Source organism: Balaenoptera musculus, chromosome 12, assembly GCF_009873245.2.
Source record: "Balaenoptera musculus isolate JJ_BM4_2016_0621 chromosome 12, mBalMus1.pri.v3, whole genome shotgun sequence".
Classification (NCBI taxonomy): domain Eukaryota; kingdom Metazoa; phylum Chordata; class Mammalia; order Artiodactyla; family Balaenopteridae; genus Balaenoptera; species Balaenoptera musculus.
In genome coordinates, this window is record NC_045796.1 from 30,865,635 (window position 1) to 30,977,318 (window position 111,684).

Sequence of the window (111,684 nt, forward strand, 5' to 3'; positions counted from 1 at the left end):
TCTACATTAAGACAGTGTTTCCTGGAGTTTGGGTTTATTAATATTTTGGAATTAGAAAGGCATGGTCCACTAAATGCCCTTTTCTGACCTGAATTTCATATGGAATCTAGTGGCAATGTTTGTGCCAAGGAGGAATTCTGATTAATATTGATTAGGTCCTTCTAATCAATGTTTTATGTGGTGTTAGGGTCTATGGATAATGGCACAGACTTGAAGGAATAACCCTTAGAGAATCCACCTGGAATCTGGAGGTTGGTGAGGTATACAGTATGGAAGGAATGATACTGACTTGGCTGAGTGGAGATAATATGCCCGTATGTTTTCTTTCATGCTCTTTGCCAAAGCCTCATGATGCACGGGCCCCTCCCAGTCCTCTAACTTCTTTGATAACATGTGGTCCTTCCTTCTGTGTGCTACAGAAGACGAGAAACATGGCTTCTCTGCTAAAGGAGCAGTACAGCTCTGTAGCCATAAGTGCTTTTTAGTTTTCAGTGTACTTTCCCACACATTATCCCATTTGGTTTCTGTAGCAACTCCATAAGATAGGCAGACTAGTCAGAATCTCATCATGTTGCAAATGAAGAAACAGATTCCGAAGTTAAGTGACTGGCCCAGTTCAATTCCGTTTACTGAACGGGAATGGGAGGTTTAACGACTTCCCACCCTAGAATGTGCTAGGCGTTGGATGTGTTAGGGCTGGAAAAAAGATAAGGAAAATGTCCCTCTCTCGTCTGTCCATTGGGAGTGAAAAAATATGACAACAAAAGGTTGCAGAGTATTTGGATCTCCTTGAAGAGGATGTCCAAAATGTCAGGAGACTCCAGGGAAGGGAATGGTTAATTTGCCACGGGAGAGGCTGGCTGGTGTGGAAGGGAAGGAGAGAAGGAGTAATACTGAAAGGGGCTTGGCCGAATAACCCTAAGGTGAGTCAAAGAGGTGTTCTAGGTTAGAAACCCGCAGGGGATAGTCACGAAATTAGCAAAGTAAATAGCAATGTTCTTAGGGAACCATGGACGATGGTGGGGCTTGGGCCTAGGGTTCAGTGAGGTCCGATGGGAGCAGAGGATCTGAGGAGGCAGGTTGGTGCTCGAATGCAAGGGTCCTTCCACGCAGGCCAAAGATGTAGTCAGTAAGAAGTCATCAGAGGTGCTTGGGCAAGACAGAGTAAGTAGACTGAGTAGATACCGGTTTTGGAAAAAAATGATGGATGGAGCCTGTGGGGTACGATGGAGAAGAACGGGAGTAAGTGGGCCATCAAGTTAGAAGGGTATTTCCCGGTTCAGCTGGAACTCAGCAAGGGCAGCTAGTGTTAGATTCCTCTTAGTGGAATACAGACGAAGGAAAAGAAGGCTGTTGGTGTGTGTCTTTTTTGTTTTTTCTTTTTCTTAAAGTTTTTGATTTAGTTTTTTGCGTCCAAGAGGCAGGGGAGAGAGCGTTCTAACTTTAATAGGTGTAGATTTGAAGAGTGGGCTCTTCTTTTTCATTTCTTTTTAATTTATTTATTTTATTTATTTATTTTTGGCTGTGTTGGGTCTTCGTTTCTGTGCGAGGGCTTTCTCCAGTTGCGGCGAGCGGGGGCCACTCTTCATCGCGGTGCGCGGGCCTCTCACTGTTGCGGCCTCTCTTGTTGCGGAGCACAAGCTCCAGACGCGCAGCCTCAGTAGTTGTGGCTCACGGGCCTAGTTGCTCCGCGGCATGTGGGGTCTTCCCAAACCAGGGCTCGAACCCGTGTCCCCTGCATTGGCAGGCAGATTCTCAACCACTGCGCCACCAGGGAAGCCCTTCTTTTTCATTTTTAATAACAGCCTTAGGATTGACAAATGCACTGGCAAAACTTGCTCTTTCTCCTTCGTATTCTGTTAACCTTCCTATTAGCTAGAGCTAATCAGGTCAAGGGAAAACAAGGCCCTTCTTCTTAACTTCTGGCACAGGATTCTTATTTCTACTCATCCTTTTTCTGGCCTCCTCCTCCTTTGGCAGAGGATTATAAGTGAACTAGAAATTGCTTTTAATAGCTCTTCTTGCTGTCCTAATGTGAAGCAGGATCCGCATGCCAAAAGTGGTGTTCAGTTACTGCTGTGGTATGTGATTGTAGGACATCCTAAGTCACCATCCTGCTTCCACAGAGAATGTGGGAACCTGTGCAAGATGGAAGCTGACATGACTGCTGGGACCATGACACAAGTAACTTTTGCAAGTCTGTGTTCTCATCTGTAAAATGGGGCCAGCTAAAAATACATCCCTTATTTAATTGTTGTTAGAAACCATATAGAACAGCATGGCTCATAGTGAGGGTTCAATAAATGTTAGTTGCTGTGACTATTATATATTTTCTGCCAGACTCTAGAATTAAATACCTTTCAGAGCTATTAAGCAAAGAACATGGATGTGACTTGACCAATGAATGTTCTTTCTACATCTTAATTCACCCCTTTGATGATACCTTCCCTTCAAGGTACCTGTTTTATGTTATTAGGGCTGCTGTAACAAAGTACCACAGACTGGGGACAACAGAAATTTATTGTCTCACAGCTCTGGTGGCTAGAAGTCCAAAATCAAGGTGTCTTTGGCAAGGCTGGTTCCTTCTGAGGGCCGTGAGGGGAGGATCTGTCCCAGGCCTCTCTCTCTGGCTTGTAGATGGCCAACTTCTCCGTGTGTCCTTTCACACCATCTTCCCTCTACGCGTGTCTCTGTGAAGAAATTTCCCCTTTTTACAAAAATACGAGTAATATTGGATTAGACTCTACCCTTAACGACCTCATTTCAACTGATTACCCCTGCAAAAACTATGTCTCCAAATAAGGTCACGTTCTGAGGTACTGGGAGTTAGGATATCAACATAAGAAGTTTGAGGGACACAGTGAACCCCGTAACACCACCTGACCTTTGTGTAGTAGAAATGTGGACTCTGTGTTCCTGTCTACACACAGTGTAACCTTTTGCTAGGATGCCAATGAAGGCATCGTTCATAGTGAGATCTCTCTTTTCTCCACACCATTATCTCATGTGATGATTAGTAATGGAAGGGGAATGGCTAATCCCGAGTCTCATAGAATTATGGGCTGAAATCCTGCCCAAGCAGTTTCTACAATGCTCTGGGTTCAACTTCTCCACTATCTCCCACCACCAGGCACTTAGGGACCACACTTCAGGGGTAGGGGGTGCTTCCTAGAGTGAGGGGACCTTTCCTGCCTATAGTTTAGCCATGAAAAGTAGAGTTCACCTATCTGATTTCCTGTGGTATGCTGCTTTGAGAACTGTAGGGTTTATTTAGAGACATAATAACATAAGAAGAACAGTTTTTAAAAAGACAAGGTTTGAATGATGATCATAACTTCATATGGGAAGCAATACAGTAAATTTTTATCTTAAAATTGTAGTTAGGGAGAAAAGGTAAAGAAATAGAATTATGGCTGTTGTGGAGGACGGATTTTAAAGGGAGTGTGTGTATGCACATGCATTTCTGTATTCAGAGTAAAGTGATTTGTGGAAGAGCTGAAGCTCTGACAGAAGGATGAATCTAAGTCGGATCTTCTGACCATAGCTATTCACTGCTGGCTCCTGGGTACCATGCGTGATGCGTAGAAGGTGCTCGATAAATGATTCCTGAGAGGACAGATGTGTGTTTCAGGCTTAGTGCTTCATGGTATGCCAAGTTGCCAATCTTATCTTAAAGAAATTAAACTCATATTTTAACCCCTTACATGGTTATAGCTAGAACCTGATCTAAGGATCTACCACAGTTCCAGGGTTTTAAAAAGGTTTTCAAACCTTTTGTCTATTCATTTGTACATCACAACTAATGGTAGCATTTGAAGTTCAAAAGAAGTAGATTTAGAATAAATACTATATCATCTGTAGCAAATTTAGGAGCTCACTGATAGAATAGGCTATAAATATTAATAGGGATCATTGATGGGCGATAAACTACTCCAAATGTTTCAGGAGAACGGAGAGAATGTTGGGAGCTGGGGGAGCTTCTTTCATCTGTGTTATTGATGTCAGGAAAGGAAAATTCATCTTCTCTGAACTGGCAGGTAGTTGAGAGTGGGTGTTAGAAACAGAGAACCAGACTGAACAGTCCTTGGGATGACTCATGTGCCAGCTTAAGGAGCTTCCTGTTCTTGAGTTTTTTTGACCAGCAAAGTGATTTTTTTATTTATTTGCATTCGAACCTTCCTCCTGTGTGTTTCTCCTTTTTTTAAAATTTAATTTTATTTATTTTTTATACAGCAGGTTCTTATTAGTTATCTATTTTATACATATTAGTGTATATATGTCAATCCCAATCTCACAGTTCATGCCCCCATCCACTTTCCCCCCTTGGTGTCCATACGTTTGTTCTCTACATCTGTGTCTCTATTTCTGCCTTGCAAACTGGTTCATCTGTACCATTTTTCTAGATTCCACATATATGTGTTAATATACGATATTTGTTTTTCTCTTTCTGACTTACTTCACTCTGTATGACAGTCTCTAGGTCCATCCACATCTCTACAAATGAGCCAATTTCGTTCCATTTTATGGCTTTATATATTTGTCTGTCAGTGGGCATTTAGGTTGCTTTCATGACCTGGCTATTGTAAATAGTGCTGCAATGAACATTGGGGTGCGTGTGTGTTTTTGAACTATCGTTTTCTCTGGGTATATGCCCAGTAGTGGGATTGCTGGGTCATATGGTAATTCTATTTTTGGTTTTTAAGGAACCTCCATACTGTTCTCCATAGTGGCTGAATCAATTTACATTCCCACCAACAGTGCAAGAGGGTTCCCTTTTCTCCACAACCTCTTCAGCATTTGTTGTTTGTAGATTTTCTGATGATGCCCATTCTAACTGGTGTGAGATGATACCTCATTGTAGTTTTGATTTGTATTTCTCTAATAATTAGTGATGTTGAGCAGCTTTTCATGTGCCTCTTGGCCATCTGTATGTCTTCTTTGGAGAAATGTCTATTTAGGTCTTCTGCCCATTTTTTGATTGGGTTGTTTGTGTTTTTAATATTGAGCTGCATGAGCGGTTTATATAATTTGGAGATTAATCCTTTGTCCATTGATTCATTTGCAAATATTTTCTCCCATCCTGAGGGTTGTCTTTTTGTTTTGTTTATAGTTTCCTTTGCTGTGCAAAAGCTTTTAAGTTTCATTAGGTCCCATTTGTTTATTTTTGTTTTTATTTCCATTACTCTAGGAGGTGGATCAAAGAAGATTTTGCTGTGATTTATGTCAAAGAGTGTTCCTCCTATGTTTTCCTCTAAGAGTTTTATAGTGTCCGGTCTTACATTTAGGTCTCTAATCCACTTTGAGTTTATTTTTGTGTATGGTGTTAGGGAATGTTCTAATTTTATTCTTTTACATGTAGCTGTCCAGTTTTCCCAGCACCACTTATTGAAGAGACTGTCTTTTCTCCATTGTATATCCTTGCCTCCTTTGTCATAGATTACTTGAACATAGGTGCGTGGGTTCATCTCTGGGCTTTCTATCCTGTTCCATTGATCTATATTTCTGTTTTTGTGCCAGTACCATATTGTCGTGATTACTGTAGCTTGGTAGTGTAGTCTGAAGTCAGGGAGTCTGATTCCTCCAGCTCCATTTTTTTCCCTGAAGACTGCTTTGGCTATTCGGGGTCTTTTGTGTCTCTATACAAATTTTAAGATTTTTTGTTCTAGTTCTGTAAAAAATGCCATTGGTAATTTGATAGGGACTGCATTGAATCTGTAGGTTGCTTTGGGTAGTATAGTCATTTTCACAATATTGATCCTTCCAATCCAAGAACATGGTATATCTCTCCATCTGTTTGTATCATCTTTAATTTCTTTCATCAGTGTCTTATAGTTTTCTGCATACAGGTCTTTTGTCTCCCTAGGTAGGTTTATTCCTAAGTATTTTATTCTTTTTGTTGCAATGGTAAATTGGAGTGTTTCCATAATTTCTCTTTGAGATTTTTCATTATTAGTGTATAGGAATGCAAGAGATATCTGTGCATTAATTTGTATCCTGCAACTTTACCAAATTCATTGATTAGCTCTAGTAGTTTTCTGGCTTCTTTAGGATTCTCTGTGTATAGTATCATGTTATCTGCAAACAGTGAGAGCTTTACTTCTTCTTTTCCAATTTGGATTCCTTTTATTTCTTTTCGTCTCTGCTTGCTGTGGCTAAAACTTCCAAAACTATGTTGAATAATAGTGGTGAGAGTGGGCAACCTTATCTTGTTCCTGATCTTGGTGGAAATGGTTTCAGTTTTTCACCATTGAGAATGATGTTGGCTATGGGTTTGTCATATATAGCCTTTATTATGTTGAGGTAGGTTCCCTCTATGCCTACTTTCCAGAGAGCTTTTATCATAAATGGGTGTTGAATTTTGTCGAAAGCTTTTTCTGCATCTGTTGAGATTATCATATAGTTTTTATCCTTCAGTTTGTTAATATGGTGTATCACATTGATTGATTTGCATATATTGAAGAATCCTTGCATCCCTGGGATAAATCCCACTTGATCATGGTGTATGATCCTTTTAATGTGTTGTTGGATTCTGTTTGCTAGTATTTAATTGAGGATTTTTACATCTATACTGCTCAGTGACATTGGTTTGTAATTTTCTTTTTTTGTAGTATCTTTGTCATGTTTTGGTATCAGGGTGATGTTGGCCTCATAGAATGAGTTTGGGAGTCTTCCTTCCCCTGCAATTTTTTTGGAAGAGTTTGAGAAGGATGGGTGTTAGCTCTTCTCTAAATGTTTGATAGAATTCACCTGTGACGCCATCTGGTCCTGGACTTTTGTTTGTTGGAAGATTTTTAATCACAGTTTCAATTTCATTACTTGTGATTGGTCTGTTCATATTTTCTGTTTCTTCCTGGTTCAGTCTTGGAAGGTTATACCTTTCTAAGAATTTGTCCATTTCTTCCAGGTTGTCCATTTTATTGGCATAGAGTTGCTTGTAGTAGTCTCTTTGGATGCTTTGTATTTCTGTGGTGTCCGTTGTAACTTCTCCTTTTTCACTTCTAATTTTACTGATTTGAGTCCTCTCCCTCTTTTTCTTGATGAGTCTGGCTAAAAGTTTATCAATTTTGTATCTTCTCAAAGAACCAGCTTTTAGTTTTATTGATCTTTGCTATTGTTTTCTTTGTTTCTATTTCATTTATTTCTGTTCTGATCTTTATGATTTCTTTCCTTCTACTAACTTTGGGTTTTGTTTGTTCTTCTTTCTCTAGTTCCTTTAGGTGTAAGGTTAGATTGTGTTTTTGAGATTTTTCTTGTTTCTTGAGGTAGGCTTGTATTGCTATAAACTTCCCTCTTAGAACTGCTTTTGCTGCATCTCATAGGTTTGGATCGTCATGTTTTCTTTGTCATTTGTCTCTAAGTATTTTTTGATTTCCTCTCTGATTTCTTCAGTGATCTCTTGGTTATTTAGTAACGTATTGTTTAGCCTCCATGTGTTTGTGTTTTTTACACTTTTTTCCCTGTAATTGATTTCTAATCTCATAGCGTTATGGTCAGAACAGATGCTTGATATGATTTCAATTTTCTTAAATTTACTGAGGCTTGATTTGTGACCCAAGATGTGTTCTATCCTGGAGAATGTTCCGTGTGCACTTGAGAAGAAAGTGTAATCTGCTGTTTTTGGATAGAATGTCCTATAAATATCAATTAAATCTATCTGGTCTATTGTGTCATTTAAAGCTTGTGTTTCCTTATTAATTTTCTGTCTGGATGATCTGTCCATTGGTGTAAGTGAGGTGTTAAAGTCCCCCACTATTTTTGTGTTACTGTTGATTTCCTCTTTTAGAGCTGTTAGCAGTTGCCTTATGTATTGAGGTGCTCCTATGTTGGCTGCATATATATTTATAATTGTTATATCTTCTTCTTGGATTGATCCTTGATCATTATGTAGTGTCCTTCCTTGTCTCTTGTAACCTTCTTTATTTTAAAGTCTATTTTATCTGACATGAGTATTGCTACTCCAGCTTTCTTTTGATTTCCATTTGCATGGAATATCTTTTTCCATCCCCTCACTTTTAGTCTGTGTGTGTCCCTAGGTCTGAAGTGGGTCTCTTGTAGACAGCATATATATGGGTCTTGTTCTTGTATCCATTCAGTGAGCCTGTCTTTTGGTTGGAGCATTTAATCCATTTACGTTTAAGGTAATTATCGACATGTATGTTCCTATTACCATTTTCTTAATTGTTTTGGGTTTGTTTTTGTGGGTCCTTTTTTTCTCTTGTGTTTCCCACTTAGAGAATTTCCTTTAGCATTTGTTGTAGAGCTGGTTTGGTGTTCCTGAATTCTCTTAGCCTTTGCTTGTCTGAAAAGCTTTTGATTTCTCCATCGGGTTTGAATGAGATCTTTGCTGGGTAGAGTAATCTTGGTTGTAGGTTCTTCCCTTTCATCACTTTAAATATATCCTGCCACTCCCTTCTGATTTGTAGAGTTTCTGCTGAGAAATCAGCTGTTAACCTTATGGGACTTCCCTTGTACGTTATTTGTCATTTTTCCCTTGTTGCTTTTAGTAATTTTTCTTTGCCTTTAATTTTTGTCAATTAGATTACTATGTGTCTCTGCATATTTCTCCTTGGGTTTATCCTGCCTGATACTCTCTGTACTTCCTGAACTCGGGTGGCTACTTCCTTTCGCATGTTAGGGAATTTTTCGACTATAATCTCTTCAAATATTTTCTTGGGTTCTTTCTCTCCCTCTTCTCCATCTGGGACCCCTATAATGCGAATGTTGTTGTGTTTAATGTTTTCTCAGAGGTCTCTTAGGCTGTCTTCATTTCTTTTCATTCTTTTTTCTTTATTCTTTTCTGTGGCAGTGAATTCCACCATTCTGTCTTCCAGGTCACTTATCCGTTCTTATGCCTCAGTTATTCTGCTATTGGTTCCTTCTAGTGTATTTTTCATTTCAGTTATTGTATTGTTCATCTCTGTTTGTTTTTAATTCTTCTAGGTGTTTTTTAAACATTTCTTCCATCTTCTTGATGTTTGCCTCCATTCTTTTTCTGAGGTCCTGATCATTTTCACTATCATTATTCTGAATTCTTTTCTGAAGTTTGCGTATCTCCACTTCATTTAGTTGTTTTTATGGGGTTTTATCTTGTTCCTTCATCTGATACAAAGTCCTCTGCCTTTTCATCTTGTCTGTCTTCCTGTGAATGTAGTTTTCCTTCCACAGGCTGCAAATTTGTAGTTCTTCTTGCTTTTGCTGTCTGCCCTCTGGTGCATGAGGATATCTAAGAGGCTTGTGCAAGCTTCCTGATGGGAGGGACTGGTGATGGTAGAGCTGTGTGTTGATCTGGTGGGCAGAGCTCAGTTAAACTTAATCCACTTGTCTGCTGATGGGTGGGGCTCCCTGTTGGTTTTTTGGCCTGAGGCGCCCAGCACTGGAGCCTACCCGGCTCTTTGGTGGGGCTAATGGCGGACTCTGGGAGGGCTCACGCCAAGGAGTGCTTCCCAGAGCTTCTGTTGCCAGTGTCCTTGTCCCTATGGTGTGCCACAGCCACCACCCGCCTCTGCAGGAGACCTCCAACACTAGCAGGTAGGTCTGGTTCAGTCTCCTATGTGGTCACTGCTCCTTCCCCTGGGTCCTGATGCACACACTACTTTGTGGTGTGCCCTCCAAGAGTGGAGTCTCTGTTTCTCCCAGTCCTGTCAAAGTCCTGCAATGAAATCCCGCTAGCCTTCAAAGTCTGATTCTCTAGGAATTCCTCCTCCATTGCCAGACCCCCAGGTTGGGAAGCCTGACATGTGGCTCAGAACCTTCACTCCAGTGGGTGGACTTCTGTGGTATAAGTGTTCTCCAGTTTGTAAGTCACCCACACAGCAGTTATGGGATTTTATTTTATTGTGATTGCGCACCTCCTACCTTCTCATTGCAGCTTCTCCTTTGTCTTTGGATGTGGGGTGTCTTTTCTGGTGAGTTCCAGTGTCTTCGTGTCATTGATTGTTCAGCAGTTAGTTGTGGTTCCGGTGCTCTCACAAGAGGGAGTGAGCGCATGTCCTTCTATTCCGCCATCTTGAACCAATCTTGAAACTGGAAGAGATACATTTTTAAATAGTTTAAGAGTAAAAGGATGAGAAAAGATATACCATGCAACCAATAAACAAAAAGGCTGTAGTGACTATGTTAACATCAGGTAAAATATACTTCCAGACTATTACCAATGATAGAGGTATTTCACAATCATAAATGACAAATGAGCAAGTTCACTGGGGAGACAAAACAAATATATATATATATATATATATATATATATATATATATATATATATATATACAGAAATTAAACGGTATGATAAACAAACTCAAAATTACAGTTGGAGATTTGAACATCCCCCTCTTAGCAATTGACAGAACAATTAGACAAAATAAGTAAGATCATAGAAGGTATGAAAAAATCTATCACTCTCACCTAATTAACTGTTATAAAATACTACATCCAACAGCAGTAGAATATTATTATTTTCAAGTGCACATGATACTGTTTACAAAGATGGAATGCATGCCATGCTGCAAAACAACTTTCAATAAATTTTAAGAGATTGAAATTTCCAGGATAGAAATATTCCACAATAAAATTAAATCAGAAATCAATAATATAAAGACATCTAGAAAATCCCCCAATAATTGAAAATTAGAAACACACTTCTTATTAATCCATGGGAAAAATAAATAAGGAAAATTAGAAAATATTTCAAATTATATGCTAATTTGCAGCATGTAGTTAAAGCAGTGCATAGAGAGAAATTTAAAACCTTTTGTGCTAATATTAGAAAAGAAGAAAGGGCTAACATCAATGATATGTTTCTAAAGTATAAAAAATAAGCGCAAAATACGTCAAAAGAAAGTGAAAGAAGTGGTTTCACTGGTGAATTCTATCAGACAGTTAAGGAAAAAATAACACTAATCTCATACAAACTCATCCAGAAAATACTGGGAGTAGGCAAAACTTCCAACTTGTTTTACAAGTCCAGGATTACCATGATACCAAAACCTGACAAAAGAAAAGGAAATTACAGGACAACATTATTCATAAACATAGGTAGAAAAATCCTTGTCCAATTTAGCAAATTGAACCCACCTTATATAAAAAAGATAATACTGTATGTCCTAAATTGGGTTTATCCCAAGAATGCAAGGTTGGATTAACAGTAGAAAATTGATCAGTTTATCATATTAAAAATATAAATAAGAAAAATTATTTACAATAAATTCAAAAGACACTTCTGATAAAAATCCAACACCAATTCATGTTAATGTCCCTCAGTACATTAGAAATATGAGAACTTCCTCAATCTGATAAAATGTACATATGAAAAATCGACAGCTAACCTCATACTTACTGGTAGAAGACCTAGTGTTTTCTTCCTAAGATTGGGAACAAAGTGAGTATCCCTATTCTCAACATTTCTATTCAACATTTTCTGGTAATCCTAGTCAGTGCAATAAAGTAAGTGAAAAATGAAGGCATACACTTCAGAAAGGAAGAAGTAAAACTCATTCATAGATGACATGATTATGCAGAAAATCTAAAAGAGTCTATAAAACAACTATTTGAACTAATGAGGAAATTTAGCAAGATTGCAGGATACAAAATTAATTTAAAATTAATTTACTTTTATATATAATCAACAAGTGATTGAAAAGTAAATGTAAAAAAAAATCCATTTTAATAACTTCTAAAACCAAATATTTAGAAATAACTTGACATGAGGCATGTCATAGATACCTCTACAATGACAACTGCAAAGCATTTCTGAAAGAAATTAAAGAAGATTTACATCAGTGGAGAGATATATCATGTTCATGAATTAAAAGGCAATATTAATTGGATATCAGTTCTCTCTAAATTGATCTATAGAGTCAACAAAATCCCAATAAGAATCCCCCCAGGTTTTTTTGAGAAATTGAGAGCTGATTCTAACATTTCTATTGAAATTCAAAGGACCCAGAATATTTAGACCGCTCTTGAAAAAGAGCAAAGCTGGAGAATTTTCACTCCCTGACTTCAAACATACCAGATTTTGACACGTGATGGAAGCAAGTAAGTGGAAGTAGATGGCCCCACCTGAAATCCCCCCGGTGCAGTGGGGGCAGGCAGCATTCCAGGGGAGTAGGGATGAGATTCTGACTGTAGTGCCTACCTCCAGCAGTGTTGACACAGTCTGGGTACTGGGCCGCTCCTGTGCTGTGATTTTAGGCACGTAGCTTCTAAGTGGTGTGCATAATCCTCCTGATAACCCTGTGCGTTACCTAATAACCTATGATACATTCAGTGTCTGCTTAAATGAGCAAAAGTTGTTTCTTTTAATAGCAACAGGGAACCCTGATTGATACAAATGCTAGGAAGAAAAATAAAGAAGGATGAAGGGACAAAGGGTTACAGGTGTATCAATTTGCATTCGCATAACCCTTTGTCCCTTCATCATATCAATTTACATTTCCATAACCCTTTGTCCCTTCATCATATCAATTTACATTTCCATAACCCTTTGTCCCTTCATCATATCAATTTACATTTCCATACCCTTTGTCCCTTAATCCTTCTTTATTTTTCTTCGTAGCATTTGTAGCAATCAGGTTCCCTGTTGCTATTAAAAGAAACAACTTTTGCTCATTTAAGCAGAAAATGAAGGGTGGGATAGGGAGGGTGGGAGGGAGATGCAAGAGGGAGGGGATATGGGGATATATGTATGTATACGATAGCTGATTCACTTTGTTATACAGCAGAACTAACACACCATTGTAAAGCAATTATACTCCAATAAGATGATAAAAAAAAAAGGGTTATGGGTCTGTGTTTTGATATAGGGGTAACGAATGAACTCTGAGGAGGTGACATTTAAACAGAGACCATATTATTCCATTTTAGTTTGTAAAGAAAAAATGTTTCACATGTGTATATATGTCTACATGAACATATAAAAATATGAATAGATAATTGTGGTAGGTTGATAATTGATCCAAAGATACGTCCACATCCTAATCCCTGCCAGTTATAATATTACCTTATTTGAAAAAAAGGGTCCCTGCAGTTTTGATTAAGTTAAAGATCTGAGATGAAGAGATCATTTTGGATTTTGGCTCAGTGAAATTGATGTTGAACTGCTGGCCTGCAGAACTGCGCTTATTTAAGCTCCAAATTTGTGGTTATTTGTTATAGCAGCCACAGAAGACGAATGAGAAAATATTTTCGACTGTAACACTAAGGATCTGGAAGGAGGATGGGAAAGAGAGGTTAGATGTGAGAGGAAGATAGGAGTATGAATATGTGTACCACAAAATCTTATTGTAAATTAAAGTAGATGGACGCAAAACAAGACATGCCTTTTATTAAATATATACAACAAAAAATTGTATTAAACAGGCAAGAAGGATTGCTGATGGGGAGGGAATGGGAATGGGATAGAGGGAAATAAATGACACAGAAATGAAAAATTCAGTTGAAGGATTGGAACATAAAGTTAAGGAAACTTCAAATAAGATGGAGCAAAAAGAGAAAGAGATGAAAAGTAGAATAGAAAAAGAGTAATAAGTAAGAGGACCCAATAGTCTAGTGACCCAATAGCTACATAAAGAGCAATCCAGAAAGAGAGACAAAAAAAGGGATGTAGTCATCAAAGAAATAATTCAAAAAAATTCTCCTCTATGACTTGATGTAGACTGGAGCGAGAATGCAGAATAAAATAAGATTAGAGAAACAGGCAGGGATTAGATCATAAAGATTCTGGAGGCCGCTTCAAGGAACCTTTGCTAGAGCTAATCCTGTTTAGAATGGCTCTAAAGCTCTCCTAATCTACCTGCTCACCAGGAATTTTTACATAATCTTCAAGACTCACTGTAACATCACTTCCTCAGGAGAGCCACCCTGGACTCATTTAGCCAAGTAAACAGTTCTTCCAATATGTTTCTCTTATAGAACTCATTGCATTATAATTAAATTGTTAATCAGTGTCTGTTTATTTCTGCTAGAAGGAGGTATGTATGCTACTTAAGGGCAGAGGCTGGACGGAGCTCACTTATCTTTGAATTTGCAATGCCTGGCACTAGGCAGTAACTCAATGGTCTTGAGTTACTTTATTTTACCTTGGCTCCAAATTAAGAATTTCCCAGTCTTCAAACATTAACCCTTCCCAAATAGTAAATAAGTTGAAGATAAGTGAAGCCTCTATTTTTTTGTGCCAGAAAATTGTGAGAGTGAGCGTGACATAGCAGCCGTCATGTTCGAGTGCCAAGCCTTCACATAGTTATCACCAGTGCTCACAGCCATCTTACAGATAAGCATTATAATCCCAGTCACACAGATGGAGAAATTGACCTGTGCTCCAAAGTCACATACAGCTAGTACAGTCATCCCTTGGTATCAGAGGGTATTGGTTCCCCAGTGCATGTGCTCAAGTCCCTTATACAAAATGGCATAGTATTTGCATAACTTACAGCACACCCTTCCATTTGCTTTAAATATTTCTAGATTACTTATAATACCCAATACAATGTAACGATATATAAATAGTTGTAAACAGAATTTAATGATATGTAAATCGTTGCCTACTGCTTGGCAAATTCAAGTTTTGGTTTTTGGAAATTTCCAAAAAATTTTTTAAAAATATTTTCAGTCCCCTCCCTCCTTGTTGAGTTCAAGGAATGCAGAAGGAGGATACAGAGGGCCGACAAGTGCCTTGAATTGAACCTCAAGCCTCTGCCTCCAGGGGATATTCCCAGCCACTCCGCCATGCGTCTTCAGCTTTCACTATAATTCCTGCAAATATTTTTCTAATCCGAGTACTTCACATCAGTTAATTCATTGCCAGGTTACTAAGGTCTGGCTTCAGTGATTACAACACCACATCATTTACCCACTGTGAAAATAACGCACTTTAAATAAAAAATCTGGGCTGCTCTAGCCTTCTGAGACGGACTGCATTCTGCCTATGGAATGTGTATCTCTCTAAATAAACTTGCTTCACTTAAAAAAAAAAAGAGTCGTTATGAACCTAATTTTCTAATTCACATTTGTGTTTTTAAGTTTAGGTGTTCCCTATCTTTTCTGTGTCTACCTAGCTTCCTTTCTTACTCTTAGTATTCCTAAATTTTACTCATTTTAAGGTAGGGGGTTCAACTATATGAAATATAGACTCATCTTTTTTTTTCTCTCTCATACAGAGAGAAAAGTACAGCACATCCTAAGTGGTGGACGTAAACAGCCTATGCCTTAAAAAAAAAAAAAAAAAAAAAAAGTCCTTGCTCCGCCCTCCGCCCGCCCTCGCCCCGCCCTCGCCCCGCCTCCCGGAGCTCCTCCCTATACTTTAGGGCTGCGTGGAACTCCCGGCCGCGCTTCCCGTAGGGGAATCCGGGATTCCTGGGCCCGGCTGAGGCAATCGCCGCCCCGCGTTTCCGCTCGTTCAAGGTCGAGTCCGAGGGCGCGGGCTTGAACCCGGGAGCCAGGAGCCGCGGCGCAGGAGTCCGCGCACTGCCCATGGACTCGCCGGGGGACCCCGAAGGCCCACGCCCCCCAGGAGGTTACAGAGAGCAGCGAGGCCGGATGTACCTCTGGGGCTTGGGTCGTGTATCTTTAACAGCGATTGAATTAGCTTTAGCGGGGTTTGTTTGCGAGAGATTCGAAAAGGAGGGGCCTGGCAGTGGGGTTCGGGTCAGCGTGTTTTTTCTCTCTTTAAAGGGGTTAAAGTTTGCGCACTGGGGTGGTGCGGATGTGGTCTCTAAGGACTTTCTCTCTGTAGCTCTACTTTTAAGTACTATGTGTTTAAGAATGCATTCAAATAAGTGTGCCCGTTAGACAAACGAAATCATTACATTTCGAGCCCCGCTGTTTGTCCCCCTCGCCCCTTTAACTTTCTCTCAGTTCCCTTCCTCATCCACTACCAAAATTTTTACACAGATCTTAAGACTTCCTCCTGTTGCACAGATTTCTTTTCTAGACAGCAATGGCAACTCTGAAAAAATAGAACAACTCAATATACTTTTCTTACTTAAATTTCTTTTTTCTCAAAACCATTTAATTTAAAAATAGCAAATAGATTTACTGATGTTGGAACTGAGTAATTGACCTCGTGTCTTTAAATTAAATGGAAAATTTAGCCCTGGGAATAAGTATTAAATTAATCGATGCAGAAGACCAGTAATTATTGTAAAACACTGAGTCACAGATTTATGGCACTTGTCTTTCCAGGAGCTGCCATTGTAAGTATTAATTCTCCAGTTGAATGATTTAGCTTATTTTCTCCTACTTACACTTCACTTGACTTCAATAGTACCCTCTTGATAAACCGCTAACATGACATGCTAAAGATGTGATTGAGTCCATGTAGCATATGAAGCTATTAACTTGAGAAAGCACACTATACTTCAGAGAACAGTACTCTGGAGAGCACCCTGTGGCCTCATCCTTCTTGAAGGAATCTATTAAAGGTGAAAGAAATAGACCTTATGGTGAAGGCAAAACAAAGCAGATGGTTTGATAATTTGTGCACTGAAATCCTAATAGGGAATAGTATGTAAATGAAAAGTGATATATTTTGGAAATTGCCGTGATATACAGGATTGTGTTACATTTGATCAAATGTGCTGTATTCAAATAGCCCTTAGCTCAGTAAATGTTATCCTGAGTGCATTTCTGTGCACAGAAGTGACATTTCTGTACTTTGATCAGTAGCCCCATTACATGTCTGTAATTGCAGCATGTTTGCCTTCAAGGTGATGGCCCTCCAGGAGGTGCAAGGGAGACATCCAGGCGGCTTTCAAGAGAACAGATTTTTTGTACTGATATCAGCAGCTTCCATTAACTTAGGTTCCATGATGTGCTATTCTATCCTTGGACCTTTTTTCCCCAAGGATGTAAGACATTTTTATATCCTTATGAACTATTAGTGTTTTTAAAAAGCCTTTGAAATACTTTCATTTGGGGGATGTAAAAATCTGCATATGGCAAAGATGATGTATAGAACTTCAGCCAACAGAAGACTTCTTACAGGATATTTGATACCAGAAAAAAAAATTCAGTAAAAATAACATCATCTTAGGAAGTAATTCACCTAAGTATAATTGACCTTCTGAGGATTACTTTTGCTTACCATGTAGTTTGATTCATCTGTGTGGTTTCTGCAACTGATGAAAAAAAAAAAAAAAAGGAAGTGCACTGAATAACTGAGATTTTAACGTTATTGCAAAAGATCTACATTAAAACAGTGTTTCCTGGAGTTTGGGTTTATTAATATTTTGGAATTAGAAAGGCATGGTCCACTAAATGCCCTTTTCTGACCTGAATTTCATATGGAATCTAGTGGCAATGTTTGTGCCAAGGAGGAATTCTGATTAATATTGATTAGGTCCTTCTAATCAATGTTTTATGTGGTGTTAGGGTCTATGGATAATGGCACAGACTTGAAGGAATAACCCTTAGAGAATCCACCTGGAATCTGGAGGTTGGTGAGGTATACAGTATGGAAGGAATGATACTGACTTGGCTGAGTGGAGATAATATGCCCGTATGTTTTCTTTCATGCTCTTTGCCAAAGCCTCATGATGCACGGGCCCCTCCCAGTCCTCTAACTTCTTTGATAACATGTGGTCCTTCCTTCTGTGTGCTACAGAAGACGAGAAACATGGCTTCTCTGCTAAAGGAGCAGTACAGCTCTGTAGCCATAAGTGCTTTTTAGTTTTCAGTGTACTTTCCCACACATTATCCCATTGGTTTCTGTAGCAACTCCATAAGATAGGCAGACTAGTCAGAATCTCATCATGTTGCAAATGAAGAAACAGATTCCGAAGTTAAGTGACTGGCCCAGTTCAATTCCGTTTACTGAACGGGAATGGGAGGTTTAACGACTTCCCACCCTAGAATGTGCTAGGCGTTGGATGTGTTAGGGCTGGAAAAAAGATAAGGAAAATGTCCCTCTCTCGTCTGTCCATTGGGAGTGAAAAAATATGACAACAAAAGGTTGCAGAGTATTTGGATCTCCTTGAAGAGGATGTCCAAAATGTCAGGAGACTCCAGGGAAGGGAATGGTTAATTTTGCCACGGGAGAGGCTGGCTGGTGTGGAAGGGAAGGAGAGAAGGAGTATACTGAAAGGGGCTTGGCCGAATACCCTAAGGTGAGTCAAAGAGGTGTTCTAGGTTAGAAACCCGCAGGGGATAGTCACGAAATTAGCAAAGTAAATAGCATGTTCTTAGGGAACCATGGACGATGGTGGGGCTTGGGCCTAGGGTTCAGTGAGGTCCGATGGGAGCAGAGGATCTGAGGAGGCAGGTTGGTGCTCGAATGCAAGGGTCCTTCCACGCAGGCCAAAGATGTAGTCAGTAAGAAGTCATCAGAGGTGCTTGGGCAAGACAGAGTAAGTAGACTGAGTAGATACCGGTTTTGGAAAAAATTGATGGATGGAGCCTGTGGGGTTACGATGGAGAAGAACGGGAGTAAGTGGGCCATCAAGTTAGAAGGGTATTTCCCGGTTCAGCTGGAACTCAGCAAGGGCAGCTAGTGTTAGATTCCTCTTAGTGGAATACAGACGAAGGAAAAGAAGGCTGTTGGTGTGTGTCTTTTTTGTTTTTTCTTTTTCTTAAAGTTTTTGATTTAGTTTTTTTGCGTCCAAGAGGCAGGGGAGAGAGCGTTCTAACTTTAATAGGTGTAGATTTGAAGAGTGGGCTCTTCTTTTTCATTTCTTTTTAAATTTATTTATTTTATTTATTTATTTTTGGCTGTGTTGGGTCTTCGTTTCTGTGCGAGGGCTTTCTCCAGTTGCGGCGAGCGGGGGCCACTCTTCATCGCGGTGCGCGGGCCTCTCACTGTTGCGGCCTCTCTTGTTGCGGAGCACAAGCTCCAGACGCGCAGCCTCAGTAGTTTGTGGCTCACGGGCCTAGTTGCTCCGCGGCATGTGGGGTCTTCCCAAACCAGGGCTCGAACCCGTGTCCCCTGCATTGGCAGGCAGATTCTCAACCACTGCGCCACCAGGGAAGCCCTTCTTTTTCATTTTTAATAACAGCCTTAGGATTGACAAATGCACTGGCAAAACTTGCTCTTTCTCCTTCGTATTCTGTTAACCTTCCTATTAGCTAGAGCTAATCAGGTCAAGGGAAAACAAGGCCCTTCTTCTTAACTTCTGGCACAGGATTCTTATTTCTACTCATCCTTTTTCTGGCCTCCTCCTCCTTTGGCAGAGGATTATAAGTGAACTAGAAATTGCTTTTAATAGCTCTTCTTGCTGTCCTATATGTGAAGCAGGATCCGCATGCCAAAAGTGGTGTTTCAGTTACTGCTGTGGTATGTGATTGTAGGACATCCTAAGTCACCATCCTGCTTCCACAGAGAATGTGGGAACCTGTGCAAGATGGAAGCTGACATGACTGCTGGACCATGACACAAGTAACTTTTGCAAGTCTGTGTTCTCATCTGTAAAATGGGGCCAGCTAAAAATACATCCCTTATTTAATTGTTGTTAGAAACCATATAGAACAGCATGGCTCATAGTGAGGGTTCAATAAATGTTAGTTGCTGTGACTATATATATTTTCTGCCAGACTCTAGAATTAAATACCTTTCAGAGCTATTAAGCAAAGAACATGGATGTGACTTGACCAATGAATGTTCTTTCTACATCTTAATTCACACCCTTTGATGATACCTTCCCTTCAAGGTACCTGTTTTATGTTATTAGGGCCTGCTGTAACAAAGTACCACAGACTGGGGACAACAGAAATTTTATTGTCTCACAGCTCTGGTGGCTAGAAGTCCAAAATCAAGGTGTCTTTGGCAAGGCTGGTTCCTTCTGAGGGCCGTGAGGGGGAGGATCTGTCCCAGGCCTCTCTCTCTGGCTTGTAGATGGCCAACTTCTCCGTGTGTCCTTTCACACCATCTTCCCTCTACGCGTGTCTCTGTGAAGAAATTTCCCCTTTTTACAAAAATACGAGTAATATTGGATTAGACTCTACCCTTAACGACCTCATTTCAACTGATTACCCCTGCAAAAAACTATGTCTCCAAATAAGGTCACGTTCTGAGGTACTGGGAGTTAGGATATCAACATAAGAAGTTTGAGGGACACGTGAACCCCGTAACACCACCTGACCTTTGTGTAGTAGAAATGTGGACTCTGTGTTCCTGTCTACACACAGTGTAACCTTTTGCTAGGATGCCAATGAAGGCATCGTTCATAGTGAGATCTCTCTTTTCTCCACACCATTATACTCATGTGATGATTAGTAATGGAAGGGGAATGGCTAATCCCGAGTCTCATAGAATTATGGGCTGAAATCCTGCCCAAGCAGTTTCTACAATGCTCTGGGTTCAACTTCTCACTATCTCCCACCACCAGGCACTTAGGGGACCACACTTCAGGGGTAGGGGGTGCTTCCTAGAGTGAGGGGACCTTTCCTGCCTATAGTTTAGCCATGAAAAGTAGAGTTCACCTATCTGATTTCCTGTGGTATGCTGCTTTGAGAACTGTAGGGTTTATTTAGAGACATAATAACATAAGAAGAACAGTTTTTAAAAAGACAAGGTTTGAATGATGATCATAACTTCATATGGGAAGCAATACAGTAAATTTTTATCTTAAAATTGTAGTTAGGGAGAAAAAGGTAAAGAAATAGAATTATGGCTGTTGTGGAGGACGGATTTTAAAGGGAGTGTGTGTATGCACATGCATTTCTGTATTCAGAGTAAAGTGATTTGTGGAAGAGCTGAAGCTCTGACAGAAGGATGAATCTAAGTCGGATCTTCTGACCATAGCTATTCACTGCTGGCTCCTGGGTACCATGCGTGATGCGTAGAAGGTGCTCGATAAATGATTCCTGAGAGGACAGATGTGTGTTTCAGGCTTAGTGCTTCATGGTATGCCAAGTTGCCAATCTTATCTTAAAGAAATTAAACTCATATTTTAACCCCTTACATGGTTATAGCTAGAACCTGATCTAAGGATCTACCACAGTTCCAGGGTTTTAAAAAGGTTTTCAAACCTTTTGTCTATTCATTTGTACATCACAACTAATGGTAGCATTTGAAGTTCAAAAGAAGTAGATTTAGAATAAATACTATATCATCTGTAGCAAATTTAGGAGCTCACTGATAGAATAGGCTATAAATATTAATAGGGATCATTGATGGGCGATAAACTACTCCAAATGTTTCAGGAGAACGGAGAGAATGTTGGGAGCTGGGGGAGCTTCTTTCATCTGTGTTATTGATGTCAGGAAAGGAAAATTCATCTTCTCTGAACTGGCAGGTAGTTGAGAGTGGGTGTTAGAAACAGAGAACCAGACTGAACAGTCCTTGGGATGACTCATGTGCCAGCTTAAGGAGCTTCCTGTTCTTGAGTTTTTTTGACCAGCAAAGTGATTTTTTTATTTATTTGCATTCGAACCTTCCTCCTGTGTGTTTCTCCTTTTTTTTAAAATTTAATTTTATTTATTTTTTATACAGCAGGTTCTTATTAGTTATCTATTTTATACATATTAGTGTATATATGTCAATCCCAATCTCACAGTTCATGCCCCCATCCACTTTCCCCCCTTGGTGTCCATACGTTTGTTCTCTACATCTGTGTCTCTATTTCTGCCTTGCAAACTGGTTCATCTGTACCATTTTTCTAGATTCCACATATATGTGTTAATATACGATATTTGTTTTTCTCTTTCTGACTTACTTCACTCTGTATGACAGTCTCTAGGTCCATCCACATCTCTACAAATGAGCCAATTTCGTTCCATTTTATGGCTTTATATATTTGTCTGTCAGTGGGCATTTAGGTTGCTTTCATGACCTGGCTATTGTAAATAGTGCTGCAATGAACATTGGGGTGCGTGTGTGTTTTTGAACTATCGTTTTCTCTGGGTATATGCCCAGTAGTGGGATTGCTGGGTCATATGGTAATTCTATTTTTGGTTTTTAAGGAACCTCCATACTGTTCTCCATAGTGGCTGAATCAATTTACATTCCCACCAACAGTGCAAGAGGGTTCCCTTTTCTCCACAACCTCTTCAGCATTTGTTGTTTGTAGATTTTCTGATGATGCCCATTCTAAACTGGTGTGAGATGATACCTCATGTAGTTTTGATTTGTATTTCTCTAATAATTAGTGATGTTGAGCAGCTTTTCATGTGCCTCTTGGCCATCTGGTATGTCTTCTTTGGAGAAATGTCTATTTAGGTCTTTCTGCCCATTTTTGATTGGGTTTGTTTTGTGTTTTTAATATTGAGCTGCATGAGCGGTTTATATAATTTGGAGATTAATCCTTTGTCCATTGATTCATTTGCAAATATTTTCTCCCATCCTGAGGGTTGTCTTTTTGTTTTGTTTATAGTTTCCTTTGCTGTGCAAAAGCTTTTAAGTTTCATTAGGTCCCATTTGTTTATTTTGTTTTTATTTCCATTACTCTAGGAGGTGGGTCAAAAAGATCTTGCTGCGATTTATGTCAAAGAGTGTTCTCCTATGTTTTCCTCTAAGAGTTTTATAGTGTCCGTCTTACATTTAGGTCTCTAATCCATTTGAGTTTATTTTGTGTATGGTGTTAGGGAATGTTCTAATTTTATTCTTTAAATGTAGCTGTCCAGTTTTCCCAGCACCACTTATTGAAGAGGACTGTCTTTTCTCCATTGTATATCCTTGCCTCCTTTTGTCATAGATTACTTGAACATAGGTGCGTGGGTTCATCTCTGGGCTTTCTATCCTGTTCCTTGATCTATATTTCTGTTTTTGTGCCAGTACCATATTGTCGTTGATTACTGTAGCTGGTAGTGTGTAGTCTGAAGTCAGGGAGTCTGATTCCTCCAGCTCCATTTTTTTCCCTGAAGACTGCTTTGGCTATTCGGGGTCTTTTGTGTCTCTATACAAATTTTAAGATTTTTTGTTCTAGTTCTTGTAAAAAAATGCCATTGGTAATTGATAGGGACTGCATGAATCTGTAGGTTGCTTTTGGGTAGTATAGTCATTTTCACAATATTGATCCTTCCAATCCAAGAACCTGGTATATCTCTCCATCTGTTTGTATCATCTTTAATTTCTTTCATCAGTGTCTTATAGTTTTCTTGCATACAGGTCTTTTTGTCTCCCTAGGTAGGTTTATTCTAAGTATTTTATTCTTTTGTTGCAATGGTAAATTGGAGTGTTTCCATAATTTCTCTTTGAGATTTTTCATTATTAGTGTATAGGAATGCAAGAGATACTCTGTGCATTAATTTTGTATCCTGCACTTTTACAAATTCATTGATTAGCTCTAGTAGTTTTCTGGCTTCTTTAGGATCTCTGTGTATAGTCTCATGTTATCTGCAAACAGTGAGAGCTTTACTTCTTCTTTTCCAATTTGGATTCCTTTTATTTCTTTTTCGTCCTGCTTGCTGTGGCTAAAACTTCCAAAACTATGTTGAATAATAGTGGTGAGAGTGGGCAACCTTATCTTGTTCCTGATCTTGGTGGAAATGGTTTCAGTTTTTCACCATTGAGAATGATGTTGGCTATGGGTTTGTCATATATAGCCTTTATTATGTTGAGGTATGTTCCCTCTATGCCTACTTTCCAGAGAGCTTTTATCATAAATGGGTGTTGAATTTTGTCGAAAGCTTTTTCTGCATCTGTTGAGATTATCATATAGTTTTTATCCTTCAGTTTGTTAATATGGTGTATCACATTGATTGATTTGCATATATTGAAGAATCCTTGCATCCCTGGGATAAATCCACTTGATCATGGTGTATGATCCTTTTAATGTGTTGTTGGATTCTGTTTGCTAGTATTTAATTGAGGATTTTTACATCTATACTGCTCAGTGACATTGGTTTGTAATTTTCTTTTTTGTAGTATCTTTGTCATGTTTTGGTATCAGGGTGATGTTGTCCTCATAGAATGAGTTTGGGAGTCTTCCTTCCCTGCAATTTTTTTGGAAGAGTTGAGAAGGATGGGTGTTAGCTCTTCTCTAAATGTTTGATAGAATTCACCTGTGACGCCATCTGGTCCTGGACTTTTGTTTGTTGGAAGATTTTATTAATCACAGTTTCAATTTCATTACTTGTGATTGGTCTGTTCATATTTTCTGTTTCTTTCCTGGTTCAGTCTTGGAAGGTTATACCTTTCTAAGAATTTGTCCATTTCTTCCAGGTTGTCCATTTTATTGGCATAGAGTTGCTTGTAGTAGTCTCTTTGGATGCTTTGTATTTCTGTGGTGTCCGTTGTAACTTCTCCTTTTTCACTTCTAATTTTACTGATTTGAGTCCTCTCCCTCTTTTTCTTGATGAGTCTGGCTAAAAGTTTATCAATTTTGTATCTTCTCAAAGAACCAGCTTTTAGTTTTATTGATCTTTGCTATTGTTTTCTTTGTTTCTATTTCATTTATTTCTGTTCTGATCTTTATGATTTCTTTCCTTCTACTAACTTTGGGTTTTGTTGTTCTTCTTTCTCTAGTTCCTTTAGGTGTAAGGTTAGATTGTGTTTTTGAGATTTTTCTTGTTTCTTGAGGTAGGCTTGTATTGCTATAAACTTCCCTCTTAGAACTGCTTTTGCTGCATCTCATAGGTTTTGGATCGTCATGTTTCTTTGTCATTTGTCTCTAAGTATTTTTTGATTTCCTCTCTGATTTCTTCAGTGATCTCTTGGTTATTAGTAACGTATTGTTTTAGCCTCCATGTGTTTGTGTTTTTTACACTTTTTTCCCTGTAATTGATTTCTAATCTCATAGCGTTATGGTCAGAACAGATGCTTGATATGATTTCAATTTTCTTAAATTTACTGAGGCTGATTTGTGACCCAAGATGTGTTCTATCCTGGAGAATGTTCCGTGTGCACTTGAGAAAAAGTGTAATCTGCTGTTTTTTGGATTAGAATGTCCTATAAATATCAATTAAATCTATCTGGTCTATTGTGTCATTTAAAGCTTGTGTTTCCTTATTAATTTTCTGTCTGGATGATCTGTCCATTGGTGTAAGTGAGGTGTTAAAGTCCCCCACTATTTTTGTGTTACTGTTGATTTCCTCTTTTAGAGCTGTTAGCAGTTGCCTTATGTATTGAGGTGCTCCTATGTTGGCTGCATATATATTTATAATTGTTATATCTTCTTCTTGGATTGATCCCTTGATCATTATGTAGTGTCCTTCCTTGTCTCTTGTAACCTTCTTTATTTTAAAGTCTATTTTATCTGACATGAGTATTGCTACTCCAGCTTTCTTTGATTTCCATTTGCATGGAATATCTTTTTCCATCCCCTCACTTTTAGTCTGTGTGTGTCCCTAGGTCTGAAGTGGGTCTCTTGTAGACAGCATATATATGGGTCTTGTTCTTGTATCCATTCAGTGAGCCTGTCTTTTGGTTGGAGCATTTAATCCATTTACGTTTAAGGTAATTATCGACATGTATGTTCCTATTACCATTGTTCTTAATTGTTTTGGGTTTGTTTTGTAGGTCCTTTCTTCTCTTGTGTTTCCCACTTAGAGAAGTTCCTTTAGTATTTGTTGTAGAGCTGGTTTGGTGGTGCTGAATTCTCTTAGCTTTGTTTGTCTGTAAAGCTTTTGATTTCTCCATCGAATCTGAATGAGATCCTTGCTGGGTAGAGTAATCTTGGTTGTAGGTTCTTCCCTTTCATCACTTTACATATATCATGCCGCTCCCTTCTGGCTTGTAGAGTTTCTGCTGAGAAATCAGCTGTTAACCTTATGGGAGTTCCCTTGTATGTTATTTGTCATTTGTCCCTTGTTGCTTTTAATACTTTTTCTTTGTCTTTAATTTTTGTCAATTTGATTACTATGTGTCTTGGCGTGTTTCTCCTTGGGTTTATCCTGCCTGGGACTCTCTGCACTTCCTGGACTTGGGTGGCTATTTCCTTTCCCATGTTAGGGAACTTTTCGACTATAATCTCTTCAAATATTTTCTTGGGTTCTTTCTCTCTCTCTTCTCCTTCTGGGACCCCTATAATGCGAATGTTGTTGCATTTAATGTTGTCCCAGAGGTCTCTTAGGCTGTCTTCGTTTCTTTCATTCTTTTTTCTTTATTCTGTTCTGTGGCAGTGAATTCCACCTGTCCGTCTTCCAGGTCACTTATCCGTTCTTCTGCCTCAGTTATTCTGCTATTGATTCCTTGTAGTGTATTTTTCATTTCAGTTATTGTATTGTTCATCTCTGTTTGTTTGTTCTTTAATTCTTCTAGGTCTTTTTTAAACATTTCTTCCATCTTCTTGATGTTTGCCTCCATTCTTTTTCTGAGGTCCTGGATCATTTTCACTATCATTATTCTGAATTCTTTTCTGGAAGTTTGCGTATCTCCACTTCATTTAGTTGTTTTTATGGGGTTTTATCTTGTTCCTTCATCTGATACAAAGTCCTCTGCCTTTTCATCTTGTCTGTCTTCCTGTGAATGTAGTTTTCCTTCCACAGGCTGCAAATTTGTAGTTCTTCTTGCTTTTGCTGTCTGCCCTCTGGTGCATGAGGATATCTAAGAGGCTTGTGCAAGCTTCCTGATGGGAGGGACTGGTGATGGGTAGAGCTGTGTGTTGATCTGGTGGGCAGAGCTCAGTTAAACTTTAATCCACTTGTCTGCTGATGGGTGGGGCTCCCTGTTGGTTTTTTGGCCTGAGGCGCCCAGCACTGGAGCCTACCCGGCTCTTTGGTGGGGCTAATGGCGGACTCTGGGAGGGCTCACGCCAAGGAGTGCTTCCCAGAGCTTCTGTTGCCAGTGTCCTTGTCCCTATGGTGTGCCACAGCCACCACCCGCCTCTGCAGGAGACCCTCCAACACTAGCAGGTAGGTCTGGTTCAGTCTCCTATGTGGTCACTGCTCCTTCCCCTGGGTCCTGATGCACACACTACTTTGTGTGTGCCCTCCAAGAGTGGAGTCTCTGTTTCTCCCAGTCCTGTCAAAGTCCTGCAATGAAATCCCGCTAGCCTTCAAAGTCTGATTCTCTAGGAATTCCTCCTCCCATTGCCAGACCCCCAGGTTGGGAAGCCTGACATGTGGCTCAGAACCTTCACTCCAGTGGGTGGACTTCTGTGGTATAAGTGTTCTCCAGTTTGTAAGTCACCCACACAGCAGTTATGGGATTTTATTTATTGTGATTGCGCGCCTCCTACCTTCTCATTGCAGCTTCTCCTTTGTCTTTGGATGTGGGGTGTCTTTTCTGGTGAGTTCCAGTGTCTTCGTGTCATTGATTGTTCAGCAGTTAGTTGTGGTTCCGGTGCTCTCACAAGAGGGAGTGAGCGCATGTCCTTCTATTCCGCCATCTTGAACCAATCTTGAAACTGGAAGAGATACATTTTTAAATAGTTTAAGAGTAAAAAGGATGAGAAAAGATATACCATGCAACCAATAAACAAAAAGGCTGTAGTGACTATGTTAACATCAGGTAAAATATACTTCCAGACTATTACCAATGATAGAGGTATTTCACAATCATAAATGACAAATGAGCAAGTTCACTGGGGAGACAAAACAAATATATATATATATATATATATATATATATATATATATATATATATATATACAGAAATTAAACGGTATGATAAACAAACTCAAAATTACAGTTGGAGATTTGAACATCCCCCTCTTAGCAATTGACAGAACAATTAGACAAAATAAGTAAGATCATAGAAGGTATGAAAAAATCTATCACTCTCACCTAATTAACTGTTATAAAATACTACATCCAACAGCAGTAGAATATTATTATTTCAAGTGCACATGATACTGTTTACAAAGATGGAATGCATGCCATGCTGCAAAACAACTTTCAATAAATTTTAAGAGATTGAAATTTCCAGGATAGAAATATTCCACAATAAAATTAAATCAGAAATCAATAATATAAAGACATCTAGAAATCCCCAATAATTGAAAATTAGAAACACACTTCTTATTAATCCATGGGAAAAAATAAATAAATAGGAAAATTAGAAAATATTTCAAATTATATGCTAATTTGCAGCATGTAGTTAAAGCAGTGCATAGAGAGAAATTTAAAACCTTTGTGCTAATATTAGAAAGAAGAAAGGGCTAACATCAATGATATGTTTCTAAAGTATAAAAAATAAGCGCAAAATACGTCAAAGAAAGTGAAAGAAGTGGTTTCACTGGTGAATTCTATCAGACAGTTAAGGAAAAAATAACACTAATCTCATACAAACTCATCCAGAAAATACTGGGAAGTAGGCAAAACTTCCAACTTGTTTTACAAGTCCAGGATTACCATGATACCAAAACCTGACAAAAGAAAAGGAAATTACAGGACAACATTATTCATAAACATAGGTAGAAAATCCTTGTCCAATTTAGCAAATTGAACCCACCTTATATAAAAAAGATAATACTGTATGTCCTAAATTGGGTTTATCCCAAGAATGCAAGGTTGGATTAACAGTAGAAAATTGATCAGTTTATCATATTAAAATATAAATAAGAAAAATTATTTACAATAAATTCAAAAGACACTTCTGATAAAAATCCAACACCAATTCATGTTAATGTCCCTCAGTACATTAGAAATATGAGAACTTCCTCAATCTGATAAAATGTACATATGAAAAATCGACAGCTAACCTCATACTTACTGGTAGAAGACCTAGTGTTTTTCTTCCTAAGATTGGGAACAAAGTGAGTATCCCTATTCTCAACATTTCTATTCAACATTTTCCTGGTAATCCTAGTCAGTGCAATAAAGTAAGTGAAAAATGAAGGCATACACTTCAGAAAGGAAGAAGTAAAACTCATTCATAGATGACATGATTATGCAGAAAATCTAAAAGAGTCTATAAAACAACTATTTGAACTAATGAGGAAATTTAGCAAGATTGCAGGATACAAAATTAATTTAAAATTAATTTACTTTTATATATAATCAACAAGTGATTGGAAAAGTAAATGTAAAAAAAAATCCATTTTAATAACTTCTAAAACCAAAATATTTAGAAATAACTTGACATGAGGCATGTCATAGATACCTCTACAATGACAACTGCAAAGCATTTCTGAAAGAAATTAAAGAAGATTTACATCAGTGGAGAGATATATCATGTTCATGAATTAAAAGGCAATATTAATTGGATATCAGTTCTCTCTAAATTGATCTATAGAGTCAACAAAATCCCAATAAGAATCCCCCCAGGTTTTTTTGGAGAAATTGAGAGCTGATTCTAACATTTCTATTGAAATTCAAAGGACCCAGAATATTTAGACCGCTCTTGAAAAAGAGCAAAGCTGGAGAATTTTCACTCCCTGACTTCAAACATACCAGATTTTGACACGTGATGGAAGCAAGTAAGTGGAAGTAGATGGCCCCACCTGAAATCCCCCCCGGTGCAGTGGGGGCAGGCAGCATTCCAGGGGAGTAGGGATGAGATTCTGACTGTAGTGCCTACCTCCAGCAGTGTTGACACAGTCTGGGTACTGGGACCGCTCCTGTGCTGTGATTTTAGGCACGTAGCTTCTAAGTGGTGTGCATAATCCTCCTGATAACCCTGTGCGTTACCTAATAACCTATGATACATTCAGTGTCTGCTTAAATGAGCAAAAGTTGTTTCTTTTAATAGCAACAGGGAACCCTGATTGATACAAATGCTAGGAAGAAAAATAAAGAAGGATGAAGGGACAAAGGGTTACAGGTGTATCAATTTGCATTCGCATAACCCTTTGTCCCTTCATCATATCAATTTACATTTCCATAACCCTTTGTCCCTTCATCATATCAATTTACATTTCCATAACCCTTTGTCCCTTCATCATATCAATTTACATTTCCATACCCTTTGTCCCTTAATCCTTCTTTATTTTTCTTCGTAGCATTTGTAGCAATCAGGGTTCCCTGTTGCTATTAAAAGAAACAACTTTTGCTCATTTAAGCAGAAAATGAAGGGTGGGATAGGGAGGGTGGGAGGGAGATGCAAGAGGGAGGGGATATGGGGATATATGTATGTATACGAATAGCTGATTCACTTTGTTATACAGCAGAAACTAACACACCATTGTAAAGCAATTATACTCCAATAAAGATGTTAAAAAAAAAAGGGTTATGGGTCTGTGTTTTGATATAGGGGTAAGAATGAACTCTGAGGAGGGTGACATTTAACAGAGACCATATTATTCCATTTTAGTTTGTAAAGAAAAAATGTTTCACATGTGTATATATGTCTACATGAACATATAAAAATATGAATAGATAATTGTGGTAGGTTGATAATTGATCCCAAAGATACGTCCACATCCTAATCCCTGCCAGTTATAATATTACCTTATTTGAAAAAAAGGGTCCCTGCAGTTTTGATTAAGTTAAAGATCTTGAGATGAAGAGATCATTTTGGATTTTGGCTCAGTGAAATTGATGTGAACTGCTGGCCTGCAGAACTGCAGCTTATTTTAAGCTCCAAATTTGTGGTTATTTGTTATAGCAGCCACAGAAGACGATGAGAAAATATTTTCGACTGTAACACTAAGGATCTGGAAGGAGGATGGGAAAGAGAGGTTAGATGTGAGAGGAAGATAGGAGTATGAATATGTGTACCACAAAATCTTATTGTAAATTAAAAGTAGATGGACGCAAAACAAGAACATGCCTTTTATTAAAATATATACAAACAAAAAATTTGTATTAAACAGGCAAGAAGGATTGCTGATGGGGAGGGAATGGGAATGGGGATAGAGGGAAATACATGACAACAGAAATGAAAAATTCAGTTGAAGGATTGGAACATAAAGTTAAGGAAACTTCAAATAAGATGGAGCAAAAAGAGAAAGAGATGAAAAGTAGAAGAGAAAAAGAGTAATAAGTAAGAGGACCCAATAGTCTAGTGACCCAATAGCTACATAAAGAGCAATCCAGAAAGAGAGAACAAAAAAAGGGGATGTAGTCATCAAAGAAATAATTCAAAAAAATTCTCCTCTATGACTTGATGTTAGACTGGAGCGAGAATGCAGAATAAAATAAGATTAGAGAAACAGGCAGGGATTAGATCATAAAGATTCTGGAGGCCGCTTCAAGGAACCTTTGCTAGAGCTAATCCTGTTTAGAATGGCTCTAAAAGCTCTCCTAATCTACCTGCTCACCCAGGAATTTTTACATAATCTTCAAGACTCACTGTAACATCACTTCCTCAGGAAGCCACCCTGGACTCATTTAGCCAAAGTAAACAGTTTCTTCCAATATGTTTCTCTTATAGAACTCATTGCATTATAATAAATTGTTAATCAGTGTCTGTTTTATCTGCTAGAAGGAGGTATGTATGCTACTTAAGGGCAGAGGCTGGACGGAGCTCACTTATCTTTGAATTTGCAATGCCTGGCACTAGGCAGTAACTCAATGGTCTTGAGTTACTTTATTTTACCTTGGCTCCAAATTAAGAATTTCCCAGTCTTCAAACATTAACCCTTCCCAAATAGTAAATAAGTTGAAGATAAGTGAAGCCTCTATTTTTTTGTGCCAGAAAATTGTGAGAGTGAGCGTGACATAGCAGCCGTCATGTTCGAGTGCCAAGCCCTTCACATAGTTTATCACCAGTGCTCACAGCCATCTTACAAGATAAGCATTATAATCCCAGTCACACAGATGGAGAAATTGACCTGTGCTCCAAAGTCACATACAGCTAGTACAGTCATCCCTTGGTATCAGAGGGTATTGGTTCCCCAGTGCATGTGCTCAAGTCCCTTATACAAAATGGCATAGTATTTGCATAACTTACAGCACACCCTTCCATTTGCTTTAAATCATTTCTAGATTACTTATAATACCCAATACAATGTAAACGATATATAAATAGTTGTAAACAGAATTTAAATGATATGTAAATCGTTGCTACTGCTTGGCAAATTCAAGTTTTGGTTTTTGGAAATTTCCAAAAAATTTTTTAAAAATATTTTCAGTCCCCTCCCTCCTTGGTTGAGTTCAAGGAATGCAGAAGGAGGATACAGAGGGCCGACAAGTGCCTTGAATTGAACCTCAAGCCTCTGCCTCCAGGGGGATATTCCCAGCCACTCCGCCATGCGTCTTCAGCTTTCACTATAATTCCTGCAAATATTTTTCTAATCCGAGTACTTCACATCAGTTAATTCATTGCCAGGTTACTAAGGTCTGGCTTCAGTGATTACAAACACCACATCATTTACCCACTGTGAAAAATAACGCACTTTAAATAAAAAATCTGGGCTGCTCTAGCCTTCTGAGACGGACTGCATTCTGCCTATGGAATGTGTATCTCTCTAAATAAACTTGCTTTCACTTAAAAAAAAAAAAGAGTCGTTATGAACCTAATTTTCTAATTCACATTTGTGTTTTTAAGTTTAGGTGTTCCCTATCTTTTCTGTGTCTACCTAGCTTCCTTTCTTACTCTTAGTATTCCTAAATTTTACTCATTTTAAGGTAGGGGGTTCAACTATATGAAATATAGACTCATCTTTTTTTTTCTCTCTCATACAGAGAGAAAAAGTACAGCACATCCTAAGTGGTGGACGTAAACAGCCTATGCCTTAAAAAAAAAAAAAAAAAAAAAAGTCCTTGCTCCGCCCTCCGCCCGCCCTCGCCCCGCCCTCGCCCCGCCTCCCGGAGCTCCTCCCTATACTTTAGGGCTGCGTGGAACTCCCGGCCGCGCTTCCCGTAGGGGAATCCGGGATTCCTGGGCCCGGCTGAGCAATCGCCGCCCGCGTTTCCGCTCGTTCAAGGTCGAGTCCGAGGGCGCGGGCTTGAACCCGGGAGCCAGGAGCCGCGGCGCAGGAGTCCGCGCACTGCCCATGGACTCGCCGGGGGACCCCGAAGGCCCACGCCCCCCAGGAGGTTACAGAGAGCAGCGAGGCCGGATGTACCTCTGGGGCTTGGGTCGTGTATCTTTAACAGCGATTGAATTAGCTTTAGCGGGGTTTGTTTGCGAGAGATTCGAAAAGGAGGGGCCTGGCAGTGGGGTTCGGGTCAGCGTGTTTTTTCTCTCTTTAAAGGGGTTAAAGTTTGCGCACTGGGGTGGTGCGGATGTGGTCTCTAAGGACTTTCTCTCTGTAGCTCTACTTTTAAGTACTATGTGTTTAAGAATGCATTCAAATAAGTGTGCCCGTTAGACAAACGAAAATCATTACATTTCGAGCCCCGCTGTTGTCCCCCTCGCCCCTTTAACTTTCTCTCAGTTCCCTTCCTCATCCACTACCAAAATTTTTACACAGATTCTTAAGACTTCCTCCTGTTGCACAGATTTCTTTTTCTAGACAGCAATGGCAACCTCTGAAAAAATAGAACAACTCAAATATACTTTTCTTACTTAAATTTCTTTTTTCTCAAAACCATTTAATTTAAAAATAGCAAATAGATTTACTGGATGTTTGGAACTGAGTAATTGACCTCGTGTCTTTAAATTAAATGGAAATTTAGCCCTGGGAATAAGTATTAAATTAATCGATGCAGAAGACCAGTAATTATTGTAAAACACTGAGTCACAGATTTATGGCACTTGTCTTTCCAGGAGCTGCCATTGTAAGTATTAATTCTCCAGTTGAATGATTTAGCTTATTTTCTCCTACTTACACTTCACTTGACTTCAATAGTACCCTCTTGATAAACCGCTAACATGACATGCTAAAGATGTGATTGAGTCCATGTAGCATATGAAGCTATTAACTTGAGAAAGCACACTATACTTCAGAGAACAGTACTCTGGAGAGCACCCTGTGGCCTCATCCTTCTTGAAGGAATCTATTAAAGGTGAAAGAAATAGACCTTATGGTGAAGGCAAAACAAAGCAGATGGTTTGATAATTTGTGCACTGAAATCCTAATAGGGAATAGTATGTAAATGAAAAGTGATATATTTGGAAATTGCCGTGATATACAGGGATTGTGTTACATTTGATCAAATGTGCTGTATTCAAAATAGCCCTTAGCTCAGTAAATGTTATCCTGAGTGCATTTCTGTGCACAGAAGTGACATTTCTGTACTTTGATCAGTAGCCCCAATTACATGTCTGTAATTGCAGCATGTTTGCCTTCAAGGTGATGGCCCTCCAGGAGGTGCAAGGGAGACATCCAGGCGGCTTTCAAGAGAACAGATTTTTGTACTGATATCAGCAGCTTCCATTAACTTAGGTTCCATGATGTGCTATTCTATCCTTGGACCTTTTTTCCCCAAGGAGGTAAGACATTTTTATATCCTTATGAACTATTAGTGTTTTTAAAAAGCCTTTGAAATACTTCATTTGGGGGATGTAAAAATCTGCATATGGCAAAGATGATGTATAGAACTTCAGCCAACAGAAGACTTCTTACAGGATATTTGATACCAGAAAAAAAAAATTCAGTAAAAATAACATCATCTTAGGAAGTAATTCACCTAAGTATAATTGACCTTCTGAGGATTACTTTGCTTACCATGTAGTTTGATTCATCTGTGTGGTTTCTGCAACAAAAAAAAAAAAAAAAAAAAGGAAGTGCACTGAATAACTGAGATTTTAACGTTATTGCAAAAGATCTACATTAAGACAGTGTTTCCTGGAGTTTGGGTTTATTAATATTTTGGAATTAGAAAGGCATGGTCCACTAAATGCCCTTTTCTGACCTGAATTTCATATGGAATCTAGTGGCAATGTTTGTGCCAAGGAGGAATTCTGATTAATATTGATTAGGTCCTTCTAATCAATGTTTTATGTGGTGTTAGGGTCTATGGATAATGGCACAGACTTGAAGGAATAACCCTTAGAGAATCCACCTGGAATCTGGAGGTTGGTGAGGTATACAGTATGGAAGGAATGATACTGACTTGGCTGAGTGGAGATAATATGCCCGTATGTTTTCTTTCATGCTCTTTGCCAAAGCCTCATGATGCACGGGCCCCTCCCAGTCCTCTAACTTCTTTGATAACATGTGGTCCTTCCTTCTGTGTGCTACAGAAGACGAGAAACATGGCTTCTCTGCTAAAGGAGCAGTACAGCTCTGTAGCCATAAGTGCTTTTTAGTTTTCAGTGTACTTTCCCACACATTATCCCATTTGGTTTCTGTAGCAACTCCATAAGATAGGCAGACTAGTCAGAATCTCATCATGTTGCAAATGAAGAAACAGATTCCGAAGTTAAGTGACTGGCCCAGTTCAATTCCGTTTACTGAACGGGAATGGGAGGTTTAACGACTTCCCACCCTAGAATGTGCTAGGCGTTGGATGTGTTAGGGCTGGAAAAAAGATAAGGAAAATGTCCCTCTCTCGTCTGTCCATTGGGAGTGAAAAAATATGACAACAAAAGGTTGCAGAGTATTTGGATCTCCTTGAAGAGGATGTCCAAAATGTCAGGAGACTCCAGGGAAGGGAATGGTTAATTTTGCCACGGGAGAGGCTGGCTGGTGTGGAAGGGAAGGAGAGAAGGAGTAATACTGAAAGGGGCTTGGCCGAATAACCCTAAGGTGAGTCAAAGAGGTGTTCTAGGTTAGAAACCCGCAGGGGATAGTCACGAAATTAGCAAAGTAAATAGCATGTTCTTAGGGAACCATGGACGATGGTGGGGCTTGGGCCTAGGGTTCAGTGAGGTCCGATGGGAGCAGAGGATCTGAGGAGGCAGGTTGGTGCTCGAATGCAAGGGTCCTTCCACGCAGGCCAAAGATGTAGTCAGTAAGAAGTCATCAGAGGTGCTTGGGCAAGACAGAGTAAGTAGACTGAGTAGATACCGGTTTTGGAAAAAAATGATGGATGGAGCCTGTGGGGTTACGATGGAGAAGAACGGGAGTAAGTGGGCCATCAAGTTAGAAGGGTATTTCCCGGTTCAGCTGGAACTCAGCAAGGGCAGCTAGTGTTAGATTCCTCTTAGTGGAATACAGACGAAGGAAAAGAAGGCTGTTGGTGTGTGTCTTTTTTGTTTTTTCTTTTTCTTAAAGTTTTTGATTTAGTTTTTTGCGTCCAAGAGGCAGGGGAGAGAGCGTTCTAACTTTAATAGGTGTAGATTTGAAGAGTGGGCTCTTCTTTTTCATTTCTTTTTAAATTTATTTATTTTATTTATTTATTTTTGGCTGTGTTGGGTCTTCGTTTCTGTGCGAGGGCTTTCTCCAGTTGCGGCGAGCGGGGGCCACTCTTCATCGCGGTGCGCGGGCCTCTCACTGTTGCGGCCTCTCTTGTTGCGGAGCACAAGCTCCAGACGCGCAGCCTCAGTAGTTGTGGCTCACGGGCCTAGTTGCTCCGCGGCATGTGGGGTCTTCCCAAACCAGGGCTCGAACCCGTGTCCCCTGCATTGGCAGGCAGATTCTCAACCACTGCGCCACCAGGGAAGCCCTTCTTTTTCATTTTTAATAACAGCCTTAGGATTGACAAATGCACTGGCAAAACTTGCTCTTTCTCCTTCGTATTCTGTTAACCTTCCTATTAGCTAGAGCTAATCAGGTCAAGGGAAAACAAGGCCCTTCTTCTTAACTTCTGGCACAGGATTCTTATTTCTACTCATCCTTTTTCTGGCCTCCTCCTCCTTTGGCAGAGGATTATAAGTGAACTAGAAATTGCTTTTAATAGCTCTTCTTGCTGTCCTAATGTGAAGCAGGATCCGCATGCCAAAAGTGGTGTTCAGTTACTGCTGTGGTATGTGATTGTAGGACATCCTAAGTCACCATCCTGCTTCCACAGAGAATGTGGGAACCTGTGCAAGATGGAAGCTGACATGACTGCTGGGACCATGACACAAGTAACTTTTGCAAGTCTGTGTTCTCATCTGTAAAATGGGGCCAGCTAAAAATACATCCCTTATTTAATTGTTGTTAGAAACCATATAGAACAGCATGGCTCATAGTGAGGGTTCAATAAATGTTAGTTGCTGTGACTATTATATATTTTCTGCCAGACTCTAGAATTAAATACCTTTCAGAGCTATTAAGCAAAGAACATGGATGTGACTTGACCAATGAATGTTCTTTCTACATCTTAATTCACCCCTTTGATGATACCTTCCCTTCAAGGTACCTGTTTTATGTTATTAGGGCTGCTGTAACAAAGTACCACAGACTGGGGACAACAGAAATTTATTGTCTCACAGCTCTGGTGGCTAGAAGTCCAAAATCAAGGTGTCTTTGGCAAGGCTGGTTCCTTCTGAGGGCCGTGAGGGGAGGATCTGTCCCAGGCCTCTCTCTCTGGCTTGTAGATGGCCAACTTCTCCGTGTGTCCTTTCACACCATCTTCCCTCTACGCGTGTCTCTGTGAAGAAATTTCCCCTTTTTACAAAAATACGAGTAATATTGGATTAGACTCTACCCTTAACGACCTCATTTCAACTGATTACCCCTGCAAAAACTATGTCTCCAAATAAGGTCACGTTCTGAGGTACTGGGAGTTAGGATATCAACATAAGAAGTTTGAGGGACACAGTGAACCCCGTAACACCACCTGACCTTTGTGTAGTAGAAATGTGGACTCTGTGTTCCTGTCTACACACAGTGTAACCTTTTGCTAGGATGCCAATGAAGGCATCGTTCATAGTGAGATCTCTCTTTTCTCCACACCATTATCTCATGTGATGATTAGTAATGGAAGGGGAATGGCTAATCCCGAGTCTCATAGAATTATGGGCTGAAATCCTGCCCAAGCAGTTTCTACAATGCTCTGGGTTCAACTTCTCCACTATCTCCCACCACCAGGCACTTAGGGACCACACTTCAGGGGTAGGGGGTGCTTCCTAGAGTGAGGGGACCTTTCCTGCCTATAGTTTAGCCATGAAAAGTAGAGTTCACCTATCTGATTTCCTGTGGTATGCTGCTTTGAGAACTGTAGGGTTTATTTAGAGACATAATAACATAAGAAGAACAGTTTTTAAAAAGACAAGGTTTGAATGATGATCATAACTTCATATGGGAAGCAATACAGTAAATTTTTATCTTAAAATTGTAGTTAGGGAGAAAAGGTAAAGAAATAGAATTATGGCTGTTGTGGAGGACGGATTTTAAAGGGAGTGTGTGTATGCACATGCATTTCTGTATTCAGAGTAAAGTGATTTGTGGAAGAGCTGAAGCTCTGACAGAAGGATGAATCTAAGTCGGATCTTCTGACCATAGCTATTCACTGCTGGCTCCTGGGTACCATGCGTGATGCGTAGAAGGTGCTCGATAAATGATTCCTGAGAGGACAGATGTGTGTTTCAGGCTTAGTGCTTCATGGTATGCCAAGTTGCCAATCTTATCTTAAAGAAATTAAACTCATATTTTAACCCCTTACATGGTTATAGCTAGAACCTGATCTAAGGATCTACCACAGTTCCAGGGTTTTAAAAAGGTTTTCAAACCTTTTGTCTATTCATTTGTACATCACAACTAATGGTAGCATTTGAAGTTCAAAAGAAGTAGATTTAGAATAAATACTATATCATCTGTAGCAAATTTAGGAGCTCACTGATAGAATAGGCTATAAATATTAATAGGGATCATTGATGGGCGATAAACTACTCCAAATGTTTCAGGAGAACGGAGAGAATGTTGGGAGCTGGGGGAGCTTCTTTCATCTGTGTTATTGATGTCAGGAAAGGAAAATTCATCTTCTCTGAACTGGCAGGTAGTTGAGAGTGGGTGTTAGAAACAGAGAACCAGACTGAACAGTCCTTGGGATGACTCATGTGCCAGCTTAAGGAGCTTCCTGTTCTTGAGTTTTTTTGACCAGCAAAGTGATTTTTTTATTTATTTGCATTCGAACCTTCCTCCTGTGTGTTTCTCCTTTTTTTTAAAATTTAATTTTATTTATTTTTTATACAGCAGGTTCTTATTAGTTATCTATTTTATACATATTAGTGTATATATGTCAATCCCAATCTCACAGTTCATGCCCCCATCCACTTTCCCCCCTTGGTGTCCATACGTTTGTTCTCTACATCTGTGTCTCTATTTCTGCCTTGCAAACTGGTTCATCTGTACCATTTTTCTAGATTCCACATATATGTGTTAATATACGATATTTGTTTTTCTCTTTCTGACTTACTTCACTCTGTATGACAGTCTCTAGGTCCATCCACATCTCTACAAATGAGCCAATTTCGTTCCATTTTATGGCTTTATATATTTGTCTGTCAGTGGGCATTTAGGTTGCTTTCATGACCTGGCTATTGTAAATAGTGCTGCAATGAACATTGGGGTGCGTGTGTGTTTTTGAACTATCGTTTTCTCTGGGTATATGCCCAGTAGTGGGATTGCTGGGTCATATGGTAATTCTATTTTTGGTTTTTAAGGAACCTCCATACTGTTCTCCATAGTGGCTGAATCAATTTACATTCCCACCAACAGTGCAAGAGGGTTCCCTTTTCTCCACAACCTCTTCAGCATTTGTTGTTTGTAGATTTTCTGATGATGCCCATTCTAACTGGTGTGAGATGATACCTCATTGTAGTTTTGATTTGTATTTCTCTAATAATTAGTGATGTTGAGCAGCTTTTCATGTGCCTCTTGGCCATCTGTATGTCTTCTTTGGAGAAATGTCTATTTAGGTCTTCTGCCCATTTTTTGATTGGGTTGTTTGTGTTTTTAATATTGAGCTGCATGAGCGGTTTATATAATTTGGAGATTAATCCTTTGTCCATTGATTCATTTGCAAATATTTTCTCCCATCCTGAGGGTTGTCTTTTTGTTTTGTTTATAGTTTCCTTTGCTGTGCAAAAGCTTTTAAGTTTCATTAGGTCCCATTTGTTTATTTTTGTTTTTATTTCCATTACTCTAGGATGTGGGTCAAAAAAGATCTTGCTGCGATTTATGTCAAAGAGTGTTCTTCCTATGTTTTCCTCTAAGAGTTTTATAGTGTCCAGTCTTACATTTAGGTCTCTAATCCATTTTGAGTTTATTTTTGTGTATGGTGTTAGGGAGTGTTCTAATTTCATTCTTTTACATGTAGCTGTCCAGTTTTGTGTGTTTCTCCTTTATTCTTATACTACTACCACACTCACAACACTTTTGACACCAGATATGTGGGGGTTTTTTTCCTACACCAAGCAGTTCCCTTCGACACCAGGTGGGTGTCCTACCATTCAATTCAATTCTGACAGTAACCTGAATTAGCCCAGATGCCACAAGTTAAAAGCTCAGTCCCACGAGACTGCCCCCACCCCACTTCAGATGCCAATCGCGAGTAGTAGGTGTCTAGGTTACCCCCAGCTTCTGTCCAACTTGGCTACAAATCAGAGGTTCCCATGACCACCCCCCCGCCCCACCTTGGATTCAGTTATTTGCTAGAATGGCTTACAGAACTCAGGGAAACACTTGCTTAATGCTTACCACTTTATTATAAAAGGATGTGATGAAGTATACAGATGGGCATGCGATGGAAGTGATACAGAGGGCGAGGTATGTGGGAAGGGGTACGGAGCTTCCATTTCCCCTCCGGGTGAGCCACTTTTCCAGCACCTCCATGTGTTCACCAACCCAAAAGCTCCCCAAGCCCCATATCTTAGGGATTTTTATGGAGGGTTAATCATGTAGGCATGATCAATCATTAACTCAATTTCCAGCCCTTCTCTGGAGGATGGGGTGTGGGACTGAAAGTTCTAAGCTTCTAATCATGGCTTGTCTTTTCTGGTGACCAACCCCCATGTAGGAGTCCACCAAGAGTTATCTTATTAGAACTCCTGTCACCCAGGAGATGCCAAGGGATTTAGGAGCTCGGTGTCAGGAACCAGGGTCAGAGAACGAATATTAGAACAATATTGCTCCTAGAGCTCTTATCACTTAGGAAATTACAAGGGTATTAGGAGCTTTGTACCAAGAACCAGGGGGCAGAGACCAATATACCTATTTTCTATTATCTCATGGATATCAAAAAGAAAGTGTGTCAAGATCAGCTGTTGTTTGCATAGATCCACGGCTGAAGCAAAGCCCAAATTTCCTTAACCAAGATTTTTTGTTTTGTTTATACTCTAATTCTGATTTTTGCCAGCTAAAGCTAACAATTCTTTTTTTCTTTCTTCTTTTTTTTTTTTTTGGTGGGGGACTTTATTGAGGTATAATTGATATACAAAAAATTGCACACATTTAATATATCCGTCTTGATGAGTTTGGACATATGCACACACCTGTGATGTCATCACTGTTATCAAAATATTAAACATATTCAGCACTTCCAAAAATTCCCTTGTGTTCTTTTGTGGGGTTTTTTTTTCTTTTTCTTTTCTTGTGGTGAGAACATAACAAGCTCATCTTACATAACAGAAACTTCATACCCAAAGAGCAATAATTCCCCACTTCCCCCTTACCAAAGCCCCTGACAACCACCATTCTAGACTCTGCTTCTATGAGTTTGACTATTTTAGATACTTCATATAAATGGAATCATGCAGCGATTGTTCGTCTATGACTGGCTTACTTTGCTTAGCATAATTTCCTCAAGGTTCATCCATGTTGTTGCAAATGCCAAAATTTCCTTCTTTTTGAGGCTGAATAATATTCCATTTTATGTGTATACCACATTTTCTTTATCCATTCATCGATCAATGGACATTTGTGTTGTTTCTATATCATCTTGGCTATTTCGAATAATACTGCAGTGAACATGGGGGGTGCAAATATATCTGAGACCCTGCTTTCAATTCTTCTGGATATATACTCAGAAGAGGGATTGCTGAATTATGTGGTGGTTCTATTTTTAATGTTTTCAGGATCCACCATATTGTTTTTCATAGTGGCTGCACTATTCTGCATCCCCACCAACAGTGTATAAGGTTCCAATTTCTCCACATCCTCATCAACACTTGTTATCTTTTGTTTTTTTCAATAATTGCCATCCTAACTGGTGTGAGATGATATCTCATGATTTTAATCTGCATTTCCCTGATGATTAGTGATCTTGAGCAGCTTTTCATATATCTGGTGGCCATTTGTGTGTCTCTTTTATAGAAATGTCTGTTCAAGTTCTTTGCTCATTTTTAAATCAGGTTCTTTGTGGTGGTGTTTTGGACTATTGAGTTGTAGGAGATTCTTACATATTTTGGATATTAACCCCTTATATAGAGGTGGTTTACAAATACTTTCTTCCATTCTGTAGGTTGCCTTTTCAGTCTGTTGATTGTTTCCTTTGCTGTGAAGATTTTTAGTTTGATGTAGTTCCATTTGTCTGATTTGTTTTGTTGCCTAAGATTTTGGTGTCAAATCCAAGAAATCATTGCCAAGATCAATGTCAAGAAGCCCTCACCCCCTGTTTTCTTCCAGAAGTGTAACAGTTTCAGATTATATGTTTAAGTCTAATTTGCTTTGAGATTATTTTGTGAGTGGTGTAAGATAGGGGTCCAATTTCATTCTTTTGCATGTGGATATCCAGTTTTCCCAACACCATTTGTCGAAGAGAATATCTCTTCCCCATTGTGTGTCCTTGGCACCCTTGTGGAAGATCAATTAACCATATTTATGTGGGTTTATTTCTGAGCTTTCTATTTTGTTTCATTGGTCTATATGTCTGTCTTTATGCCAGTACCATACTGTTTTAATTACTGTACCTTTGTAACTTATTTTTGAAATCAAGAAGTGTGATTCCTCCAGCTTTGTTCTTTTTTTTCTCAAGATTGTAAAGCTAACAATTTGTTATAGGCTTGGTGAGTGAATTACTTTCATGTCAGAGACTAGGTCTAATAGTTTCCTTTCCTTCCTCACCCTGTTTATTTTAAAATAATAATCTTTGAAATTACAGATAAAGGTTACAAGAAGATGATGCTCTGATCTAATAGCTCCATTTTTCTATATTGGTGCTAATTTGCCTTTCAAACTTTGTTTTCTTTTCTGTTTCTTTAAAGGCTGAAAAGAAAGGAGCCAGCAATACAGTTATTGGTATGATCTTTGGATGTTATGCTTTGTTTGACTTGCTGGCATCTTTGGTATTTGGAAAATATGTAAGTATTAATTTTTAAAAATTGTGTAATGAGTTATTCTAATTTACTAGTCTAGAATTTCCACTGATACAGAAATAACCACCATTATATTTTATGAATTGTGCTTCAGTTGACAGTTCCATTCTTAAAGTTGATTGATTTTTAACTTCTTCCATGTTTGTAAGCAACGCATGTTGTCATTCCATTAAAGACTTATAATGTTTTGTTAACTGTACATATCTTCCCCAAATCTTTTGTTTCCTGATACAGTGGATTTGTTTATGTCACTATAGACTTGTAGCAGTCATCAATTTATACTTTTCTTTGACATTTATTATAGCTTGTACATATTGGAGCAAAATTTATGTTTGTAGCAGGAATGTTTGTCTCAGGAGGAGTTACAGTTCTCTTTGGGTAAGTCATGTTCGGATATGTTTGGGAGCTTGAACAGGTTTCATAATTTATCTTCAGTTTAAAATGTTAATGGTTTATGTAAATCAGTCAATACCATGTGACTAATGTTGAAGGGAGTTGAATGATACAGTGAATGGAATGAATGACATTGATCTTAAGAAAAGAGTCCTCTAGGGGATCACCATTAAGCTGGCTGCTGAATCTGTTCTTTAGGACTCCTGTGATCGTGAGAGACAGAAACTTAACTCCCTTTTCTGAGTCACAAAAACCTTTTGGCTTAAGCAGAAAGGTGAATTTCTTACCTAAAGAATCAGCTGAAGAATATAAGGATACAAATGTTAAGATAATGTCATCAGAAATGTTTCTCAGGTTCCTGGTTTTGCTTTCCTCTTCCTGTGCTGTTTTTTTGTTTGGGGGAAGACCTAAAACTAAGAAGGCTTTCTACACATGTTCTTATCAGAGTGACTCTACATTTTTCAAAAGTCCTATTTAGTATTATTATTTAGGGCATCAAATATATCAGTAAAAGAGCGCAATGAGGCTGTCATTATGACTCAAATTCCTCCTACTAAAAATATAACAAAGAAACTCTTAAAAAATTTGTATTCTAAAGAGATTTATTTTAATAACTGTGGTTGAGGTACTACTGTTTTCAGTGAGTACCGTTAAAAAAAAATCAAAATCAATTTGGCATTTGAGAGTCATCTTATTCTTTTTTTAGTGTATTGGACCAAGTTCCAGAAGGACCCGTGTTTATTGCTATGTGTTTTCTAGTGAGAATAATTGATGCAATCAGTTTTGCTGCAGCAATAACCGCATCTTCTTCTATCCTTGCAAAGGCTTTTCCAAATAACGTGGCTACAGTAATGGTAGGTATTTTATACACTTTTCCTATTTTCCTTTTAGTGTAGGCTAAAATATTTATTTGACCTTTCAAGTTAAACCTGGGGCCCATTCTTCTAGACCTGCCTTTTTTCTACTTTCTGTTTTTGTTACCTTTTACCCCAATTTCTGCCTGTAGCAGCAGGCTGTCAATAAATATACCCTTAGGCTACTTAGGTGCTCTTCCTGGGCTTAGAAGCCCCTGAATGGGCAAAACCAAATGTTCTTTTTACCCCTTAAAAAATAAAAAACCCTCTCTATTAGTATTTTGCTGTCTCTCTATAGCCTAGATTGTAGCTAGGCCGCCTGAAGCAGATTTATACTAGAGTCCTTCCTCCACTTTTCCCAGATTCACGGAAAGGACCTTAGAGATCATTCTGAAGTCCATAAGTGCTTCTGTGCAGTCAGTCTGAGGAGCGCCCTCTTATTTTACCAAAAAAATCCAGAGCCTGGTAGCATCGTATTGGCGTACATTCTCATATATTGCCTACGCGCCTCGACACCAGGTATGAGTGACATACCAGATTCCTGTCCTAGCTCTTGGCTGCTGTCTCCCTGATCCCAACTAGCCTTTCCCATAGCTCACTCCTCTGGACCCAGACATCTCCGAACGACTCCTGGTTTGCAACGCAGAACAGGCACCATCCTCAGAGACCTCAGGGTCTAATCAGCTCAGTACCAAGGATTCTCTCATTTACCCATATTAATACTACAGTTTGAAAGTTTTGACCCTCAGGTAAACTACTTGCTGTATAAATATAAATCTTCACACTTGTATTAAATATATGTACACATATATTTATACACCCATGTAAGTGTATATATATATATGTGTATGTATGTATGTATGTATATATATCTGTATAGATTCACTTTAGGTTCTATAGTCATTTGCCATGCAGTGGTGGCCACTGTAACAGGTGTGCTGTTTACATTTCTCAAGAAGGGTTCAGAAGGATGCTAGGCCATTGACATGCTCTGTAAGACAAGGTTTTGTGGCTTAACATGTTTGGAGTGTGGCTTTGCTGTCCTGAAACTTAGAGGTGGCCAGTTCACATTCGAGCTAGTTGTATTTCATTTTATGTGTCAACAGTCTATTTACAACATTTGCCCATTTTCCCATAGGATTGTGTTTTTTCTTTTTGCTAAATTTTTTTTTATATGTTTATTTATTTATTTATTTATTTATTCGGCTGCATTGGGTCTTCGTAGCTGCACACAGGCTTTCTCTAGTTGCGGCGAGCAAGGGCTACTGCTTGTTGCGGTACACGGGCTTCTCATTACAGTGGCTTCTCTTGTTGTGGAGCATGAGCTCTAGGTGCGTGGGCTTCAGTAGTTGTGGCATGTGGGCTCAGTCATTGTGGCTCGTGGGCTCAGTAGTTGTGGCATATGGGCTTAGTTGCTCCACGGCATGTGGGATCTTCCCGGACCAGGGATCACATCCGTGTTCCCAGCATTGGCAGGCAGATTCTTAACCACCGCACCACCAGGGAAGTTCCTCCCATAGGATTGTTGATTTTTCTCATTGATTAGTAGTTGTTCTTGTGATGCATTTGGGAAATTAATCCTTTGCCATATTTTTTCCCCATTCTTCATTTGTCTTTTGATTTTTTTTTTGCCATTCATAGTTTTTCATATTTTCATGTAATCAGATTTATCAGTCTTTTCTTTTGTGTCCTCTAAGTTTTTATGTCATAATTAGAAAATTTACCTCACCATAAGGATTAGAAAACAAAAAACTCTCATTTTTAATTTTTCTAGTACTTATATGATTTTAATATGTATGTTTAAATTTTTGGTCCATCTTGGGTGTGTGTATGGTGTGTGTATAAATTGTAAAGTGGATAGAATTTTTTTCAGATCCTGCCCGTTAAATCTTTGTTCATTTTTCAAACAAAATGTATTAACTCAATTTTCTTTTGTTTTCCCATTTGTAGGGAAGTCTTGAGAGTTTTTCTGGACTGGGCCTGGTACTAGGGCCTCCTTTGGGTGGCTTCTTGTATCAGTCCTTTGGCTACGAGGTGCCTTTCATTCTTCTGGGATGCATAGTTCTGCTGATGGTTCCCCTCAACATGTGTATTTTACCTAATTATGGTAAGACCTCATATATTACTCACTTTAAGAACCTTAAATTCAAGTATTTTTATGCCTTTGTAGGAGACCAATTTAACATATACACAGTTCTATCTTACATAATCAATAATAGCTTTGTAGAGCATGGTGAAAGAATCGATCCTCTTTTCAGAAATGTTGCTGTAAGCAATCAGTTTATGTGAATTTCTGTCTGTCATAAATTCTTTCTGACCTATAGAACTAGCAAACATTAAATTTCTTTTTTTTTTTTTTTTTTTTTTTTTAAACATCTTTATTGAAGTATAATTGCCTTACAATAGTGTGTTAGCTTCTGCTTTATAACAAAGTGAATCAGTTATACATATACAATATGTTCCCATTTCTCTTCCCTCTTGCATCTCCCTCCCTCCCACCCTCCCCATCCCACCCCTCTAGGTGGTCACAAAGCACCGAGCTGATCTCCCTGTGCTATGCGGCTGCTTCCCACTAGCTATCTATTTTACATTTGGTAGTGTATATATGTCCATGACACTCTCTTACCCTGTCACATCTCACCCCACCCCCTCCCCATATCCTCAAGTCCATTCTCTAGTAGGTCTGTGTCTTTATTCCCGTCTTGCCACTAGGTTCCTCATGGCCTTTTTTTTTTTTTTTTTTCCTTAGATTCTGTATATATGTGTTAGCATACTGTATTTGTTTTTCTCTTTCTGACTTACTTCACTCTGTATGACAGACTCTAACTCCATCCACCTCATTACAAATACCTCCATTTCATTTCTTTTTATGGCTGAGTAATATTCCATTGTATATATGTGCCACATCTTCTTTATCCATTCATCTGTCGATGGACATTTAGGTTGCTTCCAGGTCCTGGCTATTGTAAATAGAGCTGCAATGAACATTGTGGTACATGACACCTTTTGACCTATGGTTTTCTCAGGGTATATGCCCAGTAGTGGGATTGCTGGGTCGTATGGTAGTTCTATTTGTAGTTTTTTAAGGAACCTCCATACTGTTCTCCATAGTGGCTGTATCAATTTACATTCCCACCAACAGTGCAATAGTGTTCCCTTTCCTCCACACCCTCTCCAGCATTTATTGTTTCTAGATTTTTTGATGATGGCCATTCTGACCGGTGTGAGATGATATCTCATTGTAGTTTTGATTTGCATTTCTCTAATGATTAATGATGTTGAGCATTCTTTCATGTGTCTGTAGGCCATCTGTATATCTTCTTTGGAGAAATGTCTATTTAGGTCTTCTGCCCATTTTTGGATTGGGTTGTTCGTTTTTTTGTTATTGAGCTGCATGAGCTGCTTGTAAATCTTGGAGATTAATCCTTTGTCAGTTGCTTCATTTGCAAATATTTTCTCCCATTCTGATGGTTGTCTTTTGGTCTTGTTTATGGTTTCCTTTGCTGTGCAAAAGCTTTTAAGTTTCATTAGGTCCCATTTGTTTATTTGTGTTCTTATTTCCATTTCTCTGGGAGCTGGGTCAAAAAGAATCTTGCTGTGATGTATGTCATAGAGTGTTCTGCCTATGTTTTCCTCTAAGAGTTTGATAGTGTCTGGCCTTACACTTAGGTCTTTAATCCATTTTGAGTTTATTTTTGTGCATGGTGTCAGGGAGTGTTCTAATTTCATACTTTTACATGTACCTGTCCAATTTTCCCAGCACCACTTATTGAAGAGGCTGTCTTTTCTCCACTGTATATGCTTGCCTCCTTTATCAAAGATAAGGTGACCATATGTGTGTGGGTTTATCTCTGGGCTTTCTATCCTGTTCCATTGATCTATATTTCTGTTTTTGTGCCAGTACCAAACTGTCTTGATTACTGAAGCTTTGTAGTATAGTCTGAAGTCAGGGAGCCTGATTCCCCCAGCTCCATTTTTCGTTCTCAAGATTGCTTTGGCTATTCGGGGTCTTTTGTGTTTCCATACAAATTGTGAAATTTTTTGTTCTAGTTCTGTGAAAAATGCCAGTGGTTAAATTTCTTATCATAAAACATACGCAGTGCCCATCAGATGTCTTTTTGATTTAAAATGAAAGATTCACCATCTGCTTACAAGGCTCTGTGACAGGAGGACAAAGTCAGACCTTCCTTCCCTGTGGTGCTTGCAGCTGTGTACAGCACAGCTCAAGTGCGAGGACACAGGACCACATCAGGCAGTAACGGGAGTCATCTTGGCTCCAAAGCTTCATGCCCCATAGGAGTCATCCTATCCTTAACAGCACTATGGGCACAGCTGCCAGGGTCTCCATGAGGCATGCGCCGGGTACAGTAGTCACCATAGTCAGGGAGGCACAAAGCATCCCATATTGATGGTTTGTTTATAGTTCCTTCTGTACAGATGAAATTTACCAGTCGGGGGTTATTTTCATTATACGTAAGATTGCCTAGCAGTGGAGTAGGCATTTTACCATTGTCAGATTACTAGTGGAACAGAGCTGGAGGGGAGCCTGTCCTCTTTCTGTGCGTAGTGATGGTTATTTCTGTAGTAGGGCATCCTGGACTGTGCTCAGACTGGGTTCACAGGTGAACACTTGGCTGTTGACTAAGAAACTGATACCAGGTCAGATTCTCATGCAGCAGGAGAAGGAGTTGTGTTAACTCTTTATCAGTAACACCGTATAAGGAAAAAAGACTTTACTAGTTAATCGTGGGACGTGTATTTAGAGCTTCTGTGGTCGGGTGCCGGACTGGCCTCAACATCAGTAATTCCCTGCGTCCTGGCCTGCTCTGCTCATCTCTGCCCATCACCCCCACTACTTGGTATCTTTTGAAGCCCTTTTAATCCCTGCCAGCCTGGTTACTTCTTCCTCTTCATTTCTTTTATTCCTCAATTAAAATTTCCCTGCATCTTCAGTGAACTTAAAGTTCCAGTTAGCTATGGTTTTTTTTGTTTCTTTGATTTCTTTTTTTTTTTTTTTTACTGTTTATTCTTTTCCTTTTTATATATATATATCTTTATTGGAGTATAATTGCTTTACAGTGGTGTGTTAGTTTCTGCTGTATAACAAAGTGAATCAGCTATATGCATACATATATCCCCATATCCCCTCCCTCTTGCCTCTCCCTCCCACCCTCCCTACCCCACTCCTCTAGGTGGTCACAAAGCACCGAGCTGATCTCCCTGTGCTATGCAGCTGCTTCCCACTAGCTATCTATTTTACATTTTGTAGTGTATATATGTCCATGCCACTCTCTCACTTCGTCCCAGCTTCCCCTTCCCCCCGCCCTGTGTCCTCAAGTCCATTCTCTACGTCTGCGTCTTTATTCCTGTCCTGCCCCTAGGTTCATCAGAACCATTTTTTTTTTAGATTCCATATATATGTGTTAGCATACTGTATTTGTTTTTCTCTTTCTGACTTACTTCACTCTGTATGACAGACTCTAGGTTCATCCACCTCACTACAAATGACCCAATTTTGTTCCTTTTTATGGCTGAGTAATATTCCATTGTATATATGTGCCACATCTTCTTTATCCATTCATCTGTCGATGGGCATTTAGGTTGCTTCCATGACCTGAATATTGTAAATAGTGCTGCCATGAACATTGCAGTACATGACTCTTTTTGAATTATGGTTTTCTCAGGGTATATGCCCAGGAGTGGGATTGCTGTGTCATATGGTAATTCTATTTTTAGTTTTTTAAGGAACCTCCATACTGTTCTCCATAGTGACTGTATCAATTTACATTCCCACCAACAGTGCAAGAGGGTTCCCTTTTCTCCATACCCTCTCTAGCATTTGTTGTTTGTAGATTTTCTGATGATGCCCATTCTGGCCGATGTGAGGTAATACCTCATTGTGGTTTTGATTTGCATTTCTCTAATGATTAGTGATGTTGAGCATTCTTTCATGTGTTTGTTGGCAATCTGTATGTCTTCTTTGGAGAAATGTCTATTTAGATCTTTTGCCCATTTAAAATGGTTTGGCAAACTTTCTGTTTATCTAAAGAAGGATCTTATATTTAGATTGAATGGAAAAAGCTGGTATTTTTTTTTTAATCTCAAAAATTGATAATGTTGAGGGTATAAATATTGATTTAGGGGTTCCCATTGAGTACCTTTAAAAATTAATGTTTTAGGAAAGCTTATAGATAGAAGCTAGAAAATTAAATTTTCTTTTATTTGGATGATATTGGCAGAATTTTGTTCTATAAGTTCCACCCCACTCATTTAACTGCTTCTAGACCCATGAACAATGTAGCTTTAGGTTTGGGTATCTAAGAGTCAACTTCGGTCCCTCCCTCTCTCTCATCCTTTATATTTGCTCACCAAGTCACCTCTTCCATACTGCGCTAAAGAAATATTTTTAAAACACAGTCAAGTACATGACAATCCTCTTAATAAAAATCCCTAAATCCATGAAATGAGAGCTTTATCCTGAAAGCTACTAGGAGCTGTTGTTAGGTGTCAGCAGGGGAGTCACATGAGCTGGACTATCTCCCACTTCTACTCTCCCTAACTCCTACTCATCCTTCAAAACTTAATTTGTATGACCTCTTCTGGGAAGTTTTTCTGAACCTTCTCAATCAATGATCTAAATGCTAAGTCAATAGTGCCACAGTGCTCTGCATTTTTCCTGCCCCTTCACACCTGAGGGCCACACCACTTCCTCATCTCTAAGAGCAGTTTCCTGTGGCAGGCATTGTCAACCATGGAGTTCTGTCCCTTCAAGAAGAATGTATCAGAATTGGAGGAAGCAGAGAGAATACCTGAGTAGCTTGGAAAAGCTCCCCAGGTGATTTTGTCACGTGCCTCTGGAAGTAGGTATCACCGTAAGTTTTCATTGCTTGGGCTTCATCAACAGCTTAGTTAAACTCATTATGTGTTCATTTTCATGTACGTTCCTGTATGTTCTTTTTTTTTTTTTTAATTTTATTTATTTAGTTATTTATTTATTTATGGCTGTGTTGGGTCTTTGTTGCTGGGTGTGGGCTTTCTCTAGTTGCAGTGGGCGGGGGCTACTCTTCGTTGCGGTGCGCAGGCTTCTCACTATGGTGGCTTCTCTTGTTGTGGAGCACAGGCTCTAGGCATGCGGGCTTCAGTAGTTGTGGCACTTGGGCTCAGTAGTTGTGGCTCGCGGGCTCTAGAGCACTGTCTCAGTAGTTGTGGTGTATGGGCTCAGTAGCTGTGGTGCATGGGCTTAGTTGCTCCGCAGCATGTGGGATCTTCCCGGACCAGGGCTCGAACACATGTCCCCTGCGTTGGCAGGCGGATTCTTAACCACTGCGCCATGAGGGAAGCCCATCCTGTATGTTCTTATTGCGATAATCCCCTTTCCCACTTTGGATTTAGAGAAAGGGACCATTTATGCCATAATAATTTGTCTTATACCATACATCCATAATACCTTCTATATGCACAATAAATGTAGTTGATTACAGTTGATCTTTTATCATTTATATTTTAAAGGTGACTAATAAACATCTGTAATATACAATCCAAAATCCACACCCAATGAAGTCTCCCTGCTGGCACTGCCACACTGAGCCGCAAGGGGGTGCCTATCCCCGTTCTAAGTCCAATCTGTAGTTAAACATCCTAGGCTGGGCTCACAATTGGTTCATCATTGAATATTTGGCTAATAATTAAGAAACTAACACCACAGTTTAACTTTATCCCTCATATTCTGACAAAGTCCAAGTATAGTACTTAAAATAGTTGAACCACACTTTATACTTTTTTTGGTACTTTGCTCCCTACTGGATCATTATTCACCAAGAATTTATTGAATAATGAACTGTGGTGGGTGCTTTTGGAGAAACGAGGATATGTCAGTGCTGATTTGGCCCTCAGAGAGCTTCCTGGCCTGGCTCAGTGCACAGTCTCCTAACCCGTCCCCCTGTCTCCATTTCCCAGGAGACCACAGAGGGGTCTCTTTAAACCACAGATCTGGTTCTCAGTCTTTGTTTGAAGTGTCTAGTGATTTCCCGGGCTTCTTAGCCTATTTTACAAGTGCTGCATAATCTTATCACTACATCCTTCTACAATGTGATCTCTCCTCCCTACCCTCCAATCTCCGTCCTCCACCTTTGCTTCTGTTCTTTCATTTCCTCAAACAGAATCGTTTTCCCTCACTTCTGAGTCTTGGAATGAGCCATTCCTGGATAATATGCCTGGATTATTCTTTCCTCCTTCTTTGCTTGTTCATCTCAAGCTCATCTTTTAGGCAGCAACTTAGATATTACTACTTTTGGAAATTCTTTCCTAAACAGCTTTCCCTGGTTTTTTAAGGCAACCCTCTCATATGCTCCAATCCATACCCTCCTAGCTCCATCCTAGCTCTCCCCACGCCTTACTGTATCTTCTCTGTGAGGTCAGGGTCTGGGTTTGTCTCCTTTGCCTTTGTCTGCCCAGCATTTTACATGGTATCTGACTCAGCATAGATTTTGTTCAGTAAATTAGTTGGAAGATAGGAAAGTCATCAAACAGTAGTAAACCACATAAAATGAAATACAGTTTAAGTGCTAAATTACATGGTATAGATTAGAAGTGCAGTAGGAAACAGAGGTAAAATTTGTGGTGTAATTAGGTCACAACCAGACTTTACAGAGTGAATAGAACTTGAAAAATTAGCAGGGGAAAAAGAAGGGAGTTGTAGGATATGATTGGCGGCTTGGAAACAATCATGCCTCATGCTTGGGACGGTGCAGAAGTTGTGTTGCTGTTGGAATGGCGGGACATGAGGTTGCTGTTCAACTGACCTTTACTGCCAAATGGAATGTACACATGATTCAGTAGCATCTCATTCTTTTTTTTTTTTTTTTTGGCCGTACCACACGGCATGCAGGATCTTAGTTCCCTGACCAGGGATCGAACCCATGCCCCCGGCAGTGGAAGCAGGGAGTCCTAACCACTGGACTGCCAGGGAAGTCCCGAGCATCTCTTTCAATCCAGTGTTTTTTTTCACGAGCAGAAAAAAATTGTTTTGTATTCTTTGATTAACTCAGATTCCTCCTCAGCACACACACATTGTTCCCTGATAAAGCGTCTGGCTTTTCCTATGCACCAAATCAAACTTTACATATTCTCTATCCCATCTGGGAAGGCCTCACTGACTTCTAGGTTATGACCCGTAACCAAGACTGCTTCTTCTCCTCACACTCTGATTCCAGTTGATTCTTTCTGAATTAGAGAAATTATTTTTAAGAACACTGAAATGGCCTCTAGGTTTGAATAACTTATATGCAAATTTTAGGCAAACTCAAAAGTGTGGTTATTTTGATTACTGGATAAAGGTGACCTTACCAATTTTACTTTTCAAAATAGATTGAAAGATAAAGTTAAGCAATTTTCATTACTCTCATTTCTTTTTTTATTTTTACCCCACAGAGTCTGATCCAGGGAAACACTCATTCTGGAAACTCATCATTTTACCCAAGGTTGCCTTTATATCCTTCGTTATTACCTCACTCAGCTCGGGTTTTGGCTTCCTTGATCCTACGCTGTCCCTCTTTGTTTTGGAGAAGGTGCGTAGCCTGGTGATGCAGACCTCCGCATTGTAGCGGGTGGACATAATTGCTTGCTCTCGGGCCCTGCTTGATGGAAAGTCCTGGGAGTGGCTTCAAGAAGGAGGCAGAATGAGAGCTACTCACCAAGACAGCCTGTACCTTCCCTCTGTGACATCCCTATAACTAGGGGTCTGATTTGGTGTAAATGAAAGAAGCCTTTCATCTGGTCTCCTTTTTCCAAGGCCTTGCTCGAATCACTGTAGCTCTGGCTTGGGCAACATCCTGGCTGCTTAATAAGATACTTTCCTCTGTTTTGATTTCAGTGAGGCATTTGGGGTACTTAGTGGCTCATTTAATGTGAGGGGTCCCTTCTTTTCTAACAGATCCCCTCTGGGTCCATTTACTTTTTAGTCTATTGCGTACATATTCAAAAGACTGTGGGCTATATTAATCTGAGATGGGAGAAAGGAACCAAGAATCTCTCTCCATCTTTTTAATGCTGAAAATTATATACTGAATTTTAAAGTTTGATGTTATAGCAATTTGTTCTTAGATATTTTTGAAAAAAGATTATTAATAAATAATGCAATAAATTACTAAGTCTGATAGTTAATTATACTGGAGAATTAATCTGTGTTTATAAAGACAAATCTACTAGCTGCAGTCCATACTCACTTTATTTGAGGCCCTAGAATGAAAAAAGCACTGTTACCAGAAACACAGCCCCTTCAAGTCAGTAAAGACAGTTTTGGGTATTTCACAGGTAAACTTGGGGACTGTTATTTTAGTGCCGGACCCAAGTTTTGGAAAATAATATAATATCACACTTAAGAAGTGAGCATCTATGAGGTAATGCATAAGAAAAATACTTTGTGTTTATGGTGACACATTCCATTCACATTATCAACAACGTGTCTCTTTTTTTAAAAAATATATTTATTTATTTATTATTTATTTTTGGCTGCATTGGGTCTTCATTGATGCACGCGGCTTTCTCTAGTTGCGGTGAGCGGGGGCTACTCTTCGTTGTGGTGCGCGGGCTTCTCATTGCAGTGGCTTCTCTTGTTGCGGAACTCAGGCTCTAGCTGTGTGGGCTTCAGTAGTTGTGGCACATGGGCTCAGTAGTTGTGGCCCATGGGCTCTAGAGCACAGGCTCAGTAGTTCTGGCACACAGGCTTAGTTGCTCTGCGATATGTGGGATCTTCCTGGACCAGGGCTCGAACCCGTGTCCCCTGCACTGGCAGGCGGATTCTTAACCACTGAACAACCAGGGAAGCCCAACAACATGTCTCTTTAAGTCATTTTTCTGTCCTTTTAAGAAGTGTGTCCAAACAATGAAAAAAAAAATTTGTAACCAGTCTCTCATAAACCCAAGTTGCTCATGTCTAACTTATAAAAAAATCTTTAGAAATGTACTTTCTGGTTTTTCTATCACATTTTTGTTCCTGTTGCCCTTCTTCTGCCTTCTTAACAGTTTTTTGTATTGGCTGTTTGCTGTCCAGTTGCTCAGCCTTTTAGGGAAGAAGGGTTCCACCCTGTCTCCCCCCTGTTGTAAAATCAGAAGAGGACATTTCTGACTTTTGTATCTTGCTACTGTCTTTAAAGGGCTGATTTTTAGCTTGAGTTATGTCATTAAAATTATTCAAGCATATACTGATGTATAAATAGATCTCATGGGCTTAATTAAGGATTAGTTAAGGAAATTAAGGAAAATGAGAACAACTCAGATAACCAAGAAAGGCATTTATATCATGTTGGTAACAGTAACAGTAGCAGAGTTATGAGGTGGCTTACTACTTTAGAAGCCTTTTAAAATGTGTCATACCATCTAATTCTTTAATTAGAAATTAATATCTCTTTGAGATGGATAGAACAGATATTATTGTCAGTGTTTTTCACACCAGTGCACTTCAGTCTGCGAGCAATGAGCATCACCTGGGATTTTTGTAGAAATGCACATTCTCAGGCCTCATCCCAGACTCTTTTGAATCAGAAATTCTAGGGCTGGCGTCCAAGAACCTCTTATAACAAGTTCTCCGGACTTCTCTGGTGGCGCAGTGGTTAAGAATCCGCCTGCCAATGCAGGGGACACGGGTTTGAGCCCTGGTCCGGGAAGATCCCACATGCCTTGGAGCACCTAAGCCCGTGCACCACAACTACTGAGCCTGCGCTCTAGAGCCTACGAGCCACAACTACTGAGCCCATGTGCCACAACTACTGAAGCCCACACACCTAGAGCCTGTGCTCCACAACAAGAGAAGCCACCACAATGAGAAGCCCACGCACCGCAAGGAAGAGTAGCCCCCGCTCGCAGCAACTAGAGAAAGCTCACGCGCAGCAACGAAGACCCAGTGCGGCCAAAAATAAATAAATAAATTTATTTTTAAAAAACCCACAAGTACTCTAGGTAATTTTTTGTGCATACTAACGTCTGCAAAGCACTGATTGACATGTAAAAATGCTATAATTCGTAGAAGGATAATTATACTATATTTAATGTCAAATGCTACAAATCAAAAATATCCAGGACTTCTGACCTGTGGTTAGGTTTTTTCCCCTATAGAGAAAAAGTAATCCGTTTATAAGAGTAAGGCAAAAATTAGGAAGGATGCTGTTAGTAGTAGTAGCCTCATGGCAGATAGTAAGAGCTGAAGAAATGGTAGAAGGAAAAGATAGATATTTATTGAAAAAATGACTTAACCATGTAACTTTAACACAGGATTTCTTCTACAGTTTAATTTACCAGCTGGATATGTGGGACTGGTATTCCTGGGTTTGGCGCTATCCTATACCATTTCTTCACCACTGGTGGGCCTACTCAGTGATAAAATGCCAGTATGTATACTTCATCGATAGTTAAGAGTTACTTTTGTATGTCTAGACTGGTGGTTGTCCAACTGTACTTCCTGAACTCTAGAGGTCCATTGATTAGAATTAACATATTCAGTTTTTAAGAAATTTCATCTTTATTGAGGTATGGTTGACAAATAAAATTGTAAGATATTTAAAGTATACATCATGGTGATATGGTATACATACACCCTGAGAAAGGATTCCCTCCACCTGGTTAATTAACGTATCCATCACCACAGTTACCTTTTTGGGGGGGTGGAGAGCAGTGAGAACATTTAAATTTTAATATATTCAATTTTTTTAGCTGATGGAGAGGTTCCAGTGTGAGGCTCAGTATGTGCCAACCTGCCATCACCCTGAACAGATACACTTTTTTTTTTTTTTTAAAGATCTTATGTGGCCAATTTACTAGTTTTTATTTATTTATTTATTTATTTATTTATTTATGGCTGTGTTGGGTCTTCGTTTCTGTGCGAGGGCTTTCTCTAGTTGCGGCAAGTGGGGGCCACTCTTCATCGCAGTGCGCGGGCCTCTCATTATCGTGGCCTCTCTTGTTGCGGAGCACAGGCTCCAGACACGCAGGCTCAGTAATTGTGGTTCACGGGCTCAGTTGCTCCACGGCATGTGGGATCTTCCCAGACCAGGGCTCGAACCCGTGTCCCCTGCATTGGCAGGCAGATTCTCAACCACTGCACCACCAGGGAAGCCCCAGATTCACTTTTTAATTGCTTCCTCTGGGAGAAGAGGAGTCTTAACGCTAAAACTGTTGAAAAACTCTTGGATTAGACTTTCTAAAGGAAAAAGTTCCCTTGATGCAAAAAAGTGGTTTGACCTTAATAATTAGGGCAGAGCCCCAAAAGTAGTTAGGACTTGACCAAGTTGAGAGGATAGAATTTAGTTTTTCTGTGGGAGTGAAAGGATTGGTCGTGTAAATATGCATCAGTTATCCCATCGCCATCCTGACAGAAAATCCTTTCCATTCTCCTTTAACTAGGTCTAAGCCGTTCAGTCCAGATGACTAGTACACAGAGCTAGTACTGTTAGCCAGGTCTCAAGCTTCTATGACTTGAGTGCTTATTTTTGTGTTTCCCCTCTTAATTAGATGTGGGTATATATTTATGAAGACCTAGTACATGGAGATTACTTGGTAGTCCAGGTGGAAAAAAGCAAGTGTCTTAAACAGTGTTTGTAACTTAGTTTTAAGGCATAGCCTTATATAACTGAACAGATATCGTACCCCTATAATTTTTAGCCTGCGTTTGAGTAGTTTATAAGGAAACATTTTATTTGGTACTTTTTAATAATGTGAATTTTCTAGATAGTGCATCTACTTGGTCATTCCTTGTGGTGACTGCTTTTTAAATTGTTATATTTGGAACAGTTTATCATGTGCAAAATCTACCATACACTCCCTTTCCATGGAATACTTGTCCTTTGCTCAACCCCTGTCTTGGGGTACATTGCACTTGCTTTTGTGTTTACCATCTACCTGTTTTCTCTTACATGTAAAATTTTGTTTTCTCCAATGTATTTGGATTTTTTAATATCACGACTTGTGTTCTTCAATGATTTCTTTATTTTCCTAAATTATGGAAGATCTTTACCTCTAAGAGTTTCTGTGGACTTTCTTTACCAGCATCTAAGGAAATGGCTTCTCGTTTTTGGAAACTTAATCACAGCAGGGTGCTACATGTTCTTAGGACCTGCCCCATTCTTGCACATTAAGAGGTAATTTTTTTTCTTCTTTTGAATTTGTGGCAAAATAACATTAGGAATTATTTTAAAAATTTTTGGTGTAACACTGATATGCTTAGTATCTTTGAATCTTATTTAAATAATTACCAGATTTAGGACTATGTTGAATTGTTTGTTTTACTGACAGTATTACTGGATGCTAGCAGTGGTCTAGGCAAACAGGAATGCATAAAATCTGAATCAAATTATAAAAATGCTTATATTCCCTTTGTATTTCAATTGCACATTTGTACTTTATTTAATTTTTTAAAAATTTATTATTTATTTTTGGCTACGTTGGGTCTTCGTTGCTGCGCGCGGGCTTTCTCTAGTTGTGGCGAGCATGGGCTACTCTCTGTTGCAGTGTGTGGGCTTCTCCTTGCGGTGGCTTCTCTGTTGCGGAGCACAGGCTCTAGGCGCGTGGGCTTCAGTAGTTGTGGCACATGGGCTCAGTAGTTGTGGCTCGTGGGCTCTACAGCTTAGGCTCAGTAGTTGTGGCGCACGGGCTTAGTTGCTCTGCGTCATGTGGGATCTTCCCGGACCAGGCCTCGAACCCGTGTCCCCTGCGTTGGCAGGCAGATTCTTACCCACTGCTCCACCAGGGACGTCCTGTACTTTATTTTAAAAGTAGCATTTGTTAATCTACCTTTAGCTGATAGTTCTTAGAATATACTTTTGTTTTTTCTATTCCTTCTTGCCCCTTGAGGAGGGAACTAAATCTTTTTTGTTTCTGTATCATCCTTAGCATATGGTAGCTGCTTAATAAAGCTTGTTTATTATAATTTATTTGCTAAAATAAAGTGAGCTACTTAGAGCTTTTTAGGTACCTCTGGGACAAAACACGATATGGAAAAAGGAATGATTTCAGAGTCTTTCAGATTTGGGTTTGTATTTGGGCTTTGCCCCTTCCTTGGTATGTGAACTTGAGCAAATCATTTAACTTCCAAGAGCCTCAGTTTTCTTATCCACCAAAAAAGCCGATAAGAGTACTGTTGAAATAATTTTCTAGGCTCAAGATAGAGTGACTCCAGCCCAGGGTGCCATGTCAGCAAACCAAAACTTAGAAAACTTTCATGTCCCTGTAAATGCTCCTCTTGACCAGAAAAGCAGTCTATCCAGTCACCCAGTCACCCCCAAACGCCAAGCCACCAACTGTGGGCCGCTCACCCCAAACAAGATGGACTGCGTAGCCCCAGACAATCAGATATTACCTGTTTTTCTCTTCCTTGTTTTTTTTTTTTCCTTATCCTGTAAAAGCTTCCTGCCTTCCATCCCATTTTTCAGTTCTCCAAAATGAGACCATCCACTTCATGAAGTGTTAAATAAAGTTTGTTTGTATTACCTAGATTGTCTTCCTTAATCATTTTTAACAGACTTACATGGCAGGGTTGCTGCAATGGTTCAGTAGAATAATGGATATGAAGTAACTGACGTAGGGCCCGACATGGAACACATAGCAGGTTCCTGTCACTTCCTTTACCATTTTCCTTCTGTGCCATTTTTCAGTCAGTGGAATTTCAAAGCCAAGTGCTTGAAGGAGCAACATTAACATTGACATTTTAACCAACTTTGAAAGGCTTTTACATGGTGATAAGAAGGCAGGTTGACTCTAGGCACGTGACACGTGTGACCAAAGATATTGGGATAGCAGGATAAATTGATCGTTTTCCCCCCTCAGAAATGTAAGGAGTTAAAAGATGTTTTCACTGAACAAAATGGGATCAGATGGGGATAAGAACCAGACTAGTCATGTCATCTGTGAAACGAACTTCTCTGAGATCCTGCCTGCCCTCCTTGACGTGAAGCTTTGTTGTCTCTTTAAATGTTAATTTTTCTCCAAAACTCTCTTGCAGTCAGCTCTGGTTGTTGGTGCTGATACTAGTCATAAATGGTATCTCTGCTGGAATGAGTTTAATTCCAGCTTTCCCGGAGATTCTCAGTTGTGCACAGTAAGTTACTTCCATGGCTTGAAGGACTGTATTGTGATTAGCAATAAACATCACAAGCTTTCTTGAATTTCTCAATTTTGTAGGATGTTGGATATTTTTTTTCAATACTAAACCTTCATGATTTCATGTCATGCAATATTGTGATATAAATAGTATAAGCAAAAATACAATAATATAAATGATAATATATAGGAATATTAATACAATGATAGGTAAAATGGGTTGTGGATAGAGGCTCGGCTTAGTTTACGCCTCGGTATAGGTATACTTCTAAACAGCCAAAGCATATATATGTATAAGTGAAGCACTTTGCCATACAGTAGAAATTAGCCCAACATTGTAAATCAACTATACTTCAATAAATTAAAAAAAAAAAAAAGCCAAAGCACAGTGGGAAGCCCTCAGCATCATTTCCCTCTCATAGAGGAGGTCCACACAAGGGCACAGAGTGACCAGGTAAATGGATTCTAGTATCAATTCCAATGTGTGGGTTTTTCCTCCCTCACACCACCAAGCTGGGTGTCCTGCAGTTCAACTAATTCTGACACTATTTACCGGGAGATAACATCAGATCCCACAGGTTAAGGACTCAGTCCCACAAGAGTGCCCTCTGCTTCAGATGCCAATTTCAAGTGCAGGTTGTTACCTATGTTTCTGACCGACTGGCTGTAAATCAGAGGTTCCAACGACCCCCTCCGTGGGTTCTCTTCATTTGCTAGAGCAGCTCATAGATCTTAGGAAACCAGTTCACTCACTAGCTACTGGCTTACTGCAAAGGATATTAAAGGATACAGATCAGCAGTCAGATGACAAGATATATAGGGCGATAAGGTCCCAAGCAACAGAGCCCTGTCCTTGTGGAGTTTGGGGCCCAGCTCGGTGGCACGTGGAAGCATTCTGGCTTCCCAAGCTGGAAGCTTTCTGAACTCAGTCCTTTTGGGTTTTTATGGAAGCATCACTACATATGCATGGCTGATTAAATCATTGGCCATTGACAGTTGATTCAACCTCCACCCCCTCTCTCTATGGGAGGAGGGATGTGTGGGGCTGAAAGTTCCAAGCCTGTAATCACGTGTTGGTTCTCCAGGCAACGTGGGTGCTAGTCCCAAAGTCATCTCATTAACATAACAAAAGACACTTTTTTTTATGGCTTTCATCACTTAAGAAATTCCACGGATTTTAGGAGCTGTGTGCCAGAAATGGGGAAGAAGACCAAGTGTATCTTTGTCACTTGGCCATCAGTCTTTTGTTTAGTAGGCATAATGATGAAGAACACAAAGTGAACTTGAGCAGGGAGAATACTGATGGCTCTGCTGTTGTCAGTTCAACAAGTCTCAAAGGAATAAGGAGCTGCCTCTGTATTTTCTAAAGGTTGCCCATCGTTCTCTCTACATGTTCATCTCATTTGAAGAATTTCTTAGTTAATTATATACTTTAATAAATATTTAATGCAAGTGGGTCGCGATTCTTAATATTGTATCCTATATATGCAGTAGAAGTATTTTTAGAAAACCCTGGAGGAAATATTACTATAGTGATATCTTCAAATGAGATTAGCTTTTTATTTTAGAAATGGAGTGTTCTTGCTGTTGGGTTTATCCAGATTATCCCTGGTTTATTTTTATACCATACACTATTCTTTTGTTTCACGCAGGTTTCCCTTTTAACCACAGACACACTCTTGTTTCTCTTTGCAGTGAAAATGGATTTGAAGAAGGATTAAGTACCTTGGGACTGGTGTCAGGTCTCTTTGGTGCATTGTGGTCAGTTGGGTGAGTAGCTATTGAATTTCATTCACACCTGTAAGTTGGAAAATGCTATCTCCAGTTTACAGATGAAGAAATTCAGACACTGAGAGGTCAGATGAGTTGCCAGAAGGCACATAATTCACTTAGGGGAGAGCTGCAGTTCTAATCCAGCTGTCTGACTTCAAGATCAATGGTTATACCAGCAGTTTTAATACATAATCAAAATGGTCTCATATACTTTGTCTTATTTAAGTGATATTTTAAAGTTCCTTTAACAGGAGCCTGTCTCAGTTTTGAAAATGTATTCATTTATTCATTCATTTGTGTATTTATTTTTAACTCTCTACTATATACCAGAGGGATAACTGTATGCTGCCCATGTAGCTATCATCAATAAGTATGTACTGAGTTGTTTTAAATACAAATACCTAGAAGAGTAGAGAGAATAATATAAAGGTTCTTTTGAATGCATATCATCTTTTAAAATTTTTCATATAAGGCATCAACTTTTCAGAAGCAGTTATAATTTTAGGATTGTTTAAAAATTTTAAGCAATCATCATTATCAGGTAGAATTATTTTCTTAAACCTAATGCTCTGTCCAGGAATTGGCTTTTTTCGTTAGCGTTTATAGTTTCAATATAATGAATTGAAGCGGTCATGCAGCCTATAAGGAGTAACGTTTTTTTTTTGCACTGTAATCCTCTTTCTTCTTTTCATTGTTAGTGCTTTTCTAGGACCAACGCTGGGGGGATTTCTGTATGAGAAAATAGGTTTTGAATGGGCAGCTGCTCTACAGGGTCTCTGGGCTCTGACAAGTGTGAGTAATTAGTCTTTTACTTTCATTTTCCTTATGTTTATGGAGAAATGTGACTTGGATAATTGACAGTAACCAGTACCTTTCATTGTGTTAAAGGGACTAGTGATGGGCTTGTTTTATCTATTGGAGCATTCAAGGAGAAGAAGGAGGTATGGTCAACTCTTGAGTTTTTTTTCTCCTTTAAAAGTTGGCTTGTGGGAGTGGGAAAAAAACACCATTTTACATCCGTTCTTCCACCCTGGAGATTTCTGGGCACTCTGAGCCTCATCACTTGATAGACACGTTTACGGAAATAGTTGGATAGAGATGTAGGTACTGAGGTTTTTTTTTTAAGGTGAGAAATACTGAGGTTGGCCTCTTCTTTCCTTCCACGTAGCTCTAAACTTCAAAATATCCTTGGCACAGAGGAGGAACGGACTGCTCTCTTGCCTGATGAAACGTAGCCCTACGTTAGGAATCCCTACTGATACGGGGCTGGGAGATGGATGCTCCTGGCCTTGAACTTCATTGCTGGAAGGATTTTCCTAATTTTTACACACAAAACTCCATGAACTCCACACCAGCATCCTGAAATTGTTAACATAGTTTTGGATGATCCTGTGTTGGGCTGCACATACTGTTGTCCTGAAGAGCTGGCCTGCTGAACCAGCCGTATTTGAAACCTTAAGTATGCGAAGAGTTGTTGAAAATCAACAAAAGTTTTTGGTTTTGAGTGACCAGACTTGGCCCTGAGGCTGTTACTGACTCTAGGTGTCCTGTTTCCTCTGTTTACTTTTTATTCTGAGGGCACTGATTCTGTGACTGTACCCCTTTTATTAACAGGGAAAGAAATGAATTGATTTGATATGCTTAAACATAATATAAAGATAACTCAAAATATACAGAATAATTACTGTGAAATCAGTTTTAAAAATACTTGCTTTCTCTGTGTCCTAAGATTTTTTTGTTTTTGTTCAAAAGGCAAAATTCCAGCCTACCATGGAAAAACTCTATTGCATACCCTGGCCATCAGCTCTTCTAAAACTTTTGTTTGTGTGAAAGATACAAGAATAATATTACTTAACACTTCCAATTTTGTAACATGCTGTGAATTAGGATCTGGATTTATACATAATGCTTGGTATAATATTATTCATTTCCCTTAATGTCTCTGTTTTAGTTCTATCATTTTTTTTAAAAAAAAACATACTCCCAATAGATGTATCCCATTCCCAGAGCAAGCGAGCCCACAGGAATGCTTGTTCTATGTTAGGGAAGGGGTTCCTCTCACTTCATGTAAAATCCATGCTGTTGTTTGAAGTGAGTGAATCTCTGCTGTGCAACTCTCATACCTCCTGATCCATTTTCATGGTGTAGTAGCCCCATTTACCCACCCACCCCCCTTTTTAGTAGAAGAAATGTTTTTTATCTATTTATTAATTCAAAAATATTTATTGAATGCCTTCTCTGAATTGACATTGTGCTTGATCTTACAGATTTACCTGTGATCAAGATAAACAGAGTCTAGTCTTTATGGAACTAATATTCCAGTGGAAGGGACAAGCAAGAAATAAATACCAGAATCTCTAGTTATCTTGCAGAGATGCTGTGATGAAAAACAAAAACAAAAACAAAAACCTGGTGATATGAAAGAGTAATCGGCTGGAGCTGATTAGGTGTGAGGATCCTCATTGAGATAAGGCCTTGAACTGAGCTCTGAAGGGTGAGAATGAGGCAGCCATTCTGAGGGGAGAGCCCTCCCTAGCATGTGCAAAACGGCTTGACCTGGTCAAAGAGAAGGCCGTGGCCCACATGGCTGGAGTCTAGTAAACAGAGGAATTTGGGCGAGGGAGAGGAGCCGGCTTTTGAATGGAGGATTCTAGAATTTGATTCATATTTCAGGAAGGTCATTGTGTTTGCATGGCCAAGGTGAGTGGGGATGCAGATTACCAGGGGTGGAGGGAGATCTTTGGAATCTTTGAGAGAGACATTAATGGTTTGGATCAGGAAGGTGGTGCTGAAGTGTAGAGAAAAGGATGTGTTTGGAAGTAGAACCAACAGGGTTTGCTGATAATGGACAGAGAAGGGGAGAGAAATTCAGGAAGACTCCTAGGATTTGCCTTGAGGGCATGGGTGGTCAGCTGGTGCCTCTTAGTGAAATGGGGAAGAATGGGAGAGAAACAGATCTGGAAGAGGCACATTAAACCATGCCCTTTCACACCACCATAAGGAAAAAATAAATAAAATTTAGAGGATCACAATACCCAGGTTGGAGAAGATGGACAGCAGCCGGACCACGGACTGTTTCGGAAGACTGTTTGGCATTAATTCCCAAAACTGAATACTCACAGTTCCCATGAACTCTTCACTCTCCTCCTGCCCCAAGTCCCTTCGCCCTGAGAGCTCTAGATGCTGGTCCCTTGCCTGCCAAGCACAAGTGGCCTGTCACCCGCTTACCGGAGCGGCACCAGGACGAGTGTGACCCCAGCCCCCTGCACTCGTGTGCACTGCGGAAAGGGCCAGGCCTCGATTTCCCGGGTTAAATCGTCCTGGCCCCTCTCCAGGGCTTTCCTTCCTTGGGCGCAGGATGCAGGCTAATGCGGGGCCGCCCCTCCTCCGCCCAGTGGCCGAGGATGCCGCCGAATGCCTGTAGTTCCCATTTGTACCACGTGGGGCCGCTATTAAAGCACCGCGGGGATCCAGCAGCTCAAAGCCGGGCCGTGGCGCCGGAGCTCGCACCGCTCCCACCGGCGTCCCGGCGTCACTCAGGACTGTCAGCCTATTACCGTTACCAGGGCTGTTGACTGTTGAGACTAGTTCAAGGTCAACGCAAAGATTCCAGGCTTACTGGCTAGAGAACTTTTTGTTCTCCCTCCCAACACGCCGCTGTCAGTACCTACTGTGGATACCAGTGTATTTAAAGCCGCTTTGTACAAAAACAACTTTGCCCCTTCCTCATTTTATGATTTTGAAGTATTAAGATAAATGACAAAAAAAAGTTAAAAATATGAGAAACAATAGCAGAACTTTGAACCTTTTGAAACCAAAAGGTAGGTCAAAATTATCAAAGGAAATCTGTGTGTTTATATTTATATATGTTTATGTTCATCTGAATGTAACAAAGTGCCCAGTTTAAAAGCACTTTTTAAAAAATGAGACAATGTAGAATATAATAAATTAAAAAGTATCTTTTATGTTAAGGTCACATTGCAACCTATACATATATGACATACAGACTAATCCCAAGGAAAAATAAAAAGGACAAATTTTTTTAAATCACAAATCGTTTTCTCAATTAAACTTTTCAAAAAAATTTTTGAGGTAATTGTTGATTCACATGCAGTTGTAAGAAATAATACCCAGAGATCATCTGTACTCTTTACCCAGGTTCCCCCAGTGGTAACATCTTGCAACACTTAACAGTACAATATTCTAACTAGGATGTATTGGTAGAGTCGAGATAAAGAAAGATTCCCAGTCTTCAGTTGCCCATGCTGCTACTTTTCTGTCACCCTCACTCCCTCCTTAATCTCTGGCAATCACTAATCTGTTCTCCATTTCTGTAATTTTGTCATTTCAAGAATCCTGCGTAAATGGAATCCTATTGTATGTTATTTTTGGGGGATTGCCTTTTTCATTCAGCATAATGCTCTTGAAATCCATCCACATTGTTGCATGTGTCCATAGTTCATTTCTTACTGAGTAGTATTCCATGGTGTGGACATACATACAGCTTGGTTATTCATCCACTGAAGTACATCTGGATTGTTTTCAGTTTGTGGGTAAAACAAATAAAGGTGCTGTGAACATTCATGTACAGGTTTTTGTGTGAAGATGTCTTCATTTCTCTGGGATAAATGCCCAAGAATACAACTGCTGAGTTGTATGGTAATTGCATGATTAGTTTTTTTCCCCAAATAACCCATATATTTTACATAGGAAATTTGATTTGGACAATAAATATTAAATATCATACATCAATGCAATATTCTATTGTTTATTAAGTTATCAAGATTTAAATATGTTAAACATACCTTCTCATATCTAGCTGGCAAAAGAGGTGGGTAATAAATACTGACATAGCCAACTAATTTTCAGTAAGTACAATTAATAAGTGAGAAGTAAAACCGATATCTTTTATTTATATACGATCATAGCAAAAGGGAATGATCCAAAGACTATGATAGTTAGCTTTCCTTTGGTCTCACTGTCATATGTCCTCAATTTGTGAAATAAACACACAGGAGAGTAAGAAACAACATACTTAAGACAGAAAAAGTAAAATGTTATCCAAAGTATTAACAAATGAAACAAAAGCCTACTTATTCAGTTTTTCATTAGGAACAACTTGCAACTCTTAAAATATTTGCACTAGTTTCTTTCAGAAAATCCACAGCTCCACTTCGAATCCCAGTTTATTTATAGGTGACAATCTGAGAAAGCATGATGTTCAGTAATAACTTCTGGTTTATAGTTTAGTGCAATTGCATCAGCAGTACTAAAATAAGCCAAATGCATTTCTGGTTGATCATGGTCAACAGTAGCACAAGTACAAAAAGCAGTACATTATTATCATTTTTAAGTTTTTGTCATTTAAGATAAATTTGAATACCAAATCAGTTAAGTCACATTATTATATGTTTCAGAAATGACAGCCATGAGGGACTTTACTGGCTGTCCAGTGGTTAAGACTCTGCGCTTCCACTGCAGGGGCACCAGTTCGATCCCTGGTTGGGGAACTAAGATCCCACATGCCGCTCATTGAGGCCAAAAAAAAAAAAATGACAGCCATGAAATCAGTTGTTGGATGAATATGAATAGGGTTTTTTTTTTCTTTTGAGAATTAAAACCAGTGTAGGTATATATTTCATTTGAACATATTGACCTGAAACAAATAGCCAGATATTTCAACAAAGATGGGTTTATTTAGAATCAATAGAGAATTGCAATTCAGGGTTTGTACAAGTGCCCACACAGCAAGGGAAGGAGGACACTTTTATAGATGGAAAAAGGAAGTTGGGAGGGCTCTGGTAAACAAACAGCCCATGGTGTTTCGCTGGTTGAGTTCTTGCCAGGAAAGAAGATGAATTTTTCTTTTCCCTGGTGGGCTCTGCTATCCTCGCAGGGTGTGAGAGCTTCCTCTCTGGTCTCCCAACTTTATTGAGATTTCTGTTTATTAATTTTTTGCAAACATCACACTAATACTTTTCACTTTCAGAACTTAAGTGAAATGAATGGCTATATTCATTTCCTCTGTTGTTTTCTCTTGCTATTACTGGTTTGCTTTTGCCTCTTTTATTTACTTATCTGATAAAGATCAGAGTTACCTGGTTGTCGGTGTGTCCACTCCTAAGAGCTGGGTCCAACCTCTAGATCTGGAACACGAATGGTGTGAGGACAGGGCTGTGCATTAAGTGGCACTGCCATCTGGTAGTAAGGAAGCTTCAGGACTTAATTTCACGCATGTCACTGAAAACTCTCTGAAAGAAAAAATATTCTTGAGGTAAAACAGCATTATTAATTGGAAAAAAAAAAACTGCATAAGAAAGGAAGATCTGCCCACACTTTTCCATCCCTGTACCTGGTGAATGTGTCTTAATGCGGCTCTCAGGACTTTGGTCAGTTGATTCAGAAGAGCAAGAACTCCCAAACAGATGCTGCATATTAACTGATCTTCCATATGAACAAATTCCATTTAGCAAAGCATAAGGTTTGGATTCTGGGTGGTCAAAGCAGACAAACGCAGACTTCGGCTTTTCTTCTCTATCTTTGAATATAGTCACTTTGGTTAATGGCCCAGCTTATAAGAAACTGAAGAAGCAGCTCATATAGAAATTCCCAAGCTGATTTCCAGAGTGGCTGTATCATTTCACAATCTTCCCAACAGCAACGCAGAAGTAACCCAGTTTCTTGGTAAGTTTTGTGTGTGTGTGTGTGTGTGTGTGTGTGTGTGTGTGTGTGTGTGAGGTTTAAAAAAATAGAATGATGTGTGAAATAGGGAGAGGTATTGATCAGAGGGCGAATCTGTGGGACTGCTGCAGGAAAAGCCGTCCAGATGAGCTCATAGAAATGGACTTTAAGTTAATAATCCCTGGCGAAACCATTCAGATCAGATTGACATAGAAGACAGGAAACATGAACGACTTTGCGGAAAGCGACAGAACAATGAGAAAATAGAGAATGTGAACTAATTGACATTTTTTAGTGAGTTAGTGGCCGAGAACAGGTGAGCATCTGACCAGAGAGATTTAAAGACGTGGGTCAACACTGCACTGGGCATTGCCCTCACAATAGGGCCTCCATCTTGTGGCCATGAGATAATAATAACAGCCAAAACTATTCAGCACCTTTTATCACCATCTTGCTGGTGAAGGAAACTGCAGCCCTGAGAGGGCATATAACTTGCTCATGGCCACACAGATAGGAAGTGTTTCAAACCCAGGCATTCTGGCTACAGGGTCCATACCCCTAACCATCCCCCAATATCATCTTAGTTCAGGCTGCTACAACTGAATACCATCAACTGGGTGGCTTAAAAACCACAGAAATTTCTTTCTCACGGTTGTGGAGGTTGAGAAGTCCAAGAACAAGGTGTTGGCAGATTCAGGTCTGGTAGGACCCAGTTCCTGGTTCATAGATGGTGGTCCTGTGTCCTCACATGGTGGAAGGGGCAGGTGGCTCACTGGGGTCTCCTTTATAAGGGCAGGAATCGCATTCAGGAGGGCTTCGCCCTGAGGATCTAATCACCTCTCGAGGACTTCACCTGCTAACACCATCACACTGGGGATGTGATTTCAATATATGAATTTGTTGGTGGGGTGGACGCAAACGTTCAGTTTATGACACCAACTAACAGACATTTCAGAAGTTCCTGTTGGTGAAGTCAATAAACTTTGGCAGAGTTGGATCAGAACAAAATAAAGGATTTGCAAGTGAAATCATCAAGAAGAGAGCTTGTTACTATTTTTCTTTTGAGGAAGTGGGGACCTTCAGACAATGTGGGAGCATACTGCCAGTTCAAAGGGGCTTCTTCAGCCCAGCCTACCACGATCCTAAACTTCTAAGAGCAGAAAGCAGAAGGGTAGTTTGAACCACATGAAATCACTGTTGCCGCAGGTCAGAAACAGGTGGCGATTAGCAACTTCCTATGGCACAACCCTTTCCACCCATTTTGGGAGTGGCAGGCTGTGATGAATCACTACTCTCTCAGATTCTCTCTTGGCTTGAGTTGCATGAACTGTCTGAAGAGCTGAACACCAATCCAAGTCCAGAGCTGGAGGAGCACCTCACCTGGGCTGGGATATGGCCCCAAAAGATGGTTAAAGTTCAGGCTGGGGCTTCCCTGGTGGCGCAGTGGTTGAGAATCTGCCTGCCAATGCAGGGGACATGGGTTCGAGCCCTGGTCTGGGAAGATCCCACATGCCGCGGAGCAGCTGGGCCCGTGAGCCACAACTACTGAGCTTGCGCGTCTGGAGCCTGTGCTCCGCAACAAGAGAGGCTGCGATAGTGAGAGGCCCGCGCACCGCGATGAAGAGTGGCCCCCGCTTGCCACAACTAGAGAAAGCCCTCGCACAGAAACGAAGATCCAACACAGCCATAAATAAATAAATAATTAAAAAAAAAAAAAAAGTTCAGGCTGGTTCTGCTCAAGCAGCCATTTCCTTTCTCAAACGCTGACTCAGACAGGCTTGCTAAAGACCAATGCAAGTCTCCTATGGGGACAGGGACAGAAACATTGTTCTTTACCACCGAGTACTTTTTGGGGGGGGGAGGGGTACAGTATCATCCTTTTTTTGGTATACAGCATCAAGAGAAAATAGTTTGAAAAGTAGGGCCTGGTTTTTCTCTTTTGCTTACTTATTTTTTGATGTCATCCTTGCTGCTTATGAGGAAACGCCATCAGTGACTGTACATGCTATTTCCAACTCTTTGTTAATGTCATTTCACACCTGGGAGAGGGGCCAGACCAGGAAGTCCTGAGGCCTGAATCAGAGCCAGGAGCCACCCCTTGCCTTTCTGGGGCCTTGGTGCTCTTACGATGCCTTCGCCACGCCGAGGATGTACGTCTGCCAGGCCCAGCTGGGCATGATCCAGGAGTAAGTGGCCAGGTGCTGTGTTTCCCATCCCATCCTCAGCACAGTGCCCCAGATAGACCAGATTTGTCCAGCCGAACAATAGTAGCTCTGTGGACCTAACGATGAATTATGGAGTCAGGATCATTACATTACTAAATTGTCTCCCCTTTTTGTTAATTATTGTCATCCCATCATAATCTTGCAGAGGACTTTCATATGTCTTTGACTCTCAGAATAACTTTGTGAAGGTGATAGAGCAGGTATGATTACCTGAACTTTTAAGGTGAGAAATAGAGTTTCAGAGAAGTGGAGTGCAAAGCAGAAACTACACTTCTACTCTTCTTACTTATTACAGCCAGAAAACTAAGTCCAGTTGAATACTATTTTAAGAGATGACCAGATTCCCAGTTAGAAACAAATATTTGAACTATGTCTATTTTTTTTATAGTGGCCCTTTGACCATATAATTTTGAATTGATTGGAACTTTTCACCCTTGAAATCAATTCCATTAATCACAAATTGGTAAATTAGTAAATAGGTCCTATTAGCAGTGACTAATACTTAATCAATGTACCCTGTGGCCAGGAAACATTATTTTATAACAGAGTTAAAGAAGTTAATTAAGCCTTACTTAATCAACCACCTTTATGAGCATGAAAATGTAAACTCTTAATGTTCTATGTCTTGAATTTAGTCTTTTACCTCTGAAGATTTAAAACAATATCAGCTGCTTCTATGACAAATGTATGTAAAAATTATTCACTTTTTTCTTTATGTCTCATGGATTTTTCCATATTTAAATTGTTGTTTCATTTACTAGCTTCTGACTCTTCCATGCCATTGTCTTTGTTACTCAGATTCTCAGTTTTTATGAGACAATTTTGAAATGCTGCAGAGAAAAAAAGGAGCTTAATCACCCTGACTTCACATCAGAAACCACTTCCCCTTTCGCCCTCCAGCCAAAAAACCCGAATAAACAAGACACTATTTCTCTTGTTTATAGCCACAAAGAGAGAAAAAAGTCCAGGAAATTTGGGGACACTGAGATGCGAAAGACATATATGACTGTTTCTGTTCTTACCCTCCAAAAGTAAAGATGTTAGTTTATTTTCACCAGCTTACCTAACTACTTACAAGCAAAAGAGATAATGAAGTATTACTAATTGGTGAGATTAAATCACAAAGAAGTAGATCATGACCCAAATTATATTGATACTTGTAGAAATGAAAGAGCTTACAGTTCTCAATTACATCAAGTACTCACTCAGTATTTAGATTTATCTGTGGTCTTCCTAAGGTGGTCATTTTGAATGGGGTTCCTTAAAAGATGCAAGTGAGGGACTTCCTTGGTGGCGCAGTGGTTAAGAATCCTCCTGCCAGTGCAGGGAACGCAGGTTCGAGCCCTGGTCCAGGAAGATCCCACATGCTGCAGAGCAACTAAGCCCGTGTGCCACAACTACTGAGCCCGGGCCCGAGAGCCCGCGAGCCACAACAAGTGAAGCCACCGCAATGAGAAGCCCACACACCGCAACCAAGAGTAGCTCCCCCTCTCCACAACTAGAGAAAGCCAGTGTGCAGCAACGAAGACCCAATGCAGCAAAAAAAAAAAAAAAAAAAAAAAAAGATGCAAGTGAGTGTCCAGACACTTGGATGCAGACATTAAACCAGAGTACAGACTCATGCATGATGTCTTGGGTATCGGGGAAGATTCTGAAATCAGGAGTGAAAAGTCCTACGCCCTGCTCTAAGTCACTCTGCCTCTCTATGCCTCAGATTCCTGTCCTGTAAAGTGTGGGCATTTGCATTACATGCTCTGTAGACTCTAAAGGCACTCATAATCTACTATATAAAAATAGATTATAAAAATCTCATTCCCTTCACATTATCCACTAAAAGCCTTGACCATTTTTCTAGAAATTATTTTCAGTTTTCTATTCTATAGAGGTAAGAAGTTATTTCTTTACTAAAAATTTCTATTCAAAGCAGAAAATATGAGCAGACCTCATATTTTAGACCTCATATTTTAGACCTCAAATATAGACCTCATCTATATCAAGACTTTTATCTCAGTATGAGGGGAAACATAAAAGAATTTTATTCATTTGTTTCTACTCTTCTATGCCATCTAAAAGTATTTGAATGAAGAGACTCAGATTAAAAAACAAAATCCAAAACCGAAAAACCCCACTAAACTCTTGTGTGATAGGATTGGGACTGGGGAAGGGAGAATATGGATGTCCTAGGAGGTTATCAGAGGTCACATAATGTATGCGTTTTTCTTAAAAGCTCATTTATGTGGTTATTTGCCTCTAACAGAAATGAAAATTACATCTTATCTGGGTTATAATAGAGATGATCTTTATAATCACCAGCCCGAGTGAGATGCTTCCCTTCCCTTCCATCTATCTCCAAAGAAAGGAAGGAAGGGGGGAAGGAGGGAAGAAAGGAAAGAAGGAAGGAAGGAAGGAGAGAGGGATGGGGAGAAAAGGAGTGGGGGAGGAAGGAGGCTTAGTCCCCGGAGGGCCAGGGCCCCCTTAGCAGAAGTTCTTGATTTCTCCTCTGGCTAAACACCAGGGACCAGCCCCTGGAGGATCAGTGCTTTGGGTACTAAGGATGCAGCAGTGAGCAAACCAGACACAAAATCTTGTTTTTATGGAGTGCAAGTTCAGAGTCTTTAATAGGTAAGTCAGAGTGTTGACTTGGGTGAATTTTGTTCCCAATATTGCCCTGTATTGCATTTTCCTAGTAGTAAATATTTTAATTTTTTTTCTTCTCTTCTAAAAATAAACATGACGTAGATCTGTCAACAGAACAGAAAAAAATTATTATCTAGTTTTTGTAATTTAATAAATGAGATTTGTTGTATTATGGTTTTTCACATGAGAGTTAATTTAGTTACTATTTTCTTTCTATTAATAAAAGGGTACAATTGTACTATATTTGAATTTTGTCTTTTTGAAATTTGACATTAAATCTTATCAATAGTACATGTACAATCCTTGCAATACTTTTTGATTGTATTCATGGAACTGGAATTTTTTTCCTCCAAAATGATCAGGCATAATATTCATAAGATTGTAAAATAAGAGCTGGCAGTCATGTTACCTAAATGTTCCTTTCTTTATAAATACTACATGAATGTTACTTTCACTTGCAGAACTCACTAGACCTTGATCATGATCACTTCCTCTTTTCAAACTTCCGTGGCAGTTTTGGCCCTAATTATTCTGCATGTCAGTGCTTTGGATACTTTCAAAGCTGCAGTATATGAACATGCGGTCATATTGCCGAATCACACAGAAACACGTGTTTCTCAGGATGATGCCTTGCTCCTCATGAACAAGAATATAGATATTCTGGAGATAGCAATTAAGCAGGCCGCTGAACAGGTATTCTTTTATTTCTGCTAATCATAATTTATGAGGAGCATGAGAGCTGGTGAAGGTTCGAGTATTGAATTGTCTACATACATAGAGAAATAATTGTGATTTAACTTGTTTTAAACAGGGTGCTCAGATCATTGTGACTCCAGAAGATGCAATTTATGGATGGAAATTTACCAGGGAAGCCATTTTCCCTTATCTGGAGGATATTCCAGATCCTCTGGTGAATTGGATTCCATGTCAAGACCCACACAGGTATTTGAGTTATCCTAGTTGTTTGTACAAAAGTGCTGTGGTTCTCTAAAATGTACACGTTCACTGCAGCAAAATGATAAATCCTGAATGATCATGTATGTGGTGTATGTTATTGTTTTATATATATATATATATATATATATATATATATATATATATATATATATCTTGGCATTCATTAGATATTTAAAAATTGTACTTAGATGCCACTTAACGATTATTTATAATCTAGTATCTTTATTAAATTTGGAGAAATATAAAAATATTTATTACTGGGATTAGAAACTAAGGGGAACATGATCTCATGAATATTAATTTCTCATGAAAGTTAATTTCTGAAGTGGACACGGGGTTGTGTTTGGAAAATATTCCAAGGTCTCTATTGAAGGTACTATATTTCAATTCATAGCCTCTCTGCTCTAGAATCTGTTTCCCAGGCAGAAAGACCTCACTATCTACTTTCTAGTGAGACTTTATGTTTTGAAACCTTGCATTTTCCTAGGCTCATAAAGCTAATTTTCCTGGGAAAAAGTAATCTAGAAACTTTCTAATATAAAATATTTAATATATGTGTGTATATTTAATATATAACTCCTACTATCTACTAAGGCTTGAATTATTGAGGCATGGATTGCACACTTCTATACTGGCAGTAAAAAGTCCCTCACTCTTTCACACTCGTTCTTTCTCAACTCTCAAATCCTCTCACCATCTCTTACCCTCTTGCACTTTCTCTCACTCTTGTACCTCAAATTAAGTTTATTAAACATCCCTTTGCCATGTTCTTGCTGGAGGATCATAGATACCACGCTTTTTGAGGCACTCCTGGTTAGTGTAAATTTTATATAAGTGTTATCAGAAAGCGGCTTTTCTCAGCTCTAAAGAGACTAACCGCACAACGAGGAGAATATCGGGTTACATGACAGTCAACCGCTCCACTTGCCAATCATTCCTGTTCTGAGCTAATGCTTCCTATGATGTTTGTAAGAAACACTTTTGTGGAAGAAGAGGGGCAATAGCTGGACAGTCTTTCTTTCTTTTTTTTTTTTATAAATTTATTTATTTATTTTTGGGTGTGTTGGGTCTTCGTTTCTGTGCGAGGGCTTTCCCTAGTTGCGGCGAGCGGGGACCACTCTTAATCGTGGTGCGCGGGCCTCTCACTATCGCGGCCTCTCTTGTTGCGGAGCACAGGCTCCAGACGCGCAGGCTCTGTAGTTGTGGCGCACGGGCCCAGTTACTCCGCGGCATGTGGGATCTTCCCAGACCAGGGCTCGAACCCGTGTCCCCTGCATTGGCAGGCAGATTCTCAACCACTGCGCCACCAGGGAAGCCCTGAACAGTCTTTCTGCCTAGAAGTTTTGAGAAGGGGGACAACCCATTTGTTTTCATCTCACAGTAGGATTGTAAGATGGACTTCCTGTTAAAAACAACATATGTTGCAAAGTTATGGACTAGTCAGATATCACAGTAGCTATGGAAACTGGTGAAGGTTGGCGGAGAGGTGTACTCCATATGGTTAGTAAATACCTCTTTCATAGCTCTACACTAGAAAAAAGAAATTTTGACAGAAAATGGGCTTCCATTGTCACCCAATACAGTTACATTTAATTCATTTAACTATTACTTATTGAGCATCTACTGTGTGCCAGATACTATTTTAAGAATAGGAGATATAGCACTTATTCAAACAAAGTCTTTGCCCTCCCTGTGGCTTATGAATATTCTAGTGGGAGAAGATAGATGTAAACAAACTCATTTATTATATAGAATGTCATTTGGAGATAAGAATAGGGATGCTGACTGAAAAAAAAAAAGCACAACCTAATAGTTGACAATTATGTTTTCTTTGGGGCTTTACCAAGGACTTTAGCCTGGGATACAGCCCCTCAGACACCTCTTCGGACAGTTCCAAAGAGGTAAGGGAGGAGCCAAGATATATGAGTTTTTGCAACGCCCCCAAAGGAAAAAACAAACAAGGTAGCCCAACATCAAAAGATTACTGCTAATGGGACTTCCCTGGCGGTCCAGTGGTTAGGACTCCATGCTTCCACTGAAGGGGCCGCAGGTTCAATCCCTGGTCGGGGAACCAAGATCCCATAGGCCACTCGGCACAACCAGAAAACAAAAGAAAACAAACAAACAAAGAGTGACCCCCAAGTGTTTGGCCTGAGCAGTTGTAGGCGTGGAATTGCCATTTACAGACATAGGGAGTGATACTGAACCAGACTTGGGTCCACTTGCCCAGGCACAGTAAAGCCTATCTACTGACATGGGGCTGTGGTGAAAGAAAGTGCAGGGCCAAGCAAGGCATACAGGCAGCTAATGCTCAAAAGACTGAAACTCCCCGCTGGATTTTAGGGAAGGGTTTTTAAAGGCAAGGTGAGGGAGAGAGTGGCAGGGTGTGTGATCAGCTCTTGCACAATTCTCTGATTGGTTGATGGTGAGGTAACAGGGTGATGTCACAGGGGTTAACATCATCTCTCCTCAGGCTCCAGCCAGTCTGGGGGTTATGTGCTCATGGTCATCATGCAGTTAGCTTCTTCCATCTGGTGGGGATTTTAGTATCTGCAAAACAATTGAGGAATGTGTGTCAGACTCTGTTATTTATGTTCTTTGGGGAGGAACTAAAGATTCTGTGACTCTGCTGTATGGCTAATCTATTATTTAAGTTGTTACCAGTTCTCCCGGCCCAACTGCTATTTTTTTGTTACTATGTGTTTACATTCTTCCAATCATTAATTCTTGAGCCAGTTTTTTGTGACTCAGGGGAGGCCTGGGAGACTAAAGCTTTTCCACAAAGAAAGAGGCAGGTAGAGGACATGGAGGATGGGGGGAGTCTGTCCTGGGAAGGTCCCATAGGGTCCTCTTGGTTACAGGAGCACTGAAGGAATAGAAAGTCTGGGATGGAACTCAGGAAATCAGTTTTGTGCATCTGAAGTTTGAGCTGTGATTTAACAGATATCCAAGTGGAGATATAACCTTGGCAGTTGCATATTCGAGTCTGGCATGAAAGACAAGGTCAGGGTTGGAGGGAGAAAGTCAGGGAGAGAAAATTTTTAAATCAGATTTACTAACCTGGATAAGAGTAACTATCAATCCAACCCTTTTCATTCATTCATTCACTCATTCACCCATGTAACCAGCAAATGTATAAAGAGCTACAGTAAGGAAGCAGGAGGTGCAGTCATGATAAAGAAGCGTCTGAGGTTTGAATTCAGACTGCCTGTTAAATGTAAGCTCCAAAACACATAATTGTGCTGTAAAAATCAAAGGTGAATCTTACTAGATTCTCATTGGTGAGGTCGGGGATGTGCCTTAGCAGTGGCAGCTCAAATGAGGAACCATCTATAAATATCTCCTAAGTAAATCTAGGTCCACAGTAATCTTCTCACATACAGGCCTTTTTTTTTAATATAAATTTATCGATTTAATTTATTTATTTTTGGCTGCGTTGGGTCTTTGTTGCTGCACGTGGGCTTTCTCTGGTTGCAGCGAGCGGGGGCTACTCTTCATTGCGGTGCGCGGGCTTCTCACTGCGGTGGTTTCTCTTGCTGCGGAGCACGGCCTCTAGGTGCACAGGCTTCAGTAGTTGTGGCACCCAGGCTCAGTAGTTGTGGCACACGGGCTTAGTTGCTCCGCGGCATGTGGGATCTTCCCGGACCACGGCTCAAACCCGTGCCCCTGCATTGGCAGGCGGATTCTTAACCACTGTGTAACCAGGGAAGCCCAATACAGACCTTTTTTTCAAATCACATTGCTCTTAATGAAACTAATGTAATAATGTAGTTTATAGGATGGATAAGTTTATCATTATTCTATTCAGACACTCACTTTTATAAATTTCCTCTTATTTGCCTTCTATAAATAAACTCCATGTTCAAACCTATTAAGCTTTAGGAAATAAAACACAATATCTATCATCTATACAAGAATAGTAAAGTTGCATTTTTAAATATTGATAATCACATTTAGTTTAAAAAAGATACCCTGACATGGCTCTCACTCTGTCCCTTTCACATTTAGTGTGACTATTCTCAAGTAAGGTTAATAACTTATCAATAAGTATATTGCCAACTCCACATTGGTCAGTAATGTCAAAGAGCAAAGAATCTTGGTCCTCAGTGGAAGCAGAAATGTCTCAAAGAGTTACCTATTCACAGATGAAACCACAAAAATTAAAAAGCACTCTACATATTCTTTATTCGGGGTAAAAATAGAGACCTTTCAAGCACATTTTTTTTTAAAGATTTATTTATTGATTGATTGATTGATTGATTGCTATGTTGGGTCTTCGTTTCTGTGCAAGGGCTTTCTCTAGTTGTGGCAAGCGGGGGCCACTCTTCATCGCGGTGCGCAGGCCTCTCACTATCGCGGCCTCTCTTGTTGCGGAGCACAGGCTCCAGACGTGCAGGCTCAGTAATTGTGGCTCACGGGCCCAGCTGCTCCGCGGCATGTGGGATCTTCCCAGACCAGGGCGCGAACCCGTGTCCCCTGCATTAGCAGGCAGACTCTCAACCACTGCACCACCAGGGAAGCCCCTTTCAAGCACATTTCAATTTTTGTACTTTTGTTTTTATTTAGAGAATACTTTGTTAGTTTCTGTAATCAAACCCATGTAGATAAGACCTTACATATTTAATACAGTGTGTTACCCCTGTACAAATGGAAAAAATTATGTTTTAACGTTTCTAGACCAATATAGCTGTTAATTTCTGTGCAGTGCCAACCCAACACAGTACAACTGGGATACTTTTTCCAAAGTTGACAGCACAGCTAAAGTTTCCAAAAATTCCAATTTTATGTATATACATATATATGTATATATATATAGATTTATTATTTATATAAAAAGACCAAGAGCAGTATTTTATGCATCAATAGCAGCAACAGCTTTTCCAGGTTCTGCAGTCATCTGCACAAAATTATAGAGACATATAGCACACTCTATTAAAAAAAAAAAGGTAAAAAACAAAACCTCAGAAAACAGCAAAGTTCTGTTACTGTTGTGGTACCTGGCACCATTTTCTTTATTAGCTTCTCAATCATCATCTGGAAAGAAAACATTCTAGAATAACATCATTATAAATAGATCTGATAAAGCATGGTCACTACTATGTATCATAAAGCAGGTACAAGATATCTTACATTCACAGAGGTATGATACAGTACTGTCCTACATCTGTAATAGTATAGGATATAATTAAAAAGACATTATTTGAGACTTGATTCTACTTTTCCAGCAGAGGGCCCAAAGGATGGTTACAACACAACTCTGGTACAGAAATGTACCTTCTTAGATAAGATTTCCCTTCTTTAGTGGCACAGTTCTAGGCACTCACTGTCAAGCACATTTTTATGTCCTTAAACATAAACTTTTTTAAAGTATTTCTATAGTAGGAAAGTTAGCTTCATCATATAAAGTTATTCAATTCACTGTAAAGACACAGTAGTCAAATTTTCTATAAGCCCTGCAAACATTTCTGTTCATACTCCTTTCATCTCCAAAGATAAGAATTATAGACCGCTTTGCATAACATAAGGCCACAGAGTTACAGCTAAAAAGAAAGTCACAATGGTAAGAATAATGTCCCTTCTGTTGTAGTCTGCTATTTATTTGTCAGTTATCTTGGTATCTTGAGAGTATGGGCTTCCAAACGTCAGGGCACTCAGAGCTGGCCTTGGTCTAATGGTTCACAGCACTACCATTTCCAGGGGAGTTCCAGTGGTGTTCCATTCCTGCACTACCCAGATAATACGTCTGCGTTTCGGATTACCACCACTAACAAACTGAGACCCCTACCTCTGCCTTAGCACCAGGAGGAAACGTCATTTGGCTATTCCCCAACTACCAAGAAACAGATTCCCAAATACATCTTAAACTTCAAGACTTTAGGAGCTGGATTATTTTTGGAAATAATAAAAGAATAAACTTCCTTTATAAAAAGAAAAGAAACTTACCGCTAAGAGGGAGAAAAAAATTTTTAACACCGTGATGAGTTCATCTATGGAGTGAGTTAGAGAAGAGATCTAATGCTTGAGCTATAGGAAACTACAGTGTTTAGACTCAGTGCAGATGAGGAGGAACCAGAAAAGGAGATGGAGAAAAGAACCCAGTGAGTAGGAGAATGAGAGCGTGGGGTCCAATAAGCAAGGTGAAGTGTTTCCGGGAGGAGGGTGTAAGTAACTGTGTCAACTGCTGCAGGTAAGTAGCACAAGATCACAAGATGCCACATGATGATGACATCATGTGGATGTCATCATCAGCATTAGTGAGAGTTGTCGGGTGGGATGATAGCGATGAAAGCTGATCTGAGCGCTTCTAAAGAGAACAGGAGAAGATGGGCTGAGGATAGCAAAATGGCCAGCTCTTCCAGGGAGTTTTGTTGTAAGATGGACCTAAGGAATGGAGCATAAAGTAGAGGGGCATGGGGGTCAAGAAAGGTTTTTATTTTATTTTGTTTAAAGATGAGAGGTACTAGAGCATATTTGCATGCTGATGGAATGATCTAGTAGAGAGATGACAACTGTTGATGCAGGAGAGTGAATAATAAATTGCTGGAGCAATAGATACAATGTGGAAAAAAATTCATCAAGGTTAGGCATAATTTGTGACTTCTGCATATAATCTCTATCATGTCACATAATTATCATTTCTTTTTCGTAGGAGAACAATTAAGATCTAGTTTCATAGCAACTTTGAAGTTTATCATACAGGATTGTTGACTATAAACGCTATGTTATGCATTCAGTCTCCAGGACTTATTTATCTATTAGTTGCAAGTTTGTACCCTTAAACTGCATCTCCCCAGTTCCCCACAATCCAGCCCCTAGTAACCACCATTCGATCTTCTGTTTCTACAAGTTTGACTTTTTAAAATTCCACATATAAGTTATATCGTACAGTATTTGTCTTTCTCTGTCTGACTTACTGAAATGTCTTAATTAAAATTGGATTTAGATTTGGTCGTACACCAGTACAAGCAAGACTCAGCTGCCTGGCCAAGAACAACTCTATCTATGTCTTGGCAAATATTGGGGACAAAAAGCCATGTAATTCCTGTGACTCCACGTGTCCTCCTAATGGCCATTATCAATACAACACCAACGTGGTGTATGATGCAAAGGGAAAGCTGGTGGCACGTTACCATAAGGTAAGAGGGGGTGGGTGTGTAATATGCAGCCTGCTATGAGGGGGGTGCATGCTGTGTATAAGAGTTAGAGCTTCGTTCTCTTATAACACAATGTTACCAAGAGTTTTTTTAAAGCGAGCAATAAAGAAAAATGACACTTTAGAAATGTGGAAAAAATTGTAGGCAGAGACCTGTAAGAAACGTTTGGTAATACTCCAGGATTGAGATAAAGCATATACAAAACAAGTAATTTTAATATTGATATAAAAGATACTGAGATGACTGTAGTCTGGATCCCATTTAATTTTGAAATGATAAAAGATGTTTTCACATTGTATGAATCAGTTGCACGGAAGTTAATTTCCCTGCTTTCTATCAAGTCACAAAAATGATCTTTCTCTTTTCAGTTTCTATACCAGTGAATTTAATTATCCTCTTATTGATTTAAGGTCAAATCATAAAATTTTTTACTTTAAAATCTGAATTGAAAGAGTAAAATAACCTGAAGTGATAATTTTATACTAAATTGGACCGGGAGAGAGGCTGACCTTTTAAATGGTTATGGGATGTGCAGGTCAGTGTGAATGTCCCTTTTCCTCTCCCATATTTTTTCTAAGCATCTTAATTGTGGCTTCAAAATCTTCTGACTGGAGAAATTATCTCCTGGAAGTCCTAGGGAAAAATAAATATTACTCAAGAGGAGTGATATTGAGCCAATGACTTTCAAATGTTTTTGATCATATACCTCTATATGGAAAAAAATTTTAACATGAGTCCTCAAAATAAAATATATTTATATAATGGGCTTCCCTGGTGGCGCAGTGGTTGAGAATCTGCCTGCCAATGCAGGGGACACGGGTTCGAGCCCTGGTCTGGGAAGATCCCACGTGCCGCGGAGCAGCTGGGCCCGTGAGCCACAATTACTGAGCCTGCGCTCCACAACAAGAGGGGCCGCGACAGTGAGAGGCCCGCGCACCGCGATGAAGAGTGGCCCCCGCTTGCCACAACTAGAGAAAGCCCTCGCACAGAAAAGAAGACCCAACACAGCCATAAATAAATAAATACTTAAAAAATATATATATATTTATATTTATTTGTGTGTTTATTTGTGTATTTATACATAAAACACAAAACTTTCAAAAAGTTTTCTTCATAAACTTGTGGGTTTCACAACTTGTTTTTATATGTAATTAAACTTCTGTGTTCTCCTCAAAAATATGTCTCAGACTGGAAATAGAAATGTCAGTACTTCCTTTTCCCTTATTTCCGAGACTGTGTTTGCATTGTGAGTATCATTTTTAAAGGCTCTTTCTTTGCAGCTACTCTTCCATTCTGTAAGTGTTGACCTAGTTAAACTGGTAGCATAGTTGGTCAATCCATTTATCCAGGCCCAGTAAACGGCAGGATGGCACAGTGCACCGGATGTGGACAGCTAATGAGGACCTGGGTCATCCTAAAGTGAGAAGCTCTCGTTCTTCCATCAGGGTACCTCGGAACAGTTCGTGACCCATGCTCTCTGACATATGGATCTGATAAGAGTACTTTTGTCAATCAATCTTAAAATGCTAGTAAATTTCAATTAAAGATTTTTTTTAGTTAGAAAATAAATTTAGAGAGAAGTTTTAATAGTCTGGCTCCCAACCCTCAGTCTTTCCTACTTTGCAAATCATTTTATTAAGCTGTTGACCCTGATTATTAAATTAGACTAGGTTCATTTCTCAAGTTTACTTGGAGGGAATCAGAGAGAATGAAATAAAACATTTATTTTTAACAACAATTTTGAAAGCTGGGTAAGAGTCCCTGAAATTACTTTGGATGGGACACTGTAAAGAGGGAGAGGGCCTCCCTCATCTGATTAATAGATATTTATTGTGCATCTATTATGTTTCGAGGTATCAGGGACTCAAAGAAAAATGATGTATGTCTTCAGCTTTCAAGAAGCACATAGTGTTTAGGATTTATGGGGAGGTATTTGGCTCCTGATTGAGAGAGGGAGGGAGTTAAGGAGAGAGAGGGAGGGAGAGAGAGAGAAAGAGAGGGAAAGATAGAGAGAGAGAGAGAGAGGGAGAGATGGAGTGAGAGAGACTGTATTTCTCCGTATTTTTCTTTGGAAATTAACTTCCAGTCACCAGAGTTATTCACCTTCTATAGATTTCCTGCTATTGAGCATTGTCAAATCTCAAAATTACTAACTTGGAGAGTTTTCATGTGTCACCTCTTCAATAAACAAGCCTTTCCTGGTTTTATCCTGTGTGTTTGTTACAGTACAACCTCTACTCTGAGCTTCAGTTTGATGTCCCCAAAAAGCCGGAGTTGGTGACTTTCAACACCTCCTTTGGAAAGTTTGGCATTTTCACATGCTTTGATATTCTCTTCCATGATCCTGCTGTGACCCTGGTGAAAGATTTCCACGTGGACACCATATTGTTTCCCACAGCTTGGATGAATGTTTTGCCCTTTTTGACAGCTATTGAATTTCATTCAGCTTGGGCAATGGGAATGAGAGTTAATCTTCTTGTGGCCAACACACATAATGTCAGCCTAAAGATGACAGGTAATTCATGACCAGATGTGGTTTGCAGATTATATTTCTAAAGGCAGAGAAACGTGTGCCTCAGATATGACCTGTTGTAATTTTTTGGTTCTTTGTTGGGACTTCTTACTATGTTTGTATCCTTTCATTAAAAAAAAAAAAAAAAAAAAAAAAAAAGAGGAAGAAGAAAAGAAAAGGTACTGCCTGATTATAACAGCTATGGCTGTGTTAAGACTTTTATGTGTATTATTTCATCTATCCTCACAACAACTCTACGTATGCGCTGAGTACTATCATTCCAACTTTGCAGAGTACAAAACTGAGACACACAAAAATGCAAGTAACTTGCCAAAGGCCACGAGATAGTAGGGGGCAAAGCAGGGAACTAAACAAGATATGCTCTATAACTGGCAAGGCAGAGTAGTGTATTATTGACATGTTGCTGTATAACAAATTGCTTTAAAAGTAAAAAGTGAAAGTGGCTTAAAAACAATAAACATTTATTATCTTACAATTTGTGTTGGTCAGGAATTTGGGAGTAGCTTAACTGGGTGTTCCTGGCTCAGGCCATCTCTTCAGGTTACATTAAACTGTTGGCTGGGCGGAAAGTCATCTGAAGGCTTGATTGGGGCTGGCAGGTCTGCTTCCAGGCTGGCTCACTCATATGGCTATCGGTAGGGTTCCTCTCTTTCTCAGTGGGTGTTGAGAGGAGACGTTCATTTCTTGCACATGGGCCTCTCCATAGGGCTGTGTGATGTATCCTTATGACATGGCAGCTGGCTTCCTCCAGAGCAAGTAATGAGAGAAAGGGGGAGAGAGAGAGAGGGAGATAGAGAGAGAGAGAGAGAGAAAGAGAGAGAAAGAGGAAAGCTGCATTGCCATTAATGACTAGTCACAAACCATTATTTCTACCATGTTCTATTGATTAGGAGTATGTCACTAAGTCAAGTCCACACTCAAAGTGAAGGGAATTAGATCCACCCATTGGAGAAAGGAGTTTTGAAGAATTTTGGAACATATTTGAAAACCACCACAATGGAGAACAGGAGGGAATTTTGTATTAACTTCCCTACCTCTCAGGAATGCCTGAGTACAATGATGTTAATATTTGGCTTAATTTTCTATAATGCTAGTAAATTATATTAAAGGTTTATTTGAAATGAGACCACTGATCACGTAGCTTAATCTCCTCCAGTAGAGAATAGGAGAAGTATTATACTTAGATGTTCAGTGCCTTGTGCTTTCTCATTGTGACTAATCTTGTGACATGACCACATGCTGAATTCTGATGGGGAAACTGGTGGTGTTGGGTTTGCTTTTTGTTTTTAAAAGACTTGTCTTCCATTCACAGGCAGTGGTATCTATGCACCACACTCGCCCAAAGTATATCATTATGATATGGAAACAGAGTTGGGAAAGATCCTCTTTGCAGAGGTGGATTCGCATCCCCGAAACTCTCTGACCTACCCACCAGCTGTGAATTGCAGTGCCTACGCCACCACCATCAAACCATTCCCAGGACAGAAAAACTCCTTTAGGGGCTTTATTTCCCGGGATGAGTTCAACTTCACAGAACTCTTTGAAAATGCAGGAAACCTTACAGTCTGTCAAAAAGAGCTGTGCTGTCATTTAAGCTACAGAATGTTAGGAAAAGAGGAGAATGAAGTGTATGTTCTAGGAGCTTTTGCTGGACTTCATGGCCGAAGGAGAAGAGAGTATTGGCAGGTAATCTAAGCTCGAGAGAAAGGGAGTGTTTGGATGTCAGTAAATTCCAGGGTTAAGTTTTCATATTTGTCCCAGGGAACCAAATGCTTTTCCTTGGCATGACTGCATGCATTGCCAGTGTCTCACACACACACACACACACACACACACACACACAAACACACACACACTTTGGGATTAATCATGTGATATTTGCAAGGGGGCTAAGTATCATTGATTGCTTGCTTTGAGCACCTTAAAAGAATACATTAGCCTGACGATGCTGATTTTCTATTTGACTAATGAAACTAGTTTACATATTGAAGTGAACTTCAAGAAGGCTTCTTTAAGCAGCTTTGCTAACACATCTGAATATAAAGTCTTGTTTTAACTTTTAAAACCAACAATAAGTAGGGATATCACTTTTATTTTAACTTCTCTTGTAACCAAATATCCTGATCATTTCATGCCCTTCCAGTGACAAATTTTTTAAACTTTTTGTATTATGTTGGCTATGCATTTGTTTTTTCTTATTTTACTCTGTGCCTCACTGCCTTCTCCTAAGGAAACGGATATGAAAAAAAAAAAAAAAGAGATGGTCAAAATTTCAATCATCCTTTTGGCTTTTGTATTCCTGTTGCCCAAATACCTCTACTTTCTTGGGCCAAATGCCATCATCTGACATGCCAGACTAATGGTTTATATCTGTTACCAAGTCCAAGCTTGTACTGCTTGCTGTATGACAGACCAATACATTGAGAGATGAGTTGTTGGGACAAGGAATAGTGACTTTATTTGGAAAGCCAGCAGACTGAGAAGATGGTGGACTAATGTCCCAAAGAACCATCTTCCCTGAGGTAGAATTCAGGCTTCTTTTACACTAAATGGGGAGGGGGTAAAGTCCTAGTTCCAGTAAGACTCTGGAGGGGATGTGTTTATTTTTTCCTTCCTGCAGCCATTCATAGGTGTGCCTGGTCTGGAAGTTTCCTGTGAGCTAAACAAAGGTATTTTAGCTCATTACATGAAAGGCAGGATTCTTAGAGATGGTTCATTATGTATAATTTAAAGCTTATAGGCAGCATGCCTTTAGTGAGTAACTTGTAGCAAAAGCAGTAGACTACAAAGGTTTAAATAAAGAGAAACGGATCCAATATGGAGTGGATTTATTCTTTCCTATTACAAATCCAGTTTTAAACTGGCTTCTTTCTTTCAATCCCACTAGCTACCCAGGAAGTGAGGGTTGGTTCTTAATCATTTGCCATTTTCAACAAAGCAGGTAATTATATGATCCAAATCCCTTTATCAAATGGTGAAAATATTTACTTTGCTATGTTTATAAACTGAGTCAACAGTTCTAGTACAAGTAACTTAGATGCAAGACATTGCATTTTATCTGCATCTCTTCTACACAGGTATGCACAATGGTGAGATGTAAATCTACTAATCTGACAACTTGTGGACAGCCAGTAGACACTGCTCTGACAAGATTTGAAATGTTCTCCCTAAGTGGCACATTTAGAACAGAGTATGTTTTCCCTGAAGTGCTACTTACTAAAATCAATCTGGCACCTGGAAAATTTGAGGTAGGATAACTTTAAGAGTGTCTTCATTTTATCTGTTTTCTGAAGTCAAATAAAACAGGCTATGACAACTGTATCTGTTAACTTTTGCTGTGTAACAGACTCCTCAAAATTTCATGGCTTGACACAATAACCATTTCTTTAGCCCTGATTCTGTGGTTGGTGATGTGAACTGGGTGTAGCTAGGCTGTTCTGGACTAGAAGAGGCTCGGTTGATCTTGGCTGGGCTCATTCCTGCATCTGCCACTAGCAGGTGGGTTAGCTGGGGCGGGCTGCTTTGTGATGGCATAGTCTTGGAGAGGTGGGATGATTGGGGCCACTCTCCCTCTGTGGTCCCTCATCTTCCAGAGAGCCTGGTCTTGTTCACATGTTAGATTAAGGAGTCCAAGAGCATAAGTAGGGAAAGACACAATAGGCCAGTTCTTTTCAAGTCTCTGCTTGCAACTGGGGGTTGGGGACCCCTGCCATAGATGACAAGTTTTTTACATGAGTCACACTGACCATGTCTTCCTGAGTATTTTCCCAGTTTCCTTGACTGATGGACTCTCCATCAACACATATTTACACATTATCTTTGAGGATCACTTCTGCAGAGATTCCAACATATTCATTGCCTATCTTTTCCCCATCCTTAGTTCTACGCTAAGAGCATGAAGTGTTACTGACCATCACAACTGTGGGAAACACCTTGCTTTAACATTTTAGGTTAACTCTGGTATATTATCAGAAGTGTGGCCTCTGCAACTAACTAGTTATGTAAGTTTGTGCAAGCCAGTTAACCTCTGAATTTCCTACCTGTAAAATGGGGAGAATATCTTCCTCACTGATTTGGTACTGCATGTGAAAGCACTTTGTGAACAGTGAAGCATTATACAAGTATCAGGATGTATTTTTAGGTACTTACCTCAAAGAGTTTACCTAGTTAACCAAGTTCATCAACAACTGGAGGAAAAGCTTGCCAGAATTAGGCCACATGTACGGAACATCATGTAAGTATACATCAATGTGCAGACAGACTGGAGGAGTAGGAGGCCAGGTCCCACTGTAGATACAGTAAATCAGAATCTCTGAGGATGAGACCTATATTTTTCATAGTCCTACAGGTGATTTTGGTGGGTAAAAACTACCAGTTTAAGGGAATAGTCAAAAAGGTCAAATTATCTTGAGTGTGTAACATAGAAGGCCAGTTAATTATATAGTATATTTTAGGAAAATTTGTAACAGGAAAGCAGTAAAAATGCTAAGTTCTAACTAGAACCCAAGGGACAATCACTGATGTGGAACAATTAATTCCAAGGAGGTCAAAATAGACACAATTTTACTATATTGATGAAAAGTCACAAGAAAACTAAATATTTGTGTTTAACTTGTTTCAAACTTTCACCCAAATGTAATTTGAAATATACCTCTTTTATTTCATTTTTGTTCTTTAAGGAACAATTTAATAAACAAGGGACTATTTAGAAACAATGAACACTTAATAAACAATGAACATTTAACATTTTATATTTGTTCGTTTAATTACCAACAGGTTGTGTGTTTGACGACTTGTCAGTGAGCTATGTTTTTGTGTGTATGTGTCACCACAATTATCGTCTTCGGGGATATTTAGTTATTTTCTACTTCTAGTTATTAAGTATCTAATTTCTCACCTTCTAAATTCTTCCCCATCCAAACTGTCCTTCTCACAACTGATGATGAACTCATTTTCTTTAATTCTTGTTCTATCTGTTGTCTATTTGTGTTTTTTTCTATTCTTGTTCCATTACTTTGCATACATTACTCCCTTACAGAGAAGCCTCTTGCCTTCAGGATAGATCTGATCATTCATGACTTTCACAAATCCGATCCCTACCGTTCTCTTTGACCATATGGCTTAGTCTCCTCTTCAATAATCTTCAACTCCAGCTAGTGATGTGCTGTAAATTGTAAAAAGCCACTCTCTGAGGAAGAAAAAGAAAAGCTCCGATTTGTGGCATTTGCCAGTTATCATGATGTAAATATTCTCACCACCATCAATTTCAAGAACAGCCATGCAACAACCAGCTGTCAAAGTTCCTGGAGATTTAACAGTCTGTTGTTGTGAACTTACACACCACTGGCTCCAGCACACAACTGGTTCTAACCAAATTGGAGTGAGAAAGCACATTGCCTAGATCTGTCACATACATTCCTGTCTCAGAATGAGCCTTTGCTGCTTGATTTCCACCTGGCACAAAGTTTTCCATCATACAGCCCCAGGGAGAAATTCCTAACTGCTCCTTGTAGCAGACTGTATCCCACCTTGGGAAGCAGAGCAGTTCAGCTATTCCTTCTCAGACCTCCTAAGCACATACCTGTTTCTCTCTGCAATATACTAATATACTGATTTCTCTCTTTATATGTGGGATCTTCTCAGTTTCACCATTAACTTTTAAGCTTCTTGAGGGAAGGGTGTTATTTGTGTTCCTCTGGCTCCTGGTTATCTTGCATATAATTGGACTCAGTAGATTTTTGCTACTGATGATTTCTGACTTTTCATTAAGGGTTACATCTGATTGTTTAAACTCAATTATTGAACCCTCTAGGATGGCTCTAGTCTTCCTTACATATAAAATAGCTGTTTCCTATCTTTCCCACCTGTTCCCCAACCCCCAACCCCAGCCCTAGCCCCCTTACCTACCATGATATCTAGGATGGTTTCAAAATCATGAGTCTGCTTGTAATGTATATTCTAATCAAGTTGACTATACTTTTCCCACTTTTTCTTTAGGTACTAAAAGATGGGCGTTTGGTAAACAAGAATGGATCATCTGAGCCTATCCTAACAGTGTCACTGTTTGGGAGATGGTACACTGAAGACGTACGTTCCATCTCAGGCAGGACCAGCAACTCAGCGACAACTTACCTGATAATATCCACATTATTAATGATCATAGCTTTGCAAAATATTGTGATGGTGTAGGACATCATCACTTTATCATATTCATTGTTGCATCCCAAGTTTACTAAGAAACTTTGAATGGCTCGCTCCCTAGTATAGACCAATGATTTCCAGATATATATTTTTTTCTCATCAAGGATTATATTTAAGTGTTATGGTAATTTTGCCTCTTTTCTTGGTTACGCTAAAATAATACAGTATGGTATAATTGTATAATTGAGGTTTGGGTCATGTAAATGAGGACTAATCCTGACTCCAGCCTTACTTGCTGTGTGTGCTTGTGTGTGCTTGTGTGTGTGAGCATGAGCAGAGTGAAGAGCTTCAGGGATGTTGTAAATATAGTGGTAGCCTTGGGAGAGAACAGTAATGATGGGAATTGAGATGTTTATGACTGAATTCCATTTGACATTAAAGACAGTTTGAACTCATCTAGTTTTCTGTGCTAATGATTGGGGAGGATTTGCTTTCTAATCAGATGGAAACATAAACTCATTGGAGTTTCATTGGAAACATAAACTCCAATGTTGAAGTTTATCTTAACAATGAAAGTCATTTTGAGATGTTCTAGAAGAAATAACAGTTAGTCCAGGTTAATGGGTATTCATAGCTCCAAACAGTCCTACCTAAAGGCCGTGGTGTAATCTAACAGGCACAAATCCCATAACACAAAGACCATGACTGTTTTTAGTTTTTTGATTTTAATTTATTTAATTTATTTATTTTTGGCTGTGTTGAGTCTTTGTTGCTGTGCACGGCCTTTCTCTAGCTGTGGCGAGCGGGGGCTACTCTTTGCTGCGGTGCGCAGGCTTCTCATTGTGGTGGCTTCTCTTGTTGTGGAGCACGGGCTCTAGGCACGTGGACTTCAGTAGTTGTGGCATGCAGGCTCAGTAGTTGTGGTTCGCGGGCTCTAGAGCGCAGGCTCAGTAGTTGTGGCATGCGGGTTTAGTTGCTCCGCAGCATGTGGGATCTTCACGGATCTGGGCTCGAACCCGTGTCCCCTGCATTGGCAGGTGGATTCTTAACCACTGTGCCACCAGGGAAGCCCCCCCATGACTGTTAATGGTAACACTATTTTCAACATTGAGTACCTGCTTTTTTAGTGGTGGTGAATGTACATGTATGTAAATAGTCCAAAATCACATAATCATCAAAATTGTGTGTTCTTTTATCTCTTCATTAAATATAGAACATTTCAGATTTGCCAGGTTTCGCTTGAGGAAGTTAAACATTATGCAATGGTTTCGCAATGTGTTCTGTGACTCTTGGGCAACGATATTTCACTTCCAGTCGACCGCTGAAACTAAACCCACTGGTTTGAGAAAGATACAAGCAAGGATATCCTCACAGATTCTAAGGGACAGTTCTTCCCTTCATTCACACTTAGAGCTGTCAGCTGTACTTCAACTCATTAAAAATAAAAACAAAAATGAAAAACAAAGAGCACCAGTCGCAAGGAAAATAAAGAGTACTTAACTGCAAAATTGCATCACAATGTTTTAACCCATATCTTGTCAGTGGTTTTCACACACCCACTGTGTTTTATCAAACAACTCAAGTAGTTTCATTTGGCATTGATTTAGGGAACTACGCTTGAGGGAGTAGCTCTTTAGTTTCTAACGAATCTGATGTCAGAGTCCAGTTTCTTTGATAAGCGTCTTTCTCTCTCACCTTAAAATTTCATGTTAGTTCTTGAGTCTCCTGTGGTTCTGGAGGGAATAAACAAGGTGCTGGTTTCCACCTATCCTGGATTTCACCAGGCTTCTTCCTAAAATGCGCTGTCACAGCTTCCCAGTTGCGGGCACCTGTACTGCAAAGCTGCTCCTTCAGCTTCAGGTTTCCGTCAGCGCTCACTCTCTGTCTTTTGTTCTTTCATTCAGATAGCATTTGTTGATTTCATACTATGTTCCAGGCACTAGGTACTGGGACATGGTCTATGCATTCTCTTTGATCGTTTTACCATTCATTCTGTGACACTGCCCCTGTCATATAATCTAGTCCAGTAATTTCTGTGATATATTCGCAGCCTACTCTGCAAGGATCACTACCTCTACTTTCTACTTTTTTATTCCTTCTTTGCATTTTGACCCATCCTCATGGTGTTAGCATATTCATCTACATAAGTGATTTCCAGTGGCATTTTTTTCTCTGTTTTGACCTCTCTTAAATTCCATTCACATTCTTTAACTCCATTCTGACCATCTGTCTTAGGTATCTCATAGATGATAATGTTCTAAAAAAATCTTAGGGCTGATGCCTGCTTAAGTAAATATGGTCATAACACACACACACACACTCAAACACTTAGCCACACACAGATACCTCTAACAGAGGCATTCTTGAAAAGATATTTGGATGTATTGAATAAAAACAGTAACAACTGGCAAGAGGATTTCTTGAGTTACTGGACCTGGAGACATGAAGTAGTACTTGGAGGAGGAAAGAAGATATTTTAACAATCTCCTAGAGAATTTCCAGGCCACTTGATGATAAGTCGAAGGAGAAAAATAATAGGGATGAACTGCATGATATTAATTTACCTGTCCTCAAATATCTTGTGACACCTCATGTAAATATGGATCGAACAACCCTGATGATAGCTTTGATCAGTTATAAGAGTTGTGAGCCCTTGTTTCCCTGCTCCTCTTATGTACTTTTCATTTTTTTTTATCCCAGATGTTAATTTTTAGAAAGATACGCTAACCTTCACTTGTTCCTGTTGAACTCTCAAAATTCAGTCCATTAGCTGGAGACTGAGGAATTCTTATGCTAAGTTCACTTTACACTATAATTTCAATCTTTTTAATAAAATAAATAATGAAGTATGAAAACATTTTAGGAGATTGCTGGTATTGAGTTTTTCATTATACTGTTTGAAGATGAGTTTCCTAAGAGAGTCTGATTTTTTTTTTATGAACAAAGAGAAAAGAGGCAAAAAAGGTCAATACTCATTTTTTATGATAAAGAAAAATGGCAGTTTATATATCTTCTAGAATCAGAAGTGCAAATTTAAATGCAGTTACCCAGGATGACTAATGAGCCAGAAGGGCTTTATAAATGAAGAGCGGGTATAACAGACGTATAAAATATTTGAATTCCAGAAGGCTAAAATGGGGGTTTTCATAGACAACTTTACAAGGACACTCATGTGGTTACCAGTGATAGGACAGGAATTTAATGTTTTGGGCATCAGACCTTACATAGAATACACTTCAGGTGGCTTTTCTGTTTGACTTTCATTCCCCACCCACCTGCATTTAGCCTGCCCTTCTCTTATCTGTAATTAGGAGGTCCACCATAGCAACTTCAAGATTACAGGTAAGGTTCCATGTGCTAGAATTGAAAAGCCAGAGCTAAAGAAATCTAAGACTTAATTAAAAATATAAGAAATGGTAGATTTTAAAGCAAAGAATGTGAGGCCTAAAATAAATTATTCCTACAAGACTTTACATCCATTATAAATTCTTACAACCCTCATGGCATTGGTAAGCACTAGTAACACTTCATGTTATAAAAAGCATCACATTTGATATATTTACCACTGAAATGAACTTCTCAGGGACAGAAATCATGCTTACTCACCATGATGTATTTCTAATGTATGGCACAGTGCCTGAAACAAAGCTGCTGAATGAACTAAAAAAAATTACTAAGAACAGAGAGAATGGGTGCCCAGAATGGGTGTCTGTTTGTATTTGGGACATGATAGTTCTGTAGATTCTACTGTACAAGATATAAATCTTTCACTGACCAGATCACACTTCCAATATGACCATATATGAATTTAGATTTAAGTATCTTAGCAATTCATAGAACATATCAGTGAATTGTGAGAGCATTGTCATTTGGACATGACGGAAAAGCAATTGCTTATAATTTACTCCTGCTGGGAGACATCTAGTATAAACATGCTCTTGACTACATGAAAATAGAAGTAGGAAGTATGTAGTTGGAGGGCAGATATGTGCCTTACTATTAAGTCCTAACTCATGCCTCATGGCTAGGAACCTATTCATCAATTAAACATCTCACTAATTTGAAAGGAATCCAAATATACTAGAAAAGATGGTAAAGTGGTAGTACAAGAAATTAAGTGAAAGAATATGTACCCTCTGCCCCGTTTATGGAATAAGATGTTATGAATAGAATGGACTCCTTTTGTATTTCCTCCCAATTGCATTCTTCTCCTTTCCCTGTTTGCTTTTATTACAGGAAGTCATTATCCTAAGGTTATTTTAGATCATTCCCATGACTTCTTGGTAGTTTATTACATAGGTACATAAATATCTTAGTACTATTTTGCATTTTTAAAAATTTTGTATATGTGGCATCAAATTATACATATCATGCTGCATATTTCTTATTTTTACATAAGAAACTTTGAGTTTTATCTACACAAACGAGCATCAATCTACCTCATGCATTTTCACAGTGTACGCTGTACAGTTGCCTTAGTGTGCCAGTTATTCAGCTATTGTCTCTCAGCTCCAAACCCACCTTTCTGTATTCTTCTTTGTGATGATGAGGCTGGGACTAGGCAAACATATTTCTCCTTTGTCACCTGGCTCCCTGTTAGGTTCTGCCAATAGAGGACGCTAGAGGGAAACAGAAGATTGGACGAGGAGTGGAGGGACTTCCATTTGCTCACCTGTCAGTGTTGTCCCATCAGCAGTACTGTACCTGACAGCAGTAGTTTGTTCCAGTAGCACTTGGTTCTAGCTTTCAGTTTTTTCCATACTTTCAGAATCAGTGTCATTACTCTCCTTCAAAAATACCAGCACCAACCAGTGTCTCCTCAAGGGATGAGTCCCAGCTCTGTGGAGGTCCCCCTCTGAGGTGCTGGCTTATCAGCACCAGCTGGAGAGCACCCTCTCCCTAGGGGTCTGAGCCTCAGCTCCACGGGGTTCCCTGGAAAGCTTCTAGCTCCTCACATTCTCCTCTTCCCTTTTCTCATGAATATAAGGAGTGGTAGCTGCTTTCCTCAGTTATCCTGTGTGTGTTACCTCAGTGTTCCTCTTTTGTCCTTCATTCATCAAATACCTGTTTAACCAAATCCCTATGTTAAATTCTCTTAAAATAACTGGTGTGGATTCTGTTTTCCTGGTTGCATATCGTCTGATACAATGGATAAGACAATATTCATTTGTCTTCTCTCCTACTGACGAATATGGTGGGCATGGCCAAACCCGCTGCTCTGAAATCTTGGGTAAGCTTGATAATATAGTAAAGGACAAAATGTGGAAGCAGTCAGCTGTGATGCAGTGGCGGTCCCAGGCATGCTGTCATGGCCTCTCACACAGACATCAGTAAAAAAGCAGCAGGCCCATCCTCTGGCTTCCTCTGAGCTGCTATGTCCTTCACTACAGGAGGGCTGCTGAAACCATAAACTTTGGGTGCACCTCTGGGAGAACAGGTTTTGTGGACGCTTATATCGTTGATCTCAAATATATACTTTGTGGAACTTATGTGAATTCTCAGTGACAAACTGAGTCAAAAGGTAACATCAGCTGACTCTGAATCACCAGTTTCAACAGCCTTTGTCCCTGTATTTGTTTCTGTGGTTTAGTCCAGCTCAATGGATGCTTAGGTTTTTTACTTTGGGGTTTTTTACCTATTATACTTATTATTAATATTATTTCCTATTATAAATAAAGCTTCTCTGAGCATTCTTGTACATATCTCCCTGTGCATCTTAAGAAGTCCAACAACTTATTTTGGATTCCTACAACTGGTCAGGAAGGTCTTGTGCTGGATGGTGATGACGAATAAAACAAAAGTTTCTTTTCTAAGAATCTCAGTCTAGGAGACAGAGCATCACCATCATCATTGTCACTCATTATCATAATAATCAAATATTGAGCGAGTAGAATATGCCTCACACTGTGTTCCGCATTTCCAAGTATCTCATTTAATACATGTAATGAACATCACAGAATATTATAATGGGTCAATTTTGCCTTGGAAGACAAGAGAGTTGTCAGAGACCAGTTGGGTAAGTCAATCAGAACATCCTAGGTAGAGACAGTCATGCATACAAAGACATGGAAGAATGGCATGCTGCAAGTAGAGAACAATATATTGAGGCTGGGGGAGGGTAAAAGGAGGAAGGGTAAGGAGAGACAATGAAAAAATTTGAGGCCAGAAAGATAGGCAAGGGCCAGATCATTGAAGCACAAATGAAGTCTGGACTTTATCCTGAAGCTAAAAGACCCACTGAGGGATTTTAGAGTCAAGTATCATGATGAACTACATAGTTTTAAAAATTACTTTGCACTTTTATATACAGAATGAATAAACAACAAGGTCCTACTGTATAGCACAGAGAACTATGTTCAGTATCCTATGATAAACCATAATGAAATAGAATACAAAAAAAGATTGTATATATATGTATAACTGAATCACTTTGCTGTACAGCAGAAATTAACACAACTTTGTAAATCAACTAAATTTCCATAAAAAATTACTTTGCTAGTAGTTTGGAGGATAGATAAGAAGGGAAAATTCTAAATGTAGGGTAGCCATATAGGAGACAATTTTAATAGTTCCCTCAGGGTAGTGGTGGCACAATAGCACATTGAGGAACATCAAGGAGGCCAAGGCCAATACAACTGGAGCCAAATGAACATGGAGGAAATCACTAGGAGTTGATGTATGAAGTAATAGAAGGCTGGATCTTGCAGGCATTGCAAGAACTTGGCTTTTTACTCTGAAAAGTGAAGTAGGAGGCCTTTGGAAGTTTTTGAGCAGATTGACACAATTAGTTTTACATTTTAATAGGAGCACTCTAAATGCTGTTGTGCAAAAGTAGAAGTGGTACCAGAAACAGGTAGCAGGGTATTGGAATAACCCAGGACAGAGATGATGGTGGGCTTGGACCAGAGTTGCAGTAGTGAAAGACCTCCTGATTGAAAGTGTATAGAGTGAGAGACAAAGATAGAAGGAAGGATAACTCCAAGGGCTTTGGCCTCAACAACTGGTAGTTTACAGAAGCCATTAACTGAGATCTGAAAGACTAACTTCAGGAGTGTCGGAAATGGAAGGTCAAAAGCTCAGTTTTGTTTATGTTGATTTGATACGCCTTTATATATCCAACTGGAGATTCTGAGCCGACAAAAGTTTTAGGACACAAAAGTCTGGAGTTCAAGGAGAGGTCTGAGATAGAGATAGAGATCTTTGAATCACTAACATATAAATGGTATTTAAAGCCACAAAATGGATGAAATCACCTAAGCAGTGAGTGTAGATAGGAACAGAAGATTTCTAAGAATTAGGCTCCAAAGCAAACATCGTTGAGAGGTTAGGGATGATGAGAAGGAAGCAGGAAGAAAAAAGGCCACAAAAAAACTCTGAGGTAAATAAGTACAAAAACCAAGAAGAAAGAATGAGGAAAAGCAGGAAATTGTGGGCAAAGAAAGCGCTTCAAAAATGAGGTAGTGGCAGCTGTGTCAAATGCTGCCAGCATGTCAACTAACTTAGTAACGCAGAGATCAGTGGTGACCTTGACAAGGTGGTGAAGTCATGGGGACAAAATCCTGATGGGAAGGAAGGAATTAAGACAGAGAGTATACGCAACCATGTAGAAGAGTTCTGTTGTACAATAGAACAGAGAAATGAGACGGGAACTGGAAGGGGTTGTCAGATCAAGAGAGGGTTTTGTTTTGTTTTTATTTAAGGTAAGAAATACAACAGGATATTTGTATGCTGATGGAATTAACCCAATAGACAAAGAAAAATTGATGAGAAGGAGGAAGAGAGAGAATTTCTAAAGCAATGTCTTTGGGATCCAGTGAACAAGGATAGGGAAAGGACATAGAGAGGGGCATGAGCAGTCATTGATAGTGAGAGGAGAGGAGGTGGACTTGATAGGCATGGATGCCGGCAAGTGGACTGATGCTTTGTAGGAGCTTGTGGAAGTCTATTTAGTTGGATAAACAATCCTGGAGTTCAGGAGAGAAGTTTGAGCTAAAGATAGAGACAGTAGTTTTCAGTTCATAGAGGGTAGTTAAAGGTATGAAGTAGAAAAGGATCTGCTATGGGGGCAAGACAGTAGAATACAGAACGAAAACTAATTAATAATGTGACTACTGACCATAAGTGCATTCAGGGTTCAGAGAAGTGAACAGCAACAGAGGTGAGAGGTGAGAAACCTGAGTTGGAAGGTCAGGATTTAGCGAGGAATCAACCCAGGATCAGAGTGGTAGTAAGTGTATTAAAATGTAATAAGAAGGGTGGTCTTAGCTAAGAACAGGAAAGATAAAATGGGACTGAGTGGGAGAAGGCTCTGATTGTCTGCCTTGATTTGATATACACATGGGAAGCATTTCACTTAATGAGAGCAAGGGTTAAGGGAACTCAGTAGTTTGCAGTATTGATTGAAGATTAAGTTGGGAGGAGTGAGATCAGAAGGGCTGATGGAGGGCCTGTAAGAGTAACTCTTGGCCACAGAGTCAGGACTCTGATGATAAAAATAGAAAGCAAGTTTTATAATGGATATTGGAACTAACGACCTGGGGAGAGCCAACAAACTTAGAGATTTTATTCTACCGGCCCTTCTCCCCTTTAAAATTTGTACCTTACATATTTAAAGGCAGAATTATATTTATTTTAATACAAAACTTTAGACTCTAAACTTCCTAATCCCACAATAATTTTGAACTGTCATTCAAATTAGGTACTTGAATGTTTACGTTCAAACCTCGTTTAAATAATTTGCATCCACAATCCCTATTCCTTATGCACAAATGAGGCAAAGGCATTACTAACGACACTTGGTAATGAAATATTTAATGCAAGTTTCTATTGATTTCAACATAATAAAAAGTTGGTACACTTCCTGATATTAGGGAGAGTGAAGGGAAATTCCTTTGTTTCTTTTTGCTTCTATTCAGAAAGTCAGGTCGACTGAAGCAACAGGTAGAATTTCAACTTGACATATGAAAATAAGTTCCTTCTCATTGTAAAGCAATTTATCTGTCTTACACAGGTCTCGTCTTGTCCTTGAATATTTTTTTCTGAAATGAATTTGTGTCTGATGGATATTATTTCATAAGGACACATGGAAACTCACCAGGGAGTCTGGGAGAATAAAGGCATATTCAGATAATGAAAAAAAGTTATTAGAATTAAAGGGCTTAAAACTATAGAACTGAAGCAACTAAAGAAACAAAAGGCACAAATATCCCAAACCTACCAGTTTCCCTACATCAGACGAGGCATAAGGAAACAACCTCTTGAAAATTAGATTTTGAGCGATGTGCTAGTATAAGTATTTAGGGAAAAGGGGTTCACTTGAAAAATGAGCATATTCTATAAAGATGAAGAAATTGTATGACCCCAAAGCCTAGCTCCCTGGTTTTCTGCACATAAACTCCACAGCATTAGCTGGGTTCCCGAGAGGTCTGGAGTTTTAACCTGGTGGGCACTTTCCATCATTGATCACGTTATCATCTATCTATGTCTTGCACAGTGTTCAGGTAACGTTCTAATATCTCAGATTATTAGGCGGTCTTTCCCGTGTTTTCTGCTGATAGCCTCTTATAAATGTGAACACTAATGGTCACTGGTCATGAACATTGAGTTCAGTCATTAGCATGTATACTTTGTGAGCCATTTTGTGAGCTCTGTTAAAACCAGGGCTTGCCTAACACTCTGTTCTGTCTCTTACAGCTAAATATGTAAATTTTCACAAATTGTTGCTACGATAGCTCTTACTACAGTGATCCCATATTGGTCCTATTAATGGAAATATTGAACTACCAGGAAAATATATTTTATTAAAAGAAAAGAGTTTAACAGCCAGTGTGTTTTGGAATGGGGTGGACTAATCTGGTTGGCTCATTAACTCCACTTTTAGAGTTGGGTCGACCTCTGAACAATGCCAACAACAGCATCGGACACTTGAGTCAATCTGATTATGTACTTCTTTCACAATATTCTTTCTCAACCCCGTGCTGCGTAATCTATTCATGAGCAAGTGAAGATAGGTGGTAGCAGACAGGAAGGTCTTTAACATAAAAGTTTTTCCAGTGATACAAAGTACAAGAATCTGAGTTTATCAAAGTGCACTAAGTTTCAGCTATGATTATATCATATTTTCCAAAATGTGGTGCTGTTTTAGCCCTCTTTGTCCTGAGTGCTGGTGCACTGGACACTTTTATCGCTGCAGTGTATGAGCATGCTGTTATGTTACCAAACAGAACAGAAACTCCTGTGCCAAAAGACGAAGCTTTGCTCCTGATGAGCAGGAATATAGATGTCCTAGAGAAAGCAGTTAAACTGGCAGCCAGGCAGGTATTGCCCTTTCTACACTGGCTGGGATATTGGAAAGGAAATTTGGAACTTGATAAGAATGTGAGTGTTTAGAATTTGGGAGAAACTTTTTTGCTCCTACTTGTTTTGAGCAGGGTGCACATATCATTGTGACCCCAGAAGATGGAATTTATGGCTGAGTCTTCACAAGGGAGACCATTTATCCCTATCTGCAGGATATCCCAGATCCTGAAGTGAACTGGATTCCATGTAGAGACCCCCAGAGATAATATCATTACCCTTTGATTTTTTTTTAACATCTTTATTGGAGTATAATTGATTTACAATGATGTGTTAGTTGCTGCTGTATAACAAAGTGAATCAGCTATATGCATACACAGATCCCCGTATGCCTCCCTCTTGCGTCTCCCTTCCACAACATTTGTCTAAAACCAAAGGGTAGCAAGAGGAAGCAGCTGCCCTTTGATTTTAAACAAATGTAGTGATATTGTAACAGCAAGTTCAGTAAGCTTGACTAGTAATCCTGCTGACAAACAATCAGTCTGTGGCACTGGATTTAGACTTCTCTAATTCTTCATAATGTGTACCATCTGGCTTGTCTCCTGTTTGGTAAATGACTTGAGAGGATGATGTTTGGTTGGTTATTTATTGTAGTTTTCTTTCATGAATAGTATGTGTACACACAGTTTTTATAACAGATGTGCTTAATTGGGTTTCAACAAAGTGAGAAAGTTGTGATATCTAGGACTTACGTTCTCAAATGTAAGTAAGCAGGTCCACCCATGAACACCTGCCTCCTCTGCAGGAATGGTAAAAAGATGAATGGGTTTATGTTCCCAAAGGGCTTTGATATTGGCATGCAATGTAATCAGTACTGTGAGCGGAAATTGCATAGGACTTGAAAAAGGAGGTGCTTTTTCTGAGACCACATTCTTCCACCTCCTGACTGAGTGACGTGGGACAAACTATTGACATCTCGGTTTCTTTATCTGTAAACCAGGGATAATAAAATTTCCTCTCCTACTTTACTTTACAGAGTAGACACGCAGTATAGGGAATTCCTTGCTTGTTCAGTGGTTCGGACTCCATGCTTTCACTGCTAAGGGCCTGGGTTCAATCCCTGGTTGGGGAACTAAGATCCCGCAAGTCGAGCAACGCGGCCAAAAAAAAAAAAACACCCCCAAAATGAGAGCAAAGTGAAGTAATACATAGAATCTATATACTATGGTGCCCTCTTCAGTGTTAGCTCTCACTATTACTTTTTTTTAACAGAAGGAGCGGGATCTGAACTTTTGCTTTCTTGTCCTTCAAGAAATTTAATAATTGTTTATAGCTGTAGTTTAGGCATAAGTTTCTTAAAGAAAATCTGTATAAAATATAAGAAAGATTTTTGAAAATAAATTATTTTAGCTGTATTTACTTTTTAAAATAGTTCATATGTAAGCCCTTTAACTGGCAAAATCAATGCATTAAAAAGTAATTTAATTTGCTAATTTTAACTTTACATGCCTCTGTTCAGAACTATTATCTAGCACACAAAAAAAGAAATTTCTTAAATAATTTTGACCACTTGAAATCAGTTGAAAAGTCAAGTCCAATGTTGCAACATAAGAGCTCTATTACGTGAGTCAGGTCTCACACCGGGATTTTCACCTTTGGAAAATTTTTCTCTGAACGTTGCACAGTCTGTGTTTATAGTAATCACGTAATTATGACTCAGTTTCTACTTGATTATGGGGCTTTTCCCAGAGCAGGAAGGACTCATTATTTGCAGTAGTTCAAGAGGCTTATACTGAAATACACTCTATTTGCTTTGGCTGATAAAACTGACTTTCTTAGGGGAAAGATGTCCTGAAGCCTGATAATTAGTCTCTGATGAATTATTGTAAGTAGGGAAGGTAGGTGACTGATGAAACTTTAATATTACTGAGTCTTGCAGACACTTACTCAAATGGCAAGCTTTCAACTCTGTGTTGTAGAAAAGAAAAATCCAGTATTTAATATAATGCTAATATTGGTAAAGAGAGCCACCGTTTCTTCCCTAGTGTCATTTATCCCTAAAAGGGGTAATAAAATTCCACAGTCATCCTTGTGTATTTAAGTACTATCATTTAGAATACTGACACATGTCATTCTTCCTGGGCTTTCCCCATGAGGAACTAGTAGGAAACATTAAAGTATCCTAATTATTTAGCCAAAAAAAAAAAAAAAAAAAGAAAACCAAAATAAAATATATAATAGTTTTATTAAGGCCTTAATGAATATGAATGTTGACAATATTACCCTGCTTTTCCAGAAGGCAAAATAAAAGAAATGGTCACAATCTCTTCTTTCTATTCAAAGATTAGTTCAACATCAATTGCAAAGGGACTGAGAAACCATGGAGAGTCTGAATGGTCTCTACAAGCAATCAAGTCATCAGTGTTCTGGGCTGTCTTCTTGTAGTTACAAAATCCATAATGGCCATTATTTATTTATTGAGCACCTGCTTGGTTCCAGAATCTGTACCTGGTACACTATGCACATTATCTCATTCAATTTATGTAGCAGGTATAACTATTCCCATTTTATTTTATGATTTTTTTTTCGTCTGTTTCTTTTTATTTATTTATTTATTTATTTTTGGCTGTGTTGGGTCTTCGTTGCTGCGTGTGGGCTTTCTCTAGTTGCGGCGAGCGGGGGCTACTCTTTGTTGCAGTGCGCGGGCTTCTCACTGCAGTGGCTTCTCTTGTTGCAGAGCATGGGCTCTAGGCACATGGGCTTCAGTAGTTGTAGCACACGGGCTCAGTAGTTGTGGCACGCAGGCTGTAGAGTGCAGGCTCAGTAGTTGTGGCACACGGGCTTAGTTGTTCTGCGGCATGTGGGATCTTCCCGGACCAGGGCTCGAACCCGTGTGCCCTGCATTGGCAGGCGGATTCTTAACCACTGCGCCACCAGGGAAGTCCCTATTCCATTTTAAATATGAAGAAAAGAAGGGAGCTTAAGGTTTCACAATTGGTAATTAGCCTGGCTGGAATTCAAACACAGCCATTTCCACTGAGCCATGCTAACAGAATGGACTCTTGAGTGCCTGGAAGCACCATCTTATACTTGAAATTTCCAGTGACTAGTGAATCCACTTCTTTTTTTTTTAAGTTTTAATTTATTGATTGATTGATTGCTTGACTGCTATGTTGAGTCTTCGTTTCTGTGCTAGGGCTTTCTCTAGTTGCGGCAAGCGGGGGCCACTCTTCATCGCGGTGCGCGGGCCTCTCACTATCGTGGCCTCTCTTGTTGCGGAGCACAGGCTCCAGACGCGCAGGCTCAGTAGTTGTGGCTCACGGGTCTAGTTGCTTGGCGGCATGTGGGATCTTCCCAGACCAGGGCGCGAACCCCTGTCCCCTGCATTAGCAGGCAGATTCTCAACCACTGCGCCACCAGGGAAGCCTCGTGAATCCACTTCTTAGCGTGTTCTGGTTGCTAGAAATTTTAATCTTATTTTCCACTGAAATCATCTATCTATAACTTCCTTTGGGGTTCATACTGCACCTATCGTATATTAAGATACGTGACTCATCTTCTTCAAATTAGAGTCTCAATTATTTGAAGCCAGCTATAATCCCACCTATTTCCTCACCTCAATCCCTTCTTATTTCTAGGGTAAATATCCCCAAGGTGGGTGGTTTGGGCATTACTCTGAAAAACAATTTCATAGTCTGTATTTATCCCAGGGTTTCACACAAGGGCCCTCTAAGATAGAAGGGAAGCTATTGTGTTGCACTGACAAATGGGGACACTGAGACTGCATAGTGAAATCCTTTTTTCCTTTTCTTTTCTTTCCTTTTTAAAAATATTTCTGGTACCTAATGCTGCATTTGTTCTCTGTAGAAGATGATCTGCCTGGGACCAACTCTATACTGCCTTCTAGTAGGACTGTGGCTTGGATTATGGAAAAGGTCCTCCCCATTAGAAAAGTGTTAAATTTCAAGCCCTTCATTTGTGTTCCTGGGAGAACGTCATAAGAAAATATGTTGCTTCTCTTCTTTCTCCTCTTCCCCCTCAATTTGCTCTGTGCTTCAGTCTTGCACTGCCATCTTGAATCTGCCAATTAAAAAATAGGTTAGTTTTCATAAAGAAGATTGTATTACATGTGAGTTTTTAAATCTTTACTGTTGATTCTTAACCTAGAGCTGTTGTGTGTTATAGGTAACGGGCAAATAAAGTATCGCTTTGGAAGTTCCAAAATCACTAACACACAGTGAGTTTAAGGCAATATCTATTGAATTAGGTTTGGCCGCAGCCCAGTGCAAGAAAGGCTCAGCTGTCTGGCCAAGGACAATTCTATCTACATTGTGGCAAATACTGGGGACAAGAAGCCATGCAATGCCAGTGACCCTCAGTGTCCCCCTGATGGTCATTACCAATACAACACTGATGTGGTGTTTGATTCTGAGGGTAGGCTGGTGGCCCGCTACCACAAGGTGAGAATTACTTGTGTCTTAGCTAAGCTCGATTTACTTCTTTTGTTTGTGATAGCTAGGTATACTTGTCTGTGAATGCTGGTGAGGGAACTGTTGTGAATGCGTTTCTGAATTATTACACTTAGTTGAAAAAGGGATTTAACTTACTTTGATTTCGTATAAGGGTTCTGAATTTGAATTAGTCATAAAATAGAATCTAGCAGACTATTAAAGCAGATGTGCTAATAGCTGCACGAGGATTTTAGTATTCGCTGAGAAAGGAGAAATGCTCAGTTTCATCACAAGATTTAGTACTAGAGTTAGTTTTTTGACCCAATTTGTTGACATTTGGTATTAAGCTGTAGTCATTCATTTCATTAGGACTTTTTTGATTGCAATGATAGAAAAACCCCCCAACTGAAATTGGCTTAAAAAACAACAACACAGAATTTCCTTGCTTAGGTACCTGAGAAAATATAAATCATAGAAAGGGTAGGTCTAGTTTCCGATGCAGTCTGTCCCTCAGAGGCCCAGAAGATGTCAGCCATCCCTCTAGCTCTCTTATTCCTTTGTAACAACTTTTTCCCAGGATGACTGTCCTTTCAGAAGCCACACGGCTGCTCATCACAAAGCACGTATCCTAATAGCAACAAAATCCGGAGGAAGACTGCATTTGTCTTTCCTAGAAACCCTGCAAAAACCTTAACCTTCCTTGACTCCAAATCAGCCACATGCCGCCCTCGAGTTGGTCACCTGGGGATGAAGGATGGGCTACCCCCTGAGCCGAGGGCCGAGGAGCTTGGGATGCTCACTGGTCGGGTGGGGGTGGGGTGTTGCCTGAGCACATATGCACACATCAGGCCAAATAAAAACGTGAGCAGAACATAAGGCTGTTCTCCTGAGCCCAGGGTAGTTGGAGTTTGGGAGCAATAATCAGGCTGGAAAAAAAATTCTAATGGCTTACTAATTAACAAGGTTTAGCTATTACATTGTCTAAATTAAGTTCCAATCTACGTCACCTCACTTATATAAACCTAGCAGTACCATGGGGAGACATGACAAAGTTTATTTTATTACCGTGTTAGACATCACACAGACAGTGCTGTTGGTATTTAAAGAATAGAGTGGAAAACCATCAGAAATTAGTGAGGTTCAAAATTTCAAGTGATTTTAAGACAAATATTCACCTTTTAAATGTCATTTGTAGGGGCTTCCCTGGTGCCACAGTGGTTAAGAATCCGCCTGCCAATGTAGGGGACACAAGTTCAATCCCTGGTCCGGGAAGATCCCACATGCCACGGAGCAGCTAAACCCATGCGCCACAACTACGGAGCCTGTGCTCTAGAGCCTGCGAGCCACAACTGCTGAGCCCACGTGCCACAACTACTGAAACCCATGCACCTAGAGCCCGTGCTCCGCACCAAGAGAAGCCACCGCAATGAGAAGTCCGCGCACCACAATGAAGAGTAGCCCCCGCTCGCCACAACTAGAGAAAGCCCGTGCGCAGCAACGAAGACCCAACGCAGCCAAAAATAAATTAATTAATTAAAAATAAATAAATATCATTTGTAGATATGAACTCATTGGTTGATTCATAGGTTGTGGGAAAATGAAGTGTTTTGATGAATGTCACAGTGAGAAAACTCACAGACAGTGGTATACTGGGTATAATTTGCACTAATTTATGTGTAACAGTTTTAAGTATGCACACCAACATGCGCACGAGAAAAGATTTTGAAGATATTGATCACTTCTATTTGACAGTTTTCTTACTAATCTTCCCCTTCTTTGCATTTCGCTTAACAGTACAATCTTTTTGCACCTGAAATTCAATTTGATTTCCCCAAGGATTCAGAACTTGTGACTTTTGACTCTCCCTTTGGGAAGTTTGGCATTTTCACTTGCTTTGACATATTTTCTCATGACCTAGCTGTGATGGTGGTGGAAGAGTTTCAGGTTGACAGCATTCTCTACCCCACGGCCTGGTACAACACGCTGCCCCTCCTCTCGGCGGTCCCCTTCCACTCGGCATGGGCCCGAGCCCTGGGAGTCAACCTGCTTGCTGCCAATACCCACAACACGAGCATGCGCATGACACGTACCTCACCCTGGTTCTGCCCCAACAGGTAGCCACAGTCTTGGGAAGCCTTCCTTCATTTTCAAGCCATGCTTTTCTTTAAAGATTCTTCTATTAACTCCAACGTCACAAAATTAATAAGAGCATGGGCTTCTATACCAACATTATTTAAGGAACATTATTCCTGGGAGTAAAGAAGGAGGCAAACATTATATTCTCAATTTCACACGAGGGGAAATCGGAGTTAGAGAGAATTCAAGTTACATAAAAAAAGCAAAGCCAGAGCTAAAGAATGCTGCAGCTAACATCCATGAGTAATATTGAAATAAATCTTGCTGTTGAGGTGATAAAATCACTTTAGACTTAATCAGGTTTTTAGAGTTTATCCTTTATGGTATCCACTTTCAAGGTAAAGCAGCCTCCCCTCTTGACTGGTTTGTTGTTCACTGATCCAGGTGAAGAATCTCAAACACAAATAAATTAGATAGGTTAGTGGAGAGCTAAAATTGTTCTTCCTGTTTGAGAAATTTTCTGGTTTACTGTTAAGTTGGCTAAAGAAAGGGGAGTTTAAGTTAAAAAAAAAATGCTACCAAGTCATATAGTTTCAGTGTAAGCAGTCCCATACGGAAGACTCAGAGTCAAATTGGAATTTAGGTCAATGTAAAGCTCTCTCCCTCCTTATCTTGAAAATGCTTATGCTTTCATAACTTTATATTTCAGTTCTTACGGAAGTGATTCTATTAGTTTGTCATCATGCAAAATTTGAAACCAATGTTTGTGTTTCTTTATGTCACCCGTAGGCAGTGGAATCTACTCACCGGAAGCTGTCAAGGTGTATTACTATGACATGGAAACAGAGAGTGGCCAGCTGATGCTCTCAGAATTGAAGTCCTGGCCTCGAAGAGAAGCCATTTACTCTGCAGCTGTTCACTGGAGTGCTTATGCCAGAGGTGTCAAGCCATTCTCATCTGAACGGTTGAGTTTTCCAGGGATGACTTATTTTGATGCGTTCACTTTCACCAAGCTTAAGAGAAACACAGGAAATTACACAGTTTGTCAGAAAGACCTGTGTTGTCACTTAACTTACAAGACGTCTGAGAAACGAACCAATGAGGTGTATGCACTAGGTGTCTTTGACGGACTTCACATGGTAGAAGGCCAGTATTACTTACAGGTAGAAACACCCGAATATGTTAGAATGGCTCTTTTACTGATTTGTCTTCTAGGTCATCACTGCATATCTTTAAGAATTGTGCTGGATTCAGTTAATTGGAATGGTGTTACATTTGTCACTGAACTTTTCTCCCTAGAACACATTATTTGTTCAGTCTTAGTGAGAACAGAATTAGAGCTGCAAGGTAAAAACATGAAGCAGATTGATTAGTTCTCAGCAGACTGGGTTCAAGTTTAAAAAGCTACAACCCCCATATACTCTCTTTTTCTGTCAGGTAACTTTAGAGCTGTGTTTTGCAAACTGTCTTCAACTAGAGTCCAGAGCAAGAAGTCCATTTCACATCATAAACAAGCGCAGTCAAGATGTATGACTGAGTTAAAAGAGATACTTAATTGAAACAAACATTTTATAAAATAATTCAAATCAGAATTAGAAATAGCTATAATTATAACCAACATACTCTAATTCTGAAAATTCTAGTCTACTCCATTTTGCTTCATTGAAAAAAGGGCTAATCTTGACTCACTAAATTAATTTTAGGATTCACTAATAGATTATGAGCTGCAATTGAAAAAAAAAAAAAACTACTTAAGAGGCAACCTAACAAATATTCTTCTATTCTTTGAAATTGTATTTTTAGCTGAGAAAATATTTCCAAGATTTCCAACCACTTTTCTTTTCCTACACAGGTATGCACATTACTGAAGTACCAAACCACTGACCTGAGAACTTGTGGAGAGCCTGCGGGGTCAGCTTTTACCAAGTTTGAAGAATTCTCCCTCAGTGGCACATTTGGAACGAGTTATGTTTTCCCACAGATCGTTCTTAGTGGGAGTCAGCTTGCCCCTGAAAGACATTATGAGGTAGGAGATTTTCAGGAGGATAAATTCCTTTGAACAGATGCAGTAGACTGGCCTAATGAAAATCGTTGAAATAATGAGACTACATGGCAACATTGTCGTTCACCTTATTCAAGCAACTTATACAAAGAAACTATGATATGGAAGACAAGTTGTGGTTCTAGACTGTCCTTAGGCTGTGGTGGAGAATTTGGGGTTTATTTTTCTACATAAATGTGATTTTGAGATCCAAGGGAACAAGGAGATTACGGAAGAATTAAAATAAAAATATTGATTGCCAATGATAACCGGCAACTAATGTTTTCTTTTTTTGCATAGTGGAGAAGGTCCAAGTTGAATACATTAAATAATGCATCTATAACTTATTTCATGGGTACATTATTCTGAGTAGTTATAATAATGATAGTAATAATTGATACTTTGTATAGTGTTTCATGAATTTAAAAAAAAAACTCGTTTTTATACATTATCTTACTTAATCCCCAGGGCAATAGATTTATTTGCTACACGTTCATCCTAAGTCCCTCTGATACTATTAGACATGTAGAGGTGAAACAGGGGTCTTCTGACTCCAAATTTTGTGCGCTTTTGACTATTTCATGTTGCTTTTAGAGTGATGTTGTCAGAGAAGGCTTCTGGGCTGGAACCAACTCTGCATTGAAGTTAATCCTTTGCTTTCTTTGATCGAGTTTCAGGAGATGGACGTCTGCAGAGCCGAGGCAGAGCCCCTTTGCCTTTCTTGGTTCTGGCCCTGTATGGAAGAATGTTTGAGAGGGACCCTCTGCGCTTAGGGCAGGGAACTGGGCAACTACCATAATCCCCTTCACCGCCATCCTTTCAGGATTAGCCTGGCAAAGAGAGAGGGAAAAGAGAGAGTCTTTAGTGTCTGTTTAGAAGAGATGTCATCACTTTGCTGAAACAACAAACTTACGAAGATTTAAAAAGCAATGAGGGCTTCCCTGGTGGCGCAGTGGTTGAGAATCTGCCTGCCAATGCAGGGGACATGGGTTCGAGCCCTGGCCTGGGAAGATCCCACATGCTGCGGAGCAACTAGGCCCGTGAGCCACAACTACTGAGCCTGCGCGTCTGGAGCCTGTGCTCCCAACAAGAGAGGCCGCGATAGTGAGAGGCCCGTGCACCGCAAAGAAGAGTGGACCCCGCTTGCTGCAACTAGAGAAAGCCCTCGCACAGAAACGAAGACCCAACACAGCCAAAAATTAATTAATTAATTAATTAAATTTTGTTTTTTTTAAAGCAATGGATGTGTGTGCACATTTTACATATTCATTTCTGGGAGCTGCATGCATCTTCTGTGTGGGTGCACTTAAGTATGTGTCAGTATGTCTATGTATAGTGCAACATGTATTTATGGGAGGGGAGCCTAAAAGAGTCCTTTTGTGGTAACTTCTCTGACGTATGCAAATATTGTGTCTCTCATTTGTAAATGCACAGGGTAAGCGTTGAAAATGCGGAGGGTATTTGGTCCTAGTCTTTAGGATACAGGAAGTTAAAAAACAAGGGTATCTTTTAAAGTAATTATGAATGACTTTTATAACAAATTAAAATTGTTCCATTGTCTCTTTATTCTACCTTTATGGAATATTTGTATGGAAATTAGATACTTGTGAATGGAAATTTAAAAAGAGATAAATGAATAAATGATCTCCTTCAGACCACACGCTGTTTCCTTCTGAAATTATTCTTTCTTAAAATTTACCCAATCCTGGTTAAACCCCCTCATACTCATGGATTTGTTGCCAGACAGGAGCTTCCTCAGAAAAGACTACCCTGTTACCTTTCTGCCGGTTACCTTTGGTCCCTTGACCCTGGCGCCCTGAGTCCTTTCCCTGGTTTGTCACTTATTAACTCTGGGAAGAGACACACATGAGAGCAGGAGGGCTCTCTAGGATGTGTGGGAGAGGTTGGGGATCACTCTGAGTTTGGGGACACCTTTCCCTTCCCTTAAAACATATGACAACTGCTTTCCTAATCTTTTCCCAGGTGTTTATTTCTACTTGGTTTAATTCAATCCAGTTCCAGGAAGCCAGAGACATTCTGGGCAGCAGAAAATGCCCTTTGTCTCTCTGTTTCCATTTTACTCGGAATCTCTCTCCAGGGGCTACAACACTCGATGTCTAGGGTGCTACCGATGCCCTAGACTCCTCCGCTTGTGCAGGACGTGACCTTCTTCCCCACAATGGCCTCATGTTGGTTCTTTCTAGGCTTCTCTCTCTCTTCTAGACAGTTGTTGGAGCTTGCATTAGTACCTGGTGGCTCTAGCTTCCTCACGACCCCTCACCCACCCATCTTATATAAGCTGACCTCTGCCCTTCTCTAGTACTGGGGTGTTCTCAGCTCTTACTCACTGGGACTAAACAACCCAGTGCCCCTCTGAAAGTCACTTTGCCCCTTATCTTTTAATATCCCACGGCTTTTATTTCTTTGACCCCTTTTTTTGTCTCTCACCCTTCTCCCCCTAATTCTCATTTTATTTACTATGACTTATAAATGAGGACCTTGCCAGACTCAGCCCTCACAGCTGTGTCTTCCTCATTGAAATTCTTTCTTTGGAGAGTGAAGCCACTCTTCTGGCTTCAACTAGTGTTTCTGAGGCAGCAGAGTATAATTCATTGGTAGGCAAAAAA

At 39.6% G+C, this 111,684-nt stretch overlaps 3 protein-coding genes and 1 pseudogene across 8 annotated transcripts; 3 read left to right on the top strand and 1 right to left on the bottom strand.

The window, feature by feature from the left end:
* Window positions 1-32,531: 32,531 nt before the first annotated feature.
* Window positions 32,532-66,430, top strand: SLC18B1 (solute carrier family 18 member B1). Of its 5 annotated transcripts, none has more exons than XM_036871143.1 (14): window positions 32,532-32,754; window positions 33,929-34,068; window positions 42,649-42,744; window positions 43,064-43,137; window positions 43,859-44,006; window positions 45,957-46,113; window positions 53,436-53,572; window positions 56,288-56,389; window positions 58,044-58,135; window positions 59,995-60,090; window positions 61,788-61,862; window positions 62,564-62,657; window positions 62,754-62,806; window positions 64,133-66,430. In XM_036871143.1, exons 2-14 carry the CDS (start codon window positions 34,027-34,029, stop codon window positions 64,224-64,226), a joined length of 1,260 nt encoding a protein of 419 aa, XP_036727038.1. In that variant the 5' UTR covers window positions 32,532-32,754; window positions 33,929-34,026; the 3' UTR covers window positions 64,227-66,430. The 5 variants fall into 5 exon arrangements, with proteins under 5 accessions (XP_036727038.1, XP_036727035.1, XP_036727036.1 ...); XM_036871140.1 differs by having other exon boundaries at window positions 32,532-32,729; XM_036871141.1 differs by having other exon boundaries at window positions 32,532-32,729; window positions 63,034-64,221.
* A 1,404-nt stretch (window positions 66,431-67,834) lies between these two features.
* LOC118904978 lies at window positions 67,835-68,464 on the bottom strand (annotated as a pseudogene).
* A 5,424-nt stretch (window positions 68,465-73,888) lies between these two features.
* On the top strand, window positions 73,889-90,601 carry LOC118904957 (vascular non-inflammatory molecule 2-like). Of its 2 annotated transcripts, XM_036871152.1 has the most exons (7): window positions 73,889-74,101; window positions 74,220-74,350; window positions 81,309-81,501; window positions 83,746-84,034; window positions 85,365-85,738; window positions 87,130-87,300; window positions 90,050-90,601. In XM_036871152.1, the coding sequence occupies exons 1-7, from the start codon at window positions 73,889-73,891 to the stop codon at window positions 90,239-90,241; spliced, it is 1,563 nt and encodes a 520-aa protein (XP_036727047.1). In that variant the 3' UTR covers window positions 90,242-90,601. The 2 variants fall into 2 exon arrangements, with proteins under 2 accessions (XP_036727047.1, XP_036727046.1); XM_036871151.1 differs by lacking the exons at window positions 83,746-84,034; window positions 85,365-85,738.
* A 9,656-nt stretch (window positions 90,602-100,257) lies between these two features.
* Window positions 100,258-110,020, top strand: LOC118904953 (vascular non-inflammatory molecule 3-like). Its single transcript, XM_036871146.1, is given in 7 exon segments — window positions 100,258-100,510; window positions 100,624-100,751; window positions 104,754-104,949; window positions 106,735-107,026; window positions 107,806-108,179; window positions 108,869-109,042; window positions 109,729-110,020. Coding segments are annotated over 7 exon segments (1,479 nt in total). The 5' UTR covers window positions 100,258-100,297; the 3' UTR covers window positions 109,831-110,020.
* Window positions 110,021-111,684: the final 1,664 nt, after the last annotated feature.

Coding starts and splice junctions, on each gene's coding strand:
- SLC18B1 (XM_036871140.1), top strand. CDS start 32,687: ATGGACTCGCCGGGGGACCCCGAAGGCCCACGCCCCCCAGGAG. Junction 53,573..56,287: donor CCCTCTTTGTTTTGGAGAAG/GTGCGTAGCCTG, acceptor TTTCTTCTACAG/TTTAATTTACCAGCTGGATA. Junction 60,091..61,787: donor GAGATTCTCAGTTGTGCACA/GTAAGTTACTTC, acceptor TTCTCTTTGCAG/TGAAAATGGATTTGAAGAAG.
- LOC118904957 (XM_036871152.1), top strand. CDS start 73,889: ATGATCACTTCCTCTTTTCAAACTTCCGTGGCAGTTTTGGCCCTAATT. Junction 85,739..87,129: donor GGAGAAGAGAGTATTGGCAG/GTAATCTAAGCT, acceptor TCTTCTACACAG/GTATGCACAATGGTGAGATG. Junction 87,301..90,049: donor TGGCACCTGGAAAATTTGAG/GTAGGATAACTT, acceptor CTTTTTCTTTAG/GTACTAAAAGATGGGCGTTT.